Here is a 123,834-nt window from a genome sequence, read left to right as displayed (position 1 = left end):
TTTTGGCTATTATCAGTAATGCTGAACAGATTGCTAGAAAAAGTGTGTCAGTGTCCCAAAATCTTTATTTTTGTTTATAAATAATATAGAACAGTCAGACTGGGCTTCGATACATATTTTCCCATTCATAAGCACTTGAATTGTTTAATTTCTGGTTCATTTGGGTGTGTTTCAGTGATAATTTAAATGCTCTTCCTGCTAATGCTGTAAATTGAACAGAGAAGTGTTTGAGACTGATTCAAAAGGTTATTTATTTTTAACCTTTTTTTTAAAGTCTATTTATTTTGCTTTAGTGCTGAAAATTCAGAAGCGCGATGCGATGCAGGACAAACTGATAGAGGAAACCTAATTTGGTACTTCTGCACTTTACATACCACTTTGCATAATTTATATATATATATATATATAAAAATTCTCTGATAGAGTTACATTTATTTTGTAATTAAATTCTGTTACATGTAAATAGTTACTCCTCAAAATTGAAAATCAGTAACATTATTGAACAGCTTTTTCAGGACAGTAGTTAATAAGATGTAATGATATAAATTAAATTAAATAATGATATTTATATTTAAAATAAAAAGAAAGAAAAAAAAAAAAAAAACTAACATCTAGCATATTCTGCAAGGGGTATGTAAATTTATGAATAACTGTAAATTATTAAAATAATCATTTTAAAAAGCCCAGATTATGAAGCGTTGCACAAATACATTTGTATGCAAACCAATTTTGGGATTTTAAAAACAATATCAAAATTGAGATCACAATTAATCTGAAAAACAATATTTACATCCAACCCTATAGAACAGCACCTAACTAATACTAATTATAATTATAATAAGAATAATTAAGGCCATCATAATATTTTCTACTTTCTGTAGCATCCATGAAGATACAGACTGGAGAGGAAAGTGGAAAATATTATGCATGATGCTTAATTTTAGAATCAGGCTTTTCAGCATAATAATTTCTGTGGATCAAACACCAGAGCTACCGACCTACTTCTAAAATAAACCATCTCAGGAAAACCACCATGTGCCTTTGGTCCTTCCCATTTTCCTGTAGCTCTTCACTTGCCACTTTCTCTGTGTAGGAAATTCAGAGCGATAAAACAAGGACAGATGCTTCAGATTTCACCCGTTCCACTATGTGCCACCATTAGTCCTTATCACACATCAAAAAAAAAAAAAGCCTTTTAGATGCATGATAAAATCAATATCAGACTCTTTGATGATGTCATCTCCCGCACCAAGACCCTAATGGCCTCAATTTTAACATACTGCACTGCTATATAGAGCAACAAATGTGCATTCGTCTCCATGCATATTACATTCTTAGTGCTCAAAGCCATATATACAATAATATAATAATCTCAAGCTGCAAAAACATTCAGCGGTGTTCTATCAATCCAGCAAGCCATCGTGTCCCAGAGTGCCACACAAACGACTGCAGGCGCTGATGAAACAGGCCACTCGGAGGAGAATTATTCTTCTGTTTTTTTGTCCTGTCTGTTGCAGTTCCACCAGTCTGTGCCATCGATCAACATCATCGAGGTGTGATGGGAGCATCGTAGACGTCAGTCATGCCCTCCGTGGCTATCAGGATGACAGTATGTCAACCCTTTCATCACCCGACGGTCAAAAATCCATCAGCTACACCGCTGTATCGGCCCACCCATATACACATATTAAAGCCATCTACTGGAAGTGTAAATGACGTACATTACGCGTATGACTGGATGTCTTATATTTTATGATGGATGGAGAATTCCCAAACCCCTTACTGCAATATATCAGACTAAATCTGGGATCTTTTCTCTTGTATAGAAAAGGAAGGAAGGTGCAGTTTTTGTAATGGTGCTGAAGTATGACAGGGTTTCTATTATTTATTAGCTTGTGTTTTGTTTGTGCATGCAGCTCTTGTGGTCTGATAGGATGTGTACAGAAGCAGGTCTTTAGAGTAAAGGAATAATTCACCGCAAAATTTATCTGAGGCCTTTAGAAATGTAGAAGTCAGAACAGATTTTGAGAATTTTAACATTGCACCACTTGCTCACCAATTGATCTTATGCAGTGAATGGGTGCCGTCAGAATGAGAGTTCAAACAGCTGATTAAAACATCACATGTGGATTATTGTGATGTGTTTGGACACTCATTGTGACAGCACCCATTCACTGCAGAGGATCCATTGATATTTCAAATTTAAAAAACTAAATTCCTCTAAATCCGTTCCGATGATGAAACTAACTTATCTACATCTTGGATGGTATAGGCTTGTGTAAATTTTCAGCAAATTGTAATTTTCCGGGTGAACTATTTCTTTAGATTTGTGCTCTTATTTTCATAAGTCTGCTTATTAGAGAGAACAAATTTATGCCAAATCCCTCTGCTTACAAATAGCTTCACCTCTTCACCTTCTTTAACAGTTTTTATGTATCCTTAATATGGCTAGTAATATTTATTTGCTTATTTACCCAGTTTTGTTTCACTGTTATAATCTTAAAACCCTCAAACCTGAATAATGTACCTAAAAGGCTAATCTCACTGTAAAAAAAAAAAAAAAAAAAAAAAAAAAAAAAAGGAATATCCTGACTGAATCTGAATTGTTGTTTTAAGAATATGAAAAGACCATAAACCTAATGATGAAAAGTGCATGCATATTTTGCATTTATGCTCTCAGTTCATGGCTCTTCTTTTAAATGAGTTCTATTTCTCCTGATCAGTTTTAATAAAGATAATGAATGACTTGATGTAAGTTTTTTTTTTCTTGCCTCCATATTGGCATTATAGCATATTTGGTATATGAGAGCTTATAAAAACCCAAAGCTTATGTTTGTTTCAGCACAGACGTGCTAATGAAGTGAGAAGTAATTTATTGGTGCATTCAACCACCAAACAAAGTACATTAAGAATCATTTACATTGTCAAGACATCAGAGAATTAATCAAATCTACATTGTCTCGATATAGAAATATATTAATAGCACAATTTTTTCATTAACTGCTAAAATCACAAGATATGAGACTACTGTGTTTTTGAACAAATATTTTATTACACAGTATTATATATCAACCAATGTGTATGTATATATGCAAATGACCTCTTCAGATCATTATGATGATGGTTTCAATAATATAGATTAGTATGTTTACAAAGCCAAACACAGATTGCATAGATTTGTATAAAGCACCAAATTTTACTATAAAAAAAACAAAACAAAAACAAAATAAAACACATAATAAAATCACGCACAATTGTATATACTGATTGAACAATATCATTTCAGATATGATGACATAATAAAAAATGTTTTTACTACGGCTTTTGCAAATGTTAAAGACAATGAAAGTGTCCCAAATCCTTCCACAGAAAACAGTGATTATTATTATTTGTAATTTTTTTTTGTGAAATGCATAAACTGTAAAATTAGAACAAACATTTTTTTTATTAACCCACTGACAGATTCAATGATACATCAAAATAATCAGAACACCACTGAACTAAGACCTTTAGCTAAGGCAGACACTGCTATTACAAGTATATATTCTATTAAAATAAAACTTATTCCACTTCCAGCGGAAAAGAAAATGGTTAAAAAAATTTTTATCTGTAATACTGAGCGGAAATACTGCATATTCAAAAATGCACAAAAGAGCAAAAAGCTGACAGAGCCACGGAGGCTCAAAGACTGAGCTTTTAATGATTTCAGAGAATAATGAAGGGATTTCTGAGCGTGGATTTTAATATAAGGTAAAAAGGGCAGAATGGCAGTAACACTAGCTGCTAGAGACTGATTGGGACTCATGGGAAAATGATTAATTTTCATTTCTGAGAGGCAAAGTGTAATATTCTTTAGTTCCTTTAAAGCCAAGAAATAGCAGAACCTACAGAAAAAAACGTAAGCTATAAATTGTTGTGCCTTTTCTATTCAACAGCTGTTGGGCAGAATATGGTTTATTTTTTACCAAATCATTAATGATTTTGACATCATTTTAAGAAAAGGAAAAAATAAATAAAAACCCATGTCCGTAAACGTATGAAGTTGCATATATTTAATAAATAATTAACATCAATTACGTTTCACTGATGGCAATAATAATAATAATAAATCTAACACTTGTGGCTGGAAGCCAGTGTGAAAGCATTTTACACAAGACTATTTTAGACCCTAAAGAAGGAAATTCAGAAGTGTTTTGAGGCCTTTGTAAAATATGGTCACAGAAAAGAGTTTCTGTAATGATTGCTTAAACAAATGTCACCCTGACCCAAAACATGTATCTGAAATTGAATTACAGTGCTTCAGAATGTGAGTCCTGAACAATTCTACATCCTTATATTTGCAAACGTTCACTACAACTCCCTAACACATGCGGCTCCAGTACTGTACCTGCTCTGATGTTTCATCACACTCGACTTGAAGAACGCTGGGCTGAAGGACGGACAACTGTTTTCTTTGTGGAATGTACATTTGGTCTTCCTTTCAAGTACATGTTTGCAGTTACTGTATATTTAAATAATATAACCCAAGTATCTAAATATAGCACCGATGTGTTGAAAAGATTTACACTTTTTACATGGTATTTGTAGCAATTCTACTTACACAAACGCTTGAATACAATATAGCAAGATGCAGTATCACACATGTTGAATTGTCAAGTACTTACCCTGAACTTACAGTATTATAATGCAAGTACATTGGCATTCAAGAGTTCTACAGTTGAATCATGCACGTCTATGCTGCTGTTTTGTGGTATTGTTGCCGTTTTTAGTGGCAGTTGTGTAAATGAGTCCATCACTGAGGCATACGTTGCATGTTGTGTGCAGTGCTGGGGTGTGCTGTGTGTTCAGGACACTTTCTGATAGGCTGGTGAGAGTGATGTGTGTGTGTGTGTTCAGTCTGAATCCTCGCTGTTGAAGGACAGGAGATCTTCTTCCACTGGACTCACAGCTGCATCTTCAGACACGGTTCTGCTGCGGGATGTTGCCAGTCTGACGGAGAGAGGAAGAGTAATCCTTTTCTAACTCTGGAAACTTTTGTGGATTAAATTAGGTTTTACAAATACATTTTACACTGAAAGATGCAAAAGGTGAACATGCAAAAAAATTACAAAAAAAAAAAAAAAAGACAACCAGGGTACCCACAGTCACTGAAAACCTGGGCATTTTATGGAATTTAGTTTTCCAGACTTGGAAAAATAATTGTATTATAACATAGTTGTATTTCTTTATTTATTTGAGTATATATACACTTTTGCATGCATAGTTCTAAAGAATTTATCAGCTTCATTACCGTTCAAAAGTTTGGGGTCAGTAAGAATTTTTTGTCTGTTTTCGAAAAAAGTTTCTTAGCAAGGCTTCATTAATTTAATGAAAAATACAGTAAAACAGTCATACTGTAAAAAAAAAAAAAAGAAAAAAGACAATGAATGCATTTTCAGAATTCTTTGATGCAAAAAATAGCATTTATTTAAAATAGAAATCTTTTGCAACATTATAAAACTGTCACTTTTGATCAAAAAATAAACAATCTACTGAGCCCAAACTATTAAACAGTACTCTAGATATATTGGACATGCAGCAATGTGTGAAGCAAATTAACTGTGTCAGGTAATGACCATGAAGGAAACTACTGTAAGTGTGAAGCTTGTCTGAAGTGTGACTGATAACTTGAGGCTCATTAAGTGGTACGGTTTCTCTCACCTCACTTACCTGCGTCCATCTCCTCCACCTCCATATTGCTGCGTGAGAGGGCAGGTGAGAGAGAGCATGACAAATTCTGACAGTAAGCTATGGTTAAACCATCACATCCTTCCCAGCATCCCACTGTTCAAACTATAGCAGCCTTACTCAGCAAGTGAAGATCTAGATCTATTATTATGGTTTTTATTGTGGTTTTTTTTTTCATGCTCAGTGAAAGGAAAGAGCTGACTACTTGGATTCGCCTCATCTGATTCAGTTGGAGAATCCTGGTCCTTTGGCCCATTACATTACTTATAATAATGTATTCCATTGGCAGGATGAGAGTGCTGTTTCTGACCTGCTGTATGAAAGTAATGAAGTCACAGGAATGCATTGGCATCACAACCAGTCACGACTTTATTGCAGCAGAGAATGTGGTAAGAAATAAGAGAATGACTTGTGTATCAAGTTAAAATACATTGAATAGAAATGTAAACATTAATTTAAATGTAAACATTAATTTAAAATAAAAAAAAATATCAATTGTATATTAATTGAATATGATTATAATTTTTATTAATAATTCTAATTAATTCAATGTTTATTTATTTATTATAAAAACATTAATTATTAATAAAATACTAATTTATTATATTTTAATTATAAAATTCATCTAATGTCAGAAAAGATTCCACTTTTACATTAATAATTCTTGTCAATTCAACATTAATTATAAAAAATATATAAATTATAAAAAATATAAATGTATTATTATATCATAAATGTAAATTTAATCCAATTACTGAACAGGTTATATTTTTATATTATAATTAATCTTTATATTATATCTTAAAATTTATTAAAATATTAATATGTTATTATTATTTATTATACAAATGCAATAAAATATGATGATTACTAAAATATTAACATTTTAAATATGAATTATTAACAAAATATGAATTTTGTTATTTTTTAACTATTAAATTAATCCAATTACAGAGCAGATTATAATTTTAGAGTAATAATTGTATTTAATAAAAAATATACATTATAAAAAATAATAATTATTAATAAAATATTAGTTAATATATTTAAATTATAAAATTCTAATGACAGAACAGATTATAATTTCAGATTAATAATTACAAATTCATTAGAAATTGTTGCATTTATTATAAAATATGTATTATGAATGAATGAATGAATGAATTGATTAATTATTATACAGTTATATAAATTAATGCAATGACAGATTCTATTTGTTTTGTCTTTTTTCCACTTCACTGTATTTTTGGTAATTTTTTTTTTTTTTTTGCCAATTCTTGTTTATGTATCTAACAGCTTTACCTGTTCACAGAAAAGCTTAAATTTAGTCATTATGAACTCTATACATGCCATCTGCTGCAGTCCTAGCTAAACGTGAATATTTGCTAAACATGTCCTAGCCAAACATGAATTACTCCAACCTATCATTGCGCTCATTTCCAGGGCTCTGTTTGAATTGATATTAATAACTGTGTATGAGTAGAGACCCTCAGAATAAAATGATTCTCCATGCCCATTCATCTGAACCAGAGCCGCTGCGGTTAATGTGTCTCAGCGCTCTTACTGTGTGTTGAACAAACAGTTCCACATCAGCATACAGATGGCCTTGAAACTAACACACACACATGGATAATATGCTAGAAAAACCCACATTCTCATTTCTTGGTGTCTTTTAAGGAAGCAAATCAGCCCTTTTGCCTCTTGCTAAGAAACAAAGGATATTAGTTCATCTCGGGGGAAATCGCCTCTTTTTAAATGCTGTATTCAGACATTTCCTGAGCCGCATTGCAGAATCCATTCAAATGTTTGGGGTCAGTAAGATTAAAAAAATAAATACAAATTAATAATTTTATCCAGCAAAGACTGAAGTGTCAGAAGTGACAGTAAATACATTTAGAATGTTCATATAAGATTTTATTTCAAATAAATACAATTACTATAACAGCAAATCAGCACATTAGAATGATTTCTGAATGATAATGCTACACTGAACACTGAAGAAATAATGCAGGAATAAATAACATTTTAAAATCTATTAAAACAGGAAAAAGTCATTTTAACTTGTAATAATATTTCACAATTACTGTTTCTATTTTTACTGTATTTCTGATCAAATAAATGCAGCCTTGGTAAGAATAAGAGGCATCTTTAAAAAACATAAAACATACAGACTCCAAACTTTTGAATGGTAGTATTGTCACACACCTGGACTCATTTAATGTGTTTTTGCCCGTGACCCAGTTTCTGTCTTCCGTGATTAGTTCCCAGGTGTGTCTATTATCTTCCTCATGTGTTCCATGTCCCTGTTAATTTAATGATTCCATCCACCTGTGTTTCCCCAATTATCCTTTGTACTTAAGCCTTGTCCTTTCAGTTCTGTTTTGTCGGGTCTTCATTCACCACTTGCTACTTGCGTGTGTCTACCTCTGTGCTCCATGTTGGATATCCCCTGTGTTGGATATATTAAAAACCTTATTCCGTTTATCCTCGACTCCGTATTCCTTCAGGCAGCGTAAAACCGTGACAGAAGACCCGACCTAATAAGAGAAAATAGAAAACTGCGTGTTCTTCCCTCCGTTTTGTTTTTGTGTTTTCAAAGTCTTTTCTTTTCTTAGTGTTTCTATGGATCCCCTCTATCGTCCCGAATTCCTCATCCTTCTGCTGAAGCAGGAAGAACGCTCTCTCGAGGACCACACCAGATGGTTTTCCTTATTAGCTAATGCCACCAGCTACCCGGACGGCGCGCTCTGCACCTTCTACAACACCAGCCTGAACTCCAAATGCAGAGCGTTGTCGTCCGAAGATGGTCCTCGAGAGGATTTCGCCGCATACGTGGAGTGGACTCTGGCGAGAAATGGGTCACCTCTCACCGTCTGCCCCATAGAGGACCTCGCCAGCCCCACTCCCGACCCAGAGACCAGCCAGCCACCATCACGCCGCACGGAGCCAGAGCCCACCGCAGCCGCAGAGCCCGAGCCATCCACTGACAGGGAACAGGATCTCGAGAGCGCGACTGACCAGGTGTGTGAGCCGGCCACACCGTGCATCGTGGGAGTCCTCGTGGAGATCGAGGGCATGGAGGAAAGCCCTGCCCACACTCCTGCGACTGAGGGTGAGCTGTATGCAGTCTCTGAAGATCATATGGAGCAAGTTCTGGATCTGATGGACTGGTCTATGGAGGTAATCCCTAATTTTCCTGTTTCCCCGCTGGTTCCGTCCAGCCCTGATTCCCCTGTATACCCTCTCAGTCTCCCACTCCTACCTCCTCCAGTCATTTCCTCTGCTCCATTTCCGCTGGTTCCATCCAGCCATGAATTTTCTGTTTCTCCGCTGGTTCCGCCCAGCCCTGAGTTTTCTGTTTCTCCGCTGGTTCCGCCCAGCCCTGAGTTTTCTGTTTCTCCGCTGGTTCCGCCCAGCCCTGAGTTTTCTGTTTCTCCGCTGGTTCCGCCCAGCCCTGAGTTTTCTGTTTCTCCGCTGGTTCCGCCCAGCCCTGAGTTTTCTGTTTCTCCGCTGGTTCCGCCCAGCCCTGAATCTTCTGTTTCTCCGCTGGTTCCGCCCAGCCCTGAGTTTTCTGTTTCTCCGCTGGTTCCGCCCAGCCCTGAATTTTCTGTTTCTCCGCTGGTTCCGCCCAGCCCTGAGTCTCCTGTGTCTCCGCTGGTTCCGCCCAGCCCTGAGTTTTCTGTTTCTCCGCTGGTTCCGCCCAGCCCTGAGTCTCCTGTGTCTCCGCTGGTTCCGCCCAGCCCTGAGTTTCCTGTTTCTCCGCTGGTTCCACCCAGCCCTGTGTCTCCGCTGGTTCCGCCCAGCCCTGAGTTTCCTGTTTCTCCGCTGGTTCCGCCCAGCCCTGAGTCTCCTGTGTCTCCGCTGGTTCCGCCCAGCCCTGAGTTTCCTGTTTCTCCGCTGGTTCCGCCCAGCTCTGAATCTTCTGTGTCTCCGCTGGTTCCGCCCAGCCCTGAATCTTCTGTGTGTCCGCTGGTTCCGCCCAGCTCTGAATCTTCTGTGTTTCCTGTATTCCCTCCCAGCCTCCCTCTCCCGCCTCCTCCCAAACCTGCTGGTCCCTCTACTCCTCTTTCGCTGGTTCCGTCCAGTCCTGATCCTCCTGTCCTTCCTCCCATCCTTCTCCTCTCTCCTCCTCCTAGACCAGCCAGTTCCTCGTCATCCCTGCTGGTGCCAGCCAGTCCCGCAGCTCACCCTCAGTCCGCGCCATCGGGGCGCGGTGGTTCGCCGCTGGACTGCCAGTCTCCAGCTCCGCCTTGGCGTGTTAAGGCCCTGTCTCCGCCTCCAGCCTCCGAGCCCTGGACTCCTCCTCGGTCCTTCGACCCAGCGGCTCCGCCTTGGCTCTTAGCTCCCTCGTCTCCACCGTGGCCTGTCATCCCACCTGCTCCACCGGGCTCCCTCGTCCCTCCGGCTCCACCTTGGTCAGTCGTCGACCATCCGCCGCCTCGGGACTCCACTCCTCTGGTTCCACCTCGTCACTCCATCCCTCCGGCTCTGTCAGGCTCCTCCTTCCCTCCAGTTCCACCTCCATCCTCGGTCACTCCGGCTCCACAGCGGTCTGCCAGGACCCCGCCTCTGCCTTGGTCGCCTGAGCCTTCAGCTCCACCTAGGCCCTCCGGATCCTCGACGTCACCCTGGCTCTGCGGCTGTGCTGCTCCATCTTGGGCTCCTCACCCACCGGTGCAGTCTCCGCCTGTCGGCCCCCTGGTGTCGTCGACCCTTCCTTCACCATGGCTCCTCCCGCCGTCGACCCCACCTTGGATCTCCGTCCTGGCTGGTCTCTGGTGGACCATCTGGCTCCTCCTGCTCCTGTCTCCTCCCTGGCTCCTTCCTCCGTCGTCTCCTCCCTGGCTCCTCCTTCTGTGGTCCCTGTCTGCTGGCCCCCTCCTGGAAGTCCGTCCTCCACCGGAACCTCCTCCCAAGTTCCCACCTACGCCTCCCCCTGTTGTTTCTACGGTGCGAGGACGCACCTACCGGGAGGGGGGAGTACTGTCACACACCTGGACTCATTTAATGTGTTTTTGCCCGTGACCCAGTTTCTGTCTTCCGTGATTAGTTCCCAGGTGTGTCTATTATCTTCCTCATGTGTTCCATGTCCCTGTTAATTTAATGATTCCATCCACCTGTGTTTCCCCAATTATCCTTTGTACTTAAGCCTTGTCCTTTCAGTTCTGTTTTGTCGGGTCTTCATTCACCACTTGCTACTTGCGTGTGTCTACCTCTGTGCTCCATGTTGGATATCCCCTGTGTTGGATATATTAAAAACCTTATTCCGTTTATCCTCGACTCCGTATTCCTTCAGGCAGCGTAAAACCGTGACAAGTATAGATATTTTGTTTTTGTTTTTTTTTTGCCTAGAACAGTAATATCTTTTCTTTTATGTGAGTGTATTTGAAAGCATCCTGTAGGATCAATCACTGATTTCTGAGACAGGTTGACTATGTTTGAGCAGAAGGGAACACAAACTTACCTTGAAAACGCTTCATCAAGGCCATCTTCCGCATCCTGAAAATAAAAGAACACAGAAAACCATCACAGATCACATCTACATTATATCATACACACAGATTCAGAGAGTATCTGTCAGCACCAGTATGCTGTAAAACCTTCATCTGCAGTATCTCTGTGACGGTCATTATCTGACACCAGCAGACTGAAGGCCCTAATTGGGTTCCAGAACCTGCCTTAACAGTGAATGGAATTCAATCACAGCTGGAAAGTAATTCACAAAGGCACAGTTGAGCACAGTGTGCAGACAGAGAGCTCGACAGATCCAAACTTTCTTAAAACAGTCCTTGACGACTAAACCGAAAAGGGCAGCTCTCCATCTAGTGGTCATGTTTTTAATCAATAATATTGTATTTAAGCAGAGAATGCCACTTAGTGGTGACTATGCGCTATATCAACAGGACTGACAATATAATGGCACTTAGCCAATGGCAATTAAGTAATTACTGCCTTGGCATGCGCTTTGGTTTCAAAACAACTGACCTTCATTTTGGAGCTGATACTCTGCACAATAGTGGCACTCTTTCAGCAAATTAATGAGGATTCATATGATCAGGCAGGCCAAAAGATGAACTAGTGCTATTCAGGTTACCAGAAAGACTGCCTTGCATTTCAGCCATATTATATTAAATTTAAATTTATTCATTTAGCAGACAGTGCATTCAGGCTATCAATTTTTACCTATCATGTGTTCCCGGGGAATCGAACCCCCAACCTTGCGCTTGCTACAGGAACACTATATATTATATATATATTATATCACATAATACAGAAATAAACTCTGAAAAATGAAAGGATATTTATGTGTAAAATTAATTGTGCTCTAAATTGAGTTCACTAAGTTTTTTTTTTTTTTTTTTTTTACTTGTATTCACATTCACACATTAAATTGATATAGAAAAAAAAGACATTTACAATGTTACACTATATTTATATTTTCAAATATATTGCTTTTGAGCCTATCGTAATTATTTCTGAAGAGATAATGTGACACTGAAAACTAGTGATGGCTGCTAAAAATTCTGCTTTACCATCACAGGATACCACACATTTTAAAACACATTAAAACAGAAAACATTTATTTTTAAATTGTAATAATATTTGACAGGATTACTATCTTGATATATTGTTGACCAAAAATAAAAGAATCCAGTCACACTTTATTTTAATAACAAACCACTAACTATGGCTTTTGCCTCAATAAACTTCTAATTTGCTGCTTATTAATAGTTAGTAATGTAGATATTAAGTTAGGTGTTTAGAATTAGGGATTTAAAATATGGTAAGGCAGAGTATGTGTTTATAAGCACTAAAAAACTGCCGATATGTTAATATTAATAAGCAACTAGGTAATAGTGAAAATTGGTCCCCTTACTAAAATTCCTTCCAACCCCAAACTTCTGAATAGCAGTGTGTGACATGATGACATCATACCCAGGAGTCGTGTTTGATTGGTCGTCTCCTAGCTTTGCTGCGTGGAGATGGTGAAAGGAAGGAAGGGAAGAAGGGCTTCCTAAGTCTGTGCTCCATCAGAGCTCGAGTCTTCTCCTCCTCTGACACAAGTAAAGAAAGTATTCCCATGAATTTAACAAAATTAAGACAGACATCCAGTAAACCATTGTGTTCAAACCAATAAATGTACCTGAAACACTGTTTGCTTCAGATTCAGGTTGAGATTCAGGGTCTGAACAGGTGTAGCATGTGCGGGTTCTCTTACTTTTGTCTGCAAATAAAGACAGGAATATAGGCCTTTCTTATGTTACTTGGAATATATTTATATGGACAAAGGGCACAAAAAACTCACCTTCCTGTGCGATCTCCCACAGATCCAGAGCTACTTTGAAAGCTTGTGCTACTGTCAGAGTCACAGCCTGAGCCTGTGGAGAACACATGATCACAGAATCAAAGAGAACCCTGGGTGAGAATTTTGGAGAATGATTCTCTTGTCCACTAGATGGCGGTAGATACCATAAGATAAGACTGGGCTTTCACAAAAACAAGAGCGAGAAAATAGCTTATTATAAAGCAGGTCACACAAAAAGGTGGTGAAGGATTACAAAACTATCAAAATGGGAAACATTTCTTTAAAAAAAAAGTGTAGATCGATAGGAATTTTACATTGTTGCCATCTGTAACATCCAAACATTTTCACAATGTGCATCTGAAGACACTTACTATTTTCTTTTTTTGGCACAGGAAGGCATGGCACTCCAGAGTTTCGTTGAACTGGCTTTGGGAGACGTAGGCAAAGACCTTATCCTGAGTTTTGTCTGTTGTGCAGTAAGATATTCTGCAGAGGCAAGAAATACAAGTTTTTCACTGTTTTCATCAAAGAACATTTCTGGGAATGTATAATGTACTGACAGGGTCTTGGTTATGACTAATATCAATGAATGTGTGTGAAAATCACCAGCATTATGTTCAGAGAAACTGCAACCTAAACAAGCTGCCTGGACAAAAACCCTCTTATATAATACGTCAAGTCTTTTGTATCTTTCAGGTACTGCATCCAGCCATTATAGGTCCTATAAGGTCTGTGGACTAACCAGGACGATTCCAGACAAAAACAGATCTGTAATTTTAAAAAGTAAAATCTCTCAGAATTATGTTGGTAAAATCTGTGGGTGAACTATAATAAGACCTATTTCTGCACCAAGAAGTTCTGTCAACATTGTTCCAGTCCTGTATTATTATTTTTGTCTGCTGTGAAACACAAAATAATATATTCTGAAGAATGTTTACACTTCTCTCTTCCATTCAGTGACCGTTTCCTCTAGCTTAAACAGTAGATTATGAGGCTAACAACACCAAGAAATGCATTTAAAAAAAGACTGCCAAGCTCCAAAATTCACCTAGAAAACATTCTTTGATCCCTAGAACCCGTTTGTTTAAGAAAATACTTAAATTTAATGTTATTCTTTCAATACAATTGAAAAGTAGCTTTACAGTCATGGTCACCATATTCAATAACAGAGGAAAATTACAGTGAGTAAATCAGGATAAAAGTTTAATTTTGGGTTCATATCCCCCCCCCCCTCCACTAGACTGATATCCTGTCAATCTATAATATGATAATAATATAATATCAGACACACTAATAATTCAAATAAAATATGAACCATCAGAAATGTAATAGAAAGTGGATTTTGAATGCCATTTTAGGAAAAGGATAGAAATCTTTAGTACCAACTCAAAAGGGCCTGTGTGTAATAATGAGATACATTAGACAAAGATTGGGGGAAGACAGAGCTCTGATCTCACTTCATCTACAATTGTTAGTGCAAGGCTTCTGATCCACGACCTAAATAGAAATGCCCAAGACTCTCTATTCCCTTTCTCCCTCCCCTTTCAGTCTCTGAACATGGGGGTGTGGTGAATTATCATTTATTCCAGTCTGTGGTGCATTGCACACTTTCATTATTGAAGAGTGAAAAGCTGAGAGGGAAGGAGAGTGTAAATGGCCTGAATGTAGCTTGTTTGTAGCTCAATTGAAACAGAATGAAAGATGTGGGATGTTTTATCAAAAACAACCTCAGATATACTGACAAGAACTTTTAAATCTTTACTTTCACGCAAATCAAATAAAGAAGGATGTTCTGAAAGTGACTCCATGGAATTCCATGAAATGTAATGCATTAATAACTAAGCGCTAATTTACATTTTATATATTAATATTCCAGTCCTTGAATTTGATTGGCTGCACGGCATTATACGCTGCTGATTTATTTATAGTCCAACAAAACAGTTTGCGTCACTCCACTTGAATGTGTTTCTGAGTTCTACTGGTGGAAATGTTTTGTTAATTATTTTTGCAGGTTACACTGGTTACATTTACTAAAAAAACAAGTGACTATGTTTATGAGTGAGTCATTGAATCATTCACACAACCGATTCGTTAAAAATCACCAAATTATTCAGGAACAAAATGCCACTACTACGTGTTGCTCGTGTAAGTTAGAGATGCAACAATTTTCATTGCAGTAAAATAACTAACAATACCATATTTTGAATGTAAGATATTTATTCTTTGAACTATTTTTCAGATATTTGCTTCATGCTGTATATGAATGACAAAACATAAAGTGGATCATTTAAAAACAAAGAAACTGAATCCAAGCAAAGTGAAATGCAGAGACACAGTAAAGTATCAATGCACATCAAAAGAAGTGAGTGAGGCCTGCTTTTGGAGATTAGGCAAGTAAATTTTAACAAATGTCATGTAAAAAAATGTCTCAGGTCACATACAATGTACAGAGAGAACGAATGGAGGCTTTTACGTAAGTAACAAGGTTAACAAACATGACCTAGTAGCTTTGACTGTAAGAGCTTACAGATTTTCCAAATGCTAAAAAAAAAAATGCAAAGGAATGATAACTATATACATATGTATATTTGTTTAATTTTCAATGAAATTGATATTTTATATATGTAAAACTCCTATAACAAAAATTATACTATCTATTCATTTATTTAAAAATAAAGTTTAATTTAATATTATATTTCTATACATTAAATAATACATTTAATTAAATCTAAAATGTATGAAAACAGTCTGTGAATACAGAGAAGCAGAAAAAAAGCCCTTGCTTATTTTAGCTTTGGCAGTGTTTGCATTGGCAGGGTCACATCTCCCTCAGCGATGCCCTACTGGCTCCCCTCTCTCTACGAACACATAACAGTGGAATATGACATTCCCAGAATGGAAAAAAAGCCAAAGTGGAGGTTTAATCTCTTCATGAACCCCCATTCAGTTAATGCGGGACCATAGTGAATCTCATTACACAAATCACTGCAAGATTTGCGGCTTAGGAAAATGATGTCTTGCACACAAATCTAGATGTTTTCTTTTCAAGATAAGCTAGCAGCAGTGAAACTGATGTGTGTATTTGGATTAAAAAGCCACATAAAAATCCTAAATTGCATTGAGCACTGACAGAACTGAAACACAAGCAGCAAAAAAGATCCAGAATGCCCTTCAAACCTTTACAACTTCTGCTGTAATAAAGCTGGCATCTCCTACTGAGCCTAGACAAACAACATCATCTCATATTTTTCACTAAAAATAGAACGGCTGTGGGTTTTTTTTTCATTTTTTTTTTCATTATTTGTAGATGAGGCTGTGGAGAGGGGGATGGGAGTCAAAAGAGTGAATAAAGATGAGGAAAAGTATTCATATCATTAGCGCTAATGTGTTTCCTTCTTTTCACCCCCCCAACACTTCATTCAGAATGCTCTCGTTTTCCTTGGAGTCAGTGAAAAGGCACAAAATACCCATGATTCTGTTCTTCAACCTCCAAATGGCTGTCCAAAACCCCCTCTGGGTCTGGGTTGAAATTGCATTTATTATAGCATTCTGACTGAACTCTGATTTCATGGTCCCCTGGTACTTGTGTTTATTCTCCAGCCTCCTTTGAAAGTCAAACTGAGGCTGTATGATCAAAGTCTTCACTGATTACATTCTGCCATATAAGACGCTTCGCTCCAGGGTGTTTTCTTTTATCCTGAGGTGTGCTTTACTTGAATCGGGCCAAAAACAAGCAGAAGCTCAGTGCTGTGGAGGGCAGTTTGTCCTGCTACGTGAGCTCTCAGCATTTATCTGTCTTACACAGGAATCCATATGTCATCACACTAAAACTGCCAGAACCCCACAGAGCATCTCTGAAGGGTGCAGGCAGGACGGTCCCAAGGATGGAGGAGATCCAGGAGCAAGGACGGAGTGTTTTGTTGCTCTGTTTGTTTGTGTACCTGATGCTCTTCTGGCATACATTACAAAATCATGAAAGAAAAAATGAATTGGCATATTTGTCTTTATTACCACTGAAAAATACTGAAATAATAATAATTTAAAAAATCCATTTAACAAACAAATCTTTATTAATACTTAGATAATATACAGTCTCTTAGAAGAAATATTTCTTACTCATTTAGTTTTGGATTTGGATTTATACACACACACAAGCACGCACGCACAACATATATACTGTATAAAAAAAGAATAATTACAAATCTAAATATTATAAATATATTAAATCTAACTATTTTATGCATTCTTATCTAATTAAATCTAACTATTTTAAATATTTCTATAATTCAATTTGACTAGAAAACAACGTAAAAGAGGCAGGGAGGGTATGTGTGGTGTGTTATTTAAAGAAAATGAGAATGAAAGAAAGGACAAACAGAGGAAATAATGAGAGAGTAGGAAGGATGTGGAATGGGTGATTCCCGTGACTGTGTATCTGCTGTAGCTGATAAGGGGGATCTCTCTCATGCCCACTGAATAATACACCTCCCTCCAACAGACGGGTATAATACAAAAAAAATTCATGAATATGAAATAAGCACATCATCTCTTGCATCAACATTTGTTTGAGATATTCAAATGTTACTGATTCACTGGTTAGTGATCTCGCTGCTGACTTCATGTTGTTCTACGGACCTTGACTGACTAAAAATCTCTAAATAATTGATTTGGAGAGAATGAAGAAGGGAGGCTTATTCCAATAATTGACTTAATGGCTTTTTAAAATTCTGAGAACATACAAAACAAAAATAACAGTTTTATCAGGTTCTCCGTGTGGTTTAAATTACCTGGGTTTGTTAAAGAACAAAATATTCTTTCATATGTCATCAATAAAATATAAAACAAAAAATATCATATTTATATAATACTTTGTAAAATGTACACAGACATTATACAATAAATCATTTTTAAAAGTTAGATCAGGTTGAAGTCTGGGGTCAGCAAGTGAATTTCTTTTTAAAGAAATTAATACTTTTATTTATAAAGGATGCATTCAATTTATAAAAAGAGACAGTTTAACACTATTAAAATCATTTCAAATAAATGCTGTTCTTCTTCTGTTCTAACTTTCTGTTTATCAGAAGTCACGGTTTCAACATTGTTAAACGTAAGAAATGTTTCTTGTGCAAATCAGCATGTTAAAGAGGTCATCGGTCCTTGTTATGATGAGTTGTTATGATTCTGTGGGGTCTTAATGAAAAGTCTGTAACATAGTTTGGTTAAAATTTCTTAATGGTAGTGTAAAATGACACCGCTTTATCCTGACAAAAACAGCTCTGTTCAAACAGTAGCTAGCTGTTTCCTTGCATGCTTCCTTAAATGCAAATGAGCTCTGCTGACCCCGCCCCTCTCTTCCAAGCCTCTCACTGAGAGATGGTAAACTTTAGCCACATTCACCATGAAACTCGCTAGCACATTATTAGGAAAGGTGATATGCAAAGATTCATTAAAAAACCTTACACTCTTCTGGAGATGAAGCAGGATCACGAATGATTCACATGAAGATAGACGCATTTAGGAAACTTATGCCATGTCCCAATTCGCATAATATTCATCTTAAGTAGTATTCAAAATTATAATTTGTATGTCCCAAATCATAGTATTTTGAAATGAGTATGCCAGAGATTCCCAGATACTGATTGCGGTAGAAATTCAAAGTGAAAATCCATGCACACAATAACAGCTAATGTTGATCACAAAAGGTTGTGGGTTAAATTCCCAGGGAATACACATATTGGTAAAAAAAAAAAATTATATCCTGAAAGCACTGTCGCTTTGGATAAAAGTGTCTGCTAAATGCATAAAGATGATTGACAGTTTATTGGGCAGTTTAAATGTTCACAGGATGCACATTACTAAGCAACAGAGTTATGATGATGAAGTAGTGTCCAAAGCTTGCCAACTATTCTGTAAATATTCATTTATTCTAAAAAGATTACATACTTTTAGGACATAGTATATTAAGTAGGTTAATTTATTATTTTGATTAAATAATTTTTTTGTTTTTGTTTTTTTTTGAAGAGTGAATTTTTTAAGAGGTCTTTCCATTAGCACAACACTGTGATTTTCAAATGATGAAAAAAAAAAAAAGCATTTGTGTTTTCGGTGTGGTTTATTACCTGTAAATGGAAACATCCTCGATGAGGTCATTGGTCTCTATGTCTGAGATGATGATTCCTTTGGGGGAGACAGTGAGGGTCACTTTCCGAAACTTCTTTGCACTGGCCCGAGCCTGCATGTGGATGACAAGCAAAAACAATTGGTCTGAATTCTGAACAAATATCCTTGTCACTGTCAGCTTTAAAATGTCACTCGTAACTCACTGACCATAAACAATAACCTCTAAAGGTCAGCAATATCTGTGTGGGCTATTAACTCCAAATCCACAGGTACAAGAGCTGAAAGAGATGATGCTTCATATATAAGATTCATCTTTATGCCTTGTTACTATGATCCTGGCCTGTGAACACTGGTACAGCAATGGCAGGAAGAAAAGAGGCCAATATGGATGAGGACGAGAGGATATTATGGTTGAAACATAGAAGAGGAGAGAAAGGGGACTCGTCAAGGGCAAAGAAAATCAGGCAAAGCATATCTGGAGTGTCTTTCTCTATTCCCAGGAGACAGTAAACACTGATTTAAACCACACAATGAAACTCATCTCAGTGATTCTCAGACTGACAGTCGGAGAGAAAACTGTCACGTTCTGATTCGATTGTGCAGCTCCAGAAAGCAGAAGAGATCTGAGAAAAAAGGAATTATGTTGTTTAATTAAGCCTGTAGAGCCTGAAATATAAAAGTAAAATAAACATCTATTTTTTTATTATTAAAATAGAACAGTTTATTAAAGTTTCGGACAAAATATAATAATAATAAATCTAAAATAAAATGTAAAAAAGAAAAATGCGTAGAGTAGGCCATTTGTTTTTTGTTGAGTCATATTGATTCAACAGGCTTTTCTGGTTAGGGTTACACACACACACACACACACACACACACACACACACACACACACACACATATATATATATATATATATATATATATATATATATGCAATATCAAATGTACACGCACCTGAAAAGGAAAAAATAAAAAATGAATAGAAAATATCAAGGTGTAATTAAGATAGAAATTCTGTTTGTGTTATAATAAACTATTGATACAAAAATTTGGTTTCTGTGTTTTGTTAATCAATTTGATACTGATAAGAATCATAAACAGACTTTTTCTTTTCATGACCTCCAGTATAAAAAGAAAATCTAAATAAGGGGGAAAACATTTTATTTATATTTTTATTTATTAAAATATATTATTATTATTATTATTATTAAGTGACAAAATAATTTAATACCCTTATATGGTCAAAATGTTCAAAGAAACAAAATGATGCAAGTAAGATTTTGTGCCAATTTGGATCATGATCATTCCTTACTATTCTCAATTTGTCAAGTTCTTTGACCCATTTTTACTGTGATGACTGACCGTGGCTACAATCCTCCTGATAGCAGCCGCTGCCATGTCTTCTCCTTTAGGCTGGCCAACCAGAGTCATGCCCAGATACTTCACATTGAACACCATCCCTTCCAAGAGTGTCTCCTTGGTGTCCGTCCAGTTCTCTGGAAGCTCTGAAACACAAAATAAACATTTTCATTATTTGTTATTTTAAAGAATAGTTCATCAAGATTTGAAAACCCTGTTATTATTTACTCACCTGAATTACTATAAATACACATATAAGGAGACACCCTTACTCTCTGACTGACTCTCTGTCTATACTATTCTGTAAAGCATATTATTTTGTTTTCCACTGAAGAATGAATTTGCTTTACAAACGAAATATTTAAGGCTTTAAAAATCAAATGCTCGAAAGAAACCGCTGATAAACTGGAAGCAAAAACTCCAGTGTTTTATATAAAAATACTTCCATTCAAAACAGATGACATGGTTTCACACCTTTCCATCAGGAGAAGTGAGGCTCATTCCCATGTAAGGAAAAATTCAAAAACTGTGCCACACAGTGAGCTTTAAATAGCTTTCCGGTCCCATTTGGGTCTAATACAAAGCCCTGTAGGAGTGCAGAGCTGGATCGAAAGATATGCAGAATGAACCTGACGAGACTTCTACTGTCCTGCTAGGGCAATTCTGAGGGAAAAAATCTAGATAAAGCAAGCACTGGAGTGCTGGACCTTAACTCACTGTTTTATCAGTGTGAATTATTGATTGTTATGCTTTCAAAATGACAAAGATCCTTTATTATTATTTTAGATAATACATCTCTAATGGAAGAAAACGCATCAGAACTGAAGGAAGAGAGCATTTAAAATAGTCTCTTCTTGATAATTTATATTTTTCCTCACAGGTAAAGCCAAAGTTTGTCTATTTCATACATCAGTAAACTCTTTAAAAACCCCTTCTTGTGACCTCCAGTAGCTGAAAAGAAAACAAATGAATATATATATATATATATATATATATATATATATATATATATATATATATAATTTTTTATAGTAATTTTAATATTATAATTATTAATGTATATTCTATTTTTTATATATTGAAAACACTTAAAAAAGGACAATATTAAAGGAACATTGAAAAATCTCCAGTTGCTCAACAGAAAACAAAATAAAACATATATATTTTACAATAATACTACTACTAATACATTGTATTAAAATGTTGTTTTTTATAAAATTTTATAGACTACATATAACAAAACCTTAAAAATGGCAACATAAACAGAACATTAAAAAACATCCAGCTCAATAGAAAACTAAATATTTTACATTAATAATCATAATAAAAGTTATAATAATAATACACATTATTACAGTTATTTTATTTTATATACCAAATGACATATGAAAGGAAAAACATAAGAAAACAAATTCATCATGACAGGTAAGACAAAGTTTTTCTTCTTCAAACATCAATAAACTCCAAAGTTTTTCTTGTGACCTCCAGTAGTGTAATCAAAACCAAAATAATAATAATAATATATATATATATATATATATATATATATATATATATATATATATATATATATATATATATATATATATATATATATATATATATATATATTACGTGAATAATAATGTGTAATAACAATAAAATAACAAAGAAAAATTATCAATACTGCATGCAGAATTCGTCTTGTGACTTCCAATAACTAAAAAAAAATTACTTTAAAGAATATTTTACATTAACAATAATATGTAACAACAACGACAATAATAATAATACTTAATACAAATTTCAGAAATCCAGGAAGACAACAAATAGTGCCCCTCGATATTCATCACAACAAGTGAGCCAAAGTTCATCTATTCTGAACGTGCACTTATGTTGTGTGCCACTTTTCTACACATACAGTACAGTAATTGATTACTTCTATGTCCCTTTGCCTAAAAGGGCAGCTATGGAGGACAGAACCTCATCTAATCTGACAGTTCTGTGTCCTGCTCTGACAGCTCTGCGTGCAGCCATCTGGCCTTCCCAGCAGCACCAGCTGTTTGAGGACAGGAAGACAATACCACCATCATGGCTTCCTCAACTAACCTGCATAGACACAGAATCTTTCTCAGCACTCAGTAAGCAGGTAAACTAACCCTCAATGCTCACTCAGCACTGCAGCCATCTCTAAATGACATGTATTAGCCCATTTAGGATGGGCCGTGGGGTATGGAAACATAACAGAAGTAGCCAAAAGGCTCTAAGGGTGACTTGCTGGCATGTACCGTATAATCTCCTTGAGCTGTTGCAGCACATTTGTCGTGCTAAAATCTTAAACAGGGAACGCTGACACACACAAAACTTGGGCCACAATAAAGCTGCAACTAGAACTTGAGGGATGTACCATACGTTCAGCAGGCTGCTAAATGAATAATTGATCAGATTCGTGTTGGTGCTCCAGGCCTTCACTCAGATTAGATTGAAGTAGGACATGTTTATGTTCAGAAAACTTTGCAAAGGTTATGACAATAAAGTAAAACAAATAAAGCAAGGTAGTAATTGGATTTTTACAGGTTTGGCCAACGGCAGGATGATGTGTGTTTGTTTGGTGTGAGTGGCATTTTTAACAGCGCATAATTTGTCGTCTGGGTTGGTGCATGTGTGTCTGTGTGATAGAGTGATCCGATTTGTGCAAACGTAAAATGCGATTACCACAGACGCTGAGACGTGCTGTGACACTACACAAAGGATGCATGGCATTTCTCCAGACTGATCTTGCCGCATGTTAATGTCTCTGTGATGCAAACCTTATGCTTTTTAAGTTTTAAATCAAAATAATTTTACTGAAACATGCTGTTTAGCATATTAATATTTTGTCAGAAGCATTTAAAAGGGTTGGGCTGAAATCTGGAATCTCCCAACAAACACAGAACATTCCACTATTATCGCTGTATGGTACCTTTCTGGGAAAATCTACATGCTGGGCTCACTAATGGTTATTTTCAGGACTTTATTTTATAACAAATAATCTCAAAATGTTGCAGAGAGGTTTTTGTGTGCTAACCTATTAAAGACATATTTACAACATTCTCTAGCGGTATTAAGTTTTATTTATAAACAAACATTTTCAATATGTTGAATATAAGTTTTTTATATAGAAAATGAGATATATATATATATATATATATATATATATATATATATATATATATATATATATATATATATATATATATATATATATATATATATCAGTTTAGTAAAAAAGGAAAACACAACCTTCTTTAAGTAAACAATAAGGTAAAGACAACGTGTTTTCCGAATTGCGGCATAGTGCAGTGTGCAAGCCTCATTACACTGTAGATTGATGGACATATGGACATGCAGAATCCTGCCTGAAACAGAAAACTTATTAATACAGAAATATTCCCGCCTCACTTCCGAAATTGATGGCTTCCATACACGTACTCATACTCACAGAAATAGTCTCTTTGGCAGGGGAAGGCGGTAGTCTCAAAATTTAAGGTGAATGATGCAAGATAATGCAAGCTCATACTTTGTTAAATGAATATGAAACCGTTTTGCTGAAATACATAGCCTAATACATGGAACAGTTTTAGCACTTCCATTACAGTAAGGATTGTGTTGCTGAGGGAGTTGTGCACTTTTGAGTGAAGCGGTCATATAGCATGCTGTATCACGAATAAAACACAGCTGCTGACCAATCAGAATCGAGGACTACAACTAACCATTGTGTAAAGGTTATTTTTAGAAAAATTCTCACACTTTTGCGGGAAGGTTTGTGTGCTTACATAATAAGAGCGTATGTACACAACATTCTTTAGAGGGGGGCTACAATGGTGTTTCATGTATTCAGAGTTGTTCACAGTGTAAAGAGATTGATTCTCATGCTAAACATGACCAAAGTAAAAAAAAAAAATTTGTACGAATGACAGAGAATTTTTGTGCTGAAAATCTTACTTCTGGGTTGGTACAGGTTTCGGCTGTTTTTTTCGATCGTGGATTTAATGACGTAGTCGATGGTGGAACTCCTTATATGAGCATTTCTCTCAGAAAGCGCCCGTGCACACACATTGACCAGAGGAGAGCGAGACCGCGCACATCAACGCACTTCATTTGGAAATCATTGCCAGTGCTACATGGGATTTGTTTGAGAATGTCTCCAAATAAGTGTGTTTTTGGATGTGAGGGAAAGTTTACCAATTTCAGCTTCCCAAAGAACCCAGCGTTACACGAACAGTGGATGTAGTTTGTTTTCCGGGGCAGCAACGGAGTGTAGCAAGTGCCTTTGTGTGTTCTCATCATTTCATTGACGGCACACCTCCAGAAGCTCGGCTTTTTCCAGAGAGAATCAGAAAGCTGTATTTTTCTTTTATACGTATGATAAAACTAAAAACTTTTGGGATATATGAAGGATGCAGTACTACTCTATAGGTACTCAAGATTAACATGAGATTAGGTGAAACTGTGTATGTTATGTACCTTTTAAAGGTCATTTTAGGCTTTTCAGGCTTCTCATTGACTTCCATAGTATTTTTTTCTATGGTTGATTGGATACCAAAATAGCTTTGCTTACAATATGTTTAGCAGAAGAAAGAATCTCAAATTCAGGTTTGGAACAACATGACGGTGAGTAAATGTTAACAGAATTTTCTTTCTTTTCTTTTTTTGGGTGAACTATCCCTATCCTTCTTTTAAGGGTATTTATTTTGTTTTTCTTAAGGACCAAAGAGTGTGTTTTCACCGAGCCAATGGATGCCTTAAACTGTGACAACTGAAGGAGAGCAAGTGAGATAGCCAGTCACAGATATATCAATACAACATAGGCTACATAATGGTCTCATTTACACTCAGAAGTCAAATGAATACTTGAGCGTGCTGAATCCCAGTAAATATAACAACTGCATTTACATGATACGATGAATAATTAAAACATGAGCTCACACATGGACACACAGGCAGGACAGTTGCCCGTAGCAACTGTAAATCAAATGCCAGATTCCAGGAATGATTCTGCACTAGCATTTTTATGGATCACGTAGATATTGTTGAATATAAAACACCTCAGACTTGAATAGTTCGAGCCATCAAAGAAAAATAAACTGTTTTACTTTGTGCTGACAGCAGCTGAATAAAAAGGCCTCTGATCTCTGCTCTGCCATTAAGTATCAAAATAATGAGTGCTGGGAAAAATCTAGGACATTACCTTGACAGAATATAGGACATGATACGGCTGAGAGGGAGGGAAGAGGAGTTTGGGAATAGAACTGATTCCATCAGCCCATACGTGGAATACACACTAAAAACTGAAGCTGCTGCAAAAAACCATTGAAGAAGCTTCATTTTTTGCTGTAAGGTACTTCAATTGGCTATATGAGTGATTGCAAATATTCTTAATGTTTCTTTCATTTATTGGTGGTGTACTCAAAGGTTCTCATGTCGTATCAAGCCATAAAACATTGATGATTCTATTTAGAACCTTCATTTCTAAGAGTGAAGGAGACTGTTCAGTTACGTGTGCATTGCTGAAGAGGAATAAGAGGTGTCAATATTTAATTTTGTCTTCTCAGATCCGAAGCTGTGTTGATCATGCCGTATATTCATCAAATTTCTCTGCTCAGGACAACCACGCTAGTGTCAAACCAAGCTCCGTTGCCTAGTAACAAAAGTCACTGGGCATAAGACAGTCCTACAGTGTGGGTTGTTATTAAACCTCAGCAGTCAGAATAGCACACACTAAACTCTGGGAAAGAATTATAGTCATCAAATTATGTATATAACAATGTTAAAATGAATATTACATCATTTCTGAATGATAATACAGCAGATAAATCTAACATCTTTTATTATCGTGCAGTCCTGTGACTCATTTTTAAAAGCTGGTCTAGATGCATAATAATGCTGCAGACATGAAAACAATACAAACATGAATTCAGAAAATGTGAAAAAATAAATAAAACGGAATATCAAAATTATAAAAAAAACTTGCGCTTTAGTTAAAGGGACAATAAGTAACTTTTTAGGTATTTTATTATCTAAAATCAATATTTTTATTCATAAATATGCCCTCAATGGTGTACAAATACCTATGCCAATGTTTAAACTAATCCTCGTAAATGAAGAATTTATTATCTTTATATACATGGGACGGGTAGGTCGACGGAGGCTTCCATGTAGTTCCGCCATCTTGCAAAACTATAATAGCAGAGAGGGACAAAAAGTACTAAGCCAACGCGTTTCCACAGCGCGTTTTCGGTCAGAGCCAGAAACGCAGGTGCAGAGCAGTGAGAGGCGCTTGAAACTGCACCGGCAAGTTTAAAAGTCTGGATTGCATTCTTATTATGGACCATACATATGCCGCGCCACAGGAGAAGAAAACATCGTCGCCAAAACAGTCAAAAATAGAACGTAAAAGGAAACGTGACCGTAGATTACAGAAAACAAGAGTTAATGTCGGGGAAGCTTTTTCTAGGTGGAAAGAGCTAATGCTTGATAAAGATTTCAAAAGAGACGCTGAAGTGGCCAGTTTTCTTCTCGACAGGTAAGTCAGTGTTACAATCTATATTATAATATTATTTTTATATCTAACAATGCATATAATTCAGAAAATATAACGAATAAATTAGACATAACTACTAATTACAATATTTCATGTTTTCCACAGTCAGTAATTCATACTGTAACATTCGTTTGTTAGTTGTCATGTTGCAGTTTGTTTGAAATAACACACCTGTTCACCTGAAGGAAAACTCGACGAAGTGCTATTAGAAGACATCCTGTCAAAGCTTTTTGGTACATATCGCCTACCGTAGATGCAACGCGCATTTGAAAAAGCGAGGCGCTGGAGAGCAAAATTAGTTTGAATGCAAAATACAATTTCACCACTAGATGGGAGTAATTCCTACTTAGTGTCCCTTTAATAAAATTCTTTGCTTTTCGTGATGCAGAAGTGAATGAAAAAAATATAGCTGAAATAGAGTTAAAAAGTTACATAAATTCCAGTTTTTTAAATAAAAATAATGAGCCAGCGTGATTTTTCAATGCAACCGAATCTTATTATTTAAACTAATTATTAAAACGGAAGAATTCTGTGAGAATAACCCTCATTCATCTCTGTTCACAGTTTCCTTTCCACTAAAGTGTTCTCAGTCTCAGGGGCCTGTAGTTACGAGTGTTATCACTCATATTCATGACAGTGCGAATGGAATTAATGAACAGAACGCAAGGTCTGTCTTACAGTATGACTGAAAGAAGAAAGACAACATCTCCTGCCTCCAGGCGACTGAAGGGGAATTTTCTTCCAAATCTGGATGAATTAATGACTCTCTGCTCGACTTGCCAACCAATGGGAACTAATACACGGGCTGCCTTATCAATATAGAACATATTTACAATTACATTTTTAACAGTTTTGTGATTAAATGGCAGACTTTTTTGTTTTCTAAAGGTCATTTCATAGCTGTTTTACACATAAATTATTGATATTATACAAAATTACAGCATGATTGGAAATGACACATACATTTAGTTCCTAGTTTTCTTTGCACATCACTAATAATCTGCAAGAATTATAATTTACTGTTACAAAATAAGCCAGTCTTCCTTCTCAAGCTTGACTAAATGTTCAGAACAAAGTGTAAACATTTATCATACAGACATTTTCACCTCAAATCCTCATACATAAAAATGATTATGATTAGGATTATTTGCTTTTTTTGAACTCAAAGTAATACAAATGCAATGCAAAATGTTTCTTCACAGAAAATCACAGAAGCTTTGAGTCTTATCAGCAGCACAACAGCGGCTCAGACTTCGTGCTCTCAGGTTGTGTTTATACTGAACAGCATGCACATTAGCATCTGGTTTTAAGAAAACGTAAACATGTTTTGTATGTCACAATGTATCTGAAGCCAGACACACACCTTTGTTTCTGAAATTATCTGAATGCATGAAAACAATGTCTGAGATTTTTATTGCTCACTTTTTGAGTATTGGAAAAGCACATAGAGTTAAAATGAAGGTCCAAGTTAAAAGAATACATCAATTAAATAAAAGTTTCTAAGGCTTATTCAAAACTCTATGAGATATGGGTGCTTCCTCAGCACTTTTTATGGTTTTGTCCTGAAGCGGGCAACACTATTGGCTGTAGGTCACATATTTGCAAAGGTTATGTTTAAAACCATTCATCAAGGTCTGCTTTTCAGCGGGATGTGTTGCCAGATAAGAGCAGGTAGGCGAAACTCATGTCTTTTACAAAATATATGAGTTTTTAAGTGGGAGCACATAGTTTCACATAAGAAAAATGATCCGGGAAATGCATGTAGAAATCCATAAATTGACTGAAGCATATAAGATAGGTAAATCATAGTTAAAGGAATAGTTCACTCAAAAACTCTCCAAATCCGTTCCTATGAAAAAACAAGCCTGAGGTTGAGTACATTTTCAGAAAATGTTTATTTTTGAGTGAAATATTGCTTGAAACATTTTAAATTGCAAACTGGTCACTATATATTCTGTGTACAATCATGCCTTCATTTGCTGGTGTTCGATTAATGTAACTAATGGATTAGAAAACAGTTTAATCTTTTTACCAGTGAATATTTAGAAACACCTTCACCAGAAATTCATCCTCTAAGAGCCCAGTAATAGAATACAACTGTATGGGCTTAATACGCTGATGTCTGTGTATCACAGGGCCTCAGCTGGTGTGTATGTTGTAAGTGGTGTCCCATGGGAGTTTGGCACTAATGCAGCTCCTCCACATGCTGCTGATTGGTGGGTTTTAGTTGGTTCTGAGCAGCCATTCTGAACACCCTGCATGCACTCAGTAATGACAGAGGTTAAGGGTCAACACTGAAGACACTGCCAAAGGATAGATGCAGTACAGCAGCAAGCTCAGCACGCTAAAATGAACACTATCCATTATTCTTTCTGATCGACTAAGGAGGTTCAGTCACATCTAAACACTATATTTGTGGTCAATATTTATGACCTATTTAGTGGATTTCTTGTCAGATTATTGTCAGATTTGGTTTGGATTCTGAGAGACCCTGTGACTGCTATAATAGCTCAAAAGATATGCTTAATATTGAAAGTTGTTTCTTCATGGCTTTTTTTTTTTCAATTTGTGAGAACTGTTACAAGTATCCTGCCAAAAGTGTGGTCTTAGAGACCACAAATAAAAAACACGAATAAATGCAAAAATATTATTATGCTTAGATTTTCTAACAGGTGTTACACTACTGAACATTATTTGTTTTCTTTTTTGCTTTTTCATTATTTTTGCTTAATGCTTTATTTTATTTTATTACAGTGTTTTATCATCAAACAGTAGAATATATATATATATATATGTAGTTTGGTGGGGTTTTTTCCAAAAAAAGTTATGCTGCTTAATATTTTCTTTGATATTTTTCAGGATTCTTCAGTGAAGGAAAACACAGCATTTATTATCATTACTGTTATCACATTTTTATATCATAGGGGTCTCTGAAATAAGGGGAAAAAAAGTAAAAGGAAAGAATATAATTTACACTAAACACATATTTCTGAACACTAAATTAATATAAATCAATAAGCCCCATGAAGCCATGGTTTACAGTGAATCTATAACAGCTAGGAGGTGATATAAATAACTATAACAGCTAACCCCCTCAGCTGTTGTAAATTCACTGTAAACCACGGCTTCACTGTCCTTATTGCTTTTATAAACAGTTATTCCATATACGTAGTAAGGTTTCACAGAATAAAACAGAACAAATAAAGTGTAATGGTATAAATAATAAGAAAAAAAATATTCTTCCACCAAACTATGTAGTTCCTCAGAAACTTTTGGAAAAGTTTTGGTTCCAACACACAGAAGTAAACAAAGGTGTATGTTTGTAGTGTAATTCACAACAGCTTCGAACATGGCTCAACCAACAGAATCAAGGACCAGAAGTATCCATTTTATAATAAACAATTGTTTTGTACAGAAAATCCAAAATAGTCATAGTCCAAATGTCAGTCATATAAAAGATTTATCAGTGTTATTAATAGAATATTCTACTTATGCGTATGAAACGTATAATCAAACATAAAAGTTAGTTGAAACACAGTGGTTGAGACAGCTCATCAGTCTGATCAGCTGTAGTTTCAGGTGTTCAGTCTGAGTGAGCCGAGCCGTTTGAATCCCACTGAGCCCAACAGCACAGATAAAAGACACCGAGAGCAAGTCGAGCTGAGTGACAGACAGACGAAGAGACACTATCAGTGACAAGGTTCACTGGGGGTAATGCTGGCAGCACGGAAGGACTAAAATAGAATAAAAGACTGCTTTTTAACAAGGGAATATTTTATAGGAAATCACAGGCACCTAAAATCAACAGAGAAAAAGAGAGCTGTCAGAAGAGCGGGAAGGGGCAGAAAGAGAAACAGGACGAGAGACAGAATGAGTGTCAAATTTCTCCCTGATGCATGTCCAGGTTGTCAAACAGGAAGCAAGGTTTGGATGTCACGGATCGCTCTGTGGGAGGATGTGACGGCTGATTCTCATGCAGTCAGTGTGTGCATTACTCTTTCTCTGTATGCTGGGAGAACTATGGGAGAGGTGTACATGCATATTTAATTTAACATACAGTTGGAATGCACATTTCTTGAGAGAAACAGTAATATTATAAATTGCAAAATAGAATTTAGGAATAAGAATATAATGTTGTCAACACAATCTATGATTCGACTAAGGGAAATATTTTTAGAGTAATCTCAATGCTTGTGTATGGCAATGGATCAGTATAATCTAATGCAGGTGTATAATGCTGTTTAGTTTTGGTGAACATGAAGAGAACAAAGAAAATCAATATTTGGGAGGACTTTATCATTGACCGCTCTCTCAGTCTATCAGAGATAAAGCAGGTTCAGTTTAATGAAAAATCCTATGCAACTTCTAAGAATGACTAGAAAGAACTACTTTCAATTGCATATATGAATTTAAATCAAAAGTGTGTGTTGTTTAAGGGGAAACTCAGGGAATTATATGCAAATGCATGCATTTATTAATTATACACAGTAAAATAAGCTCAACCTACATTACCTTAACTTCCCTAATAATGTTTTTGTTTTGTTTGTTTTTGAGAACAAAACATGATCACAATAACATTACATCTAATTGTAAACTGTAACATGAATGCAAAGTTTTATTGTAAAGTATGGCCCTGATTCCTTGTTTGGTTTTTGCAGGTTGTGTCTTGAGTGTGGCCACATTGTGCATCTGTTTCTCTCTCCAAAATCCTTTTCTCCTCTTTTATTCATAACCTGCAGGGAACAAACCACAGGGAGTCTCTATGTTCACAGACACTAAGGAAAAATAATGACAAAGAAAGAAAGACTGAGATACAGAGAGGGAGAGAGAGACCTATTCTGAGGTCTGAAGGGATTTTGCTCTTATTTGTTAGTGATTTGAGAGATACATAACAAACAAATCCAAAAAAGGGGAAAACAGAGAGACTGGTTCATTTGGTTTAAAAAGAAGGCATGGGAAGCTAAATTCTCCTTTTGCTGACAGATGTGAGAGCTGGCAGTTCAAACTGAATGCATTTATATTTGATCCAGAAAAAAAAGAAACAGTCAAAATGTAATATTCACTTTAGAACACATCAAAACAGCAAAGCTCATAGCATTTCAAACTGACATCCAGATATTCACATCCACAGCATTAAGACAATTGTCGGGCTTTGGAAGAGGTTCCAAATATTAAAAATGGGTTTACTTAATCTGAAATTAAAGTTGGTTAACTGGTAATTAGCAATAGTGCACATTAGTGATTGGTACGTGCTTCGCAAAGCTTCATAATATTTTGCGTTTCCAAACAATGGGATACAGTGTGTCCACTGACCTTCCATTGCTTTGTTTATGCAATAACTATTTGAAAATTAAATGGTTTGGAGATATAGTATAAGCTAAGTGATCTCAAGGAAGCTATAAACCTTCGTCTAATTAATTGTAACATTTTATTTTTGCATAGTAACGCTACACACAAACATAAAATAATTAGCGACATATAAACCAAACTACACAAAGATGTGAAAAATGTAAAACACTACTGTTGTGTGTCCTTGCAGTGCATTGCAGTGAAGAACAGGAGTCTTTCATAGCTCTCGCACATACATGCATATGCACATACTGTATATACTGTATTTACTGTATGTACAACTGATGAATTTTCCATCTATATATCTATATTGAACACGCGGGCAAGCTTTATTTATAAAGCACTTTGTGCAATATAGATACAACAGAATTGCAAGTGAACAAATGTTTTGACACATGATCGCTGTGTGTAGGTCATCAGTAAATGTGTGGCATTAAAATGCCAGTTTCCCAAATTAAACAAAAGAAATGTTAGTTTTGAATGATGTGTGCAATGTACAGAACTGTGTTTAGAGCTTTGCTAAGTTTAAAGCATGTCATGTGATTATAGTTTTGCAGACTTGGTCTAAAGATTAGGTATACGAGTGAATGGTTTCTCTAAGTGGGCCTCTCTATCGCAGTTACATGTTCATGTGACGTTACATTAAGCATTGTGGTTAAAACAAGTGATTTTAAGCAGAAACACAGTTAGCAGCAAAAGAGAAGTTATTTCACTATATGTGCACACACTGAAAGAGCACTGTTTCTGAGCACTGTCAGAGAAGCGCGCACGTGAAGGCAGTTCTTATAAAGCACAAGAGCATTGTGTTCATTTTTAACACTTTACAGGCCTTAAACTGTTAAATACACACTTGTATGTGTCAAAATACCCGTCTTTTCAAGTAACCTCATAAACATAGTAATTTAGGATAAGTTAGTTTTGGTAATATTATTTAGTAATAAGTGAAAACAAATATCTGAGAAAGAAAACACATGTGTAACAGTATATTGGATCCGTGCAGCTCTTAAAGTGACAGCAGTCTAATATTCCTACTGTCTGTCATTCATGTGAATCAAACAGCAACAAAGAGGAAATCTCTAACTGCTCTTGATAAAATAAATAAGAATTCAGTAAATTTAGGTTAGTATACATTTTTTGTGATACTGACGCTGGTGACAAGAATTATGAAATGTATATGGTATCAAAAATGTTGATATAATAAAGACCTTATTTAAAGCAAAAATAAATATATTTTTATATATATTGTTATCGTGAAATAAAATTACTCATATTGATATATAAGTTTAGTCATATCACCCATCTTTACATACTGGTAACAGAAAATTCCCTGATTTCTAATTTCTATGTGCAATGCTACATCAACAACATGAAAAGTATTCAAATGCATTCAATAAACTTCTGTTTATTTAAATTGATTGCACATGATTAAATCAGATTTCATTATTTCATTTTAATTAAGTAAATTGAGCAAGCAGCAAATTTATGTTAATTAAATAAATGCAGTATGAACATCTGTTTGTTTATTCCGGTCCTGATTCACAGGCTAGGTTGATTTTGTCACCCAGGGCATAAGGGCTAATGTCTTCTTCTTTTTTTTTAATTTTTTTTTTTACAAAATTCTAACCTTTATTGTTGAACCTGAGTGGTCTGTGCTGAGACACGATTAAAGCCAGACAGGCTGTTGCACACGGCTGTCACAGTGTCTGAGGGTGATCACAATAACAATGTCTGGGAGTCACCGAGGCCAGAAGTAATAAAGGAGTGTGTCCATTTCTCTCTCTCTTTCTCCTTCGTGCCTTCCAGGTCAGAATTGAGTCCTAATTAAGGGAGAGGAAAGATAGTCTCAGTCTTTATTGCTGGACACACTCTGAAATGAACCCTTTTAAAACCTAATAGGGTCTTTTCACACAGCATTGCACACACTTGATTTAGAAAAATGGTTGTGAGTGTGAGTTTTTCACCCAGTTTGTATGAACGCTGGTGCTTATTGATGACGAAAGACTTCTTTATTACAAGAGCTCCCATCTGAAAACCTCAAGTGCAGTCAGAAAGCACACAAAATAGCCTCTTTATAGCGCATGAAACATAGAATTCACAGAGGAAACCACTGTTTATCAGCTAACCTTGAACATAATAGATACTCTTGAACCCCAGCTATCTGAAGAAATGAATGAACCATGAACTTGGTGCAGATTCATAGTTATTCTAAGCATTTAGCAAAACAAAGTCAATATGGGTGAAATATCTAAATAAATTTCAGCTAAAAATTAATATAAAGAATATGCTATATGGCACTAGCTTCTAATTTGCATAATAAATTATTTAACATGCATAGGCTGAATAATAAAATGTAGGTAATCTTAGCAAAAACAGTCAAGACTCCTTCAGTATCTAGCAAAAGAACCTGACACAAGAAACCATAAATCAAAAATAATGAGAATGGTACATGATAAAGAATAAAAATTCTGCTTTTTCGCAGAGAACATTCTTAAGATCAGCTCAGATGTACACTTCATTCATTGATTCGATGTTGTACAGAATATTTTTCTTCACTATACATATGTGCATACATTATACTGTTAAAAAATTGGGCAACAACATGTATACTTTTATGAATTAAAAATCATTCAAACGTGACAGGATGAAAAATATTTATATTCAAATAAACGCTGTTCTTTTGAACTTTCTATTAATCAGGGAATCCAGAAAAAAATTAGTAATGTTTCCACAAACACATTAAGTAGCACAACTATTTAAAAATTTTTATCAAAATAAGAGATGTTCCATAAGCAGCAAATCAGAATATAAGATTGATTTCTGAAAAATCATGTGACACTGAAGACTGGAGTTATTATGCAGGAAATTCAGCTTTGCAATCACAGGAATGAATTACATTTTAAAATAGAACAAATAAAGTGCATAAGCGACTTTTGAACTGTAGTATACATGAGCAAATGTATGCATTTGTGTGTCAGTGGGTGAAAGAATGTTCTATCCACGTTGCTCGTGTGTGTCAGTCTGCACGGTCACCTTATCCATTTCTTATAATTGAAAATGACACATGGAGACCAGTTCTCTGATGTCAGTGTAACTTCCCTGTCCTTCACACTGTGCCTGGTCACAATGTGATCAATTTGCTGACATACTTCCTGTAACTGGTTCATCCAAAGCCAGAATGTCTGCTTCACTTAAAGGGATAGTTCATGTTCCTTATGTCTACTTTAGATAAGAAGGGAAGTTACTGCTCACACCTGTTATTTCCCACCCAGGGGTTATTGCACTGGAAATTGCAACTGTATGCAGTATAAAAACCAAGAAATGCATCAAACACTTGCAGCAACTAATGTGACCTTTGGAACTGTCAGTGTTATTTTAATGACATAGCGAGAATTGATAGTGACTTCTCCTTGGTGTGTGCATGACATTACACACACCAACTATCTAAATAATAAAAAAAAAACATCTAAAAAAAGCCCAAATGTGATATTTTAGCTTGAACTTTCTCTTTTGGCAACATAAAACATGAAATTTCACTTTTAATGAAAGCCAGTGAAAACTCTGACCTTCATCAAGTCAACTGCACACTTGAGAGACAACACCAGCCTCCAATGAATATTCATCAGACCAGTACAAAAACAGTTCATTATTCACTTGTTAGTATGCTGTACTAGAATCTGCTCCCCTTTGAGTTAAAAATATTTAATTAATTTCACTGTTGTTTTGTATGGACGCACAAAAGTTTAATCTTTTTTTTTTAAACTGTGTTTCAAACACTTAATAATTGGAAAAAATGTGAATTTCTAAATGTGAATTCTGTTTGAATATATTTTAAAATGTAATTTATTCCTGATGACGAAGCTGAATTTTCAGCAACATTACCCTAGGATTAAGTAATTTCAGAAATCATTCTAATATGCTAATTTGCTGCTCAAGAAACATTTTTATCAAACTTGAAAGAGTTGAGCTGCTGAAGACCGTTTTGTGGGAACCATGACACACCTTTTTGTTTGATGAATTCAATAGAACAACATTTATTTAAAATGAAAATCTTTTGTAACATTACAAATGAAGAGTGCCGATCTATCGATCACTTTTGATCAATTTAGTGTGTCCTTGCCAATTAAAAGCATACATTTCTTTGTTTTGAATCCCAATGACTTTTATTCATACAAAAACAGACTTTTTTATGTGTTCATCTGATGAAAACAAATGCATACAGAGTGAGTAAATATCAATACAATTTTTACACTTTACTCTTCCTTTAAAAAAGTGTAACTGAAATCTTGAATCATCCTCAAGAATGATTCTATATAATATTCATTTTGTGAGAAATTTTGCCAGTAGACCAAAAACCTTTTTTTTGTCATGTTTTCAACAATTAACCCTTGTGCACTTGATCCTCTTTGAAATACAAAGCACTGCTAGAAAGACAGAAAGCCATTACAGATCAAATCATGAACATTTAATCTGGGAGCTAAATTCCCAAGACACAACTGTTGATTTGAATAATTCATTATGCTAATTGTCTTGGTTTTTAGTAAATATACATAATCTCAGCAACACAAGACTGATTTCCTCCAGCTGTATGCCTAGCACACAGTTTAAGTGGAAAAGGGATGTTTTGGCCCCAGAGTGCCTCATGAACTTCACATCTCACACGTCAGAATGACCTCAGGCTCCTGCCTGTCACCGCTGATGTGACACGGGCTGTCTCAGAAAACCACTGCCCTCTTTCCATACAGAGCCCTAAATTCTTCCTCCTCCTGACAGAACAAAAGCTGACAGGACCAGCCAACTGATTCAGTTATTACAGCATAAATGGATGAAGTGTGATTTGGAGTCAGTGGAAGTGTTAAAGTTGGAACTGTGATTTTATTTGCACAGCGTGGCCGGCTGTCTCTCCGAGCCTGACCAAGTTTCAACACATTTCATAAAGCCAGTCAACCTTGAACCGTTCAGTGGTAACATCTATGAGATCTAATTGGATTTTCTTACACACACAAGGAAAAAGTGAGAAAAATATATTTTTACAGTAACCAGACTGTTATCAATATGGGGTCAATATTAGACAAGGATCCTATATAATAGCCTACACGCTCCAGGAAATTCCTAATTAGAATGAACTGTTATTAAAAATACAGATGAATATCTCAAAAAATGCAGAGACAACTAAAAGCTAACTATATTAACAATAAAGCAAATAGAATTGCATTATCTATCTATCTATCTATCTATCTATCTATCTATCTATCTATCTATCTATCTATCTATCTATCTATCTATCTATCACTTAACTGGTAAAATAGGTTGTTTCATTGCATGAACAGCAGCACTGATGCAGTTGTAGTCAGTAAATGTAAACAGAGAAAAACGAAGGTAGGCTACTCACTTTCATGCTTGGACGTTCCCCATGTGTGCCGCGGAACTCCGGGACTTTTGATTATTGCTCTCCCGGCGGATTTTAACGCATCCATGCTGGAAGGTGTCTGCAGAGCAGGTGCAGAGCTCTTCTTTGGTGCTCACTGTGGGAATGGGGAAAGTAGAGTAGCATGCAGCGAGTAATGGAGCGAGTGGACACGAGCAGCCTATAGACACCAGCTCACAGTCCTGTATCTGTACAGTAACATTAACCCTTCACTGCCTGACTGACTGACGGAGATCCACGAGCTGTTCCCTTCACACACAACCGCTGACATTTCATGACTGATCAAATGAGAAGAACAGTCCTTCGAACTTGGAGCGAACATATGGTCATTTTGTGACCAACGAAAACAAAGATTTTAACAATGTAATTTAGGCTATATCGGTTTACGCATTATTTAGTTATCTATTTATTTGGATCAAAAACATATTTGAACTTGTGTCTCACGTGTTGTGTGTCAACCCTGTTACCAGTTTCCTCTTATTAAATTTTCCAAAAAACTACATCATAGTTTTAAGAAAATAAATGTTTCTCTCATTTTTATTAGGCTACTTTATGTATTGTAGCTACTGGATGATCTGAAATAGTCAACCCTGTTAAAATGATAACGTGTAGTAAACAACTTTTCACAGCTGAATATATATCTGTTGTGCCCCCATGATGTCATGCATATTGTATAACAGCCATCATAATTCCCATTCCCATCCATTCAATGAAAAAAAAAAAAAAACTCATGATAACATTATCATAGTTTCAGTACATGAACAATTGCTTTCAATGAGCAATTGTTTTCTCCTTTCTTATATTATATGTTTACGTTATAGTTATGTACAATCAATGACCAATGCTGATTGGTTGTACATTCTTTTTTTCTCTCGTTTTGTCGTTTGTTTTGTTAGGTTTGCAAGAAATGGACGATTTTGAACAGTCAACCCTGTTACTTTGATTTATAACATTTGACTACTGAAAACTGAATATTTGTTAAAAAAAAAAAAAAAAAAAAACTCCTGGTAGTTTCATGACCTTGAGCACTGTATTTTTTACTGTTAAATTACTGTTCTGAAACAATTTCCAATAAACAATAAAATATTATCATCAACAAATAAAGCATCTTCACATTGTGCCCCTAAAACTTTTTTATGGTCTGGTTTCGTTAGTTAACTTATTCTGTTAAAGTTCTGAAAGGTTTCAAAGAACAGCTTTTAAACATGAACATATATAAAAACATATATAACTAAACATATTAAACATATATAACTCTGAACTTCTTGGATTTCCTATTGGACTCCAGATTCAGCAGGAACAGAATAATTGAAAAAGTGTGTTTTTAGAGGTGTAGCGCCCTCTGTCTGTGTCTTATAGAAATGGTGAGATAGAGGTTTAAATAGAATTTACATAAAATAACATCCCACCAAAAAATGAAAATGAAAAATATTGAACAAACGAGAATGAAACAAAGCAGTCTCCGTTCTCCCAGTCAACGTTCAATACAAATCTTTTTTATTGACATACTGTTCCATTCATTGTTTCCAATCTGCAGTGCAGCTATGAAGGTTCATCTTTGGAAACTCCTGGAGGTCTTTTACACTTTAAACAGGGTTATCCTCTGCTCATTTTTTGAATAGGAAAGAGGGGGAAAGTTTGTATAAGAGGCCTGATCTAGCATTCTGAGTTCCTCCATTGATACTGAATGTCAAAATACCAGGAGTCTAGACATTATACAACTGTTGGCTCTGGGGTACCAATACAAGGAATTAATTAGTAAGCTGAAACTGTCAGTGTAGATGTTTGAGATAAGGTGCTCTCTTTAGTTAACAGGCTTGATTCAAAAACAAAAACCTTTACTGCAGAAATAAAGATCTGCAAGTGAACAGAGGGAAACAAGATCCTCAGTTTTCGGAGCAACATGATGTTTATGTTCCCTAAAATCAGCAGTTTTAACCTAAGATTATCATAATCAGGACATATTAAAAACAGTATAATACGGAAGGCTAATTCTAGACAGATTTTGCTACTCTTTTGTGAAAATGCAACAGTTTGCAAATTGCATAATCCAAATGAATGGAGGGAAAAGCCCATTACCCAAGTTAGCATTAGCCTGCAGAACAAGACTTACTGCATTTCACCATGTTGCTAGTCACATAATATGTCAAGGTAGCAACTGTGGCAGAATTAACCATGCTATTAATCCGTACTTTAATTATTTTGCCTTTTTCCCCCCTATGGATAAATTGGGGGATACGAACCATACGGTCATTAGATAAAAGGGTACAGCTAAAAGAAAAGCTAACTGAATAAATTAAACAGACCAGCATCCAAACAGGCACTGTTTCCTATAGAACACAGTATAAAATTGATTAGCACTCCTCAAACTCGTTGACAAACATGCGCTTGGTCATTTGAGTTTAAATGATCGTCTTTAATCCACTCCGTAGCATTTTGGCAGCAGCCCTGGCCTCTCATCTTCAGCTCTCCCTCTCTTTTTTCTTGCACGCTCTCTGTGTGTTGGTTTCCATGTCGCTGGCTCTCTGTGTTTGCAGGCAGAGGCTGGAAGCACCCAGTGGGAGTGTAGGTGGGCCGTGGAAGCAGTGGTTTGCCAGGATTTGCTCAGACGCTGTCTATCTCAGGAACTGACACGGGGTCGGTGCTCCCTGCCTGGTGAGAGGCGCACCGAGGTTCACAGGGCTGGCTGAGCGATTCTGCAGACAGGCTCTTGCTAGACAGAATACTGCTAAGACTCGGCTTCCGGCTGTCCCGTGGCTGGGTCTCGATCTCCACACGGACCTCAATATTAGTCCCTTCCCTGCTGTAAACAACAACAATAAAAAAAAACTTTAGGAAAAAAATAATAAGGAAATGATGGTGTGATTTATGCTCATTTTTTAAAACCCTATCTGATCACTTAAACATTTCACATGCAATAACACATATTTACATGATTATGAGCTATATTAAAAAACACATATTTCTGAGGAGATACTGTATAAATATCAGGGCCATATTCATATCATTATGAAATTGGAAATCCTGAATAAAAGAACTAAATATTTGTAAAAAGAAAAAAAAATTTTTGGCATAATATCTTATTATAATTTCAGCGAAAAATTAAAATGTCGTTCAAAAGTTTGGGGTCAGTATTTATTTGTATTTTTTTAACAAATGAAAACTTTTATGCATCAAAAGTGACAGTAGCGTTTATAATATTACTAAAGATTCATGTTACCTTCTATACATCAAAGAATCCTGGAAAGTAAATAAAATAAAATATGAAGCAGCACAACTGTGCACAGCATTGGAAATAATAAGAAACATTTCTTCAGCATCAAATCAGCATGTAATGATTTCTGAAGGATCATGTGACACTGAAGACTGGAGTAATGATGCTAAAAATTCAGCTTTGCATCACAGGAATAAATTAAATTTTTAGAATTTATTAGAACATAAACTAACATTTTACAATTTTACTGTTTTACTGTATTTTTATTGAAATACCTGCTGCCTTCGCAAAGATAAGATACTTATCTTACCCCAAACTTTTGAATAGTATTGTATAGATTTTAACAGAACTGCTTCAATACTTGAATAATATAAAATAATAATAAAAAATTCATGAAATTAGCTGACCTCAGAGCGAATGTTTGTGTGCTGCTGAAGGCACACTCCTCAGCTACATCCACGTCATCTGACTGAACAACCTGCACTTTGCTATCAACATATCCATCATGAGGAGGTTCAACTAAGCCCTTTTCTCCAGACTGGACCACACTGGTGCTGGGAAGCGGCATCACTTCCTCCACGTTCACACTCACTTCCTGTACGCCTCCGTCAGATAGAGCTGGGTTGGTCTGACCAGTCCAATGATCACTGACTACATGAGAAAATAGAAGATCTTCAAGAGAAGTTTAAATGTCATCAGATCAGGCCAAACTGTGAGCTTAATATTACAAAACTAATCTTTCTGCACTACAGTTACAATGTTTCAGATACAAACTTGTACTGAGTAATTAGCAATACAGTAGGATTGTTTTATTGCAAACAGTGTCGTGAGTAATGTACAGTATTAAAAAAAGTATTTATAATCTAAAGCTACAACTAGTAAGCTACACATATTACTAACATGTAGCTGACTACAGAGAATTGGTTAAACTACAGTAAAGATACGCTTAAAAGTAGTTAGTTAAAATTAAAAACCTCCTAGTAAAGTAGCTAACCACAGTAAATATTTTTAAGGTGGTTAAACTACAGAAAAGATACTAGATTATAGACATTAGATTACAAACAGTTAGCTACACTAAAAGCTAGCAAAAATAACTACCTACAAGAAGCTGTTCAGTGTGGTTAAACTACAGCAAAGATACTCTTAAAATGAGTTATTACACTAAAAACTCCTAGTAAGAAGTAGCTAACTACAGCAAATCTGTTTAAGGTGGTTATACTACAACAAAGATGATCTTAGAAGTAGTTAGTTACACTTAAAAACTCCTAGTAAAAATAGCTAAGTAAATCTATTAAATCTATTGAAATCTTATTTACAGAAAATATACTCTTACAAGCTTCACTTTAGCTAGAATAAAACTACAAAGAAGCTGTTCAGTGTGGTTAAACTGTTAATACTCTTAAAACTACTACACTATAACACTAAAAAACTTAAAACTTAGTAAGAAGTACTACAGTGAATCTATTAAAAGTAGTTCAACTACAGTAAAGCAACTCAACTACAGTACTAGTAATAGCCAACTTCACTGAAGCTATGTATAGGACAGTGATGCGCAAGTTGATCCAAAATGAGCGGGTGCCTGCGGTTACGAGTCATCCAAAAATATTTTTTAATGATATTCGGGTCGCGGTCGGTCGGGTCGTTAATTTATATAGTACTAGACACAGTTTTGAAATACATAGGCGTACACTTTATTGGTTGAATAACTGACGCGAAGATGACGCATGAGCTGGTGGAAATTTTGATTCTAAGAGATTCGTTCATTTTCAGTTAGTTCACCAAAATGATTTGTTCAGATTTCCTGATTTCACTGATTCGTTCACTGACCATTTCTTCATGTTACACGAAATACGCTACAGCAAGTAAAAAAAGAGTGTCTTATGTGTTATGTCTTAAGTCAACGAACATATTCACTTGTGACAGAAACTGATTTGGCTTTATTAAAATGTGTGCATAATCACATTCAATAAATAAAGTCTAAATAAGTTGTTCAGATGAACAAAGCACGAGATTTTCGTACATAATTATTTTAATTGTTTGGTCAGATAGTTCATATATTATATATTCACATTCATAAATCGGGGATTAAATATGGAGTTATGTTCTGTATGCTAAATATCCAAACAAGCGTATGTGCACAGTAGGCTACTGCGCTTTGTGAGATTGAAATGCTAAATTGCCGACTAACCTGGTATACTCTCATTCATTTCAGTCACGAACGACATGTACCAGTTCATTCATCGTTCATGAACGAAAAGATCTCTCGATCTCATTCAGACTCATGAAACTCGTTCAGTGAAGGGTGTATTCGTTCACTACATTCAACAAATCACATGCCCGTCACATCTCATACTTGAAGGCTATTGGCTCGAGGTTGAGTAATTCTTTGACAGGATGAAACGGTTCACAGATACCCTCATTATATATTGCAGCTCGCGCATGCAATGCAATAGCGCTACGATGAGCATTTACTACTTTTAAAAAACGCGGTTCAGGAAGCGGGTCTGGTACAATATTTTCTTTTTCTTTTTTTGTGGTCCGAGTTGCGGGCGGGTTTGTTGAAAACGTCGGTCGGGTGCGGGTTGTTTATACACTGACCCGCGCATCACTGGTATAGGAGGAAATATCTTTCTGTATACTCTAATATCTGTATTATATTATCTCTGTATAATTGTATCAGCCATATCAGGCACAAAAATAGGAATCTCAGTATTAAATGGCTAGTTAAATACCTTCTCATTTCTACCTTCTAAAAAAGCGATATGTCTAATGCAACTTAACTACTGTCAGGCTACTGAAAAAATACATTTACACAATTAGCAGTGGCACAACATTTAAGTTAACTGTAAATGTATATTCATATAGGAAAACTTGAGGAAGTTGGACTCACAGTTGGCCAGATCTTCCAGCTGTATGTTCCGTACTTCAGGAGGGTCAGTTTGTGGCCTGCACCAGCCATTACGACACAACGACATGGGAACAACCCCGTAGACGTACGTCAACATAAGAGGCACCCCCACCCCTTCAAGCACAAAAAATTTACTTAGAATTATTTATAAGGTATCAAAAGATTTTCATGATTATTAATTACAGAACAAAATGTATAAGTAGCTATACAAGAATACATAATGAATTACTCAAATCACCGACATATTTAGCTCAAAAGTGAACTTATTTTCAGATGAATTATGTTGAACAAGGAAAAGGGGCAAGAATGCACATAATAGCAACATAAATACACAGAGGCATAATGCTAGCAGCAAAGACAAGGTCAACGCACAATAAGAGAGACAAAAGGCCATGATCCTCCTGGTTCTGGATAGGAACAGAGTGGCATTGTTGATGGGGACATTGAAGGGGACAAGGCCCCTCTGTGGCTCTCCTGAGGAGAGGTCAGAGCTGCAGAACAGACAGGGCTATTCAGAGGGGAGAATGAGAGGGAACACAGGCTTTGGGTTTGCAAGGAGAGCACAGAGTAGTGAATGTGCTGCGCTCAGGACTTCACGCTATGCCATGGAGATCACTCTGACATTTTAGTTGCAGCCGGCTGCTGTAATCTTTCCCTCCCCGCTCTAGCTCTCACAGGAATGCCAAAGCAGAAGATAGATGAGTCATCAGAGATGACCGGGGCAGTTGCCGTGTGTATGTGCGTGCATGAATGAAACAGCTGCATGGACATAAATAAGCTTAAATGCATGCAAAATGGATGTTAAAGGATTAGTTCATCCCTCACAAAATATTGGTTATTTACCCTCAAGTTATACTAAAGCCATTTAAATTTTCTTGCTTTTGTGGAACATAAGAAACCTTTAATAATGGCCCAGTTGCTATTATCCATACAATTACAATTAATGGAGATTTTTAAGCTTTAAAAACGTTTAAGCTGTATAACAGATGCAATGAATGAAATGATGCAATGATGAATGAAATATCATAAACGCGGTCTTCCAAAGTCATATGATAGCTTTGTATGATTAATCGACTTAAGAATATGTTGCTATTCACCTGAATCATGATAAAAAAGATCTGGATTAACATAATTGTTCTTAAATTTCCAATGAATAATGTCTCTATTTAGCCTGTTTCTGCTTCAGATGACCATTTAGGCTTCACAGAAAAAGGTCGTACGGGTTTGAAATGATTTTTAAGGGTGTTTTTTTAAAGTTCTACCTTTCTTATTAAATGTCTCAACTGAGAGGCAAATTAGATTCATTTGTCTGAACTCATGCCAGAACAATCAATATGCTTATTTCAGCTTCTTTAAATTTACATAACCCAATAATACGACCACTAAAGTGCTCCTTGACTTCTTAATATCCCTATTCCGCACATTCAGTTATATAAACACAGACAGACTTTTAGTGACAGTAGTGAATATTGAAACGAAAGCTTTGTGCATTGTGTTAAACATATGCATAGCAGTATGTATAGAAGTAATAAGTACTAACCACAGTGTTTTACATGTTCATCATGTTATATGCAACCAGCAAGGTGGATGGATGATTTTCTTACCCACAGTAATGGCTGCTATGACTGGAGACACAAAAACAGACATCATGACCCCACTGGCCACTGTCAGATAATGTTTACTTCCTGAGATATTGTTTTTCTTACAGCGACCATGAACCTGGCAAGCAAACAGATACAAACTTAAAGTCTGTTCAGGCATACAAGCATAAAACGTAAAATGTCAAATGTCTTTTCACTTTATTTTTTCTCACAAATTTTAAATAATAACGATGTTCGTGGATAAACCATTTATAATAAACATTGTGATAATCCATGAAAGAATAAGAATTGTACATTTTGAGATCATGGTGATTTTAAAAAGGCAATATATCTGATGTTGGTTCTTGAGGTCCTGAAGAGCATAATGACATCCATGAAATAAGAGCAAAGTGAAACTCTCTCTCCCTATTTTGCAAACATTTTCTATATCACATTTACTGTCTGTTTGAAGGAGACAGGTCTGGTGGATTTACATAAATTTACATATATGCTTTCTGCAGCACTTTTCTTATAATGAGCAAACTGCCAAGGGCATGACCTTGTCTTATTATCATCCCAGAGCTATTTAATGGTCACTGGATGCATTTCATCAAAGAGAGGACAAAATAATGCAGCAAACTTTAGGTCTTTACCTTGCGGCCCATATAAATCGGGATGCCCACAATAATGACTGGTATGGCAATGCCTGCTATGAGTGAGATCACCACCGGAGCCCCGAGCAACATGCCGACCTGCCACAAAACCTTGCGGGTCTGCGACCACGGCTTCTTTCCCCAGAAAGTGCAGCCTGAAGGACTGTGAGGAAGATAAATTCAAGTATTTTATATACACTCACACAGCTGTGGCATGTAAATGATATGAGGTTAAAGATAAGACAAGGAATATTAGCCAATAAAAGCCAGACACACACACATACTGTCTCATTGAATCAATATTTTATGGTCTCACCCTCGATTAGTCTCATGCACCGCCTGGGTGAATTACAATCCTCTATGGTCAATGTCACTTCCTGTTCTGTTCAGTGTGGTTAAATATTAAAGGCTACTATCTTAAAGGGATAGTTCACCCAAAATGATAATTCTGTTATTAATTACTCAACCTCATGTCATTTCAAACCTACAAGTCCTTCATTCAACACAAATTAAGATTTTTTTTTATAAAAGGCAGTAAGGACAAAACTTTGCGCACAAAAGCTATTCTCATAGCTTCATAAAATTATGGTACAACCACTGATGTCACATAGACTATTTTAACGATGTCCTCACTATCTTTCTGGGCCTTGAGTGTGGTAGTTACATTGCTGTCTACGAGGGTCAGAAAGCTCTAGATTTCATCAAAAATATCGTTATTTGTGTTCTGAAAAATAAAAATTAATTAAAGTAAATACACTTATCTCAATGCTTCAAATGTCGCCTTTTTGTTGGAAAAAAGGACTTTAATACAAATGTGGTGTCACATGACAAAATTTGACATGTGTTGTATTGTCTTAAAGGCATAGTTCACCCAAAAATAAAAACCTTTAGTCACCGTCATGTCTTTTCAAACTTGTGTGACTTTATTTCTATTGTGAAACATAAAGAATATATTTTCTCTTTTTTGGCATTTTTGCCTGTATTATGATAGGACAGTTTATATCTGACAGGAAGTGAAGTGGGAGAGAGAGGGGGGCGGGATCGGGAAAGGTCCTCGAGCCAGGATTCAAACTCAGGACACCCGTAGCACTATATTTTGAAAACATGAAAATCAAAGGTTTCAAAACAACACTGACTCGCTGAAAAACATAAAAGATTAAAAAAAAACTCAGACATGTTTCAAAATATCTTCTTTTGTCTTCCTCAGAAGAAATAAAGGCACACAGGTTTAGACTGACATGAGGGTGAGTAAAGGAGAAAAGAGAATCATTTATGTATTCTGTCATTTCATAAAAATATTTCTCCGCCCGCCTGGAGCCTAGCAGAATGAGATGTTCATTAAATTAAGAACCCTGCTTCTGGCAAATTATAAGGGTTGGGTTGCACGGAAAGGGAAATGTGAACAGAGATTTGTACTGATTAATTGATGAAAGTCGGTGCTGGCTAGCATCCAAGAATGGCAAAATCTAGCAGAACTCAGCTTTAGTGCATCGATAGCTCAGTGAAACGGGTAGCAAAAGTCACTATTTTAAAGATCAGACTTCTGAAATGGCTCAGCTTCTGCAAGACTTGATTAAGAGTAATCGAGCAAATCTGATCATCTGTAATGTTCATGAAGTCGGCTACACAAGCAACTCGGCACAAACTCAGAATTGTAGGGCCAGAAAAACATATCTGACATTCTTGTGCTGCAGAATTACCTGTTTAGCTTGGACTGAATGTGTCCGAGAGTAGCTTAATAACAGATCACAGACTCTGCTGGTGACTACTGGTGATGAATGTGGGCTAAGTGCTTGCAGACAAATGTCCTATATTTGTCAGTGAAAGCTCTGCACACTGAATAAATGATCTAATTCTGCAATTAGAGATCATACAGTTGTCTACAATAACTTAATCAAATAATAAATGCACGCAGGTTTAAAAGCAATAAGAGTTTCATTTACGCACACCCACAGACCAAATTGATGACCAGACCTTAGCCATTAATCAAAGATCTGGCTACGTGCAACTACTCTAACTGTAACTTGATGACTGGGTGTATTGTGTGTGTGTGTGTGTGTGTGTGTGTGTGTACCTGAGGTAGTGCACATCAGTTATCTCCTGCATGCACAGCCAACAGAACTGACAAGCACAGACTGTACAGTTCATTCTGTTGCAGCTGCCATCATTAGTCTTCATGATGTAGGCACCACAACGTGGACAGGGCTTGATCTCCTCTGCATCTTCAAGAATAAAAGCAGAGCAAACATCTTAGCCGGTGGACACCAAACAGGTATTAGGTTAGACCCTCAATGTTTATGCCTTACCACCAGGCTCCTCGTTGAAGACGTAGAGCGTGGAAACATCATTGGCTCCTGACGTGTGGCGAGCGCGCTGACGCCTGGCTTGGTCACAAGTCTGATCTGGGTGCCACAGCTGGCGGCAGTGGTAGCAGAACTCGGTTTCACAGCCTTCCCGACCACAGCTCAGCTTGGGACACTCGGCACAGCCATAAGCTATCACTGCATAGCTAATGAATTGTAGAAATAAAAGGAGATTAATTAATTAATATTTACATTTATATTTAGATTTGACCCTGGACCACAAAACGAGTCATAGGTAGCATGGTTGATAAAACATTTTATGGGTCGAAATTATAAATTTTTCTTTTATGCCAAAAATCATTAGGATATTAAGTGAAGAATGAAGATATTTTGTAAATTTCCTACTGTCAATATATCAAAACCTAATTTTGGATGAGTAATATGCATTGCTAAAAACTTAATCTGGACAACTTTAAAGGCAATTTTATCAATATTTAGATTTTTTACAACCTTTCTTAAATATATACATATAAATATACACAGTACACACACACATATATTATGTAAACACTAAGTTTTATTTTGCACGTGATTAATTGTGATTAATCGATTTGACAGCACTAATTAAAAATAATTAATAAACATGAAAGCTCATGTGTGGGAACTTCTGGGTTTACCATATTTACCATTAATTTACCATTATTTATTTGGGAATATTGAACTATACAAAGTACATATAGTCACTATCCACAATATACTGTATATAGATTTTTTTGTATTGTGACACTACACTCTGTTACACCCCATTAATCAATATGTAAAACACATAATTGTATATTGTTATTATTTTGCACCACAGCCACAGTAGTAAAGAGAGGATGCTCTTGGGTCCATGTAGAGAGACTGCAGGTGATACCTAATACTATCTTGTTGACAAGAAATGGCAAACAGCCACGGGTTCCCATCACTAACCTGATCTGGTTACCATTAAGAAACATAACACAAGCCTAGAGGACTATACATAATGCACCACAGAGGAGCACGTGCTTCACGCTGCAGTGCGCGTGACACAACGATTCTAGCAAAAACCAGCTTCACATGGTTTTTAGCGGGTTGACACTAGTTTAGATGGGGGATCTACCTACTGGTTTGACTGGGGATGACCTAGTACACCATTTTTGTCAAGGTGATCAGAGCTGATACACCACCTTGGCTAAACTATGGAGAAACCATAGTCTGAGAAACTACAAGCAACCAGAAAAAGAACAAGACCACAACTTTTTTGAGACTTCCCCCCCCCCAGGAGTACTCATTCTATTCAAATTAAAACAATTTCTTCTCACTAGTAATTATGTTTCTTGCAAACAATTCCACTGAGTATGTCAGCAAAGTAATCTTAACCTACTGTGCCTAGAAAAAAATATACAGTATCGATACCATATGAGTTATTCCTAATCAGGTTTTTATGAACTGTCTGCTCACTTCAAGTTAATATTTAAACTCACAATCAAATCAAATAAAAATATTGACATTGTTAAATGTAATTTTTGGCAAATCTCAAAATGAATATCCATTTTCAGACCATACCTGAAAATCTTATGATGCTTAAACTCAATTGTACTGTAGCATTTAAAACAACTGATATAAAATGTTAGTTTTTAATTATAAAAAAATCTGTTATATTGTAATTATTTAATATGTTGTATTTACAAAATTGTCTAGAATTTTAATATTGGCCATAATGTAAAAATAATGATGTGCCAGTATCGGCCCTGGAATATTACTTCTATAATCTAACAATAAAATTCAAATTTATATTTCAACAATCTGCCATGATAAATTCTTTGCACTTTTTTTGTAACATTTTTAATTAAAATTACAGATTTGTGTTGAAATGCCAGAAATTATTATGACATTAAGATGTTTTAGACAGTAATATAATATGTTGTTATATTTTATAATATGTAATACAATAGTAATATGTCAAAATATGTAATAAAGTAATATAATATGTTGAGTGAAGTGGTAGATCAAATGGTTTAATAATATTCCTCAATAATGGTACCAACGTGTTGCTTCTGTACTCTTCTGTAAACTGTCTGGTTTGGGTTACACCACATTATTATTATTATTATTAATAATATTTTTACTAGTTTTTTCTTTAGTCTTACTGATCTAAATGTTATTTCTGTTATCATGTTATCATGGACCACAAAGGGTAAGGGTCATACATCAACTGAAAGCTGAATAAACATGTTTTCCATTGATGTATGTTTGTAAAGATTTGACAATATTTGGCCAAGATACAACTATTTGAAAATCAGGAATCTCAGGGTGCACAAAAATCTAAATACTGAGAAAATAACCTTTAAAGTTGACAAAACGAAGTCCTTAGCAATGCATATTACTATTCCGAAATAAAGTTTTTATATATCTATGGTAGGAAATGTACAAAATATCTTCATTGGAACATAGTGGATGTGCTTCATCATTGTGCTGCATTCAGTCATTTTTATGTTCTAACCTGCAATCTGGCGCCGGGCACCAGCGCGTGTCTGGGTCAGCAGCCAGAAAGCGGCGCAGCTGAAACTCTTCGAAGCGCTCTAGCAGTGCACCGTCATCCAGGATGGCACGGACATCGGGCAGAGCCAGAGCTTCAGGGCACTGTGGGCAGGCGATACCCACACGGCTCTCTGAGATCTCGATGCGTAGGTATTGGCGCAAACAGTCGGTGCAGGCACGGTGCTGGCAGGAGGACAAGCGAGGGAAGTGGGCGCGTGGTTGACTCAGGAGGCAGAGCGGGCACTCGACCAGGTGCTCCAGCAGCTGCTCCTGACTGGAGGAGGACAAGGACAGTACACCCATTGAGCCACTGCTCCCACACTCTGCACCTCCCTCGTCATCTCCCACTCCACCTCCTTCCCCTTTCCCAGGATCTCCTCCATCCCTACCGCCCTTTAATCCAACATCACTGTGAGCCGGGTCCTGAGAGGAAAGACAAAATTACTGAGGACAGTAATGAAAGTTAGGACTTTTTCTTAGTCTAATGAAGATAAGCCACACTGTATTTTAAACCTAGTCCAGAGCATTCAGAACCTCAGACTGAGCAGAAGTTTCACCTTCCAAGAGGACAGTGACCCTAAACACAGAGCAAGAGTGGCTTCTAGACAACTCTGTGAACGTCCTTGAGTGGCCCAGCCACAGCCTGAGCTTGAACCAAATCAAATATTTCTGGAAAACCCTGAAAAAAACTGAAAATGTGCGTCTGCCTCCATCCAACCTGACAGAGCTTGAGAGGTGAAGAGGTGAGGAGACGAATGGTAAAATAACTGCCAAATGAAGATGATCAAATCTCTTCACATCATTCCAAAAAAGATTTGAGGCTGTAATTGGTGCCAAAGGAGCGTCAACAAAGTATTGAGCAAAGGCTGTGAATACTTATGTACATGAGATTGTTTCCCCCTCATTTTTTTTTTATATAAATTTGCAAAGATGTCAAACATTGTCATTATGAGTATTGTTTGTAGAATTTTGAGGAAAATAATAAACTTTTTGGAAAAAGGCAGTAACTTAACAAAATGCGGAAAAAAGTGAAGTGCTCTCTGGATGCACTGTAGGTATGTTAACATTATTATTAAATAAAAATAAAAATAAAACAATTAAATATAAATAAATGTTTTTACTGTAAATTTAAATTAAATCCATAAAACCTAAAATGCTGCTACCATATTTTTTTTCAGTGTAGCTTGATGAAAATTGTGTGTTTTTATCTAATAATAAAATAACAGTCTACCCACTCTATTTCTTGCCAAAAGGAACAAGAAGACACTCCCAGTAAAACAAATTAGATAAAATGGTTCAGGGGAAGGGATATGAACATCATGGATATAATTCTTCCACTCATTTTGAACACTTTGGTGCCCCACTGAAAGTGGTCCATATGAAGGCCCAAATGTCCAGTGAAGGTAGATTTAATTTCATTGTATGGAGAAGAGCAGCTTGCACATTTTAATAAATATTTCCTTTGGTGTTCCGTCGGGACAAAGCCATACAAGTTTGACAGATGAGGACAGTTTAAAGTGAATGAATATGTGAACCGATTGGAATGACCAAATTTTAGACATGTGAGATTAAACTTTCTTTCTTTCTTTCTTTCTTTCTTTTTCTTTCTGTCTTTCTTTCTCGATCAACAATCTGAGGGGGCATGACTGACTGAGCGTGATGTTTCTGAAAAGAAGTAAGATGATAAAGTGTCTACCAGGTGAAATGAAGCATTACTCCAAGCTGCTTCCAGAATACAGAAATTAAACTGAAACGGGTTACAGAATAAATGTAGATGTGGTCTTACTTGTTCCACATGCTCATGCTCATTGGGTGTGAGAGTAATGGCCACTTCCTCCTTGTTCAAAGTCCCGGTGGGCTTCTCAATCTTGGGGTCAGATTTGGGCTTTCGGCTGAAGAAGCTGAGAAAACTGAGAGACTGTGACTGCTGCTTGGGTCTCTTCATTGTACAGAGCTGGACAGTCCAGCCAAAACAGCATGAGCGGATCGGGCCCCTTTTGTTTGTGTGTCTCTGTTTGTTGCTTATGGTCTGACGCTGAACACAGGCAGAGAGACCATTGTGAGAGAGTACGAAAATTTTCCACAACAGAGTTCCCTGATTAAGGTCATCATTGTTTTCTTCTCACATGAAATGTTTTCTGTTCCTTCAGTTACCCAAAATCACCACAAATGTTCATCCCTGAAAGGAAAAACATAAACAGATTTATGAGTTGTGAAAGTAAGATTGTTGCAGAAAACATCTCTCAGTGCACATCCACTTAAAACTTTGGGGTCAGTAAGATTTTTTAAATATTTTTTGAATTACATTTATTATGCTCACCAAGGCTGCATTTATTTGATTAAAAAGTATTATTAATTAAAAAATATTATTACAATTTTAAATAACTATTTTCTGTTTTAATATATTTTTACAAAATGTAATTTATTCCTGTGATTGCAAAGCTTACTTATCAGCTTTTTGCTGAAAATTATTCACCATTTGACATTTTACAAACTGAACTATATCCTAAATTAAACAAATATTTATTATAGAAAAGTGTATTCAAGTCACTGTATCAAAGAACTGAATTCTAATGAATTAATGAACAGATCTGGACAAAGATGAGCATCACATCATTGAAACCGCAAACAATTTATAAAAGAATCAGCCTTATAAACTATTTCCATCTTGTCCCTCAGTTCCAAGCCAGGTGTGACTGATTAATAAGCTACAAACAGATGTTTCCAAAGACCTTGATTATTTCCTGGCTTGTATTCCACCCACACACAAAGACACCTGTGTACTGCATGCTTTGACTGAGAGGGAGTTATTGTGTGCTATGGAGTAACGTAGCTCGTGGAACGGAGAAGTCTAAGCTCTATTTTATCCCGATACATGATCGTGTGAAATGAATCTCGCAACTGGACCACACACTATTACACTCATATCAACAGTCAACATGTAATGGAGAAGGAGGTGTCAGACAGACGATATATAGTCCAGACTGACTTCTTTTCCCTATGGAAGGATTCGGAGGCTCCAGTGTGGGGGTGGGGGTTTTTCTTTCAATTCTTAATGCAACCCTCTTTGAAAAGAAACACTCTTGTGGTGAACCAGACGTGAAGATGGACAGTGATGCACCTGGCAGACACCACACCAGCTAACATCATTACAGAGGAACATCACGTTCAAGCGTTTCAAAATTGAACAGACAAACTGTATCTAGCTTTAAAATCTGATCTCAGTTGACCAGTGCTAGTATTGTTTACTAGCACTAAAACTAAAACTATTAAAAAATGAAAACTGAAAGATGAAATAATATATAAATACTAGAGGGAAAACTTTCTAAATATTAGAATTACTTAACTGTTAATTACTTAACTTTAACTGGAATAAGAAGGCTAAATAGAATTATGTAATTTATAATGTAAGTTAATTTATTAACTAATAAAAATGACCAAAGCATAAAACAAAATGACTAACATTTAAACTACTGTAAACTAGTGAAAACGTGGAAACAGAAAATATACAAATAAAAAATGAATCAAAATATGATATATAAGTAGTACAATCGTACATAAACTATGCTAAAATAACACTGCATTTGACAAGCTGTTCAGCTCTTTTGCTGTCTAAGCATACAAACCACTAAATGATTCAAGAATTAAAAAAAAAAAGAAAGCACATAATCACGAGGATCGATCTCGTTCAGGCATTACAAAGACAGCTTTGACAGCTTTTGAGGTCTACCAGTAAATCTAAAAAACCTGTGAATTAAATTAAACATAAAAAAATAAATCATATTTAAAATTTATAATAATATTTAAAAAATAAAATATTAAGATGCTTGGTAAAAAGCAGTACTTTAAGCATTATGGTCATTAGAAAAAAAATGGTAATATGAGAAAATCAATGACTTATTCTTCTTGTCGTAATGGGTCTTCATAATAACTACATTTCTTACACTTAACCTTGCTAAAAACAATGTCGAGAAAAGTCTTAAGAAATACTTATTAAATCCCTCTGCAAAAAACCTAAAGATCCTGTAAAGATCAATATTTTGATCTCAGATAAGCAGCATCAGCCCCCTCTGGCAGCATTACGTAATTAAAGTGAGGGTCTGTTTCTTGTCTTAGACTGCCCCATTACTCAACAGAACAGAAACCAATAAAGAGGAAAGACATATAATACCAAGGTCATTCAACACGCTGACAAGCAGGGTTTTAAAATGCACTGGACCAACCGTTAAGCATGAAGAAAGGGCGTTATAATGAAGGCTGTGAGAATAAAAAGCTTGATTTTAATGCATTACATGACACATTTAAATTATTCCAGAATGCATCTGGACATTCTGCTTTAAAATTATGTTTTATAGCCAGGCAACATGGATAATCTAATTGCATATCATTATTATCTAATATAATACTCACCAGCAGTCTCTTGCATATATGGAAAATAAATCCTTTTATCATGTATATTGCAGTATCCCAGTGGGCCTCAGTGATGAGGCAAAGCTCAAATCTGTTTTATAGCTTCTCTGGCCATAGAGCAAAATCCTGTGGCTGAGATCTTTGGATTGGCTTCGGTGTGTTTTCTTTCTCTCCGTTCCCAGGACTATTCCTGGACATGCACTCAACAGTTTTCTTGTTTAACCACACTAAGCAAAGTTGGGCAACAACTTGGCAACCCAAAAATATCAAAGGCCGAATGTAATGTTATCATAGCTTTGTTTACAATTATATCAGGCTCTTCTGAAGAGGGAGGGGATCCCATTAACACCCTGACTGACTAATATAACTCTCATCAGCAAAGCATCGTGGCAATACCGTTTAGGACGCGATATGAGGACACACCTCCACATTTCTGGGCCACGAGCGCATCAGTGATCCGGCATTTACACCAACTGATACTTTAATGATACAGTACGGACCTTTATGATACATGTAGCTATTTACGTACAGAATCACATGCACGACCTCTAGATTATGCTGAAATATGTCTGTTTAGCTCTGCTTTAAATTTCATGAACTAAAATTCGTTGTCTAAGAACCGAATTTGTAATAATTAATCAGAAGGTCTGACCAGGGTAGAACAGCACTGCAGGGAGTGGCAAGGTTATTACGTATTGCCGTTCACCCCTGCCAAATAATATACTTGTATGCTTAAATTCCGCTTATAATAGACAGACGGAGGCAGAGAAAAACATCCTTTATCTAAAAGATAACGCACAATAATTTAAAGAAATCGGTCTCTTACCTCCCTCCGCTCAGTGCGTTATCAGCTCAGCACCACCGCGTGGCTCCTCCCACTGAACGGCTGAGGACGCGCAGGCTCTCGTGGCTCCTCCCACTGCTGTAAAACGTCGCCTATTTGCGTGTCTTTCAGCGTTTTCTGGACTCTGTGGTCCGAGAGATTCGCCGCATGACGTTGGCGAGGAGATCCCCCGAACCCCGAGGTTCCCTCCTCTGAGTCTGTACACCGGCGGCGCCTGCTGCTTGAGAGCTAGTAATGGCCTGCGGGAGAGAGAGAGAGCTGCCTACTGCAGTGATCCCAATCGATGGCATGACGTAGAATCACTTACACGAAACACATTTAATGCCATTTGGTAAAGAAACAGTACCCGTTTATCTGTTCTTGTTTGTACACACACACACAAATGGCATTAAATGTGTATGTGCGTGTGTGTGTGTGTGTGTGTGTGTGTGTGTGTGTGTGTGTGTATTACTATTATAATTTTAATATAATAGTTAATAATAATTAGGACGACAACTTTGTATAATGGACTGTGGTACAACAGACTTTTGCTACAGCAAGAATAGTATAGAAAGAAAATATTACAATGATCGTTGCTGCATAATATAATATAATATAATATAATATAATATAATATAATATAATATAATAGGTAAGAATTATTCATATTATTGCGCCCACAATATTCCATAAAAATAGAAATGTAAAAATAGAGCGGCTTTATGTCCCCGGAAACGCGTAACTGGGAAAACGGATATACGCAACGTAGCGGAAGAAAATGAATACAATGGCAATTTGGAAATCAATTAAGTTATGAAAAAAAGAGCATTAATTGCCTTTCTTTGTGGTGGATGTGTTACGGAATGGCGGACTGAGAGCAGTAGCGCACCGTCAGACGCTGTTTTGCCTCGACTGAAACCGTTAGTTGTTTACCGAGTCAGCCAGAAAGAGCAGGTATATTTATGACATCTGCTGAGCTTGACAATATAGCTGGAGTTGAGTTTTTAGATGTGTGTGGTAGGCGACATATCGCTGGGCGGAAATAGCCATGCAGTTCAGAACACACACACACGCATTCTGTAGATCTCGAGTTTAATAACGTTACATATTTTATTTGCTGTAAATGACGCGAGTCTATGCCACTGTAAGATTAGCAAGTTAGCTCCTAGATGCGCCGTGTATCTGTGTTGACGTGCATGTCAGTAACGTGTGTTATGTCAATGCTTTTAAAGGATACTTTGGAGAATGAGTTGATTGTTTTCGAGGGAATCCAGAGGAGGTTGAAAATAAAAAGGCTACGTTAACTGGAAGATGCCAAGAAGAAAACAACAGAATCCACAACCAGTCAAGTGTAAGCTGCTTTCTCTTCTGATATTATTAGCGAAGTTATTTGAAACGTGTATCACCCCCCTTATTTGGTTTTGGATGGTTTTTACTAATAAGGAGAAAAATCATAGAAACTCGTGTTGTCTTTTTTTGTCATAATATAAACTTGGAGATGTCTCTCTAGAATCTCTGAATGTTAGCTGTCATTAAGCAGGCTCTTCTGTTACAGTAAATTACAGAGACACCCCGACTAATTGGTTATAGTGTTATAATTAGTTTATAATATCATTATAAAGTATCTATTTATCTATCTCTCTATGAATAACATATAATTATAAATAAAAAGTGGTAATTTTGTATTGAAAGAAACATAATTGCACTGCCATCTGTTTTGACTTTGAATTGTGATTTCAGGTGTAAGTCAAGCTGACTAGATTCTTCTGATGATTATGTGCTGTGTATCCAGTGTCCTTTATTTTAAAATGTAAAATGTGACTAACAAAAGTAGCAGTTGTTTCTGTGTTTGTGTCAGATTATGAAGAAGAGCTAAATTTAGCTATCTATACGGTGAAATTCATTTTAATATTAGTTCATTTTAAGATTTTCAGTCTTAGCTGGTAAATTAATTACAGTAACAATATTTTACTTGCTGCATGGTTTGTTTCTTTGTGTCCTCTTTTTTATAAAGTTGTGATTTATTTTCAGTCTCGTCCAGCAGATGGCAGTAAAATTGCAGTAAAGCCTGAACCCGTTACTGGTCGATTCTGCATGTTTCTTTAACTTACTTTTCCGGTTTTTTTTTTTTTTATATACATGAAAATCACATTAAAATTGTCTTGGGAAAAAAAAAGTACATTGCCTTTGTTTATTTTTACTGTTTCTATGCAGATATTAATATACCTATTGTATTTTTTTTTTTTTTACCCTTGTAAATTGTAAAATATGAAAATCCATCATTAAAAGTTCTATAAATAAAACTGGCAGTGTGATGTCATTTCCACTGTGACTAGCCATTTTTCCACTAGTAAAGATGAAAGATAAACTTCTTTCCTGTCAAGCTGGAATTGTCATTATGACAAATATTGTGTGAAAACTGATTTAGTTTACTGGTAAATAATATTTCATTCATAAAATATTTCTAAAAAAAAAATGTATAAATTGTGACTTTGTTCAAATGACAGATGAAATATCTATTATTATCATAATAATATAATAACTATTATTATTTTTTTTAAAGTGCTTATAATTTAAGAAACACCCAATTCTTATGACGGTTTTGACAGTTATATTTATTTTAATTATATAATTATTAATTATACTAATTAACATGATCCCACAAGTGCATCTTGTTTGTATAATAAGTGTAAGATTCAGCATGACTTTCACGTGCTTGTATGGGCATCATATGGGTTTTGGACGTATTTTTTATTATTATTATTACTATTTTTACTTTTTAGATTTTGACTTGTATAAAAAAAAAAGAAATAAGAATGAAAAATCATAGCAAAGACAAATAAAAACTGAAATAAACACTGAAAAATGCACACATACAGACAATAACATCACAACAGACATTATCAGGAGTGATAAGGAGAGAAATATGACACAGAGACTGTCTATTTTGGGTCAAGTTGCATGATCTTTCAGTGTTGTTTTTCTATTACTGCTGTATTTGACCATGACCCTTTGCTTTCAGTGGATTCTGAAGATGGATTAGGCACTGTACGTCCAGCAAGCCTTACCTTTGAGAGCGACTTTCTCCTGGGACAAGAACTCGAGTTTTCAGATCCTGACAATGACAACAAGATCATAGGTCTTGAAAGGTTCTCAGGTGAGTTACATGAGTTTCTAAGCCTAACTTTGGTAGGGAACATTAAAGGGTTCAGACTCAAAATTTTCATTAGAAGTAAAAACAATCATTATTTTACATAGAAATTTCTTGTCAATAATTGTTTTTATTTTTATTTTAATAAAGTGATTTTTTTTATTACTTGAAAATAAATTATATGATGGCTACTGCTAAATCTTGAGGATTTTAAACATGCTTTAGTTTGCTTTATTGCTGGAATTTGACATATGTGCTCAATATGCAACATTAACTGCAAAGACTGACTTGTAATATTAGTGCTATTATGCAAACGTGCTGCATTTTGTCTGTCTGCGAGCACTGTGATCTTTCATGTACAGATGGAAGAAGTGAGTCTACCGTTCTGGAAAATTTCTCTGGTTTTGGCATTCTGACAGAACATACAATCTTAAAATGGCAAATCAGGAAAAAATACACTGTGCCACCACTATTATATAAGGGTCATCAAATCAAGACAGTCATCACCATCAAGGACACATTATAATAAGGCATTTAGTCATCATCATCATCATCACCATCATCATCATCTCCTCTCAGGGTCTTTATCATAGTTGTCATCATCATCACCATCATCATCATCATCACCATCATCATCATCATCATCTCCCTCTCATCATCATCATCATCAGCAGGACCATTATAGTCATCATCATTATCATTAGGCTGGGTAATCATCCACCTGGGGTTTCTGAAACGGGCGATATAAAGGCCCGCTCAGACTTCAGACTCACACATTTCTCCAAACTGCATGTGCATGAGGAGTGCAGAAGGAAAGCAACGTTTCATGGAAAGACAGTGAGCAGAAACACTATAGCCTTGTGTTTTGTTGGAGTACCATCTTTTATTTGTTGCATTACTTAACGTTTGTCCACTGGCTTAGTGGGTAAGTATAAACGCTAAATATTTTCCCTAGAACTTCATCTGTTGATATTTTGTGCAAAATTTGTAATTTTGACAACTGTAGATGCATGTGATCTTGCATAAAAGTTTTACTTTTTTTGTGAGAGCATTTGTCTTTAGTAACTCATGATACTAATGTTACGGTCAACTTCTACTGAAAGTCTTTTTATCAGCCCTAAATTGTAATCGAATGCTTTCACACTATCTGAGATTGCAGAAAACATATCTATGCAGCTGCAAAATGTAATGCAGTTTCCTGCTGTGGTCCTGTACAGCTGACATCAGTCTGCCTGGCTTCCCCTTGGGAGACGAGGAGAGCTCATCCTTCAGCCGCCTCAGTATGGAGAGTGACGCCGATGACCTGCGTGCGACCGAAAGCGAGCATGAAGAGAGGGTTTCTGAGTCTGCCTTTCCCTCTTACCTCTCTTGCAGGGGCTGTGGGCAGCTCCTGGAAGACCCCCTGGGACCCGGCATGGACTTGGTGGGGCCCTTCTGCATGCGCTGCTGCAAAGGGAATGCGGATGGTGTTGTGGACAGGAAGCTCTGCTCGGGCTTAGGTTTACAAGCGGAGGCTAGAGGGGGAGGGAATGAGGGCGCTGGTGCGGAGGATGGTTCCCTAAAGCTCCACTCATGCACGCTCTGTGGTTTCACTTCGCGCTACACTAACCATGTTAAGAGGCACATGAAGACACACAATGGCGAAAAGCCGTATGGGTGTCCGCTGTGCTCCTATGCATCGGCACAACTAGTAAACCTGCAAAGGCACTTGCGCATACACACCGGGGAAAAGCCCTATAAGTGCAACCACTGCACATTTGCGTGCAGTTCCTTAGGGAACCTGAAGAGGCATCAGCGTATGCATGCAGTTGGAAGCACAGGTCAGAGTGCCCTTCAGCCAATAAGCGGCAATGGTTTAAACCACATTATGCCGGGTCAGAAGGAAAAGGAAGTGGCTCCTGCCCCCACCGAAGGTAAGTAAGGTTCTTCTTTATCCACTGGGGCTGATGAAACACGGGGCAACTTTGGTCAATATTGCCATCAACGGGCAACCGGGTGAGACACAGGGCCCACGACTGATCCAAATTTGTTACCCATTCTCAGTGGGAAAGTGCCCAAGTAACATTGCTCTAAAAAAGTTAGCCAGGAAAGTTGCTAAAAAAGTTGCCATGTGCATCATCAGCCTGAAAAAAACATTGAAAAGAGAGTATTAATTCAAAATCCTTCAGTTCCAGGTGCTGTGCAATCTGCCCTGCGACCCCACATGGAAAGGGGTGGGAACTACTTGCACGCCCTTGATGGCCTCAGGCTTGCGCAGCAGTCGTCAACAGGGGTGTTGCAGTCTGGACAGAGTGCATCTGAACCTGCCTCCTTGCCCCCAAGGTTCTTCCCCTTCACTTGTCGGCTGTGTGGCACGGCCCTGGATGACGAAGACGGATCTTCGGCCCAAATATGTGCAAAGTGCACCCTGGAGATGCTCACTAAGGACACATCCAGATGCCCCGCCGAGCGAGGGGACAAGGTTTACACCTGTGCTGCCTGCCCCTTCCTCACCCACTACCCGAACCACTTGGCCCGTCACATGAAGACCCACAGCGGAGAGAAGCCATACAAGTGCCCACAGTGCGACTACGCCTCCGCCCACTTCGACAACCTCAAGCGGCACCATCGAGTACACACCGGCGAGAAACCCTACAAGTGCCACCTGTGTGACTATGCCTGCGGCAACCTGGCTAATCTCAAGAGGCACCAGCGGGTGCATTCGGGCGCTAAACCCTTTCAGTGCGCCATCTGCAACTACAGCTGCAACCAGAGTATGAACCTGAAGCGGCACATGTTGCGGCACACAGGCGAGAAGCCCCATAAGTGCCAAGAGTGTGGCTACACCACTGGCCACTGGGACAATTACAAACGACATCAGAAGAAGCACAGCCTCACGACAGATGGCTGGGCTAAAGTGCAGTTGCCTGGAAATGAGGAAGAGATGGAGGACGAAGAAGAGGTGTAGCCTCTTATTGCAAGACAGTTGTCCATATGAGATTTTACTGTTACTGCATACGCTTTGTTGGTTGCTCTTTTTTTTCTTTGTACCCTCATTTATTTTGAAAGCCATTATTTTAGACATTTCCTGGAATTGTCCACAAGCTGCTACATGAAGTCATGCACAAATTAAAAGACAGTTACCTGAATGTCCTAATGCAGGGGTTGTCCTGTCCCGCTCCTGGAGGGCTAGCCTTCTTGCAGACTCTAAAGCATAAAACACTAAACACACTTTAAACACACTTCTAAACACACATTTAAACACTAAGCACACCTGAAATGGCTAATCAAGGTCTTTAGGGTGACTTGAAAATTCCTGCCAGGTTTGTGGGAGATGATCAGCACTAAACTCTGCTGGAAAGTGGTCCCCCAGGGGCAGGTTTGGACATTCCTGATTAATGCCTTTGAACAAGGCAGTTTGTGTTACACAAAGAGTGTTCTGAGCCTGATTGTGGTTCATTTATCAGTGCCAAACTCTGCACCACTGCCACAGGAAGTTCTTCTTTAAGCCTGGAGCTACATTGCATGCACTTAAAGTTTACCCTGGTTGGCTCTTTTGAGGTTTTATGTGTTTGATCATTTATTCATCAAAGAAATTCAAAACCCTACTGATGAAAATGTCTGTTATGTTGTGATCTTTGATAATCTTGTTTTTGCTCTCAATAATTCTGAGAGGTTATGTTGCCTTTTATTGTTGTGTGTATCTTCTTTGACTGTGAAAAATGCCATTTGTCTGAGTTTACTTGAAGCAAAATGGTGCATAGTGGGTATCCGTGTCATGCTGAACATAAGAGCTTTTATTTTTGTATGTGATTTCATTTTTTTTTTTTATCTCTGAGGAATGTTTGGCATGTGTTTGCCACCCCTTGGCATTGTTAGCTATACTGAAGGACGACAGTAACCGTAAACCCTAATATGCAGTTAAACCTTCAGGTTGCCAAAAACGACAGATCATTGATGTAATCTTGTAGGTGTGTGATGCTCGAGTGTTTTCTTGTTATTATGCAGTGGTTTCATTAATGCCTTAACCTCAAATAAAAGAGTTTGTGTTGAAACTTCATCTAAGTTAATTTGCCATCTTTCAGTCACACGACTGCTCAGAAGTAAGTTCCTAATAGACCAGCAGGGTATGATTAAGCTGTGGAGACAGGCAGCGTGTAATCCTCACACTTTCATAATGAGAGCTGTGATCCTCTGCTGCGAACAGCTCTGGTAAACATGCTAATGAAGACGGCGCCCCGGGCCGCACCGGAGCACTGACAACTCTTGGCAGTGATCTTCATGCTGTTAGCTTGTGAGAATGAGTCGGAGATCATTTTTCTGAAGCGTTACAGCCTGTTTTGAGGCAAAAGCTTACATTAAAAATCAATTTTTACAATCTGTGATCACTGAATGATGAAACAAATTGTAGGAGGTCAAAAAGCTACATTTTCAATGGTTCAACCTTGGACCTTTAGTGTTTTTTTTTTTTTTTTTTACACTAAGCACAGGAGTCATTGTGTCTACAGGCAATCTCATGATAATCACACATGCTGAAATACCCATCATGCTTGTGTTATTAAACCAGGGAACAGAAAACAACACAGAGTAGCACCATTTGGCACCTAAATTTATTGAAACCCAGAAGGCTCTAACTTCCATTCTTGGATTTAAAATGAAGTGAGAATTTGAGAAATAAATCATACTGATTCATGAGCGATATACAGGGTTTAAGATTAAAGATGGTTACCCCTTTCATCCTAGATGATGATGATGATGATGATGCTGGTGAACATACTGAACATGGCAATCACAAATTACAATCATCAGCTCAAAAATAATCAGCCATACAGAACACAGACATGAGAACAACCTTCGTATTTAACACATTCTGCCTATGGGAGGAATCATATTATATATATCATCTGGGATGAAGAATAAGGGAATTTCATTCAATTTGACTATCATTGCAGTCAAAAACCCAGCATAAATTTAAAACCCATCCATTTCCCAAGCACCATGTGATCACAGTCCTCTGAGATGATTGCCACAATGCATTTAGTAAAATACAAAATGGATCTAAATGTATATGATAAAATGAAAACGAAAAATGCAGACTGGAATGATATTCTTCAAAATCAAATATATAAAGTGTACTAAGACTATCGCTGAAATTTAGATGCGAAATTTGTAAACACTCTTTTTCGACAATTTTGTAAACACTGATAAATGTTAGTTTCTAATCTTTTTATTTTTATTTATACACAGCCTGGATTATATTTGGTCAAATGATAATACAGATATTAGTAAATATTCAGAATATATATATTTAAATTGCATGTACATTAATAAAAGTGACATTACCATGATTTTTTTGTGCAAAATGCTTTAGTGAACTACAATTTTGGCATTTATGAGAAACCTTTGTAAATATCGGTTCAAGAAAAAAAAAAAAAAAAAAACCCTACAAATCTCTTGCGAATGTTCCAGGATGTTTCCCCACAGTTTTACGATCTCAATAAATACCCAAGCCATCTATCTTACTTAATACTGTGCAAAAAAAAGACATGAGTTCAGCTAGTGCAGGCGGGCCAGCCGAACACACCAAAACAAAGCGAGATTCAGGACACAGCGGTGGCCAGATTGAGAGAAGCTTTTTAGCCAACTCGTGTCCGGTGCTACATTTAATGTTAAATTTGAGAAGTTAAACTGTAAGGCGTCTGAATCAGCATAAGGCAGAGAGAAAGCAGGCCACAGTAAAGTCTTGTATTTTCATCCATGCAATGAATATGCAGTAGGTGTCAGGTTGAGTTTACCTCTCCTGAACAAAAAACAAAACAAAAAAAAACAGGAAGCTGCAGAGATCTACCACGCCATGGTTAATATTGCAGCCACCACGCAATAGTTTGAGCAACATTGGCACACTGAATGATACGAAGCACATCTCTATTAAATAAAATTCTCAACTGATTTTAAAAGGAACATATCAACACAGTTTGCTGGTATGGATCTTCCTCTAGTAGGCCACTACTGTCATAAGCAGTCGAGAAAATGAGACAAAAGGTGTCTGCCAGATGATGATATGAGAGGAAAAGCACAGTTTTGTGTCTCTAGTAAGAAAGTACGATTCAATAAAGCCCGTCTTCAGAAGAAAATTTCATCACAGCCTCTCTTTGAATGTAGCAACTTGCCCTGAGGTGCTTATGTAACCCTGTCTCAATTTAACCATTGACGTTGTCTCCAATTATGCCTCAAATCTGAAATCATCCAATTTTTGTTACTTTAGGTGAGTGAGCACTGAATCTGAGGCCTCTGATGAAAGTAATGAGACCTGAGTCAAAATTATGTACTTCACAGGCCATTTTTGAGACCGTTGATATAATTATTTTTTTCAAAATGGATTACAAAACTGCAGAACTGGGCATTTATTAAACTACACTCGTCGCAGAGAAACCGCTAAATGAATCTGTCTCCTTTAGTCCAGTTTTTGAGGATGACTCCATCAAAGGTCATCGTCCCCTATTCCTTCAAAGGAGTAGTTTCCATGGAAATCATTGCTGCTGATGTCACTGGCTGAGTTGGAAGAGCTTAGTCCTCTCAGGGAGACAGAAGACAGCTTGGTCTGTGGAAATAAAAATGAATAACAATAATAATAATAGAGCGAACATTAGAAAAATATCTAAATAACTACAACTAAAACGACAATTAAAAAAAAAATGCTAACTGAAATAAAATATGAATATTAATTAGATGACAAATTGTGCTTTGGATATAAAATAAGTTTAAACTGAAATACTAAAACTGAAAGAAAGCTAAACTTAACTATAGATAAACACTGAAAACGTGAAAAACTTAATTTGAAATATTAAATACTATAATGGTATATAAATAATAACAGTATATATACAGTATAAATAAAAACAGTTTAGAGAAGGTTGCCATTGTGAGTCAATCATTGACAACTCACAGAGAGTTTGACTACTTGTTCACGGCTGGGATCCGGGGAATCCTGAAAAACAGTCATATGCATATCACAGATCAACAATGGTACATCTCCCATATCAAAACTAGAGGTGTTCTGCATTAGCAACAAGCTCGGTGCCCACCAGTAATGGAGGAGACTTCACAGCTTGCTGACTGTCAGAGCGCTGGAACGAGCCGTTCTGTCGCTTCTTCTGCATCTGCTGGAAACACAAATCACACAAACTCAGAAAAAACACACAAAATACCCTGCAAACAGGCATGAAATACTAATTATACTACATTTATTTTCATAAAACACTTCCTTGAACTTATTGTGAATGGTTCATAGATGCATATTATTGAGGAGAATAATGTTTTGAAGTCTTTCAAAACTTGAAAGTTTTATTTTTATTTTTTATAAATGCAAGTTATTGATCTCATTGTGAATAATTCATCCATACATCACAATGTTGCATAGCTCTGTCTTGTGGTGAAGTGACAGATTTTTCTCTGATAACAACGTATACCAGACTTCTCTGTGTAATCTGTTTAACCCCTGCCTCTTTTTTGCAATCAACCACCAGCGTGCATCTTGCAATAGCTCTGCAATGCGTGTCTAGTTGGAAAGTTTACATGCGGTTAGTTTTTAATCGGTGTACTTCAGTTCAAACAAACTCCATCTCAATTTTTTCCACCAAATTCAAAATCCTCCGACATCGTTGTTTCACCTTTTTTTCGTAAAGCGCGTTTGACTTTGACACTGGGTCAGTACTTCTGTCAATTTCACATGTGACTTTTTTTCAACAACTATGTATAGCGTGAGGTTGGGCTGGATGCAAGATGAGCATTTGTGGTTAAAAAGTATATACATTTTTATTGTTTTAAGAAAATGACCGATGGTTTCACTAGATAAAACTCTTATTCCTTGGCTGGGATCGTGTAGAGCTCTTTGAAGCTGCACTGAAAATACAGTTGGGAATTTCAACCCGTTGGCCACCATTGATGTCCACTATATAGAGAAAAATCCTGGAATGTTTAATAAAAACCTTAATTTCTTTGCAACTGAAGACAAAAAGACATGAACATCTTGGATGACATGGGGGTGAGTAAACTATCAAGAAATTATTATTCTGGAAGTGAACCGATCTTACAAGGGAGTATACTTTTAAAAAAAAAAAAATATATATATATACTGTACTTTCAAGTTGACTTTAAGTGAGCTCAGTTTTGCACAGCTAAGTCTCTCCAGCAAACAGATGATTTAACCATCATTTAAGACCAGGTTATGCTGAAAGAGTTCTTCATCTGGCAAAAACAAATGAAGACTCAAGCTCTTAAATGAATCAAACATAGATGCATTCACCGACTGAAACTCCACAGATATTTGGCAGGTCTTTACAAGACAAACATCGATACTGACCTTTTTAATGCTTCCGCCAGATTTCTTCACCATCAGCTCATCTACCATAGACTGCAGACAGATACTCATCATGATAGCCTGGGGAAAATCAATATAAACTCATAGTCCAGTGATTCTCAAACAGACAAACATTTATTGGTCACTACTGGATATTTCATTAAGGCTCATTCACTATTTTTACCTTTGCCATTTTCTAAACTCACTTAAATTGCATCTTTAAAAACAACTTTAAAATCTAATATTTAGATAACATTTGAAATCTTCAGCGAATCTCAAAATGAATGCCTAAAATAACTTGTAGCATTTTAAAACAGTACAGAACTTCCATATCATCGATTGATTCTGTGCTGACCTGTGGACTGGTGATGGTGACCCACTGCAGACGGTCTTTGCTCATCAGGTACTCAAAGGCCAGCTCTAGTTTCACGTCACATTTACTGGAACTGCTTGGGTTTGCGGTACCGTTCGCCACAGGCACCTGCTGTAGAATCAGGCCGGGTCATCACAAATACGATCATCATAATCATTGTTATTTGTGTCGAGGCAATTACAGAGGCCATTTCTAAACTCCTCTACGTGGCAATTACCTTCAAAGCTCAATTAGTCATCATTAGCTCTGCTCTAAATGTCAACGTCCTCATAATTACGTAGCATCATCAGCACAACAACAAAAAAGTGTCTCATTAGAATAGTCTCAGATGACAAGGCAGACAACTTCTTCACACAGACACCGGAAACTCTGTCAGTCCCATTAGAGACACATTGCTACGCAGTCCCAGCATGCTCCGCGTCAGGCCCTGGTCTCAGAGGACGGCCGTTCTGAGCTCATTAGTACACAACTCTGCTATTCTAGAGCAAAGACTAAGCCAAGACCACTGCAGAGTGAAGCAAAAACAACTTCCAATATGCACTGAAGTGCTTGTATTGGACCAAACTTGAAAATATTCCAAGCATTTTCAAATTCTCAGTAGACGTTGTTTAGGTATTGCTACAATGTGTCACATTTGTTAATTAACCTAGTGTTTAAAATCAAGCGGTGGAGAAGATACAGAATGAAGATTTTGATTGTCTTCATTTTGTTCCTAAATTCTGGTATACTAAAATGGATGGAGAAAACCACAAAAGGCATACATTTAGTGGATTCGCATGAAATAAATATCAATAGATAGATGGATGAGTGTCTGGTAGCTGATCGTTATAATCAAGCAAGCAGACAAACAACAGTCTCGTTTCCTTGCTGAAAGTGGCTTTTTTGGTCATCCTCATTTCAACTTCCCGTTTTCCAAAATAGACCAACCAGACATGCCTGAAGAGACAGTCATAGAAGGAATTTGGAGAAAAGAGCTGTCTGGAGACGCAAAAGGAAGTTTTCCTAAATCCTTACCTTAAATAGTAGTACATATTATTTTATGTATTTATTTACAAAAAGATAAGACATTATTATACGGATCATTATCATGCTGTACATTATAATGCTTAAAATTGCTTGTAGTATTTAAAACATTTTATTTTTAGAATTTTATTTTTAATTTTTTTAGATGAAATAGAATTTCAGTTTTTGCTGGCTGTTTATTTTAAGCAACTATGTCTAAAATCCAAGTGGTGTGGTTCTTTCTTTAAAAATGTGACCTCATTTGACTTAACTATTCACATACTTCAGGAATGAACTCAGGAACTGCTGAACGACAAGCTTTTGTGGCCAATGTGTCTATTTTTTGTATGATTTTGCTAAATGCAAGGTTTGCATTTACCATTTTTCAGCAATTTAAGTAGGCTAATTTAAATAGGAATCCATTTAATCAGGAGTTTTGCATGAAGCAAAAAAGTTCCCCATGCAGATTTTGCCCACGTTGGTCAAAAATAATTGCGACATTGACCAACATATGCGGTCTGCTTGCTTCGTACATCAAAAATTGAACTTTTAGAATGCAAAATTGCAATTATGTCTGCCTTATTATAAAATTTTAATTATTTATCTTTTAAGTCAAACTTACAGATGAGGTGACCCGCCAGCATCTCATGCGCGTGACTTTGAAGCTGCCCTCTTTCATCTGATCACTGGGCAATTTGACGTGAAAGTTGAGTTCGTTGTTGCCGGCCCCAACTATAACATGACAGCCCTTCTCAGGAAAATCTGTTATGCAGGGATCAAACTTGATATAGCCATAGTACTTCAGAGTCTGAGCCAATCTGATGAACTGTGGGACAAAATATAGTTATACGCAGATGATTACCCAACAGACACATAGGCTTCAACAGAATACATTCACGTCTGAGAATTTACTTCAGCTTTTATAGAAGCAGTGAATTTCTTCACTACTTTTACACTAGGGAGATCAAATAACGTGTATGGCGGAGCTCAGCCGTACCTCCTTTTTTGAGCCTTTCTCCTGCAGGGATTTCAGCTGTCTGTGCTGCTCTTTGTTCACAAGGATCCAGCCCCGCTCTATGTCAGACACCGTCTGAGTGGAAGAAAGAGGAAAAAATCTGTTTCTCTCACTCTGAAGTTGAATGAATAAATTGTTTTTAAGGGAAGATTTGTGCAGTTCTTCCAGCTCAATATGCAGTCAGGATTAATTTTCTTGTTCCGTCTAGTTTTTATTTTATTTTCATTGTTAGTTTTCAATTCTACTTTTAGTTTAATTACATATATATATTACATATCTTCTAATTAAAACAGTAAGATTTATAATATATAGGGATGTAACTATTCACTCAACTCACGATTCACAATTTTGATTTCACGATTCAATTTTCTCACGATTTTTTCACAATGAGATTGAAGACATTATACAGTAAATGATTATTGCTGCATGTTTTTTGTGAAATTTAAATAAAACTGAACAGAAATCTTTAAAACAAACCCCAAATCAAATAAGTTACACAAAAGAAATCTCTTCATATTAAAAAACTGAGGCTTTGTCCGAGGCAACCACTGCATTTTATTCATGACCCAAACAAAGATGCAGCATACATTTAGCATGACCAGTTTTTAATTTAAGGTTGTATAAATTCGATATCTGAGGAAAAAACAGAATGTTCTGACTTTAGTTTTGTCAAACTATACTACATAAAACATCTCTGAAAGAAACGGCAGACAAGCTGAATAAGATGCAATTTTACTCTCTACCAGCAGGTGGCTTATGAACAGCAATGCTACAGTGTTTTCTGGGTTATCACTGTAAACATAGCAGATCTGCTTATGAACACTACTTCAATATGCTTCTTTCAGAGGCTCTAAAATTTCACCTCAGAGATACATATATATAAATTCCTACTCACGATTTGTTTGTCATCTCAACTGAATTGAATGATCACATATTTGATTCGATTTTCAATCGGCTCGCAGCTCATCATTACATCACTAATAATATATTATGTATCAAAAAAAAAAAAAAAAATTATATATATATATATATTTTTTTTTTTTTTTTTTTTTCGCCATTTTATTTTAGTTTTGGAGTTTTACAAGCTCTTGGTGCATAACTAAGATCTGTAAAGTTGCAAATACTAAAGTCTAAAATCCAAAGATATATTATTTATCAAAGTAAAGACTCTGTCACAACCCCCTAAAATAGTTCAGTCAAACACGCCCCCACATGTCTATGTCACTATGTGGGAAGATTTGAGTAATGCCGCTCCTAATGTTCACGCAAAGAAAGAAGGTGTGGTTTCAGTAACCACAGTTAGTGTCGAAGCAGCCATGTCAGGGAGATGCTGTGTGTATGAAAGCAAAAACACTTTATTTGGCTTTCAGAAAGTAGCTGCATTTAGAAATCTTTAAGATTACTTACAACAGAACAGCAACACATTTTTATGGACGACCTCTTAGTGAAGGTAGGAGAGGAGGTAATTCTGACTTTGACAATCTGGCGCTTCTGAATCAGCTATTGTAAGTAGGATTTGTTATTAGTTTAAGTATTTGCTATTGACTGTTCAAATGCGGAGTTTTGCGCTTCATGTGTGTGTGTGTGTGTGTGTGTGTGTGAGTGAGAGAGAGAGAGAGTCACACAGTCGACTCAGCGGTCTTATCCGTCCGTGGCTTGTGCACTAACACATACAAGCTTCATCACTGTGTCTTTTACATGACTCTGTTCCCCTTTCGAGCTTGAACTGATGGTAAAACTAAGCACATTATTAACTGTCTTTACATTTATTTTGAAAGATGAATCTCGCAATTATGGAAAGGGGCATTATGTTTCCGACGAGTGCTTGCGGTGTTCGGCCAATCACAATGCACTGGGTCAGTTGGCCAATCAGAGCAGACTGCGCTTGTCAGAAGGAGGGACTTTGTAGAAGACTAGGCGTTTGAGAGAGGCGGGGCACAATAATGTACAGTATTTGAAAAATAAAGTGATTTTCGAACATTGAAGCATGTCAACATATTCTGTTACTCCCCTTTAAATCGTGTTATTCATTTATTGTTTATTTGCGTTAAGTTAAAGGGACTGTTCAGCCAAAAAAAAAAGCCCTTTAATACAAATTTTACATTTAGTTTTTAAAGACGAAAACTAAGAGAAATATAAATAAGCCAATGTTGGATGATTTCCACAAAGTTTAAATGACTGTATATGTATACATTTTATAATTATATATACAGTGGGTACGGAAAGTATTCAGACCACCTTAAATTTTTCACTCCGTTATATTGCAGCCATTTGCTAAAATCACTTAAGTTCATTTTTTCCCTCATTAACATACACACAGCACCCCATATTGACAGAGAAACACAGAATTGTTGAAAGTTTTGCAGAATTATATATATATAAAAAAACTGAAATAATCACATGATCCTAAGTATTCAGACCCTTTGCTGTGACACTCATATATTTAACTCAGGTGCTGTCCATTTCTTCTAATCATCCTTGAGATGGTTCTACAACTTCATTTGAGTCCAGCTGTGTTTGATTATACTGATTGGACTTCATTAGGAAAGCCACACACCAGTCTATATAAGACCTGACAGCTCACAGTGCATGTCAGAGCAAATGAGAATCATGAGGTCAAAGGAACTGCCTGAAGAGCTCAGAGACCGAATTGTGGCAAGGCACAGATCTGGCCAAGGTTACAAAAAAAATTCTGCTGCACTTAAGGTTCCTAAGAGCACAGTAGCCTCCATAATCCATAAATGGAAGACATTTGGGATGACCAGAACCCTTAGTAGAGCTGGCCGTCCGGCCAAACTGAGCGATCGGGGGAGAAGAGCCTTGGTGAGAGAGGTAAAGAAGAACCCAAAGATCACTGTGACTGAGCTCCAGAGATGCAGTCAGGAGGTGGGAGAAAGTTGTAGAAAGCCAACCATCACTGCAGCCCTCCACCAGTCGGGGCTTTACGGAAGCCTCTCCTCAGTGACACATGAAAACCCCCATGGAGTTTGTTAAAAAACACCTGAAGGACTCTGGTCTGATGTGACCAAGATAGAACTTTTTGGCCTTAATTCTAAGCGGTATGTGTGGAGAAAACCAGGCACTGCTCATCACCTGTCCACTACAGTCCCAACAGTGAAGCATGGTGGGGCAGCATTATGCTGTGAGGGTGTTTTTCAGCTGCAGGGACAGGATGACTGGTTGCAATCGAGGGAAAGATGAATGCGGCCAAGTACAGGGATATCCTGGACGAAAACCTTCTCCAGCGTGCTCAGGACCTCAGACTGGGGCGAAGGTTCATCTTCCAACAAGACAATAACCCTAAGCACACAGCTAAAATAACAAAGTAGTGGCTTCAAAACAACTCTGTGACTGTTCTTGAATGGCCCAGCCAGAGCCCTGACTTAAACCCAATTGAGCATCTCTGGAGAGACTGTAAAATGGCTGTCCACCAATGTTTACCATCCTACCTGACAGAACTGGAGAGGATCTGCAAGGAGGAATGGCAGAGGATCCCCAAATCCAGGTGTGAAAAACTTGTTGCATCTCAAAAAGACTCATGGCTGAATAAGATCAAAGGGGTGCTTCTATTAAATACTGAGCAAAGGGTCTGAATACTTAGGACCATGTGATATCTCAGATTTTCTTTTTTAATAAATGTGCAAAAATATCATTGTTATTCTGTGTTTTTCTTTCAAAATGGGGTGCTGTGTGTACATTAATGAGGAAAAAATTAACTTAAATTAGCAAATGGCTGCAATATAACAGAGTGAAATATTTAAGGGGGTCTGAATACTTTCACTGTATGTATATATATATATATATATATATATATATATATATATATATATATTTATTATTATTATTTTTTTTTTTTTTGACAATCAGAACAGGAGACACATTGTTTGCCAGAACAGTTATGCACATTATGCCAACTTTTTGTGTGATGGACCAAACTGAGTATCTTTTAAACTAGTAGACTGTTACCTGAGCATATAACAAGTTGAGTCCCACACGGTCCTCCATGACATCACTGTCGTACGCTGTGTCCCAGTAGCTAAGAATAGGGCAGGAAACAATAATGAAAAGTTATGCAATGGAAATACTATAATTTACCTTCCTCCTCTTTGATCACATTCACATTCTGATGTTTCATCTAAAACCACAAAAGAGCACAAAAGAGACTTAAAATCATGTGCACTGCATTTTACTGCGAAATCACATCATTTCTTTACGCATGCCTGAGGATCTAACTGCAGCTTACCAATAGTCTAGAAGAATTGTATTCAAATATTCCATTAAGTTAAACTTAAAGAAAAGGTTGTTATGTATGTAACGTTGCTTCTGTCTATGGCTACAGAGCAATACTAGCGTATAGGTTACTGAACAAATCCTGCTGCAGTATATGTCTCCATTTGCCTAGAAGCAAATGACAATATGGCTAATGAGCAATCTTCAGCTCAATGGCCATCCTGACCGTCCATATGTCAAAAACTGTTCTCATCATGCCGTGGGCAGAACAAGGTCTGTTAAGTAAGTTTTTAGCAGAGTTTGTAAGAGCACAATGATGTAATCTTGCATAACATATTGTTCACATAGCAGCCAAAACTGGATATCCGTTAAATCTCATTTGAATGCTTTTAGCGGTTGATGCTGGAGCATTTTAAAACTATACATGACAAGCAGTGATTTAAAAAAATGTTTTTAAAGTCTCTTATACTCACTAAAGCTTAATTTATTTGATCAAACACACAGTAAAATGGGTAGTATCAAGAAAGTTCATCTCACAGTTCAGACAGAATTGTTAGACATACACTCGCAATTGTGACAAACTCAGAATAGGGAGATTACACGTGCAATTCGGATTAAGTTGCAATTTTGATCTTTTTCTCCATGAGAACTGCAAATTTAGATCTCACAATTTTAAGAAAAAATTCAGAAAATTTGCAAGATTTAAACTCACTATTGTAAGAAAAAATTATAATTGTGAGATAAAAACTCGCTATTACCTTTTTTTTTTTTGATGGCGGAAATGGGCTTCCATAATTTTGAATAATTTATTGCATCCTTCCTAATTAAAAATGTTAATGTCTTAATTTCTACAGACACCAAACTTTGAACAGTAGCTGTGTTTTTCATTTATAATATTCCTGTGCTTTTCTACCCTTTCCTCCCTGTCAGCAGCCAATCAGAGCAGCCAGATCTATATTCCATTCCTGATGTAGTGAACAGGTGCGATCTGGCTGAAGGCTGTCTGTAGTCTCCTGTAAAGTAGGTCAAGAGGCCTGCAGTTCCTCTGAGGGAACTGAAAAGAAAAACGCCAGCATATTGTGCATCCTTTCCAACAGAACAAGGTGAAGAGGTGTGAGATTTAGCTTACCAAGGATGTACAAGTAGTGAAAGTGGAAACATTTTTGGCAAAATAATCTCTGGTAAGCTGTGCTAATATGCTAAAAAACAATTTGTGTTCACATAACGCATTCACACCTGCTAATGCACATGGTGAAACACATGCTGTTTCAATGCCCTTGCTGGAGATTTTACATAAATAATCTCCCCTGATTCTCACTAATTATTCCGTTGCATAAACCACATACTCCAAAGTGCATTTAATGAATACCGCAGTTAATACACCACTAAGAACATCAAGATTTATATGCTGTATACGGATGTGCACTTTCCAGCTAATAAATAATGAAGTTTGTATTGCTTTAACCACTTCAGAGATTCTGGAAAGCACAGCACTTCGGAGACCGTTTGAGTTTTAAAAGAGACGTCTAAATCCAATTTCAAGTCCAAAAAGTCTATAGTGGAAATATGAAAACTACTGCTGCACAGAACCACATGATCAGATCGCTGTGGTAATGATGTTTATACCCATGTCTACAACAGGAAGGCAAAAACTGCCTTTCTAGTCATTTAAACACAGTGAAAGTTGAGCCTTGTGGGGCACCTCTTCCTGAAGCAAATATCCATGTGTTGAATAGCCCTCTGAGAGCTGTTTGTTAAAACATCTCACCATTAAAGTTATACTCTGGGAGGCACTCATGAGGTTTCTCAGAAACAACTTTAAACTGGAAATTTGGAAAGTTTAAGCTCTATTAAAGGGATAGTTCTACAAAAGTTAAATGTTCACTACAAGAAAATTTTAATATAACTGTTTTAGCATATCCTGACTTGGGGTGAGTGATCATGTAATGAGTAATTTTATTTCACGGCAACGTTATATAGTACAATATAGTTATTATTATTTTTTAAATAAGGTCTTTATGATAGCAACACATTTGATACCATAGAAATTTCATAATTCTTGCCACCAGTGTCAATTTCACACACACTATATATATACATATATTTATAAAATAAATAATAGTACAAAAATAAAGCTTACTGAAGACAAGCAAACAGTCAGCAATTAAATAAGAAATTAATTACAAGCAACGGGACAAAAAAACACAACAACAACAACAACAAATAAATAAGAAATGCTTATACATTGTATAAAGTAATCAAATGTATAAAAGCACTGCTTATTCTTCACTGTTTAAATATATATTTCTTCTTATTAAAAGATACAAAAGTTGTTTAGCCAAGAGCAGTGAGAGATTTTCTCTCTTCTGTTGTTTGATTAACATGAACGACAGACACCAGTGAAATAATTACAGCATGAATATTAGACTGCTGTCATTTTAAGAGCTGCCCGGATATACTGTTATACGTGTGTTTTCTTTCTCCGATGTTTGCTTTCACTTAATACCTAAATTACTGTGTTTACAAGTAAATTTGCAAAGACGGCTATTTTGATACATACAATTGTGTTTCACTGGCTTCAAGGCTTATAAAGAGGTCAAATTGACTCTGTTCAATACTCCAGTGCTCTACGAGCACCATCTTCACATGCGTGTACCTCTCTAATGCTCAAAAACTCTAATGCTCAAGAAAAGTGTGCGCATATCAAAATCAGTTCTTTCACTGCTGACTGAGTTTCATCAGCTTAAAATCTAGTTTTTAAATCTCAGTGCTTAAAAACACATGCAAATGATAAGTTTTAAGGCCACGTAGCACAGCAACGTCGTGAAAAATGTAACCGCTATAAAGATGATAGCCGAAAATCTCTAACGGTAGACACATTTCTACTGATCAATTGTGTCTACCGTATATCGCCCACCTCTTAATCCTGAACAATGCATTGTAATGTTCTGTGTATTATAAGCGTGCACTGCAATTATGTCACCTGCTGCTTCAAATGATAAGCTCTTTAAAGCAGTGTGAATTGATTGGATGTCAATGTTTTTATCATTCATCAGCAAGAAATTTTTTTTTTTAAAGTGATGTCCTTACCATTGTAGTTGTGGTGTGAACAGGTTTAAAATGACATGAAGTTGAGTAAATGACAGAATTTTTATTTTTGTTATTGATTTAGAAGTATATGAAGTACATTTAACAAATTTTATAAGAACTTGCTCTCTAGGCTACATACATGTATTTTTATTGTTCACTTTGCTGTAGGGCCGAATGCTCAACCATTACTTCCAAAATAAGTTTTGTACCTTTTACGGAGGATGATGCGGTAGTCGGGACTATGCAGGCTGGTGATGGACACGTAGGGCAGCTCAAATTCTTGCAGTTTTCTCACGTCTGGGGCACCGTGGGAGGTCAGAGAGGTTTGGACAAGGAAATGAGAGACCACATGAAATGTATGAGTGCATTCAGACTCAAGGACATTTGGAGAATAATAACAATGACAACAAACAAAGTGAGATCCATCTGGCTAAAGCCGCAGAGGGCACAATAACATGTTTATCACTTTGTGCAAGAGAGAGAAGGAAGAACAGGGAGGGAAGGGGGGAGAGAATAAATGCTGCAGCTGTTAGAAAAGACGTTTTCTCTAGAGTCGGGAAAGAGGGAAGCTAGGGACTGAACTGAATTGAGCTTTTAGAAACATTAAAAACAGAAGTGTGAAAAGAAGAAGAGACAACAAAGATCTATAGCATATTGCATGCCATCACAACTTGTCTTTCTACTCTTTGGCTTACCCTTTCAGAGCTCTGACATTAGACAGCATGTTAAGACAAGAATGGTATTATGTGACAGGAATGTTTTAATAAATACATATGAACTCAAACATTATCACCACGTTTCTAATTGGTTGCAAAGTTGTTGCTTATAGTTGTCACTGTAAAGATCTCAAAAGTCTTATAAGTATTAAAAAATAATAATAATTAATTACATTTTTCTTTTCGTTATTTTGTTTTATTATTAAACAGTATTATTGTCAATAATTATAGTCATAGTAATAATGATTACAGTGTTTATTATTAATTGTCAATATGACTATTAAATGACTAAAACATCAAACATAAACATAAAAATCGAAATTATAATTATAATAAAGTACGATTTTTCTGTTTTTAGCACTGACATGTTTTTGGCACACAGTTCTTGATTTTGGCTCCACCGGCACTCAATCGAAAATCAGGTTTTGTTTGCAGGCATTTCTTTTTCTCACTTTTTTTCCTCCAATGTGCATTTCTGCCAAGATCGGGCAGGATGCCAGATTCATTTTTGTGGAGGATTCTTCTGGGGTCTGTTTTTCATCAAATCTGACAGGATTAAGACTGTTTCAGGTGAGGATCTTGCAACTGAGTGGGAGGCACATAGCATGTCATTCCTCAGGGATGCGTGATGATTCTTAGCTAAAAGTAGTCAAACAAACACAGCTCACATAAAATCGGAGACATGGAAAGTTCCACAAACAAAATGATGACATTACATCCAGACGAGGAGAGCCACTGCCAGACATCTGCATAAAATCAGTGATGAGATGTCCTTCAGTTTCAAGAACTGGACCAAATCTGTGAAGTCTAAAATAAAAAAATAAAAAATTCCTCTTCCAATAACTCTACTGCTCTTCTAGGAATTCATCCTTTGAAAGGTGTTCAATTCCATAACTCATTGACAGCAGAATCAATGACAAGATGGCCTATTCTTCACAAATTAATTTCTTCTTTGCACTAAACTAATGACACATATTGCGGGGAAAAAAACTCTGGAGTGAGGAAATTCATTTATTTTGTCCCTGGGGGGTGTTCATAAAAAATATGCACTGCTGGTCATTCGAGAAGATGCTTAAAGCCACAATTTTATTAAATATGATCTCGAGCAAACAACTCCTCGCAGTGAGTGTATAATCGGTTTAATTTCAAGTAATATTTCTCTGCACAGGGCATTTCGGGGCATACGCAATCAATCAATACAGTGACAACCAATTTGAATACTCCTGCTGTTGCATTTACTCCTGCCAACAACGTCTCAACAAATATTGTTTATAACAGACTAAGGAGAAACGCACATTTATTTCTACTGAACCGTTGTTCCATGTTAGTTTTCTATAATGCAGTAGTTTTTTTTCTTCATAGAGGTCATAATGCCTTGTTTTACCACAAAGCTAATATGTTTTATAACATATGTTACATGGTGGAAAGGGTGTTGCTATACAGCTATGTTATGTTGTGAGAGGTTTTAGCATGTTGCGATGCAGTTTCTGGGTAGTTTCTTACTGGCCCGAGTCAAAATGGCCAACCCTCCAAAGTAACTGGTCCCTTGATATGGCTCAGGCCCCTGTGGGACTTTGTTTTTTCTATGTCTGTTATAATTGGCAGGGCACAATTCAGTATATTCTTGGTTAAAATAGGGTTTCCCCAAATGTGGTTTTCCAATAAGTGTCTAGCATTTTACAATATTTGTAAAAAGAGGTTTTTTTTTTTAAAGATGTCAACTGAACATACTTTGTCACTAACGTAAAATATTAGTGTTTTAAATAATATACCATGTAAAATAAAATGATTTAGAATTATAAAATATTTACTTTCTTATTGTACAGTACAAGGTTATTACAGTTAGCAAAGTAAAATACCCTAAAAACATTTTAATTAATAAAATAAACGCTATATTAATTCAAATAGCACTGGAACATTACAAATACATTATAACAATACATTAGAATAATAAGAGGTAAAAAATAAAACAACTGTATTACTCATAACAATAATTAAATTTGACTGGGTTCTTAAAACACGTGATGTATCAAATTGAATGTGAACATCACATTAGAAAACTATGAACATGCATGTAAAAGTAAAAAAAAATAAAATAACTTTAAACCTCATGGGATACTTGAAGTAAATATTTAATGTATGAGGGGTTTGGCTGTATAATTTGAGGTATTATCCATATTTAGAGCTAAAAAAAAACAGGGTTACAGACCAGAAGTTTAATACTTATGGTTTGGGTTTAGTTCAATCCCTAACCCAGTATGAGTAATAATAATAATAATGGTGTTTGTCTAACATGCATTACAGGTCTACAGCAGAGCTGTGTGCCATGCCAACAACAGCTTGACCGAAGTTTCATCTACTTGACCTCAGTTTACTTTTGTGGAGAGTGGGCGGCCATCTCAACAGATCACAGTCACTCTTTTGAGCTGCCAGGTCTGCTTTTATATTCAGTCCAGAGCAAGTATGTTGACTTTTAGATACCATTTACTAACAGCCAAACCACTTTCCAGCTAAAGCCAGCAGGTCACATCTGATGCCAGCACATCTTGCGCTTTCTACCAAATGTAAAAATGAAAAATGTCAAATGTTATACTCACAAGTGCAGCCCCCATCCCCCCTCTCCTGAACCAGGAAGAGGCTGAAGTATCCCACCAGCTCATCGGGAAGGTCGAGCTTTGAGGCCACAGCCTGATAAAGACATCAAAAATAATTCATCTACACTATTACCCAACAAGAGATGACGGCAAACCAATTCACAAGATTTGCCTATGTATTCATAGGCAAAGAACACTAATCATACGTCGCTTCATTCTTTAAAAATAACATCTTTTCTTTTTGTGCCCACACTTTCAAAAGCGCTTTGGGTGGTTCTCTTTAATAGGAGTGTTTCAGGTGTTAAACATTCCATCCAAGAAGATCCCATGATTGAACAGATTTCACTTCACTACAGTTATGCCTGTTTTATGTTTAACACTTGACTTTTTCACTTCCATCAGGTGCTAAAGGGTGCTTTGGGCCATCAGTGTCCTGGAATAGCACAGCCGAAAGCTGTGGGTGCTGCATATGGGTGCAGGGTGCATTTTAATGAGAGCTTGGATCTGCCATCACTCTGTGTGGTGCACGTGGGAAAGCCATGACCCACAAAGAGCTCCTTAAAGCCCTTGAAACCCAGGCTCAAATGTGTGTTTGCTGATTGGACAGCAGGGCTAAGTAAAGAATCAGTGAAGAAACACATGATCTACTTTCTTTTTTTCTTTTCTTTTTTTTTACACAGGCAAAGTACAACACATATTGTATGTATTCATTAAATTAAAAAAAGAAAGAGTCTATAATAAATGTGTCAATCATTTAAATAATGATTAATCAACATTTTCAGACTTGTAGTTAATGTTCTATGTTGCCTTCTAAATGCCTTATGCATATATTTAATCAAAAATATAGTAAAACGAATCAATCTATCTATCTATCTATCTATCTATCTATCTATCTATCTATCTATCTATCTATCTATCTATCTATCTATCAAATTAAGTTGTCCTTAAAAAGAAAATTGCAATAATAGTTAGAAATGACTCTAATTTTGGCAAAACATTATTGGTTTTTCTTGTACCATAACAATATACCCATCTCTGAACAATAAACACATGTAATAAGCAGTGTTAACTGTAAACCATAGACAATACTATTCAAACCTGTCAATAATAATAGGGTTGGAGAACATGAAGCAGATGTGTGCTTTGGAAAGCGTTACAAAACAACCTTCTCACCTCCAGAACATCTTCAGTCTGGTCCGATGTGAGGATGTTGACTTTGACCTTCTGGCCATTGGACAGGTAGATTTCTAGCTGCACCTCCTCAGTGGGAATCTTCTGAGTCTCCTGCAGCGCAGACAAACAGTGATGCACTTGAAAAAGGGTTTGGGGAAACACCTTCAAGCTGAACTCTAATTCAACTTCTGATGCTTCCTGTCAGATTCAGTTGATCTCGGGTATTCTGGGGTACATGCAGAACATGCAGGATAACATTACAGTAAATCAAACCCTTTCACACACTCCAAGAACACGGAATAGAAAACAAAAAACAAAAAAACACACACATAGTCAGAGCAGTTTCATTTCCTGTGCATTTCAGCTTTCACGTCAGAGGGTGCTTTCATTTAGAATAAATGTTATGCTTTGAGCTGTGTATATATACTGCAACATAAACCTTCTTAGAAGAAGAGAAGTGGTTTGGTAATAAGTGTCAAAACACCACATTGCTGACATTTGTAATGAATAAGTAGTTTCACTGTTCTTTCACTGTCATATCTCTGACACTGTCCCCTTGGAATTATAAGGTTCTATCTGATATTTTTTGCCAAAATGGAGTTATTCACATATTCTTATACTGTGTCAATGTATTTACATTAATAGATATATTTTTTTTAATGTTGTATACATTACGGGACTTTTTATAAAAAAAAAAACCAATAAGGTTCTATCTACACAGTCGAATGGAACACAAAAACTTTGAAGCTCAATATCTCAAAACTACTCGGAATGCAGATAGAACCTTATAATTCCAAGGGGACGAAATGTATCTTTCCCCTCTCTTCCTGCATGTTTCATCCCCCGCTGAGGCAGAGAGTCTCAGAGCAGCAGCTGATCTTTACAGAGATTGGAAAATGAAAACGCAAGGCCAAGTCTGCAGACTGCTCTCTGATGGGCAGCCGGGGGGATGGACGGGATCGGACTACAGAATTGCCAATATCTATGTGGGGTGGGGAATGAAATTACTGAAGAATGAGTGCAATGTGATTGAGGCAACTAATGTAGTACAGGATGGTAGTGGAATGTAAGGAAGTGAGATAGGCTCATGGACGGGGTCTTCATTCAACACACATCTTAATGAGGAAATCAGAGGAATCAGACCAACCAAGGTTTAACCCTTTTACTGGATGACTTAAGATTAGATTTTTTTTCTCCCCAAAATTTGGGGATTTGGTAGTTTAGATTCTTAGAAAAAAATGGGGAGGTGGAGAAAGGCAGATTCAAATGAATAAGGTTTTATGACAAAACTGGACACCATGAAGTTGAATAAATAACAGAAATTATGCAAATGTTGAATGCTAAATGCAAATAAAGGAGGCAGAAATATGGCTAGGACATTTTTGAACATGGAGAGGAAAACCCAATTCAGTTATATATAAACATATTTTTATCATAGGCTCTGAAAATCTGTAAACTTACAATAAGTGTTCATATGCATGTCTACAATATTCCAAACAGAAGCAATTAATATACAAGATTTGCAGTTATGATAATAAATTATGGAAATAATATAAATAATAAAAAAAAAAAAGAGATAAAAAAAATTCTACCTGTTGAGCTTTTCTCAAAAAGCTGTTGAACATCTCACTGGATCCCAGAATGGGGTCCTGACGCACTGCAGGGAGAAATTTTTAAAAGTATTTATTATATGTATTAAATATTAATTAATGCTAAAGAAAGAAATTCTTTTAGTCAGCAAAGATGCATTCATTTGATCAAAAGTGACAATTAAGACATTGGTATGAAAGATTGTTGTTTTTAGAAATTTAAAAAATATTTTGTGAGCAGCAAATCAGCATATTAGATTGATTTCTGAAGGATCATGTGAAACTCAAGACTGTAATGGTGCTGAAAATTCAGCTTTAGCCAAAAAATTAATTAATTTTATTTTAAACAGTTAAATTTGAATAACATTTCACAATATTACCAGTTGTATTATATGCTCAATAAAACAAAATTAGTACTGATTAGCATAAAAGTCTTGAGAGGTGAGTGAAATTTGCAAGTTCATTGAAACAAACTTCCAAAACATTTGCTTTAACTAACTGAATGCATTAAAGCTACAGGAGAACAAGGCCAATACACATGACATCAAAGTATTAGATGTGGTTAGGTCTGTGACAGTCCTTTAAAGGTACAAATTTCCTCTGGGAAAGTTTGTAGAATGATTGGTTAGAATGTGTTTGTGAAGGCTATATTGAGAAAATACTACAACTTTCTTATTCTAGTGTCTCAATTTAACCATAATGTAAACCTCAATGTTTTAAAAATCATTTGTCAAAATCGTGTAAAAGCAAACTAATCTGGTATACAATGCAGCCTTTCTTTAAAAAACCACCATGCCTCCCTGACTAATAATAACCTCAGTTAAAAAAAAAAAAAAACATGTTGGCGTCAAACAGACCAACATAAACTACAATGTTTATTTTTACTTCCAATATAGCACACAAGCAAACAATCACAAGACATTTGCACAAACGCTCTGAACAGCTTGTGTGTTTGTGTCCTTATAATTTTCCATAAGCATGTTTCTCAATGATGTAACTGAGAAGAGCTCCAGCCAAGAGCAGCTCCAGACTGTGAGCAAATAAGCTCAACAAGGCTTAGCTTGTTCGATGGAAAGTGCTAGTGCTGGAATGGATTCGAGCAAACAGCTCTTGGTGCTGCCAGCGCCGCTGATTTCCTTTTGTGTGGAGAAAACCTCCCTCATAACCTGTTCAACTACATGCATGGCAAAATACTCAGTGGCTCTATTTTTTTTTTTAAGTTTGTTTCTTTTTTACAGCGTGCCAGACACTTTCCTGACATGAATGTCAATGTAGAACATTAACAAGCTGCATCCTCTTACGTGACCATATGACCCTATATGAAGGCTAATCATTTTCTTTTTTAGGAAGTACGCTAACAGGATGCATTAAATTGATCAAAAGGGACAGTAAGGAGTTTTATAGTGTTACAAAACGTTTGTATTTCAAAGAAATGTGGTTCTTTTCAATGTCCTCTTCATTAAAGAACCCTTTAACAAATATATCAAAGTTATGCATTACGGGAATAATTTACATTTTAAAATTGTAATAATATTTCACAGTATTACTAGTTTTTACTGTATTTTTGATCAAATAAATGCAGCCTCTGTGAACATAAGAGACTTCTTCCAAAAACATATTTAAAAAAAAAAATACTACTAACCCCAAACATTTTGAACAGTTGTGTATATCGTTTGGATTTGTATGTTAGAGTCTAATTTCAAAACTTTTGCATGAGCTCTTCAGATAAAAGAAGATGCTTCTCACCGGCTTGCATGTATTTCTCTAGCTGTTCTCTCCTCTGATCGACTTCCACCGGTGTGAGGGTGAAGATCTTCTTTGGTGGAAAAGCTGGCACCACATTATTTCCATATTCTTTTTTGATCTGAAAGGACACAAAGGGAGAAGTTCCATTTTAAATGGATGAGGTCAAACTCTGAGAGGATAAACTCCACCTGACCACTGCCTGCCCTTGTCCGCTGTGCACTGCTCTGTCGTACACGCTGTCTCTCAGGCACCAAGCTAATAAATCTGTTTACACTTCACAGCATCTACTCAAATTATGCCTGCTGTTGCTCCATCTGTGTTATTGGGATTTTATTCAACAGCACAGTAAGAAAATTATATGGAAATATATTCAGCAGTGTTGACGACTAAAACTAAAAGGACAAAAAAATAGTTTTCAATAGTTGAAATGGAGCTGAAATAACTTAAAAGCATTTTTAATTTTTGTACATGTAAATTATCGGCAGGTTACACTAACAAAAAAAAACTGAAAATCGGAATCGGCCGAGAAAATTGCAAATGGTGCATCTCCAATATATAAATATTTATAATACTATATAAATATACATTTTATAATTATAATATCATAATATAAATAATAATTACAATATAAAATATATATATAAAATTATTTAACTTTTTTACAAGAGGATAGTTTACAAAGTTCTGGACATTTAAAATCCCATTTTAAGGGTTAACAGCAAGCCTCACACCAGGACAGCCTCCACGGATTGCATCATATGACCACGTATGATCTGACTAGGCCTTTAACGCACTGTTACCTAGCAACAGCGGCGGTGAAACAAAACAACATGCTGTTAATGGTGAGATCACTGAAGCTCTCGCTCATTCAAGAGGAATCTTAGAGTCGGTGAAATTGGTAGGTGTTAGAAGGGTAATGGGCAGATGTGTCACTTTCAGTGGGTGACCAGACCACTCAAAACATTTCCCACTATTGTGACTTGTTCAGGACTGGTGAATATGATCACAGCTTCATATTTTTTTTGTGTGTGTAGTGTACTTTGTGATTATAATCCTGTCCAAATGTGTTTTTCCCTCACAAAACCTTTTTTGTCTTACTGCAGAGAGTGCAGTCACATCCAAACCAGTGCATAATACAACAGATGTTCATATTAATAACTGTAGTAATTTAGAAGACGATTCATTTAAAATCACAGTCTATTTTCAGTAAAAGCATGCTGTGTGCGTCTGTGTGTAAGGTCTACTGTAATTCTGATCTAATTATGTTTCAGTTCCTCAGTTTCAGTGAAGCATTGCATTTTCAGAACACATTTCACATCTCAGCATCCACAGCACTAACTGACTATTAAGTGGTTGATTTTATAGCCAGTGATTTGTAACTAATGTTTAAATACCGTTTTGAAATAAACAGCTTTTCATGCGTCAATCGTTGAAAAATATGGGTTCAATACTAATTTCTGAAATGAAGGTCGTGATGAAAATGTGTGTTCACCTGTTCATGGAGGCCCAGGAGTTGGCTGTAACGTACTCGACAATGCAAGACACCATTCACATGGATATTGTAAGCCTGCAGAAGGAAAAAGTATTACATTATAAAAATAAACTCTGAATAGTTTGGAGTAAGACTTTTTATTTATTTATTTTATTATTAGTCTTTTTTTTATTGATTCTAAAATATTATATACATTTTTGTTCAAGATTCTTTGATGAAAAGAAAGTTTAAAAGGAACAGCAATTATTTAAAAACTGATTTTATTTTATTTTTTCAAAATTCAAAATGACTTGGTAACATTTGATGAGTTTAATGCATCTTTAATGAATTAAGTATTAATTTCCCCTTTTTCAAAATAAGAATTTTTGAATGGTAGTGTAAATAAAATAAAATAAACACAGAATACATTCCTAAATAATTTGAATGGTCAGTTAATAACCAGACACTGATTTTACTAATAGAAATAAAACCATGTGCATTATTAAAAAGAAAGAAAGATAAATTAAGAAAACATTTTTTTTCTAACACAAAAATCTATTTATTACATTTGAACAAGCTAATGATTTTAAAGTGAAACATTTTTGACACTAAAATCAAACACTGTGTCAATTGTGTCTTATTATTTGAGCCATACCTCTAACCCCCCTCCCCCCCAGGAGACATTTCTGAAGTGGTTACCCCTTACTGAGCCTGGAAACCAAGGCCATTCAGTTCACGGTTTTCTTTTTCTCCCCTAGAAGCTTTCCAGCTGTTTCAGATGTTGCATCCATGCCAACAAATACAACCAGGAAGGCACAATAATCATATTTCGATATGCATGGATTCTTGCCACCATTTTTTGTCAAAGAAAAGTAAGCTCACTGTTTCGGTGTTGAGGATATCAGTATCACACCAGCATCTCACTGAGGAACACAGTGGAATACTGGACTTTTACTTAAATTACAGAAAACAAGCACAAATCAAAATGTGTCTAGGGGACTTTGATTTCAGAATGGAGAAACCAAATATAAAGGGTGCCGTTTCAGAAACACAGGAAAAACATTTCTTAAGGCATTCTTGTGGATCGTGTGGTGTTTAAATCTACAATCAAATTGGGAAATACACATAAAATACTGAGCAGTCCTGAACCAAAAACGTTTTTCTTTGTTTGAGTTTGTTTTAAGAGGTTGTTGTGTAAATGTTCTCCATCTTGCTGTTGATATTATAAGAATGGTTTCATCAGACCTCACAGAATTCACATGCATTCAATGCTATTAAAAAGACTTCTGCAAATATGTAGAGTGACCCAATTATTGTCAGCATGGCATGCAACCACCGCAACACTGCGAATACATGAGTCATCAAAGATATCAAAGCTAGAACAAGTCTACTGACAGAGGTAGGATGAAACTGCCATGCCATTACTTGTCGTGAAATATTTAAAAAGGGAAGAATGAGTATGCAAGTCTTCAGGAAATGCAATACTTTTTTGCCCTTGTCTTTGAACAGGAAGTCTGCCATTTAAATTGCAGCCCACTCATTGTTGTGGCTCTTTGGCAAAGTATGCATATTTGGTGACATGAACAGTTCTAAAGAATATATGCAACTCTGTGCTGAATATAGAGCAAAACAAATTTAGAATAAGACGAATATAGAGTAAAACAACATTGTGCTTTACATGACTGCAGAAAACCAAATAGAGTGAATGCAGAGTGGAACAAAGCGCTCTATAGTTTTATGTTTTTAAATACTCTTCTGCTAACAAAGGTGACATTTATTTTATTAAATAAACAATACAAATTGTGAAATAATATTATAACTTAAAATAACAGTTTTCTATTTGAATATATTGTCAAATGTAATTTATTTCTGCGATGCAAAGCTGAATTCTTAGCATCATTACTGAGAATTCACCAAAAAAAACAAACAAAAAAAAAACACCAAAATTTTTCACATTTTGAATATTTAAAATATATTCACACAGAAAACTGTTATTTTAAATAATATTTTACTGTATTTTTTATCAAGTAAATACCTTGCTGAACAGAAGAGACATTCAAAAGCAAAACTAAAAATTCTTCCCAATCTTGACTAGTAAACGGGTGAACCGGTTTATGCAACATCTGTTTAAATTACGCAAAACAATAATTATGTTATCATGAACAAAATTGAAACAAAACATTATAAGCAGTAAAAAGTCTGTGTGATTCATAGATCTGACAAATGTATTTCTTAGTGGCCTTGAAAGACTTATCTATTGAGAATATCACTGACAATCTGTGATTGAGACATTCTCTCTGAATCACAGTCACAGATGGACACAGACAATGTTTGCAGTCAGTCTGTTAGGAATGATTCACAGTATCTTCAGGTATGTGCAATCAAACCTGTGCGGCTCTCCTGGAGGTGTTTTAAGAGGGCAGAGAGCATCCACGTGCACAGTGGAGCTCATAAATAATCTCAGCCCTTATTCAAATCATTTGGTGGCTAAGGAGAGTCAACAACACCACAGGCTGCACATCTGCACTACATCTGCAGACACCTACAAGAAAAGATTCAGGCAAAATATGCTTTGTATTTAATCCACAGTTCACTGCAATACAGATGGAACCCCAGGAGCCAAACTGAAGCTGCCTGGTATTGATAGGCACTACTCGCGGTTTCATAGACAAATGAAGTGTCATGTCTTGATCGTGAGCCAGCTTTGTTTCCAGTTAGGCTGGATAACCGTTATGCTGAAAGAAATGGCAATGTTGCACAGCATATGGCTGCGGGAGAGAAGCCAGAAGAACTGAGGCAATGTGGACCAATACACACAACAAAGCTTCCTGATCTGATTCCAACTTCAGTCTTTGTTGTTGCATTTTAATAAAGCTGTAACTGTAAAGTTCATTAAGCTTTAAAGGGATGCATATAAATCTCGTAATTTTAAGACTGAAATTTAAGATTGAAATTAAAATGACAAATTATGTACACAGGCTATTTTTTAGGAAACATTAGCAATACTCTTGCAGTAGACGTATTAATATTCACATCTATTTCATATTCATATTTAGCAGTTTGGTTTTAGTCTTTTGAATCCATTCACTATTCATTCAACTTTGATTACTGAATCGTATTCTTATCAAGCCAGATTGTGTTGAGTGCAATGAGTGAATCATTAAATCACTCACTCAACCAATTTGTTTATATAAAAAACTGAGTATTTCAAGATTAAAACGGGTCTTGTCATCCTTTAATAAAAACTAAATTTCTACAAATTTAGTAAGAGATTCCAGAAAGAGTATTTTTAAGTATTTTACCCTCGAATGGAAACACAGTACATCTATCATTTATCTCCATTTTTTCAACTGTGGAGGATTTTAAAAGACAGTATTCTAAATGAAATAATAAATTAAATAATAATTTAAATATATTCATAATTCGTCGGCATCTTTCCCCTTTTGTTGTGAACGAGACTGACTCGTATGAAGAACAGATCATGTTCCCTCTGATTCCGTCAGTCAGCGAAAGATTCATTCACTGAAAAGATTCGTTCACAACAGCGATTCAGAGCACAGCATCTCAAAATGATAAAGCTAGACGCATCGCCACACTTAACTTACCACATAAGTCGATCCATTTTCATCAGAGCGAACCTCCGTCTCGGGGATGGAGAAATGCATTTTCTGCTGTAAGATCACAAGTCTTTGACCGAGGTGAAAATGCTGTTAAAGGCGAGAGTGTTCACGGAAAGCCCTTCTGTGCTGGTCTGCTGTCATGCACGGACCAAACTGAATGACTCGCTCTGATTCCCTGTGTAGTCCTGTCCAGTCCAGTCCAGAGCTGAATTACGCCAGGAAAGTTCTTTTCTTGCAACGTGGATTATTTTAAAAACTTTCTTAATGTTCAGGGCTGAACTTTTCCAATAAACATCTAAGCAGCAGCCATGTTGCGACTGGAGGTAATTCCACGCTCATTGTCGGCAATTTGTCGCTAAATCTGTCCTCTCGCTTCCTCGCGCGATGTAAAACAATGTGGGAGTCGAGTCTGCAAAACACACAAGTGTCGTCGAAAGGCCCACGATCCAATTAACTTTCAGATCACTCCACGTAAAGGTGCTCCTCGGTTGTCTACAGCCCCTGTTTGTACATACAAACGAGTATAGAGAGGAAAGAAATGAAGTAACCGTTTGTCGCAGCATGCATTTCGAGATACCGATATTGTGCTCCAACCTGTTAAGAAGAACACACATCAGTCTGCATTGTAGCGAAACCTTCCAGCACGATAGATCAAGCCTGAAGCCTCTCTGCTGTAATGTATTCAATATGTATCTGTCTGAGCTCTCCCGAAGCATTGCAACAGTCTGGATCAAACCATTCCTCCAGAGCGGGGGGAGGTATTGCGTAAAAAAATTTCATTCGAGGTCCTTTGGCATGAACGAATCGCAAGCGTAGTTTGTAGTAAACAATCTCTCCATTACGACATAACTTGTTTTTATGTAAGTGTTTAAAATGCAGATTAAGATTTAATTGGGGTCAAAAATAGCTGTGTGATACAAGCAAAGTGGTTAAGCTGCATCAAAGAGTATTTAAATATGAGCTAAATCGTTTTCTCAAAACAGCAGGTTAAACCATCTTTGTGATTTGAGGTATTTACGCCCCATGTCTTTTTTTCTCTCAGCAAAATGAAAGGATGTGCTTAACTTTTAGTAATTTAGCAAAAGTTTACATAAGGATTTCAAACTAATAATAATAATAATAATAATAAAAGTCTATTATTGTGTCGATGCCCTGCCTGTTATGTCTAATACGTTGCAACTTAATAGAAATAGACATTACACAAAAATGTATATACAAAAGTTATCAAATGTAGTAATTAAAAGGCATAAAAATGGGCAATGGGGTTGCCTAAATTAACTCATTAAGGCACCATAGTGTTTTGTTGTTATTATAGTTATTGATAAACTCTGAAAGATATTTCTTTATTTATTACAGTGACTTTGGTAAAAGCTGAATGGTTTATCTTGAAATGCACTCATTAGACAACTAATTTGTCTAAAATTGTCACATTGAATGAGATTATTATTATTATTTTTAATTCAATTAAAATATTTAATTTAATTTAGTTTTTTACTTTATATATTTCTTTTATTTTTGAGTGTCACCTCTGAACTAGGGTAATCCACATACGTAAATATTCTGTTGCCAAACTACTTGTTGTTATGCGAGGTTCATTTTATGTTTGATTAATTATTTAATTTTTTTAGATGTTTATTAAACATTACGTTAATAATAAAAACAACAGGGGATATATGCTTATAATGTTAAAAAAAAAAAAAAAAAAAAAAGTCATCCGTATTCGTGGAATGTGCGAAATCGAAATTTCAGCGTGAGAAATGCTAAATATTTGCGCCTCCTCGATGTCACGTGGGGTCTCGGCGCTTGAACATCACATGATCGTCGAGTCACATGACTTTGTTTTGGCGAAAATGACAGCTAGCGTTACAGCATCTACTATATATTTATGTACTGTTTTTATTGTTTTATTCAATGTATATGTCGACAGCCAGGATACTGACGCACAGGTGAGACGATTCGCTGAATGACTGTAATTAAATAATACTTGCATGCTACAGTAGATATTATAAGTTACATTGTTGCCATTTCTCATCACTGTCGTCAAGTAAAACATTAAATGTTGTTTTATAATGTTTTTTAAAGCTTGCATTTCACCTTTGGTTTCATTAGTTGTGTCAAATGTGTGAAGGGACTGTAAGACAAGACAGTCCTGTCTGGGATTTCTGCCTAACAAAAGGCCATATTAAGGGACGCTGCTGTTTTAGAAATAATACCAGTAATGAAGATACCATTATAGGGTAGGAAAACTTTCTTGTATTCCAAAGATTTTTAAATTGTGACATTTATTTTCTATGTAAAAATATAACTGTAATGTACTGTTTTAGGTTGGACTTGGCAAACTGCTCTATTAGTCATGTAGAGCACCTGTATAATTCATCCACAGCATTCATAATGTAAGTACCAGAGCAGGTTTTTATCAGGATAATCTGTCATTTTTAGAACTAAATTGAATATCTGTTTTCACAGAGACCTCTCCAACAACCCAATCTCCAATCTGAGCGATTTCATATTTCAGGGTTTTAGCCAGCTTACCCAACTGTAAGTTATGCATGAGCGCTTTATATCATGTTTATAACATTTAATTATGTCATGGGTTTTCAGCTGGGCTCTGGAGATCAGGGGGTCCATGAAAAAGTTTAGAGAAAAACAGTGTAATAGATGTATAGAATCAAAATTAATGAAATAATAATAATTAAAAAAAAAAATACTTACAACGATAGAATAATAAATAATACACTGAACATGTATGTATGTGCACAGTGGAAATAATGTAATACTGTAACTATAATAAAATGTTTTATGCATATTTATATGGTTTATTTTACAGTATAAATTTGGTATTGTGATGATGATATCCATCCATGGGTCCATGGCATTTAAAAGATCTAAAATACTAAAAATAGCTGATTTAAATTTAAAATCACGTTGAGTTAACTTGACAAATCTTTACTTAGTCTACTACCCTCAAAACTGGAGTGTCCCGGGGGTAATGCATCATGGGAGAAGGTTGAAGTGAAAAACAATGCCAAAATCTGCGAAGGACAGATAAATATTTGCAATCAGACTGCACAGATGCGTAAGTAATTAATAAAAACAAAATCTCAGTCTTCAAAATGAATTTATTTCAACGCATTTCTTGATTATGGTTTGTCTTTTCAGCCTGGGATTGCCCTGAAAACTCATTCTGCAGCCCATTTGGACCAGGGTTCTTTGAGTGTAGTTGTCTGCATAATTTCCATGGATACAAGTGCATGAGACAGGTGAGACCTCCGTCAAATCATCCCAAACAGGTTGGCCATTACTCCTTTATTGTACACGTTCATTATTCTTTAACAATTGCAGGGCGAGTTTCCTATAGTTAAGGTACTTGGGATACTAACCGGATCTACAGTTGTGGTTTCATCTTTACTCTGGTTCACACAAAGACGAAAGGTCAAGAACACTTGAGTTTTAAAGAAAACTGACTGTTAGACTGACAGTGGAGCCACAACATGCATCAAACTTACTGGAAACGGTGCAGGAGACACCAAAGAGTTTCATACACTGGACGGTGTGACCCATCTGCAGAACATTGGAGTTTCTTGTTTTTATACTTGCCAAAAGCAGTTTTTTTTAATTAACTTTCCTTTCCTTTAACCCTCAAAATCCTTAAACATTTTTATGAATACGTATTTTGAAAGCTTTCATGAATACGTCACATTTTCACAGCCTTGACGAGGCTGGTCCGTAAAGGGGAAACTGACCGTAGACTGACCTCGCTGATTGTGTTTGGAGGGCAGCCACATTTCTGACCAATGTTTAGACACTAAACATGTCAACGTGAAGCACTGATCTATTATAACAATGATTATTAAGGAGAAATATTTTGTGTTGCTTTAAGATAAATAATTATCTTAATTTTTAAAGATGTTTACTTAAGTGTTTACTTAAAAAGTAGTGTTTTGACTTAGAAAAAGATTGAATTTTACAGATGGGGAAATGTAGATTGTTACTTCCACATCCTGCTGTTTACAGATGTCACATGTTATGTCCTAACTGATTATCCTTCAACCTCTTTAACTATGCTTTTCTGTTTTTGGCAACGTAAGAGTGTAAAAGGGAATCGGTTCCATCTTGAGATATATAGACAGACACACTATTAGTAGAACACTGACATACATAAATGACATTGTTCAGGTTTTTGTCAATAATGTAGTATTGTGATAGGGAATTCAGAATGTACCTTAACAGCCTGGAACCTGAAATAAAGATTTATCACAATAACACAAAGAATAAGCCAACAGTAGTTTTTTGGTTTGTTTTATCTAAACCATGTATTCTTCAGTAGCATTTCCAAGGTTTCCAATACAATACAAATTTATTTTAAGGTAATACGAACAAATCCTCTTATGCAACACGCTGTTTTTCCATCATCTTACACACATTTGCACCATGTTCCTTTTTTCCCTTTTTCACATCTATGAAAGGACTTTGGCAACAGAAACTATCCAAAAAAGGATGATAGATGTTTCTTATGTTTAAGTCTATGCACTGACCACCAAGATACAGCACACAGGCTTTACACACACAAGTACAAAGCTATCTGGCGTTCTTGATCTTGTGAACAACAATTCTAAGTACTAATTTGAGAATTTTGAAAGAAAATCTAATTAGGGGACTTTTTTAGAAACTGGAATTGGACCAGTTACACAATTTGAAATTAAATGTATCCAATCCCACTATTGAGGACATAAACTGTGGCTTAATCTGAAAAGCTTGTTCCATGTCATAGTAAGTTTACTGGGTGCCAGAAGCCCTGTGTGCACAGGTTCTCATGTGCAGATGCTAGAGGGAAGCAGAACCGTGTTCGTCTGCTCTTCACTGATCTACGTTCTTGACTCGCAGTACCACAGGCACAGAGGTGCAGGGGATCATGCCCAAGTCAGTGATCACAAGGTCCACAAAGTCTGGTGGCGTCACGTCATACACCAGGTTCAGAAGCCCCAGTGATTTAATAGTCTGCCAGTTCTCTAGGTGGGACTTTCCATTTCTGGTCACAATCAGGTCATCTGGGTCATCTGTATAACATAAATAAATATTTTTGTGTGTGTTTGTGAATACCTATGCATAATACTTAGAAATGAAGCCAGACATCACAGTTACCTAATTCGTTGGATACAAAAGAGTCAGTCTGCACTCTTTCACAGAACTTGTAGGTCTCGCAGCAAACCAGCACTGGTACATTGTAGGCTTTTGCTACCAGGGCAATTTGGGAAGTTCCCACACGTGACATCACATATCCATTAGCAAGGAGTGCATGGGCACCAAGAAATACCTTGGATACCTGGAAATAAGAGTGCAGTTTCTGATTCAGCATTCAGATCATGTTTTTAATGGCAATATAAAGGCCAGTTAACTTTAGTGCAATAACATTCAAATGTTTTTGTTTTTTTTGCTGGAAGGAAATTAATACTTTTATTCAGCATTGATGCATTATATTGATCAAAAGTGACATTAAAAACATTTATAATATATTTCTGTTTTAAAAATACTGTTCTTTTGAACTATTCTGAAACACAAAAATGAAGGATCATGTGACACTGAAAATTGGCAGTAATGACTTCTGAAATTTCAGCTTTGCCATCACAGGAATAAATAATATTTTGAACTGGTCAAAATGATTTTGAAATAGAACACAGACATTTCAAATTGTAATATTACTCCACATTATTGCCGTTTTACTCTGTTCGATACGAGGCTTTAAAAAAAAAATCTATAACAAAAAATCTTAGTGTCCCCAACCTTTTGAATACAAACAATCTATATTGTATAATACAGAACCTTGCAGTGCCATATAATCATTTGAAATAACACTGTAATTGCTTTCTAAGAATGTCTGTAATAAACCTATACTTGTATAAAGTGCACATGCTGTTTTAAACTCTTACCTCCTGGTTTCAAAGACAAGGCTTAAGCGTAGACCCGGACTAAAATAAATTACAATTTAATTTAAGCATTTAGCAGACACTTGCGACTTACATTGCATTCAGGCTAACAATTTCCTACTATCATGTGTTCCCTGGGATTCGAACCCCCAACCTTGTGCTTGCTAATGCAATGCTCTACCAGTTGAGCCACAGGAACAAATATCATACAGGAAATTCATGTCTGGGTTGATTTAAATGAAAGAAACTTGCACTGACATATCTTAAAATATATCAATGCCATTGTTTTGTCTCAAGATGCACACCAGTAATGTTATTTTCTAAAGCACGTCTATAAAATATACTTACATTTCCTAATTGAAATATGGCCCAATCCAGACTTAACCTAAGCCTTGTCTGTGAAACCAGGCCTTGGTGTTCTTAAAAGAAAGTGGTTCAATTTGGTCGAGACGGATCAAACCAAGCAGTTATCTTTGTTCTATTAGCATTACTTTAGTTGCTACTGTGTATTGTTAAGAACAAAAGTCCCAAACCATAATTAAGCTGTATTTTTAGCTACTGCATATGACACACGTAATCAATCCTTTGAAGGAGCATGCACTTTGAAAAAAAAAATAATAATAATAATTGCTTTTCCTCGCAATGAGCTAAAAATAAAAAGTGCTTGCAAAAAGCTTTAACTGAAAGAATGACTCACTTCAGGCAGAATGTAGGACAAGGCAGATATGAGCACGTAAGTACATCGGATGCCTTTCTTCACCAGACGCCTCAGCGCCTCTCTGCCCTCCAGCCTGGGCCGACTGTCCACAACTACGACTCGGAACTTCCTCTGCTTTTCAAAAGCTTTACACAGAATGTGGTTGACAAGTGAAGAGCTGGAAAAAGACAAGAAAGGCACTTCTGAAACACTTGTGAATAAATCCAAACTATTACAGAATTACATAAATTAACTGAAAAATCTTACCAGCCATAAACGAGAATGACATCTCCATTACTTATCTTCTCAATAGCATACTTAGAAATGGCTTCAGAGGCCAAAATGATCTTCTCATTTATGTAACTATCAATACATGCCTGCAGTTTCCCTTTGGCCTGTTGAGAAAACATTGCTTTTAGAAATGCAGAGGGAGAGTACAGTCTCTAAACTAGTGACTCTAAATATTTTGACCTCTTCTTCTTTGCATTGACTTGGTATATTTGAGACTTCCTTCTTGATGTATTTGATGGCATTGCCCATGCTGGCCGAAAGGGGTCGACACTGGCTGAGAAAACTGCAGGCGTAATGAGAATTTGCAGTGTTTGTTAACCAGCTGATTCCAGGTAAGATCTACATCTGAGCTCATGCTATATCAATTATCACAAGGAAGGAGGTGAACCTGATATAAGGCGACAGCTTGTTCACAAGGTCTCTTGACAACTCCTCATTTGGAGGGGTGCTATAGTCTTGAATAACCTATACAACAAAAAAAAAATTGAAATACTATTTCATTCCAAAATTAAGAACTGTTGAGCTATTTTAAAGGTTTTATTATGAGGTACCTGTTTGAAGGCATGTAGTAGGGCCACAGATCGAGCATTGGATCCTGCTATAATGCCCAGAGAGTACTGCAGGCCCAACCGAACAATCGATGGGTGAATAACTGTGGCAGGGATGCTACAAAATAAACCATAAAAATAATAAGTCAACCAGGTTATTTAAGCTTAATTACTAATATGCTTCTCCCGAAAAATAAACACACTAAACTGTAAAAATGTGTATTTATTTTTACCGGATGGGTATAAGAGACTTCCACTTATATAACTCCATCAAGACTAAATTATGACTAATGTAGAAGATGCATTGTTTACAATACCTGATTTGCAGGGTGGGAGGGTTTTTCCGGCTGTATTGGTGTAGATGTGAGAACAGGCTGACCTTGTATCCATAATCTGACCTCAAAGGAACCTAAGACAGCAGAAAGAACAACCGCACTGGATGTGAGTAACTTGTTTGCTCAAGGTCAAACGCTCTGGAGGTCACATCCTCCCTCCTCAGGTCAAGAGCTGAGGCTGCAACAGAACACTGAGCATGAAGACATACATGACACAAATGTGCACAAATGAATTAGGGCTCCACAGGAGACTTAGAAAGCTACACCTAATAACATTAAAAAAAGAAAATTCACCCACATAGGACATCTAGCTCATCACATGAACACAATGTAATGATAATAATCACAGTGAAATCACCTCCAGCAGACAACTTTACCCAAGAATAAAAACACATTACACAGAAAGAATTCAACAATACACTGCACACAAAAGTGTGGAGCCAGACCTCGACTCCAGTTTTATTTAAACCGCATCCCTGCCCTGACTTCTGTAAGACATGGGAAGGACCTGGGTCAAAAAACACTGCAAAATGGATCTCAGAAAACACCTGGATGAATCAATCATCTGTCAGTGGGCAATAATCAGACAACAGGCAAACCATGACTGTGGATTTGTCTCACCTGCTGCCTCTCAAGCTTTTTGGCCAACTTCTTCAGCGCAGCAGGGTCGTCCACTTGTACGTGCTCTGGTAACCTTTTCACTACTAACAGACAAAAAAGAGACAGGAAATTAAAATAAGGCTGGGTAATTTTGCTTATCCAATTCATAAAACATCTGTGAATATGTGTGTTGGCAAATATGTGTGTGTATTTTTAAATAAACAAAATATATCAATGCATTTTTAAATATATATACACAGACATTTATTTTTAATGTGACACTGAAGACTGGAGAAATGGCTGCTGAAAATTAAACTTTGATACCACAGCAATAAACATTTTAATATATATTTGAAGAGAAAGCGGTTTTTAGTTTGCAAAAATATTCTTTAATATTACCTCTTTTTAAAATCAATCAAAAGGGTGAGCATTTAAGAAATTTCAAAAACATTTAATTGTATCGATCCCAAACTACAGAATGGCAGTGTACTTTAAAATATTTTTACTAGGGATGCAACGAAATGATTATTAACAAAATGAAACACTAAATACTTTTCACCATTGCATAAATTAAATAGCCAAAATGTGCTTTTTATTGTTTTGTCTTGCTTTTCACAAAAAAAAAAAAGAAAAAAAAAAGATCAATAACATCAATTTTACTTAAAATTAATTAGATTATTAATAAGTTAGTAAATTAATGTTTTTGAGACCGGCTTCACGAATTAGGCATGTATTTTTACTGTATAAGTAAATGCAGCCTTGCTGAGCAGAAAATAATTATTTTCAAACATTAGGGCTGGTCCAAATACCATTTTTTGAGCTTCGGAGTTTTGGTAGTAATCAACACAAGGTATTTAAAGCTTCAGAGGGAGGGACTGAACATATTCTTCTCTCTAATAAATATAGGAATCTCTGTGTCTTTCATTCAGTTTGCATTTATATTATGTCAAGATTAGAACTGTTCATCCAATCGACTTCACGTATGGCGGGGGTGTTGCTGCGGACCCAAGGGAGTGCAGTGTGGCATTTTTGTGCAATATGGACACACAACACATTCAGAATTAATCAACTTTTAATAAACTACAGAACAACGCCTCACATGGGCAGGGCTTATATGCTCCAAGAACGGACACTGCACTAGTGAAACAAAACACACAGGTCTGTTAAGAGCAATACATTTAATATGGACAAATTTTTAGCCTGGGCTACTGTACGTTTTTTTTTTATGACTATGAGTATGTAGCACATTTTTATCATGTGTAAAATAACTGCTTAAGATGGTGGATAAAAGCAGCTTGTTTTTTTTACACCAATAATATACTATAGGCGTACTAACAGAACTTTAGATTTAGATTTTTCAAACTTGGATGTGCTGTTGTGGTAGGACAGTTTCAATTCGCATATCTGGCGCTCTGCCTTTGTCTTGTCCTCACTCAACCTCCCAATCTGCTCCCACACCGCTGAGGTCTTGGCTTTTTTGTCTTCTCTTCCAGATGAACTGAATCATGACGTTCATGTCATTCACTCATGGGCGATTCATATTCAAGCATGAATGAGAACCGTTTCGTGGGGGATGCCAGGTGTTCGAAAGAAAAAAACAAACAAAAAAACAACAACCAACCCACCAAACAAATATTCGTATAATCAGATTTTCTGGTCCAGCCCTATAGAATATACTACAGATCTCAATTTGAAAACTATTGGCCAGTTTTACAATAAGCTTGCTCCAGCGTAGGGCTGTAGCTATCGAATATTTTAGTAATAATACTTTATTCTACCAAAAATTCCATTCATTAATCGAGTAATCGGATAAAATGTGTTTTTGCTTAATTAAAGTGCAATATTAATTATGCAAGAGAAAATAAGACTCCTGGGTCTCTTAAAATGAACAACTAAGTTTCCTTTTTCCTTTTTTTTTTTTTTTAATACATAGAATGCAATGCATACATCAAAAAGAAACATTTAATTAGCACCCATTGTTTCTCTGTCTGTACTTGTACTGTGAACAATGACAATAAAGTTGACAGATGAATTAAGTGCATTTAAGTGCCATTCAGTTGGGGTTTTAAATAAAGCATTTTCTGAGATGCACATTAAACATTAAACACATTGAAAATTACGCAAACGTAACTTTTTGGCAAACAATGGGTGACGTAAACACGTTGTCGCATTAAAAAAACAATTGCGAAAGAACCTGACGTGAGATTTAAAATAAATTAAAAGATGCTTCGAGGTAGAGGAATTTGCCTCAATCATTTTTTGTAATTGAGTTACTCGAGGAACCGTTTCAGCCCTACTCCAGCGCAAACCCTCTTTTGGTGTTAAAGTAGCACGGTCAAGTTTTACTAAAGACGCGCAGTGAAAAATCTGCGCTGAAAAGGCACCGACAGTTATTTTTACACCTGGCCTTATTTAATATGCTTTTGTAGAAGTTTCCCTTTCAGACAAAACATTTATGAGAGGAAAGTATTCAAATGAATCACACTAATGTTTGTGCTCGTCAATGCATGCCTATTATTTTGGCCACCGTGCATATGCCCAAACTTTCCACCCTGGAATAACCTTTTCGATGCAGTGAATTACCTGGCTGAAGCTCATTAGGGGTAGCTTTAGACTTGCTGGAGGCAGATTGCTGCCCCCCTTCTTTCTTGCCCTGTTTTGATCCTCGTTCTGACTCTTGCCGTGCACGACGCTCTGCTCGAAGTTCTGCTTTGCTCTTGGCAGGCTTCTCAGCAGCCACAGCAGATTCTGATGCATTTACAGGTGCAGGAGCCCCTAATGAGATAAAAAGGGAAAGCAATTAAAGAGCCCTAAAAAAAACAGACATTAACCTTAGGGTTGTGTTGCAGGTTTGATTAGATTTAAATGAACTCTGCTCTGTTAGTGTCATTTATTTCACATTTCATTAAGCACTTTGTAAGCAGTCAGCTGGTAAAAATACAACCATAGTACACATGTCCAATACACACATTTAGCCCAGCAAACAGGAAAATTATTAGATGCAGATTATTAGATTAAATGCAGAAAAATGATTTTGAAACAGCAGCAAAGCAGGCTGAAGTACCTTTATGTGCTGGGCTCTGTGTGGCAGGTTTTGACGGAGCTGGTACTGATGCTTTCTCTTTCTCCTTTTCCTTCTCTGGAGGACCCTTGTCATCTTTTTTATTCTTTTTATGCTGCTTCTTCTCTTTCCTAAGACGCTGCTTTTCTTCTTTGGTCAATTCCTTACCTTCATTCTATAGATAAAAAAGGGGCATTACAGTTTGCATGATTTTAAATAGTCCAGTGTTACAGTAAATAGACAGACTGCCACTTAAAACCCATCCTGCATTTTGGGCAACTAGACCTTGTCTGCTGAGAATGTGGCTGTGATGCCCAAAATGCTGTCCAGGGAGGCAGCTCTCTAGGTTTTGAGACACAGCCATTGTGTTTGTGATACTTTTATTAAAAAAATGGTATTCAATTGTAAATTGAAGTATGATTAATTAAACGCTAAATATTGTGAAATTATATCAACATAAAATAAAGACTTGACCTACCTTTGCCAGTGCAATTTCTTGCAACTTTACATCTTCATCTGTGACACAGGTAAGCATATATTTAAAACGCATCCAAAGTTAAAACTACTCTTTATTAACACCAATGACAGAAGATACTAATTTACTGAATAGTCAGAATAAGTTTGAAATAATAATGTCTGTGATGACATAAATCCTCTGGACACGGACTTTGCAGTGTTATTACATCATGTTGCCTCAGTCGATCTTTATTAAACTAAAAAACGCTGCACAGAGATTCAGTTCGTCTCGCAAACACATCCAGTTACATATGCAAACAACAGGGAACATCGCAACCGTGTCTATGTAAGTTAGTTTGATAACAATGCGTTCCAAAGGACAAAAGCAGCATGATGTAATTTCCACTATGCATATGTCAAGTCAGCCTTGCCATGGCAGAGTGAAGATCAGCGGCCACACGAGCTCTCCGTTAACGGCTATAAAGGACTGCTTGCTCACGTGTTTATTTCGGTAACAGCACACGTTAAAAAAGTCTGTATATTTTACCTTTAGCATGTTTGACACCGTCAAACTGTCTCCCGTCCGAGTCCGCCATGTTTCATTTCTTCGTGACTCCGCGTTAGTTAACTGATGTGAAAAGCAGTCGGGATGAACAACGCCGCCCTCTAGCGATTAAAAGGAGTAAACTGACTTTTCTTTAAAAAAATATTTTTTTTACGTTACATCATTCATGAACATATTATGCATGCATAACAGTAAAATAACGAGCACAGTACTTGTTAACATAGTTTTAGATGTAAGTTTAGCATGTCACACTGTACCCAAACGGTCCATCGGTCACCTATTTTATGAAATAGATATAAAACAGTCGCTTTCAACAACAACAACAACAACAACAACAACAACACGTTCCCTTCGTGTTGAAGAAGAATGAAAAACAGAAGATAAAAAACGAAAAGGTTGTTATCAGAAGTGGGATTCGAACCCACGCCTGCAGAAGACACTGCGACCTGAGCGCAAGGATAGTCCGACAATATTTCAGAAATGTTGAGCAATGTCGAACTGCGCAGCCAATCGCATCGAAGCGCTGAGACATTTGGACCAATTGCGTCAAAGCGCCTTAACATATCCAGCTAATCAAAAAGCGCAATTCAAAACATTCTCTTGACATTCGTGACATTAGACCAATCAGAGAACAGGGGGATGTCGACGGCACGTTACCGCGAATCACCGCCAGGTGGAGGGGTCAGCTCTTCTAGTCAGGTGTCAAAACAAGTGGTACGATTTAGGTGTTTATTACCTTTGCACGATTGAGAAAAAATCTTCCACAATCGAACATTATTAGCATCTTTGTTTACATTTACATTTACATTTATTCATTTAGCAGACGCTTTTATCCAAAGCGACTTACAGATGAAGACAGTGGAAGCAATCAAAAACAACAAAAAGAGCAATGATATATAAGTGCTATAACAAATCTCAGTTAGGTTAACACAGTACACGTAGCATGGGATTTTAAATAATATAATAAATTAAACTAAAACAGAAAGAATAAAAAAAAAAAGAATAGAGTAAGCTAGTTAGAGGTCTTTACACATACACACATACACAATTGCATAATAAATGAAAGAAAATAGAATACAAAAAGATTAGAAAGGTAGTTAGATTTTTTTAAAGAATAGAATTAGAATAGTGAGTGTTAAAGTTAGTGGGTCAAATACAGATGGAAGAGATGTGTTTTAAGCCGATTCTTGAAGATGGCTAAGGACTCAGCTGCTCGGATTGAGTTGGGAGGTCATTCCACCAGAAGGGAACATTTAATTTAAATGTCCGTAAAAGTGACCTTGTGCTTCTTTGGGGTGGCACAATCAAGCGACATTCACTTGCAGAACGCAAGCTTCTAGAGGGCACGTAAGTCTGAAGTAACAAATTTAGGTAAATGGGTGCAGAGCCAGTGGTAGTTTTGTAGGCAAACATCAATGCCTTGAATTTTATGCGAGCAGCTATTGGAAGCCAGTGCAAATTGATAAACTGAGGTGTGACGTGTATTCTTTTTGGCTCATTAAAAATTAATCTTGCTGCCGCGTTCTGAATTAATTGTAAAGGTTTGATAGAATTGGCTGGAAGACCTGCCAAGAGAGCATTGCAATAGTCCAGCCTGGACAGAACAAGAGCTTGAACAAGGAGTTGTGCAGCATGTTCCGAAAGAAAGGGCTTGTTTAATGTATTTGCATAAGAGAACAACACATCACAACAATTGTGTTATGTAATGCTCACAACAGTGTAAACCAGAGTGTTTCACAATTGTTTATAGACATTTATGTAATGTTGCAGGTATTTTGAGAAATGTTCCTCTCTTGTATCTTTCTCCTCTAAACAGAGATACCAGTTGTAACATTATATATAAGTTAAACGTGACTTGTGTCCTAGAAATTAATCAATTAATCAATAAATATATGAATTTAATGAAGTATTTTATGCTCTCTTAAGGGACTCATTTGTATTGTGCATTATATTTGTTATAAAGCTTACAGATAGAGAAACTTCCGATGCTGTCTGTTTTATAAACAAGGCCCAAGTTCATGCTGGATTTGCACATCATTTGCTATTAAAACATGGAGCCATCCCTGTGATAAAAGACCCCATTCATGTAAGTAATTGAATGAGATTTCTGTATTTTGTTGGAAATCAGCACATAAATGAATATATGTTAATGGAAACAACACGAAACATCAGTATTATAGCTCAGCTCACGGCACGCCTCCAGGAGCTCGGCTTTTTCCAGAAAGATTCAGAAAACTGTATTTTTCTTTTACAAATAAAACTAAAGACTTTTTGGATATATGAAGGATGCAGTACTATACTTAAGATTAACATGAGATTAGGTGAGACTGTGTATGTTATGTACCCTTTAATTTTTTTTTACGTTATATCATTCATGAACATATTATTCATGCATAACAGTAAAATAAAGAGCACACTTGTTAACATAATTTTAGATGTAAGTTTAGCAAGTCACACCCTTATACAGTCTATGGTCACACCCTACGGTCCATCGGTCACTTCTTTTATGAAAAAGACGTAAAACAGTCGCTTTCAACAACAAAACGTTCCCTTCGTGTTGAAGAAGCATGAAAAACAGAAGATAAAAAAACAAAAAGGTTGCTGTCAGAAGTGGGATTCGAACCCACGCCTCCAGAGGAGACTGCGACCTGAACGCAGCGCCTTAGACCGCTCGGCCATCCTGACACATTCAATGAAGTTACGTCATCACCTTAAATGGTAATAACACAGTTATAACGTCGTATTTTACACATTCTGTCGTATTTAGTAATGTTAAAATATATAATATGCGCTAAAATATTGTTGTTTGTGACTTACGATCAAATTATACACTAAAGGATGTTTTATTAAATTAACTGTAAGTATATAAGTTATCAAAACTTGTTAAGGAATTAATTGGAATAAGCGTAATGAAATACTGTCACCAACAACACTATTTCAATGCTAAAAACTACTAACTGTGACGATCACCGGTATAAGCAACTGCGAAATGTCTGTTTGGTTCTCTGCTACCGTACGTTTTCACTTACCGGTATGCACATTTTACGTTTGCTTGGTTCTCTGCTACCGTACGTTTTCAATTATGCACATTTTACGTTAACAGTTAACGTTACCTGTTGATACTGTCAACCTGTCCCCCATCCGAGTTCGTTATATTTCATTTCCTAGCAACTTTTCTCTGGTAAACCGAGTCTGAATAGGATTCGGAAGCGACTACGCTCGGTTGTGTCACCTTATCACGCAAACAGTTTTTTTTTTTTTTTTTTTTTAATTATCACGCGAACAGTTGCCTTTCACTCTAACCAGAGAGTGACGCATTTAGTTCTAATTGAAGACGATACATCTCAGTTTCGAAGCATGGAACAACAAAGACATACTGTTTAAACACAAATCTTTATTTATTGATTACTGGTTTAATAATAACATTATTTTTGTTGACCAATTATTTAACAGGGATGGTTGTCTTTACTCTTATAATGAGTTTCTAGAAGAATACACAATTCCTGTGTCTCCTCGAGATTATGCCAAAGTCTTTGGAGCAAATTTCCTCTGGTGTCTGCATGTTATATAGAGCTCAACCAAGATTGGAGACAGAACAACTAACTTTGTTATCGCTGACTGACACTTCAGTTGGTAAGATTTGTTTTTCTTGTAACAATGGTAAGAACAATAAACTAATTAGATCCCTGTTCAAAACAGATATTATCACAGTCCCATATGTGGTTCCATACTGGAATAAATTTATGCAAAACATTGACTGGAAGAAGGTCTGGCTCTTACCCAACCAATATTTGCTGACCAACAAAATTAGAGAAATATCATATATAATAATTCATAAGTTTTACCCGTCTAATGATCATATTGTTAAAAAATGTAAAAAAGACATTGATGTAATGTGCACTTTCTCCTCTATGAGTATTGAAACAGTTACCCATTTGTTTTGGCACTGCCCTTTCGTCCAGAGTTTCTGGTCTGACATTTGTAATTTTATTGCAGAAAAAAATTGAGAAAGATTTCAAGTTGTTTTGGAGGGATGTTCTTTTTGGCCCTTATGACCTCAACAGAACTAAGACTAGGCCTAATGAAACTTTCATTATATTCATTATTCTTTGGCTAATTTAATCATCCATAAATGTAAGTTTGCGCATTCCAAAACATATTTTATTGCTTTTAACATTGAGGTCAAGCAATATGTCAACACAATTAAGTATTTTCTTAATCAAAAGGCAACAAAAACTATGAAGGTGTGTAAACAATTTGATATATTTTTGTAAGTCCGTACTTCCCCTGGCAAAATGTGATGTTGTGAGTCTTGTGTTTATTTTTGTTTATGTTTAAATACTTGCAATGTTGGAAACTGCACAATGTGTTTTTTTATAATGGAGATGCACGCTAATGTAAACTGTGCAATTGTTGAACAAAAAAAAAAAAAACAGTATTAAACGATTTAGAAAGAAGAAAAAAAAATCTCTGTTTCGAAGCACTCCAGAGCCCTCTGCTGGTCAAAGATATGTCAATATAAAAAAAAAGCATGCTTGTAACAGTCAGACACACATTTTTGGAAATTACGGTCTCTGTCATTTGTATCATCCATACATTTACAAGGGTTGGACTCCATTCTAATATAATGTTACTGTTTTATTTGTATAATAAATGTAATATTTCATGCTTCTATATATTATGGTGAAATACAGTCTCCACAGAAGGCTGTAGGCCTACACTTTGCTTTTCAAAATATATTCAAAAATACAATTTATTCTGCTGAGATTGGCTAATCAGAATGTAGTACTCCAGTGAGCTGTGTAATAAAGTATTTTACATAACAGTTTGGTCTGTGAATCTGAATGAAGAAGGGCAGAGCAGATATTTCTCCAGTAACATTATAGACTTCTCAACAAAAATGATTGGATCGGTTGCTAGTGTAAGGTGACCAGATTTCTGAAATGAAAACCAGGGACATTTCCTAGTTCAGTGGTTCAGTTCCTAGTTCCTAGATTTTTTTTTTTTTTTTTTTTTTTACAATTCATCAAAAAAATCACAACTATCGCAAATAGCCTGGGATGTAAAAAGTCCACTCCCTGTTAAAAACATCAATAAACATGATTTATAATTAATATAACATACAAGGCTCATTTAAACACATTTTGGAAATTTGTAACATTTAATTTAAAAAAAGCTGTCATTACTATACCAAAACATGAATTGTATTTAAATTCTCGTCACTGATAGTATTTGCACTCAGCCATTGTGTGCATTCAGCTAATATACTGCAGATAACAAATATATAAAAATGAACAATATTATATATATATATATATATATATATATATATATATATATATATATATATATAAGATCAAAAGGTTTTGTTTTAGTGAGCTAAACAACCCACTAGCGAATAATAAAACATACCATTGAGGCCCATGTAGGCAGAGTCCTTCATAAGAGTGCCACACCTGAAGTCAATTGACTTGACATCCTCTATCAGGGGAAAACTTTAGGTAGGAAGATCACAGCAGATTACATCATCCAGCCCCAAACCAAAAACAGATACTGAGAGCGGCGTCAAACCAGAAGGCATGGCCTAGACTAGACACTAAATCTGGTTTAATGTATAGGCCAATATGTTTGACGTTTAATTTAAATCAAATAAATGTCATGTCAAGTTTTGGAGGTCAGCATGATTTGCATATTTGACCTGTTTTTTTTGTCCCCACAAGGTCAAAATATATTGGTATTACTGTTCTTTGTAGGGACATTTGGTCCCCATAACTTACCAGGAATATCAGGGCCACTCACACACACATTCCCAGCTGTGAAACACCATGATACAAAGTACAGTTCATAAGGCCCCTAAACTCAGATATTAGATCATCTGCTAACATGAAATGTCTCATACACCAAGCCACTTAATGTAAGGCTTTAAAAGCAAAGCTTAGAAAGCAATGTTCATTATTACAGTGGGACATGGTACATAATGCACATGTACAGACAGACTTTGTAGTGCATTCATATTTGGTTTATTTCATGAGTATAATTCTTGAGTGCTATAAAGCTTGCTGTTAATGGAGAACTTGAACCCAAAACTAACCTCAAACACATCTTATAAATACGGTACAAATTAAAACTTATTTTTATTTTTATTTTTTTTTCTTTAACAGTCAGTAAAGGCACTTAATCTTTAAAAAACATTTATAGTTAACTGAATGGATTCTAACTAAATTCAACATTTTATGTACACTTTTTTCCTATTATTTATTTTAAAATTTGTTTAACAATAAAGTGCAAATTATTTATTAATTTATAAAATAGAATTAAATAGACTATGTGTGTGTGGCCTTTTATTTGATTAATTTTGCATGATCTGCACAGTTACAGTTTTATAAAAATATACTTTCAATGCAATTCAAAAAGTGCACAATCAATACAATTAAGCACACATCTTTTTCGCAAGTGCAATGAAAGACGAGTTCAGGGACTGAATGATTATTGTAGAAGGAATAGTTAATTTCTATTATTGTTATAAAGTAGGAAATGAACACAACATTGAAAAAAGGAAATAGTTTATTGAATTTTATGAGAAATAAAAATCCTAATGAAAAAATTTACATTTTTTAGGGTTAGTACATTTTAAATTCCAAAGAAGCAGACTACTGAATGACTCTCTTGTAATGTCTGCTCTATGTTGGCTGTATTCACGACGCAGTAGCTGGTTGAAGGGGACCAAACCTCACAGAAACACCTGACTTGGTTCCATTTGACCAGCCACAGCAAGGCGTGCTGCTTCAGACAGAGAGAACGGCAGACTAACGGAGCTTATGTTCAGCAATGTTCATATGTTCAGCAAATCATTCTCGCTGCTTACCTGTTGAGAAGACAAAGGAAAAATTCAATAATTTAAAAATAATACAAAATCAACTTGGCAGCCCCATTTACAAACTGTTTCTTCAGTAAAATGTCAATTGTATTTCCTGTGCAGTTCATTGGATGAGCATTACCACATAAGTTTAGCATTATCAATTACTGCCTTTTTGTTTAATGTGCTGATAGTCATGAAAAGAGCATTTTAGTGACTTCTTTAATGGAAACCCATAAAGTTCGTGGCTCTCAGAGGGATTATTGAAGTAACGACAGCTGTACTCTGTCAGTCTGCCCTGGATCTTCAGTAGCTACGGGTCAGTGAGAGATGATCGGGGTGTGGAGGCCACAAACGTGTGTTTATGACCAGCCAGCTGACTAAAACAACAGCTTTAGCACCCCATCTAGAATCATTCATGCAGCTCAAATGATTTTTTGTCATCTTAGAATTCAAAATGGCACAAATTTATGACACTCTGGCTTAGTTTAGGTTTAATGAATCATTTTTATGTCCATATATAATGATTTATTTATTTGCATGCACGGGTCCTGTGGTGATGGGTTCCCCCTGAAACCACACACTTCCTTACATTCCATAACTTTAATATTCATATGGGCATATAAGGAAGCATGTCATCACAAGGGGCAAATCTGAATTCCCTCACAGAACAAAGTTGCCAGGAAAAAATGGATGGAGAAGAGATACATTTTTTAAACAATATATTTATTTTATTTTTCTGCTTTCTAACTATAAGTTATAGAAAAAATGCAAAACAAAAAGCTGGATAACTCCAAAGTGAATCCAGAAATATCATCCAGAAAGATTAAAAAATGCAGTATTTACCACAACAAACATTTATTATTCACTTTGTAGAATGAAGGAGTAATATTACAGCTCAAGTGTGAAGAAAAAAATTAGTTTACCTGTATGTAGTTATCTTTTCCTTTTGATGCATTGACAAGTGTCCATAGACAAGGGACATGGAGGCTAGCCAGCCAAGCAGGAGAGGACGAGCACATCTAGCACTCAAACATCTTCTCACATTTAAATAGACCTGAAGGTTTTCTCATTCTGGCACATGGAAACCTTAAAATCCACAAACTGCCCCCTTTATACTCCTGGATACAGGAGACTGATATACAGTAGATCAAAGACAAGCTATGACACCTCAGGTGAAAACCCAGGAACACGCTCATACCTCCATTTCCTTTAACAGCACCATTTCCAGTGCCAGAGGTGTAAAATCTTCCATTTGCTGTCTCGTAAACAGAGATATCACCAAGCGTCTCGGTCCGAATCAAAATGGAGCTATATATAATATATATAGTGCCATTATACGTATAGAAGAATTGAAAAATATTCAAAGACATTTTGACATCCCAGATATGAAATTGGCTGCTCCTGTTTAATCTGAAATAATTTTAAGACATTTCATCTCAACTTCTTTGGCAATTAAAGAATGAGAAAAGACTTTAAAATAGTCTCAGATGTTGTAATTAGCATAATGTAAAGTCTACCCCAGTTCAGAGAAGAAAAAAACACTGCCTAAAGCCAACTCAATCTAGCAACAAATGAAACCCTCCCCACACCTCTCTGTTCCCATCTTTCCTCTTCTGCTGAGTGCTACAGTGTGTCGTCTTCATTGCTTGACTGGTGGATTCTGCCCAGACATGGCCACACGCTCCCGGCCTTTTCAAGTGCTCAGCCTGCCTTATACTCCCTCCTCTGCCCCGTGGTCCTACACCTGTTGGTGTCCTTTAGAAGCCAGGGCCTCTCCTCTGCCTGCTGTCCAACCCAATCAGGGCCGTGACAGGGGAGAGCGAGCCTGTGAAATCACACCTCTCAGCTGTTCACACTCGCCTCCAGACACCCTACACCCACTGCTCCCCTTTTACACCAAATTTCAATGGCTCCTTTAGGGAGAAAGAAGAGAAACCAGGAAACAACTGCGGGCGAGTGACTCTGTACAGTGGTGGGTTAGTAGTCACAGCTGAAACAAGCTAGTGTTACTACTGTCTGGGATTTGATAAGCTACTGGTTTTAGGCTCAAGGCTGGAAAGATTTGGGATCAAGATGCTTCACATTACTTTGATAAATGGCGAAAATTACAAGCACATTATTTTTTTTATTATTATTAATTTTTTTTGTAGTATTTTTCATAACAGTGAGGTCTAACTAAAAAGGAATATATGGTTTTCTAAATAATATATATATATATATATATATATATATATATATATATATATGTATGTGTGTGTGTGTGTGTGTGTGTGTGTGTGTGTTGTGTGTGTGTGTGTGTGTGTGTGTGTGTGTGTGTATAAAATTGAATGAAATATAGCCTTTACCTTGGGGTCTAGAAGTCTAAGACACCTACTAAAATGCTTATAATTTGAATTAATAATAAATAATTTGAATAATTAGTAATATTTGTTTTTATTTAATTTTCTAAAATCAACTGGAAAAGATACTCTGAAAACATTAATTACATGCATGGATTCATGTGTTTGTGGTCATCATGTTACAAAGCAAGATGTATATACAGTATTGTTCAAAATAATAGCAGTACAATGTGACTAACCAGAATAATCAAGGTTTTTAGTATATTTTTTATTGCTACGTGGCAAACAAGTTACCAGTAGGTTCAGTAGATTGTCAGAAAACAAACAAGACCCAGCATTCATGATATGCACGCTCTTAAGGCTGTGCAATTGGGCAATTAGTTGAAAGGGGTGTGTTCAAAAAAATAGCAGTGTCTACCTTTGACTGTACAAACTCAAAACTATTTTGTACAAACATTTTTTTTTCTGGGATTTAGCAATCCTGTGAATCACTAAACTGATATTTAGTTGTATGACCACAGTTTTTTAAAACTGCTTGACATCTGTGTGGCATGGAGTCAACCAACTTGTGGCACCTCTCAGCTGTTATTCCACTCCATGATTCTTTAACAACATTCCACAATTCATTCACATTTCTTGGTTTTGCTTCAGAAACAGCATTTTTGATATCACCCCACAAGTTCTCAATTGGATTAAGGTCTGGAGATTCGGCTGGCCACTCCATAACATTAATTTTGTTGGTTTGGAACCAAGACTTTGGCCGTTTACTAGTGTGTTTTGGGTCATTGTCTTGTTGAAACAACCATTTCAAGGGCATGTCCTCTTCAGCATAGGGCAACATGACCTCTTCAAGTATTTTAACATATGCAAACTGATCCATGATCCCTGGTATGCGATAAATAGGCCCAACACCATAGTAGGAGAAACATGCCCATATCATGATGCTTGCACCTCCATGCTTCACTGTCTTCACTGTGTACTGTGGCTTGAATTCAGAGTTTGGGGGTCGTCTCACAAACTGCCTGTGGCCCTTGGACCCAAAAAGAACAATTTTACTCTCATCAGTCCACAAAATGTTCCTCCATTTCTCTTTAGGCCAGTTGATGTGTTCTTTGGCAAATTGTAACCTCTTCTGCACATGCCTTTTTTTTAACAGAGGGACTTTGCGGGGGATTCTTGAAAATAGATTAGCTTCACACAGACGTCTTCTAACTGTCACAGTACTTACAGGTAACTCCAGACTGTCTTTGATCATCCTGGAGGTGATCATTGGCTGAGCCTTTGCCATTCTGGTTATTCTTCTATCCATTTTGATGGTTGTCTTCCGTTTTCTTCCACGTCTCTCTGGTTTTGCTCTCCATTTTAAGGCATTGGAGATCATTTTAGCTGAACAGCCTATCATTTTTTGCACCTCTTTATAGGTTTTCCCCTCTCTAATCAACTTTTTAATCAAAGTACGCTGTTCTTCTGAACAATGTCTTGAACGACCCATTTTCCTCAGCTTTCAAATGCATGTTCAACAAGTGTTGGCTTCATCCTTAAATAGGGGCCACCTGATTCACACCTGTTTCTTCACAAAATTGATGACCTCAGTGATTGAATGCCACACTGCTATTTTTTTGAACACACCCCTTTCAACTAATTCAACTAATTGCCCAATTGCACAGCCTTAAGAGCGTGCATATCATGAATGCTGGGTCTCATTTGTTTTCTGAGAATCTACTGAACCTACTGGTAACTTGTTTGCCACGTAGCAATAAAAAAATATACGAAAAACCTTGATTATTCTGGTTAGTCACATTGTACTGCTATTATTTTGAACAATACTGTATATATATATATATATATATATATATATATATATATATATATATATATATATATATATATATATATATATATATATATACACACACATCATAAAATAATTAATGATGAAAATTATTTACTGATTTAGATGGTAACGTATTAACTGATTAAATAAATGTGATAACATTTAATTAAATAAATTATTAAAAATATGCAACAAATTATACATTCTTAATTAAATTATATATTATTATGAATAAGAATTAGGAATAAAATTTATTTTGATAAAAAATACTGCAAAACTGTAATAATTTTGAAACATTACCATTTAAAATAACAGTTTTCAATTTAAATATATTTTCAAAAGTAATTTATATCATATGACTCTTCAGAAATCATTGTAATATGCTGATTTGCTGCTCAATTAACAATTCTTATTATTGTCAATGTTGAAAACATTCAACATTGAACATAATACACACAAATAAACATGAAGGGAATTTTATCTAATATATTTAATATATAATTTTCAATCACAACTACAAATTCAGTTTGTACACAGTTGTCACATACATGAAAATGCATCATAAAAAAAAAAAAAAAAAAAATGTATTATTAAACTTTTTGTCCATTACATTATTTTCGATGTGAATTGTTAAATATCAATGATATTCATTTGCTGTCACAAGTATCTGAACTGTCTGGTTTTGCACCATGCTTGATGACCACATGATTTCAAGACTTGAGCCACCCACAGAATGAACCCGACCTAGTTCTGTGGAGGAAATGGGAGAGGTCTGGGTACATTTTCCCCTGCAACAAGCACGCCAGTACCCCTGAAGTCAGCACCTGTGTTCTAAAAGAAGCCCAGGCAACAGGAGACCCAGGGCCAGAGATGAGGCTTACTCTGAAACCCTACACTCCGCACCCTTTTAACAGCATTAAACCACCACAAATAGCCAGCAGCATTGCTTTTCTCAGTAATAGTACCATGCATGCTCAACAATTACTGTTTCCTGTGGCTGCAAATGACAGTAACAAATTAGACATTTGCATCTACATCATCACAGAGGATTACAACATGTGCCATCAGTAATAACCACAGGTCATTATACACCTGTCAGTGAAGATATTTTTTGCTTCTAAAGCTAACAATATGCCCTAATTTCCACATAATCCTAAATTGTAAACTGTTTAAATGAACATCGGGTTAAAAACAGAATCCATTGAAGAATATTAAAATATAAATATGAAACCCTGCCATGATCAGTTGTTATTTTCAGTAGCTAATCCCATGGAAGCTATGAAACACTTGTAAGGGTGTGTCTTTAATGCACTACGGAAACAATAGCGAGCAAGTGTTCACTGGGGTCAATGGCAAAATAGAGAACGAGAGAGAGAGAGAGAGAGAGAGAGAGAGAGAGAATGCTCAGTGTTTGAAGAGAACGTAAGCTCCAAATCTGACCGCTCTGTTTATTTTTAACACTGGCAGTCAAATTGGGCCCCACGGTGCTAATAACTTTGTTCCTCTCTGTCACTAGCATTTGGCCAGCAGCATCCCAGTTTATTCTAAGAGGCCATATAGCTCTCTCTTTTTCCGGAGGCTGACATATAGTTTTTCAGGCAGTGAAATTCAAACAGCTGATTCCCAGGACACAGATGCACAGCACAGGACTTGAAGTTGCCAGCTATAATCTTTTTTACAGTTCTACTCCATAGCACAGAAACAATGATATTTTGTTGTGTTGAATGGAGCTTGGTCATGATTTAACCAGATTCTTATGGCTATAGATAGTCCCAATTGATATTAGGTGTTTTTTTTTCTTTGCACTTAACACATTTTTACAATACTGTTGTTTAAGCTGCATTGCAAAACACTTTTGCTGTTATTGAGGTAGGATAAGGTTATGAACAGTTCTGGTAGAAATGTATTTTAATTATATGCAGATTTTTTATTTATTTTATTTTTTTAATATTTCAAAACATATATGTACAGAAGAAATGCATTGTGTCAAATTATTAATATAAATCTAAAAAAATAGTAATAAAATACACTTAATATGCAAACAGAAGCATGGTCAATGTTCAAACAATAATGCTATAAACACTGGTTAAATTCCCAGGGAATTCAATGACTGATTAAAAAAATTTATTATCTTGAATGCATTGTAGGTTGCTTTGGATAAAAACATCTGCCAAATGAATAAATGAAATTTGGGTCCTTGGGTTCTGTTTTCCAGATTGTTATAACTCATAAATGACTTGGTTTCTTGAAACACTGGAATATTATCTGTTTAATCTAGAAAATTAAAGTATTGGTTTAGATGAATGACAAATATGATGTTTAAAAGAGACACAGGGACATTTTAGACCAACTGGGAAAATATAAATGCAGTTTCATTCAAAGGAAGATGATCAAATTTATATACTTATAAAGATCCAAAAATGAAAATTCTATTACTATTTACTCACACTCACGTTGCCCCAATGTACATGAAATTCGTCCTTCTGTCAAACATAAAACAAGACATTATGAAAATATTTCTCTCTATATATATCTCTAAATATCTTAAGAGTCACTGGGGTCACAATGACTTTCAGTGTATGGACAAAACACTTAAAATATTCAACAAAATATCTTCACCGAATGTCTTGTAATGAAGAAGAAATTAATTCATCAATTTTGGAACGGGTAAATGCTGACGGAAATGCAGATTTATGAATGCATGTGTGTGTGTGTACTGGTATTCACTATATTATGGGAACAAATGTCCCCACGTGGATAGTAATTGCCAGAAAATGTTGACCTTGTGGGAACATTGTTAGAAAATATAGTTTGCACAGTATAAAAACCATTACACCATTACAAATGTGTGTGTGTGTGTGTGTGTTCGCGTGTGTATGATAGACATGTGATTTCTTGTGTAATGTGAAAGTCATCAACACACATTTAAAAGTAGATCTGGTTAAGGCACTATAATTCTTCAGCTTTAAAAGTGTTGTCCTTCCTTAGGTATGACAGTTGCTCCCGCTGAGGTTGACACAGCTGTCTGTGAGAGTATGGTGCTGTGCTGTGAAGGATGGGAATAGAAAAGGTCAAAGGACACAGTAGATGTCAAAACAGGTGCTAGCAACTGAGAGGTAAACAGCTTATTCCCTGCCCTGCAAAGTTACTCAAAATGACTCTTTAAATAAAGATCAATCATTTTGTATGATATTTTTCTAGTGGTAAGTCATTATCACATTTGATGTGAGAAGCATTTCTGTGATTTGCTGTGAATTATAAAATCTGACTAGATGTTAAACACTTTCCCATGTATTTTTTTCGGTCACAAGTAGTCTACAGTTTTAGTAAATGAAGGCTAGATATTATTAAACAGCAGACCAAATGGTCATATAGCAGGAAATGCACCTCTGACCCCATCCTGTCTCTACTTAAAAGACCCACATGAAACAGATTGGGTGTCAAAAAGAGATATGTGTTAGTTAAACTGGTGTCAGCAATCTCACTGAAAAGTGGGGGGTTCAGGGTAAAGTTGAGGTAACTAGGTCAAAACTCACACAATCACACCGACAGACAAATGAACAAAGGATTACAGGTGTGTGAAAATCATGGATTCTACATTCAAGACAATTCACTGCAGCCTGAAGCTGAGATGATTGTGGTATCACATCAGTGTTAAGAAAATAAATCACAATACGTTATCAAATGGTCTGCATCTTCATTATTCTGGGTTTCAGGGGTGTCTGAAGCAACCTGATGTCTGATCCTTCACATGCACATAAAGACAAACACAAAAGTAAACATGAATTTATATAGTACAGAATATAATTGTTAATATTTGTATTGAGTATCACTGACTTAAAAACATTCTTTAAATATATGAACAATCTGTCAACCCAAGGCTGAGGTTTTACAGTTCTTATTGTCATGTGACTTTTCCAAAGATGTGATGTCAGTGCAGGTCGAAGGTCATAGGTCACATCTGTTTCTTTCAGCTTAATGTAAAAGAAACCTCATCAAATGTCTTTGCTATTCTTAAAGTTCATTCTTATTACCTAAGGCAAGTTGTCACATTGGACAATATCTCTAACTTTAAATAATTTTTTCCATAGTATCGCAAGGAAATTGGTTGCTTTATACATTATATATTTTAACAGACATAATTTTTTGTATCACCAAAACAAGAAAAGTGCATTCGACCCCTCTATTAAAATGTGTTTAAACAGACATAATTACCATTTTTATTATTAAAGGTTCAGTTTGTGTTGTTAAAAACGTTAGCTAATTATCAGCTATTGTGTTGGCTTCAACTGGTTGATTGAAATAGTAGGATTTTGATGAGACTTGTACGATCTGTAACTTCCTATTGTTTACTTCCGGACAAGATGGCGGCGCCCACGTAACCGACAGCACGGAGCACGCTCAGTTTAGATATTAAGCTATATTCTTCCTGAGAAATTAATTTGAAAACCAATTTAAACACCAGCTGAACTATCTAAAGTCCTTTTCGGTCGATTGCCTACACTGTATTGATTTATTTATCTCGTTGCTCCGCGCATTGATGACCTTAACTGCAGCTGTGACATGTTAATGAGCATTCATGTGTGTTTAGGTCCGCTGGTTAATGTTTAAATTTTGATCAGATGGATCCGGAGCCAAATCACGGGGAAATATAATACAGTTAATTCTTGTATTAACGTCAAAAGGCGGCAGCATAGCAGACATGCGGTGTGTGAAGGCACTGCAGCTCACCCTTGCGGTCGTCAAACCAGATGCTGTGGCCCATCCGCTCATTCTGGAGGTGAGATCACACGGGCCTGCCCATGGCTATAAATAAATAAAGACAAATTCAACGCAGTTCGTGGTGTCTACATTACATACATCACGTGGATACACTATTTTTGAGTCTCCCCTGACATTAGCAAATGAAATTCAGTAGTGGGGCTAGGACTTGTTAAAATGGCTATATCTTTGTAACTATGAGATTTTGATAAAGCCAAATGACAAGTAATGTGTGTTTTCTCTGAGAGGTGATTTATTTCTGTTATTTATTAGTTTATGCATGGAATGCAGATTCTTAAAGGGGTAGATGAAAATTAAAATTATGTTATTATTTAAATAAAGCTAGTTAAAAACCTTTATGTCTTGATTTCCATCTGTGAAATACATAACAAGATATTTGGGAGAATGTTCCAGTTTTGCCAACCATTGTTTGTCATTGTATGGACAAAAAAAAAAAAAAGACATTTCTTATCATATATTATTTTATGTTCTATGTTAGAATTCAGGTTAAGACATGAGGGTGAGTAAAGAATGACACAATTTTGATTTAAGTTCATTATTATTGAAAGAATGAAATAATTATTAAATTGAAATATTATAAGTATTCTTGACAGACGCATGACAGATGATGAGGATATTGAAAGACAATGGCATATGATGTATATGCAGGCGAATATATTTTTACGTAAGTTTAGTTTCTGTTCAGAAGAAGAGGTGAAGGTGCCACTTTTTAAAGCATATTGTACAACACGTTATACTGCTCATCTGTGGTTCAACTAAAGAACATCTAGTTTGCAGAAGCTGCAGGTAGCTTATAATGATGCAATGAGAATTTTACTAAAGAGACCTAGATGGCATAGTGCAAGTTAAATGTTTGTGAGTGCTAGAGTAATCACTTTTAAAGCACTGTTATGAAATCTTATGTATAGATTTATCTGCCAGCTAAATAATAAAAAAAATGAGATTATTGTGGGTCTATCAAACATAAGGGTTAGTACTACACAGTATCATTCAAAGCTGTGGAGACATTGGTATTGTTGCATTTTGAATTTCTTATTGTGTGTGGTAGATGCTGTAGGTTGTATATGTTGTCCTATTTTCTTGTTGTTGTTGTTGTTTTTATTAGAACCTTGAGTCTAATATTGATTATTCATGTAAATCAACAAGTATCAGGGGTTACTTCCAGTAAAGATTTTTAGGTAAAAGAATTTTGGCTGATAAAAAGGTTCTGGCTTACTGCATATAGTTACTTACCTGGCTATAAAAAACCTATCCTCCTGAGCAATATTCACTGGAGTTACAAGTGTGACAACTAGCCCCGTCTCCTCTATACCCATCCTGATGAACATTACCCTTTTAACGAAGAAAGATGTCTTGTAACTCAAAATATGTGGAGGCTTAAAACGATATAATTTGTCTTTATTATCAAAACGAGCCAGCGTCTTGCCTGATTTAATTTCCGCTGTCTGTCACTTCAAAGAGATAAAGGTGCCTTTAATTAGCAACAATTTCCTCATGCAGCGTGGTTTGAAAACTGAAGCCATTTTAAATGTAATGTTTGTGTTTTCATTAGAGTGAGATGTACTTTCATCACTCAGTCTGTAACCTTGTTCTTTCTGGAGAATAAATCTCTTTGTCGTCTTGTTGCTGAGGACAAACATGAAACGAAAAGACCTACATCAAAACTGCAAGAGGCTTCCATTAGCATAGCAACACATTTTTACTGACAGTAAGTTTCGGTTTTGAGAGATGCAGATTGGCATAGAAAACATTTGGATATAATATTTATTTTAATTTCAGGCTCTTCATCAGAAGATTCTTGAAAACTTCATTATAGTCAGGAAGAAGGATCTGATGTGGAGAACAGAAGAGTCAGAAAGGTTTTATGCTGAACATGCAGGTAGAAAAGCATCTTTCTTCCTATAATATCCTCTGCATGAATGAAAGGGGTCTGTGTTTGTAACATATTGAACGGTTGAGTATATGTGTGGGTGGGTGTCAGTGTGATGCATGATTTTAAACAGGGTGAGTCATAGTAAAGGCTTCACACAACCTGGAGTTATAATGTTGACACAGCATGTGGAGAGAGAACATGTTACTCACTCTCAGCTTCTCATATCCTGCATCCAAAGAAAAGCAGCTGCCTCGCATTCATATGTCTGTATTATATATGCAAAAGCCTTTTCAGACCATATTAACAGATTGCAACAAAAATCTGATGCATAAACCACATCACCCTCGTTGGCTTATTTCCAATTGATCAAAAGTTAAATCAAAGATAAAAGATATGCAACGGTTTATTTTTGGTTATCTTCCCTGACTGTTTTTTATTTTTACAGGACGTTTTTTCTATCAAAGACTGGTTGAATTCATGTCAAGGTAAATGTTTATTGTAATTTCCCCACAAATCAAAAAGTGTTATATAAAAATTTCATATGAAGGCTCTGTGAAGGAGACAGTATCAGGTTTATATGCACATATATATTTTTATATACAGAATTGTGGTCATTTGTATGTATGAATTAAATAATTTGTAGCTGTAAGCTATTGATCTGTCTAGCTATCTATTGACTTTATATGTATGTGAGTGTGTGTGTCATTGGTATAATGTTTTTTTTTTTTTTTATGTCAATATAGTTTATAAATTAACAGGATTCCTCCCTTCTATGTAAAGCGCGTTGAGTGTCCAATAACAGAAAAGAGCTATATAAATGTATGGAATTATAAATTTTTTAAGATTTATTTTTCATTGATTTACATCAAAATTAATTAAAATGAGAAAATCGATAATATTAGTGCTGTCAAACTATCAATCATGATTAATAGCATTCAAAACAAGTTTTTGTTTACATAATATATTTATTTGTACTGTGTTTATTTAATTATGTATATATAATTACACATTTGAAAAATATTTACATGTATATACATATATATATATTATTATATTTTATACTATATATAAATATATATATATATATATATATATATATATATATATATATATATATATATATATATATATATATATTTTAAATACACTGTATTTATATGAAATAAATATACACTGTTCACAGTGTCCGCAGCATAAATGGCTGCCCACTGCTCCTGGTGTGTGTTCACAGTGTGTGTGTGTGTGTGTGTGTGTGTTCACTGCTCTGTGTGTGTACACTTCGGATGGGTTAAATGTAGAGCACGAATTCTGAGTATGGGTCACCATACTTGGCTGACTGTCAAGTCACTTTCACATTCACATTCATATATAATGTAAACAAAAACTTTTATTTTGGATGCGATTAATCATTTGACGGCACTAATATATATATATTTATATTTATTTATTTAATGCCTATTTTAATTCAACTGAAACTTTTATTTCAGGTAACAAAATGTTTTTATGCTTTTAGGTTTATGTTATATAATGACCATTCTACTACAACATTCTTGCATGATTTGTTGGTTCAGATCTTCAGTTGTTTTTGGGTCACAGTTTTATGTGAATACTGTTCAATCCCGTTTCATCTGTTCAGTTGCACGTGGCTTCAGACGTTGAGAATTCATTATGTGTGTACATCATTAACATTTCAGCTATTTCATGATAACGTTCCTGGTAAAACCTGTTCATGGTTCCTGGAGGAACAACTGCTGTACAAATTCTTGAAACGGAAGTCAAAGGTTAACCATGTAAACCCTTGTAGCTTCACGAGCTAATTATCCTACAGGTACACAGACACGTTTCATCAAAGGCAGTTAAATCACTGCATTAAGAAAGAATGGATGCATTTTATTTAGCTTTTTGTTCTACTTATTAATATTAATATACTCTAGCATTCAAAACTTTAGGGTCAGTAAGATTCAGATTTGCCCATGTGACACTGAAGAGTAATGGGCTGCTGAAAATTCAGCTTTACCACCGCAGAAATAAACTACATTTAAAAATCATGAAAAGAGAAATACAATATTACAGTTTTTTTTAAATTATTATTCATTAAATACAGCCTCAGTGAACAAGACTTCTTTTAAAAACATTTAAAAATGTTACTGACCCCAAACTTTTAAGTGGTAGTGTAATATAAATGAATGTAAAACTACAGATGCTGTACCACTGCACTTCCCCTCGAAAGGAATAATTAATGCAGATATATGATCTCTCATCTGTGGAGAGGGACATCAATGCTGGTTGTTAATGTAGCGGTTGATCCAGTTTAGACAGTGAGGTCCATGTTACCATGGCACCCTGTCCTCAGAACATGTCTTTGTGTGTGAAAGATAAAACATTAGCGCAGCGCTCGAACTGACCCATGTCTTTTATTCTATGTCAGAGTCATTTGAAAATAAGCAGCTGATTATTCCTAAGCTTTTAGTTCCATTTTTGTTCCAGCAGATCCTCTAAGGCAGTATTGCTCATCTTTTGTGACTATAGGCTTGTTTTTTTAACATCATAAATGAAAAAAATAATAATCCTTTTTTGCTTTTAGATTCAGTTTTATTTATCTATCTAAGCGAACACGAGATTGTCACAGCTCTCTGTGTAATCCTGCTGTTTACTTGTATTCCCACAACAGTGGCCCAATGAGAGCGTACATCCTTGCCAGGGAAGATGCTATCTCTCACTGGAGGGGGATGATGGGTCCAACAAAAGTGTTTAGAGCTCGCTTCACTTCACCAGACACCCTGCGCGGCCAATATGGGCTGACTGACACCAGAAACACTACTCATGGTTCAGGTGGAGAAACACTTTTCAAAACTGAACTGTTAAAGAGAAAGTTCACTCTACAATGAAAATTTGCTAAAACTGTACTCATCCTCAGGCCATCCAAGATGTAGATCAGTTTTTGTCTTCATCACAACTGATTTGGAGAAATTGAGCATTAGTTCACTTGCTCACCAATGGATCATCTGCAGTAAATGGGTGCCGTCAGAATGAGAGCCCAAACAGCTGATAAAAACCTCACAATAATTAAAAATATATATATATTTTTTTTAAAACAAATCCGTCATTAAGTTGTTTTAACTTTAAACTCTTGCTTCAGGACAAAATGCAAGTTCTTTAGCCAAAATAACGCTTTGTCCAGTACAGAAGCAACAGTTTAAAGTTCAAAACATCTCAATGATAGATTTGTTTCTTACAAACACGCAGCTTTTCACCTCT

General features: G+C 36.1%; 7 protein-coding genes and 1 non-coding gene across 17 annotated transcripts in view; 3 read left to right on the top strand and 5 right to left on the bottom strand.

The window, feature by feature from the left end:
• Positions 1–2,858: 2,858 nt before the first annotated feature.
• LOC113121052 (low density lipoprotein receptor adapter protein 1-B-like) lies at positions 2,859–38,090 on the bottom strand. 3 transcript variants are annotated; one of them, XM_026291277.1, is made up of 10 exons: positions 37,816–38,090; positions 20,519–20,661; positions 19,153–19,265; positions 13,405–13,519; positions 13,034–13,106; positions 12,872–12,952; positions 12,664–12,782; positions 11,192–11,226; positions 5,710–5,738; positions 2,859–4,989 (listed from the first exon to the last, which is right to left on the bottom strand). In XM_026291277.1, exons 1-10 carry the CDS (start codon positions 37,898–37,900, stop codon positions 4,943–4,945), a joined length of 840 nt encoding a protein of 279 aa, XP_026147062.1. In that variant the 5' UTR covers positions 37,901–38,090; the 3' UTR covers positions 2,859–4,942. The 3 variants fall into 3 exon arrangements, with proteins under 3 accessions (XP_026147062.1, XP_026147061.1, XP_026147063.1); XM_026291278.1 differs by having other exon boundaries at positions 4,906–4,989; positions 5,701–5,738; XM_026291276.1 differs by lacking the exon at positions 5,710–5,738.
• A 1,235-nt stretch (positions 38,091–39,325) lies between these two features.
• Positions 39,326–56,605, bottom strand: LOC113121051 (E3 ubiquitin-protein ligase RNF19B-like). Of its 2 annotated transcripts, none has more exons than XM_026291274.1 (10): positions 56,308–56,605; positions 52,858–53,250; positions 51,034–51,494; positions 48,513–48,715; positions 48,281–48,428; positions 46,207–46,369; positions 45,578–45,692; positions 43,956–44,087; positions 41,473–41,737; positions 39,326–40,654 (listed from the first exon to the last, which is right to left on the bottom strand). In XM_026291274.1, the coding sequence occupies exons 2-10, from the start codon at positions 53,014–53,016 to the stop codon at positions 40,456–40,458; spliced, it is 1,845 nt and encodes a 614-aa protein (XP_026147059.1). In that variant the 5' UTR covers positions 53,017–53,250; positions 56,308–56,605; the 3' UTR covers positions 39,326–40,455. The 2 variants fall into 2 exon arrangements, with proteins under 2 accessions (XP_026147059.1, XP_026147060.1); XM_026291275.1 differs by having other exon boundaries at positions 41,473–41,716; positions 56,308–56,604.
• Positions 56,606–57,061: 456 nt separating this feature from the next.
• Positions 57,062–64,875, top strand: LOC113121049 (zinc finger protein 513-like). Of its 4 annotated transcripts, XM_026291266.1 has the most exons (5): positions 57,062–57,258; positions 57,537–57,655; positions 59,327–59,461; positions 60,673–61,368; positions 61,624–64,875. In XM_026291266.1, exons 2-5 carry the CDS (start codon positions 57,616–57,618, stop codon positions 62,400–62,402), a joined length of 1,650 nt encoding a protein of 549 aa, XP_026147051.1. In that variant the 5' UTR covers positions 57,062–57,258; positions 57,537–57,615; the 3' UTR covers positions 62,403–64,875. The 4 variants fall into 4 exon arrangements, with proteins under 4 accessions (XP_026147051.1, XP_026147052.1, XP_026147054.1 ...); XM_026291267.1 differs by lacking the exons at positions 57,062–57,258; positions 57,537–57,655 and having other exon boundaries at positions 59,818–61,368; XM_026291269.1 differs by lacking the exons at positions 57,062–57,258; positions 57,537–57,655 and having other exon boundaries at positions 59,327–60,380.
• On the bottom strand, positions 64,027–91,148 carry snx17 (sorting nexin 17). Of its 3 annotated transcripts, XM_026291272.1 has the most exons (16): positions 91,007–91,147; positions 90,398–90,913; positions 86,814–86,888; positions 85,322–85,439; positions 83,579–83,643; positions 81,987–82,097; positions 80,817–80,907; positions 77,713–77,800; positions 74,150–74,219; positions 70,166–70,258; positions 69,791–69,994; positions 68,149–68,277; positions 67,797–67,874; positions 66,520–66,597; positions 66,381–66,422; positions 64,027–66,035 (listed from the first exon to the last, which is right to left on the bottom strand). In XM_026291272.1, the coding sequence occupies exons 2-16, from the start codon at positions 90,455–90,457 to the stop codon at positions 65,916–65,918; spliced, it is 1,422 nt and encodes a 473-aa protein (XP_026147057.1). In that variant the 5' UTR covers positions 90,458–90,913; positions 91,007–91,147; the 3' UTR covers positions 64,027–65,915. The 3 variants fall into 3 exon arrangements, with proteins under 3 accessions (XP_026147057.1, XP_026147056.1, XP_026147058.1); XM_026291271.1 differs by having other exon boundaries at positions 90,398–91,148; XM_026291273.1 differs by having other exon boundaries at positions 66,520–66,594; positions 90,398–91,148.
• A 1,061-nt stretch (positions 91,149–92,209) lies between these two features.
• On the top strand, positions 92,210–94,687 carry atraid (all-trans retinoic acid-induced differentiation factor). The gene is made up of 7 exons (XM_026291265.1): positions 92,210–92,358; positions 92,522–92,649; positions 92,737–92,805; positions 92,879–92,950; positions 93,367–93,488; positions 93,572–93,672; positions 93,755–94,687. Exons 1-7 carry the CDS (start codon positions 92,227–92,229, stop codon positions 93,857–93,859), a joined length of 729 nt encoding a protein of 242 aa, XP_026147050.1. The 5' UTR covers positions 92,210–92,226; the 3' UTR covers positions 93,860–94,687.
• Positions 94,688–94,695: 8 nt separating this feature from the next.
• LOC113121046 (translation initiation factor eIF-2B subunit delta-like) lies at positions 94,696–103,314 on the bottom strand. 2 transcript variants are annotated; one of them, XM_026291264.1, is made up of 14 exons: positions 103,147–103,314; positions 102,872–102,990; positions 102,347–102,384; positions 101,872–102,043; positions 101,391–101,582; positions 98,829–98,911; positions 98,190–98,281; positions 97,876–97,990; positions 97,713–97,789; positions 97,505–97,607; positions 97,301–97,428; positions 97,034–97,211; positions 95,555–95,735; positions 94,696–95,469 (listed from the first exon to the last, which is right to left on the bottom strand). In XM_026291264.1, the coding sequence occupies exons 2-14, from the start codon at positions 102,918–102,920 to the stop codon at positions 95,270–95,272; spliced, it is 1,608 nt and encodes a 535-aa protein (XP_026147049.1). In that variant the 5' UTR covers positions 102,921–102,990; positions 103,147–103,314; the 3' UTR covers positions 94,696–95,269. The 2 variants fall into 2 exon arrangements, with proteins under 2 accessions (XP_026147049.1, XP_026147047.1); XM_026291262.1 differs by lacking the exon at positions 103,147–103,314 and having other exon boundaries at positions 102,872–103,082.
• A 2,177-nt stretch (positions 103,315–105,491) lies between these two features.
• trnal-cag (transfer RNA leucine (anticodon CAG)) lies at positions 105,492–105,574 on the bottom strand. The gene has a single exon. It is a non-coding gene; the product is annotated as a tRNA-Leu (tRNA).
• Positions 105,575–118,256: 12,682 nt separating this feature from the next.
• The window catches only part of LOC113121045 (nucleoside diphosphate kinase 6), a 6,611-nt gene continuing 1,033 nt past the window's right edge, over positions 118,257–123,834 (top strand). Inside the window, exons 1-4 of the mRNA XM_026291261.1 lie at positions 118,257–118,701; positions 120,483–120,582; positions 121,022–121,061; positions 123,248–123,408. Of these exons, the coding sequence (XP_026147046.1) occupies positions 118,624–118,701; positions 120,483–120,582; positions 121,022–121,061; positions 123,248–123,408 (379 nt within the window). The 5' untranslated portion in view covers positions 118,257–118,623. The remainder of the gene's footprint in view (positions 118,702–120,482; positions 120,583–121,021; positions 121,062–123,247; positions 123,409–123,834) is intronic.

The sequence above is a fragment of the Carassius auratus genome, chromosome 20 (genome assembly GCF_003368295.1).
Source record: "Carassius auratus strain Wakin chromosome 20, ASM336829v1, whole genome shotgun sequence".
Lineage (NCBI taxonomy): Eukaryota > Metazoa > Chordata > Actinopteri > Cypriniformes > Cyprinidae > Carassius > Carassius auratus.
This window is presented reverse-complemented; position numbering and strand designations above follow the sequence as displayed.

What these genes read in the sequence shown, in the direction of transcription:
- LOC113121051 (XM_026291274.1), bottom strand. Translation starts at nt 53,016, where the DNA reads ATGAAGAGACCCAAGCAGCAGTCACAGTCTCTCAGTTTTCTCAGCTTC. An exon ending in AGCATGAGCATGTGGAACAA is followed by an intron (nt 51,495 to 52,857) that starts GTAAGACCACAT and finishes CTTTCCTCTCAG; the next exon opens with GACCCGGCTCACAGTGATGT. An exon ending in GCTGGAAGATCTGGCCAACT is followed by an intron (nt 41,738 to 43,955) that starts GTGAGTCCAACT and finishes CTTCTCTTGAAG; the next exon opens with ATCTTCTATTTTCTCATGTA.
- LOC113121049 (XM_026291266.1), top strand. Translation starts at nt 57,616, where the DNA reads ATGCCAAGAAGAAAACAACAGAATCCACAACCAGTCAAGT. An exon ending in AGGTCTTGAAAGGTTCTCAG is followed by an intron (nt 59,462 to 60,672) that starts GTGAGTTACATG and finishes GGTCCTGTACAG; the next exon opens with CTGACATCAGTCTGCCTGGC. An exon ending in GGCTCCTGCCCCCACCGAAG is followed by an intron (nt 61,369 to 61,623) that starts GTAAGTAAGGTT and finishes AAAATCCTTCAG; the next exon opens with TTCCAGGTGCTGTGCAATCT.
- atraid (XM_026291265.1), top strand. Translation starts at nt 92,227, where the DNA reads ATGATCGTCGAGTCACATGACTTTGTTTTGGCGAAAATGACAGCTAGC. An exon ending in TCATCCACAGCATTCATAAT is followed by an intron (nt 92,806 to 92,878) that starts GTAAGTACCAGA and finishes CTGTTTTCACAG; the next exon opens with AGACCTCTCCAACAACCCAA. An exon ending in TTTAGCCAGCTTACCCAACT is followed by an intron (nt 92,951 to 93,366) that starts GTAAGTTATGCA and finishes ATCTTTACTTAG; the next exon opens with TCTACTACCCTCAAAACTGG.
- snx17 (XM_026291271.1), bottom strand. Translation starts at nt 90,457, where the DNA reads ATGCATTTCTCCATCCCCGAGACGGAGGTTCGCTCTGATGAAAATGGA. An exon ending in AAAATGGATCGACTTATGTG is followed by an intron (nt 86,889 to 90,397) that starts GTAAGTTAAGTG and finishes TTCCTTCTGCAG; the next exon opens with GCTTACAATATCCATGTGAA. An exon ending in TTTTGAGAAAAGCTCAACAG is followed by an intron (nt 82,098 to 83,578) that starts GTAGAATTTTTT and finishes TCTGCGCTGCAG; the next exon opens with GAGACTCAGAAGATTCCCAC.
- LOC113121052 (XM_026291276.1), bottom strand. Translation starts at nt 37,900, where the DNA reads ATGGATGCGTTAAAATCCGCCGGGAGAGCAATAATCAAAAGTCCCGGA. An exon ending in TCAGGAGGATTGTAGCCACG is followed by an intron (nt 19,266 to 20,518) that starts GTCAGTCATCAC and finishes ATCCACATGCAG; the next exon opens with GCTCGGGCCAGTGCAAAGAA. An exon ending in CAATCAAACACGACTCCTGG is followed by an intron (nt 11,227 to 12,663) that starts GTATGATGTCAT and finishes TTTTATTTTCAG; the next exon opens with GATGCGGAAGATGGCCTTGA.
- LOC113121046 (XM_026291264.1), bottom strand. Translation starts at nt 102,920, where the DNA reads ATGGCGGACTCGGACGGGAGACAGTTTGACGGTGTCAAACATGCTAAA. An exon ending in TACTACATGCCTTCAAACAG is followed by an intron (nt 97,790 to 97,875) that starts GTACCTCATAAT and finishes TTTGTTGTATAG; the next exon opens with GTTATTCAAGACTATAGCAC. An exon ending in AAGCTGTCGCCTTATATCAG is followed by an intron (nt 97,608 to 97,712) that starts GTTCACCTCCTT and finishes TTACGCCTGCAG; the next exon opens with TTTTCTCAGCCAGTGTCGAC.